This window comes from Staurois parvus, unplaced genomic scaffold (assembly GCF_062004578.1).
Source record: "Staurois parvus isolate SC_StPar_1 unplaced genomic scaffold, SC_StPar_1.0 ptg000007l, whole genome shotgun sequence".
NCBI classification, from domain to species: Eukaryota; Metazoa; Chordata; class Amphibia; order Anura; family Ranidae; genus Staurois; species Staurois parvus.
The window spans coordinates 10680109-10824287 of record NW_028317803.1 but is presented as its reverse complement, the minus strand read 5'-3'; positions in this window follow the sequence as shown (position 1 = coordinate 10824287).

Here is a 144179-nt window from a genome sequence, read left to right as displayed (position 1 = left end):
CTTATGTTTTTTGTTTTGTTTTGCTTTTTGAATATTTTTGAAACAAATGTATCTTAAAGTTATTACTAAAGTATTATATTGAAATGCAAGAAAAAACAAATATTCATTTGAATATTTTTTGGTAAACCTGATAACAAAGCACAAGCACGTAATTATATTTCCATATTGTAATTCAGAAATATTAAAGATGAAAGTCCTTTTCAGCATGTTGAAAATGTAGTGAAAGCATGACTGTTGTCAGAATCTGATGTATACTGTGTACAGATGAGACTTCCGTACTTTACACTTGAATTAGAAAAATGTATCTCATTTATTCACATTACTCTATGCAGCTAAAGCTTAAAAAGCTACTGCATAATTATTCTCATTCCATGCCATATTAACATTTAAAAGAACATCAATGCTTGAATCAAGGCTAAATGAAGAGGATTCTGTAGTGACTTGAAGAGTGAATAAACTCCAACTGCACATTAAATAATACACCACATTAATTATTATGCATACTTGTGATTTTCTATTGTCACATAACTTCAAGTACTACTTGACATTAGTGTCTGATTGTCTTCTAAGCTTTTTTAATGTAGATTGCGCACCAGATCACCTTTTTAAATTTTTTTTGGTCATCTTGCTTTATAGATAGTTCTTCAACTCCAATTGGGGTCTTTGAGAAAATTGTACTCATCATTTCAGAGTGCACCAAATTAACAACTTTTCAAGATTTAAATGTTCTATCTGTAAGACTGCTCCATGACTCCTAATACATACTATCATGCATCACTAGCCTAAATCTAAAGATTGCTGTTCTTTCAATCAGAAATTTTACCACTGCATTCCGAGATGACTCTCTGTTGAGTCAGATCAATAGCTCTGCAATTATCAGAGCGTGTAAGTTGTACTGATAGCAGAGCCAGACTCATTAGGGGGGTCTATAAGGTGGATACAGTGAAATATATATTTCAAAATAATGGGTGCAAAGCATCAAAGTGCTCCAAACCTGTATTTATGAAGAAATACTATCCAAGGAATGGATGCTGCAACACAAATTATTAATGAGTAAATCTGCTTGGGTTCAATTTGTGAGTTCATTATACTTCATTAGGGCCTGGTAGGTGTTTTAAGGAGTGCCCTACACAAATAAAATAGTATGGTGCCCCCAAAATCCATACCAGATCTCCCCAGTTCTGGTATTGATATTTTACGGGGTACCCCATGCAAAAACTCCAATAAACGTGCAGTGTCTCTCTAAAATCCTCACAAGACACTTATCCAAGCATGCGACCTAGCTGGCTAGGATAGGTAACAGGCATGTGCAACCCTACTAGGACCATATAAGGTCACATGCTGTCTTCTGATAGGGGTACTTTGCCTGGGAAGTCCCCAGGCAAAGCATCTTGTCCATGTTAATAGGGAAAAGGACCATTTCCCACATCTCTCACTGGATTTTGAGACCCATTAATATAAAGGGATCTTCCAAATTTCCATATATGCCCCACTGCAGACCCCACATCTACTGTGGCAGAAATGTGGGGAAGAGGCCCTTATGCCCACTAACATGGGTTCCCCAAAGCAAATAAGCATTAAATGTACCTTTTTGGTTTCCTTCAGCACTCAGGCTTTTCACCCAGCAACAGGCATTCGTGGCAGAGAGACAGAGAGTATTTGAGAGAGAGACTCAAGCATTAGTCAGCTTTTACATAAAGAGGCTTGCGTTACTAATGCTGCAGTAGTCTTTGATGATACCCACAGATCCTTCAAATCATTCACAGACTTGTCTACTCAATATTCTCTCCCTGGATTCTATATCTTTCACTACCAGGGGTGGACTGACAACTCATGGGGCCCCCGGGCAGTAAGAGATAATGGGGCTCCCTGTGCCCCCGCCTACACTCAAGCACACCCACACAACACCCTACCTATATATATGCATATAGCTGCATAGAAGGGGCATTTAAATATTTACTGCAGCAAAAACTACATTAATTTTCCCGGCTTCTTTCCGTAGAAGCCACTGGGCACTTCCAGGTTTAAAAATGGCTGCCATGTGGGGGAAGTGAAAGAGAGAGGGGAGTGAGATGGTGAAAAAGAGGAGGAGAGAGAGAGAGAGAAGGGAGAGAGGGAGGGGAGAGAGAGAGAGAGGAGTGAGGAAAGGAGGGGAGGGAGGAAAGAATGGAAGGAGGGGATGGAGGAAGGAAATGAAGGGGAGAGAGAGGGAGAGAGGGAGAGGGAGAGAGAGGAAGGGATGAGAGAGGAGGGGGGTGTTTTAAATTGGGCTAAAAATTGGGCATGGATTAAAAGGGGCGTGGTTAAATAGTGTTTGAGATGACTTAGAAGGGGCATTTAAATATTTACTGCAGCAAAGACTACATTAATTTTCCCGGCTTCTTTCCGTAGAAGCCACTGGGCACTTCCAGGTTTAAAAATGGCTGCCATGTGGGGGAAGTGAAAGAGAGAGGGGAGTGAGAGGGTGAAAAAGAGGAGGAGGAGAGAGAGAGAGGGGGGGGGAGAGGAGTGAGGAAAGGGGGGGGGTGGAGGAAGGAAATGAAGGGGAGAGAGAGAGGGAGAGGGAAAGAGGGAGAGGGAGAGATAGGAGGGGATGAGAGAGGAGGGGGTGTTTTAAATTGTGCTAAAAATTGGGCATGGATTAAAAGGGGTGTGGTTAAATAGTGTCTGAGATGACTTATATAGTGCAGAATGAGGTAATGTTAACTAGGGAATGTACATGGCGGAGGGTAGTATGTGTAGGATGGTATCAGTAGGTGGTGTCAGTAGTTCTTCATTATTATTAATATTATTTTATTTATTTTTTTACAATTGTATTATTTTTTTACAAATTAATGGTTTTTTTTCAAAATGCTTTTGGGTGGCCAGTGGATGGTGTCAGTAGAGCAATGGCGTGGGTGTCAGATTTTTTTTAATTTTTATTATCTAATTTTTTAATTATTTTTTTAATTTATTTCTGTATTATTTTTTTCACAATTATTTTGTGGGGGCAGTGGACAGTGTCAGTAGGGAGTGAACAGGGACCACTAGTATATGTTGGGCTGTCATTAGATTAGGATGAATAAACAGAACCTGTACCCCCTTATATCGGAAGAAAGGCAATGGATGGAGAGAAGGAAGGAATGAAGAAATAAAAAGAGGGACGGAGGGAGGGAATGGATGGAGGAAGAAAGAGGAGGAAAGGAAGGAGGGGTGGGAGGAAAGAATGAAGGAAAGGGATGGAGGAAGGAAGGGAAAGAAGAAAAGGGAGGGAATAGATGGAGGAAGGAAGGAAAGAAAATGGACGGAGGAAGGAATGAAGAAAGAAAGAAAGAAAGAAAGAAAGAAAGAAAGAAAGAAAGAAAGAAAAAGGAGGGAAGAAATGGATGGAGGAAGGAAGGAAGGGGAGGGAAGAAAGGAGGGGTGGGAGACAGGAAGCGAAGGAAGAAAAGGGAGGGAGGGAATGGATGTTGGAAGGAAGGAATGAAGTTAGGAAAAAAATGGATGGACGAAGAAATGAAGGGGAAGGAAGGAAGGAAGAAAGGAAGGAAGGAAAGAAGGAAAGAAGGAAGGAAGGAAATAGCTGGAGGGAGGAAGGAAGGAAATGGATGGAGAAAGGAATGAAGGAAAGGGAGGGAAGGAAGGAGGGGGGGGGTGGAAGGAAGGAAATTAAAGGAGGGGAGGGAGGAAAGAATGAAGGTAGAGGATGGAGGAAGGAAGGAAGGAAGGAATGAAGGGAGGGAGGAATGGAGAAAGGAAGGAAAAATTGAAGGAAGGGGAGGGAAGGGGGAATGAAGTAAGGAATGATTGAAAGACGAGGAGGAAGGGAAGGAAAAAATTAAGGGAGCGGATGGAGGAAGGAATGAAGGTAAGGAAGAAAAGGGAGGAAGGGAGGGAGGGAGGGAGGGAGGAAGGAAGGAAGGAAGGAAGGAAGGAAGGAAGGAAGGAAGGAAGGAAGAAAATGGATGGAGGATGGAATGAAGGAAGGGGAGGGAAGGAAGGAGGGGAGGGAGAAAGGAAGGAAGAAAAAGGAGGGATGAAATAGATGAAGGAAGGAAGGAAAGAAGGGGAGGGAGAGCGAAAGGAAGGAAGGGAAAGAGGGAGGGAGGGAAGGAAAGACTGAAGGGAGGGGGTGGAGGAAGAAAGAAAAGGGAGGGAATGGATGGAGGAAGGAAGGAAATGGATGGAGGAAGGGATGAAGGAAGGGGAGGGAAGGAAGGGAGGAAGGAAGGAAGGAAGAAAAGGGAGGGAGGGAATAGAGGAAGGAAGGAAGGAAGGAAGGAAAGGAGGGGAGGGAGGGAATAATGAAAGGAGGGGATGGAGGAAATAAATGAAGGGGAGAGAGAGAGAGAGAGAGAGGGAGAGGGAGGAAGGGATGAGAGAGGGAGGAAGAGAGAGTGGAGGAGAGAGCGAGAGACAAATTAAGGAAAAGGAGGGAAGGGAGGAGCTTAGGAAGGGAGGGAGGGAATGCATGGAGGAAGAAAGGGGAGAAAGTGGATGGCCAGTGGATGGTGTCAGTAGAGCAATGGCATGGGTGTCAGAATTTTTTAATTTTTATTATCTAATTTTTAAATTATTTTTTAATTTATTTCTGTATTATTTTTTTTCACAATGACTTTGTGGGGGCAGTGGACAGTGTCAGTAGGGATTGAACAGGGACCACTAGTATATGTTGGGCTGTCATTAGATTGGGATGAATAAACAGAACCTGTACCCCCTTATATCGGAAGGAAGGCAATGGATGGAGAGAAGGAAGGAATGAAGAAATAAAAAGGAGGGAGGGAGGGAATGGATGGAGGAAGAAAGGGGAAGAAAGGAAGGAGGGGTGGGAGGAAAGAATGAAGGGAAGGGATGGAGGAAGGAAGGGAAAGAAGAAAAAGGAGGGAGGGAGGGAATAGATGGCGGAAGGAAGGAAAGAAAATGGACGGAGGAAGGAATGAAGGAAAAGGAGGGAAGGGAGGAAGTTAGGAAGGGAGGGAATGGATGGAGGAAGAAAGGGGAGGAAGGAAAGAAGGAAGGAAGGAAGGAAGGAAGGAAGGAAGGAAGGAAGGAAGGAAGGAAGAAAATGGAGGGAGAGAATGAATGGAGGAAGGAAGGAAATGGATGGAGGAAGGAAGGAAGTAAGAAAAGGGAGGGAGGGAATGGATGGAGGAAGGAAGGAATGAAGGAGGGGGGGGGAAGGAAAGAAGGATGGAAGGGAGGAAGGAAATTAAAGGAGGGGAGGGAGGAAAGAATGAAGGGAGGGGATGGAGGAAGAAAGGAATGAAGGGAGGGAGGAAGGGAGAAAGGAAGGAAGGATTGAAGGAAGGGGAGGGAAGGGAGGAAAGAAGGAAGGAATGATTGAAGGACGAGGCGGAAGGGAAGGAAAAAATGAAGGGAGGGGATAGAGGAATGAATGAAGGTAAGGAAGAAAAGGGAGGGAATGGAGGAAGGAAGGAAGGAATAAAATGGATGGAGGATGGAATGAAGGAAGGGAGGGAAGGAAAGAAGGAGGGGAGGGAGGAAGGAAGAAAGAAAAAGGAGGGATGAAATAGATGAAGGAAGGAAGGAAAGAAGGGGAGGGAGGGAGAGCAAAAGTAAGGAAGGGAGAGAGGGATAAAGGGAAGGAAGGAAAGAATGAAGGGAGTGAATGGAGGAAGGAAGAAAAGAGAGGGAGGGAATGGATGGAGGAAGGTATGCCGTGGAGGATGGGGGGAGGGGCTGGACACTGTCAGAGAAGATGAAGCATCAGAGACCTGCAAAGGAGGGGGAGGCTGAGCTGCACGGGGGGGGGGGGCAGGGGGCAGGAGGGAAATCCAATGCACAGTCAGGGATGATCGGTGCAGGGGTGGGACAGTGACAGCACCGATCACCCTGCATGGATTTCTGCTACATATCATCCATGGGGATGGAGTGTGTGCAGTGAACACCCCGCATTTATGGATGATATGCCTCTCACCTTCCCACTGCCCACCGGCTCCATCACCAGCACAGTGACAGGTGAGCTACTTCTGGGTCGGGATCTGAGACTGCCTTCTCCACCGCTCCCCACGCTGTCGATGGACAGTGATCCTCTCACGGGCCCCCTACTGACCCCGGGCCCTCGGGCAATGGCCAAATGCCCAAATGGTCAGTCCTCCCCTGTTCACTACTATAAACTCTTAAACTATCTAAGGACTTGCTACAGCCCTCGCCAAGACCCTCTCCAAAACATATTTATCGAGGTAGTGCTCCTCCATGACCATTATTCGATCTCTAATATCTAGTCACATATCATCACCCACCAATCGACAAAATACTATCTCACTCTCTTTAAGCCATGGGTCTCCATTCTTCACAAGAATTACATTTCTGAAAAGATTTTGGTGGGATATCAAAAGATCCGCTCACTGGTGGTCTGTGAAACTTGATTTGAAACTCAATTTAAAATCATTCATTGATTCTACTACCCCTTTTGAACCAACAAAGCAAATCCCTCACAATTGAGATGCCCATGGGGTGATCTCCACCGACTCACCTTATTCCATAGATTGCAGGAAAGCCATGCAGTTTCTACCTTCTGGGACCGAGTCTTGACATATATTGTTCCAAGGACCCCATGCTGTGCATCTTCGGATATGAGGAATCTGCTGGTTCGGCACAATATTCTAAAATTTAAAGTTTACCATAATCGATCCACATTTTGCTTTTGGTGGCTCGCAGAGCACTTTTGCAAATATTCCTCCCCACCACATCAAACTGCACTGAAACAGGCTCTGATGACTCTCTTCAACCTGGAGAAATTGGACATTATTATCTAAAACTTCAAATCCACTGGACGCTAGATAGTGAAGCTTCATGGAAAGTTTTTTTCACCAGTAGAACTCTTATCCCACATGCAACCTTTGCGCTACACTGATTGGTATCAATGAGTCTAACTTACCAACTCCTTGGGTAAACTCAAAGTAAATGGCATACACAATTCATCAGCTCCTTCCATTTCCTCATCCTTGCCACCCCGGGGAGCCCCTGATCTGTAGAAAACCCTAAGTAGCCTACTTGTTAGCCCGGGTTATCTATCCTTTTATTGATTGACTGGCTTCCACTCCTAAGGAATAAGTGGTAGACTCCTATACATTTGTGATCATTATTTGATGTTTCTGTTTGCTCTGTGAAGCTACTATATAGCCTTTGCAGGTTTTTTGTCCTTTTATCTTCCTAAAAACTAAGAAAAGTATATAAAAAAAAGGCTTGTGAACAGCTAAGACTAATTAATGAAGTCTGGTTAACAGATAAGCTGTGGATCTTGGAAGGGTGGCTTATCCCTAACAAAGCCTCAGGGACCCAGGGCCCAGATCTGAGAATACAAAATGTTTGTTTTATCCAAAAAAGACACAAATCCTGGAGCCTTTCACCATGTGAGAAACCCAGGTAACACTGTCCACAATCCAGTCAGTGCCTCACACTCGGACTGTGACATGTGTTGTTATATGTGTATATGTGATAATTTTATGGTTATTCAAACATTTTAATCATGTGAATACTAATAAAAAAAATATTTTATATACTGTAGCATTGTGTAAATGCTTTACAAGTCCACAGGGTCAATATCTTCTTTTTTTTTTTTGCTCTTAATGTCACATTGAACAGGATGTGACACCCTTGTATAATAAGCCCCTAGCTTGCTTCATACCTTTCACTATGGGGCCCAAACTGAAGAAAGCCAGTCTGTAAAAGAGGAAGTATATTTACCTTTCTTGTGGCCATGTCTTAAAATTCCCGTATATTTCTGCAGATATTAGACACTTCTGGGTGTGTCAAATTCCCTCTCCTCCCCTGTGTTGTGGCTCCTCCCAGCAGCTCCTACATCCTCATAGGGACAAGGATCCCCCTCTGCAGCATTCTACAGGTAGAAGTGTTGGGCACCTGTTGGGGTGAGAGGTCTAAAAGACACCAGAAAGGATTGCTTCACTTTACATTTGAACCCATAGTGACACAGTTTATTTAATCGCCCCTCCCTTCGAATCAATAGCTCATTATAATGTTTGGATGGGAATTGAGCAATTTAGGGCTAGCTATATGGACACACTAATATTTTAAATACTCATTACTGCTCAGAAATATTTTACAACTGCTTGGAAAATATCTGTGCTGCAAGGCTAATCCATCTTTGCTCCCATTGATAGGAGTAAGGATCATATTTGCATGTGTGATGATTCTAATAGTTAGGGGACTTGCAAAAGATACATAGGGGAGTCCCAGTGTGATTACACTACTGATTTATGGAAAACAATGCATTTTCTAAATTGCTGAGCTTTTTATGTCAGCAATTTAACAAGAAGGTGGAACAATAATGAAATACAGATAACCACTAGAAGGGGGCTCTACAAAATGTTACGATAATATTGAAAATATGATATAGTGAAGTTGTGTAGATTTAGGTTTGTACATTGGACATAAAGGGGTTGATTTACTAAAACTGGAGAGTGCAAAATCTGGTGCAGCTGTGCTGATTGCCAATCAAACTTCTAACTTCAGCTTGTTCAATTAAGCTTTGAGAAAAAAAAAAAAAAAAAACCTGGAAGCTGATTGGTTTCTATGCACAACTGCACTAGATTTTGCTCTCTCCAGTTTTGGTAAAACAAACCCATAGTATTGTAAGAGGTTTAATGAAGTTTAAAAAGTAGTAGAATATATTGGCACTATTTACACTGTCTTGAACATTTTGCACGTACAGTATATTGTGTTTATTTAATTTATGTATAGTTTATATACAGTACATTATTTTGGGAGTTGATTATTTTGACCCTTTCCCACCAAATTTAAATTTTTCTATTCAACAATCTCAGATTTGTGGAAATATATACTTGATTCTAACCAGCTATTGTCCCTTGACATACAACAAACAAACATTTGGATTGGAGGGCAGAATAATTGTCTAATGTATAATTATTTAAATAACAGTTTATTAAATTAGTAAATGTAGGTACATATTAAACCACATATGCAGGCATGGAAAATAAAGTAAAATAACTATAGAGATAAATAAAGTTCACCTTTCAAGGTGATAGAGGTAAATGAAAGGTAACCTTGAAAGACACGAAAGCCTAGTTAACAAACTCTTTTGAGTCTATGGTGAAATGATAAATATTGTAGGATTTTCTGTACAGTATATATGCAACAGAAAGGATCCCAGTATTTATATATATATATATATATATATATATAAGCACAGTATTATGAACAGTCAAGTAAAAGTTGGGTTAGCTCTTAACCCAAAGGAGCAGCTCTTTCTTTTCTTGGTCCTCTGTTTCCTGTGCCCACAACTCTAGTAGTAGACCCACACACATACGGACATACCTGGACTGAAGGGGGAATATTTATTGAAAATTCATACAGTTGCCCAACAATTTTTTGATAACAACAAGTGGAATAGAGAGCAGTCCCTAAATCATATATTAGAAATAATCTTAAGAGTAGTACCACAATAATAGTTTGGCAATCTATTATAAACTCCTTTTTCCTGTTAGGCCCCAGATCTAATGTTGGAGTACTTAGGATAAAGTTTGTCCAAACACTGGTAAGGTACGTACACTGTGACTCACTTGAGTGTAACGTGGTATAGTGGGGCTCCTAGGCAACAGATGACCTCTTCCCCTTCCCAATTGGTGGCTCAATAAAGTCAGCATCTACTGCATTCTTTCCAATGACTGGGCACGGTGACAGTCTCAGGTACCAGGGAGTGACCTCTGAGATGCCTCGCTCCATCTCAGATGTAATGCTAAGGGTCTAGCCAGCAACCAGGCACGCATTCTATCTCTTTTAATGTGTTGCCTGAACCCCCCGAGTCCAGGGACAAGTCTGCCCCTTTTCCTCACCGCGGAATTTTATTGACTCTGGGATCTGTAATTTTTCTGTTCAGTCCACAAAGCAGGCTTAGTCTGTATGGAACTATCTCTCCCACAATTCTCAGCTCCATCCAGCAATCACAACAATTTAAGCAGTCCACATCCTCTTCCTCTGTGCTATGGGTGAACTTAACAGGCTACACAAAGCTCTCTAATAACATTCTCCAATTACAGCTGTCCCTACCCCTCTGTAAACACAAGCAGGGATAGAAGCACTGCAGATTGGGGCTACACTAGGTTTACAGATCACGAGGTTACTAGCAAAAAAGAGTTGGGTGGCTTTGTGCAAAATCACCCTATGCAAAAAGATTATGATTCCTTTATGCATTTTAAGGCTTAAAATGATTCTAAAGGCAATTTTTAAAAAATAACAAACATGCTATAATTACCTGCTCTGTGCAATGGTTTGCAATGGCAATGGCCCCCCTTCCAAGTGCCCCCATAGCAAAAGGGTCACATGTGGGTACTCACTCCCAAGCCAGCTATGTGTGTTCATTGGCACACAAAAGTCGTCTCAGCAACAACCCCTGTTCTCTCCTTACTGGCTGTGATTGACAGCAGCAGGAGACAATGGCTCCCACTGCTATCTCTCTGTCCAATGAGAAGAGAGATCTAAAAGAGCTGCTGCTCATGTGCACATAGCTGGATCAAGATCAGGCCCAGGTAAGTATTTGGGAGGGGCTGGGGGGGAGCTGCATGCAGAAGGTTTTTTACCTTAATGCAGATTTAAAAAAACCCTTCTGTCTTTAGAACCAGTTTAATGTCTTAAGTGTGGAGTGTATTTTTAGGTAAACATACTGTTTGGTTTTCCAAGTAAAAACTAACAATATTTAGAAGAGCTAGATGTGGAATGAGAAATGCTATCTATAACTATAGGGCAGCTTCCTGAAGCAAATTGTTCAAAATCACTTCAGAAAAAAACGGTTATAGATAATATGGTACAAGCAAAGAGGAAATTATGAAATAAATAAATAAGAAAGAAACATGAGTTTAAATTAATGTAGCGTGGTTTTGTACATTCTTGGATAAATAAGATGCACTGCATAAATGAACATTTAGTATTTTCATTTTTGGCCAGAAAGCGTTTCATAAATGACACATTTTGTGGATTTTCTGGGACAGTACAATACCTAGGTGCTTTGTCCCAATGGTTTGTCCCTGGAGTCCCAAGATCACAGCGTGCTCAGGAGCTCAAAAACTGTAGTAACTGAGGGGATCATGGCCAAGAGTGGAAATTTTTCCCATAACTAGGAATGGGACCCTCCCAAACTTAGCCATGGTCTGGGTGAGGCCACCCAGAGAGTGGGAATAATCTGCACAGGAACCCCACAGAAGGTAGACATGTTAGTTATGGGCCTTGGAGGGGATGACAGTGTTTCAGGAACCAAAAAAGAATATATGGTCAAGTAAAGTGAACTCAGATCATTTTCCCATGTTTTCCAAGCTACCTGTATCTGGAATCTTTTCTGAAAATACCTATTTACAGCTAAGTAGGTCAAGCAGACATAAACACGTCAGAGCAGTGACCCACTGCTCACCCCTTGCATACCTTCCTTTTTAGATGGCTTTGTACAAATTATCACTTTGTGAGAGTCTGAGGACAAACAGCTTCTGCTGTTTCACTGTAAAAAAAAAACATTGTTTTGTACAACAAAGATTTTATAGAAAAACACCAGTGTAAAAAATGTATTGACCTAAAAAAAACCACATAAAATAAAACTAACCAGTACACATTACAATTTACCTTTAAAAGAAAACTCAAATTTCTTTAAATTATATACAATTCTGTATATATAATTTCCAAACAGGCCGTTTTGCAGTTGCACTTTAATAATCATTACATTACATTTATATTTCAATGTGCATATGGCTTGATTTTCATTTAAAAAAATACAAGCTTTGCTCCTAAAAGTCAGCGCAGAGCCGAAGGCCTTTAGACATTTCGCATGAAATGTCTAAAGGCTGTCTGTATAAAGGTTTGTGTGTGTGTGTGTTTATATATGTGTGTGTGGTGTGTGTGGTGATGGGGTTAATGCAGCATTATTTTTTCACAAACAAAGGGGCCTATTTTTAAAATATTTGCTCTGCGAATGTTACATTCACATTAGAGTCACAAAGAAAACCCATGTTTGTAATATGTGTGAAATGTTAGTCTCTGTTACATTTCACAGGGCTACTGGAACATTCTCTCACATTTAATTCTAAGAGAAAAACTCCTTAAACACTTCAGAGGAGTTAAAGAACATTCACCAAATATGCTATGGAACATTTGATCAGAAGGAGAAATAATATGAGATCTCTGCAAAATGAGCTGCTGGTTTGTTTATTGTTTGGGAGGTTCGACAAGGGGAAGAATGAATGGGTGTTCAGCTGAGCCAAACCTACAGCCAAAGCAGGAACTAAAATATAGTAATAATAAATTATATATAAATGCTTACTGCTTAGGATAAAGAGCTGATGTACACTCTTCTGATAAAGAGCTGACATACACTCATCCCCATCCAGCGCAATCACTTGTGAGTTGGGGATTCCCTATAGGTCCTCTATGGATTCCCTTTACATCTGGTATGGATTTTCAGCAGAACTCCATGACATTTTTTTTAAAAATGACATGGAATCCCCCAACTTTCATGCCAAGCCTTCCAGGAAAGGGTGAAGAATATGCGGCTCCTCCCTCTTGAACCATACCTGGCTACATGCCCTCAACATTGATCCTTGTCAGTGTGGATTCTGCTGGATAAGCATATTGTCCCCATGTTGATGATGACAAGGACACCCTCAACAACTGAACTAGGGTCGTGGGGGTCTGTGGATGGTGGGATTATTGGAATCTTTGAAGGCGCCATTCACAAGAACAATGCAAAATACCACTACCCATTCACAAACAAATGTAAGCAGTAAAAACACAAACTTTTTGAATAGTTCTTTAACTGCTTTCCCACCGCCCTATAGTAGAACTACAGGGTGACAGGGCTCCTCAAAATCACATGTATATATACGTGATTTGCATTTCTGGGTGGGGGGCATGCGCGCTACCCTACCTGCGCCGCCATTGGTGTATAGGGTTGTCAATCACCAGGTCCCGGCAGGAGATTTCCTGCTGGTACCCGGCGATTGCCAAATAAAGCTGACAGGGGAGGGACCTTTCTATAAACAACACAGGTCTCTCTCCTGCCAGCAAGGACATGCTGTTGTGTATTTTTCTGCACAGCAGAGAAATACACAGCAGCATGTTTCCCTATAAAACACACACAGCACATGATGTTAAGCAGCATACAGTTAACCCTTTGATCGCCCCAGATATTAACCCGTTCCACTCCAGTGTCATTAATACAGTGTCAGTGCTTTTTATTAGCTCTGATCGCTGTATTAGTGTCATTGGGATGTCAGTGGCAGTTAGTCAGTTCCCACCCAGTGTCAGAATGCCCGCCGCAGTCCGGCAGGCCCGCTTTAAGTTGCTGATCGCCACCATTAATAGTATAAAAAAAAAGAAAACTTAAAGTATATATACTGCCATTGTAGACGCTATAACTTTCATGTAAACCAATTAATTTACATGTATTGGGATTTTTTTTTTAGCAAAGACATGTAGCAGAATATATTTTGGCCTAAATTTATGAAGAAATTTGATTTTTAAAATTTTTTTACTGGATATGTTTTATAGCAAAAAGTTAAAAATATTGTTTTTTTTTTCAAATTTGTTGGTCCTTTTTTGTTTATAGCGCAAAAAATAAAAAATGCACAGGTAATAAAATGCAACTAAAAGAAAGCTCTATTTGTGGGAAAAAAGGACATAAATCCTTTGGAGGGAAAATGGTTAATTAAAAAAAACAAATATAAAGTACTCCCCCATGTTAATAGCATGTGGCCTAATAGGGTTCAGGAGGGGGGGGGGCATGCTCTTCCTCCCCTTTCCTATCCTGCTAGGCTGCATGCTCTGAGAATGAGTCTGGTATGTATTTTGGGGGGCTCCAAGCTTCTTTTCTTGTTTTTGTACTTGGTATTCCCCCTAAAATCCATAATAGATCCCACACACCATTTTTTGGGAGGGTCTCCCTTAATACAATGTTTTACTTTGGCTTTCTTTTCATGAGGTTCCCCTTAAAATCCTTTCTGCATGGCCTGGTATGAATTTTGGGGTGCTCCACAACATTCTTTTCTTTTTACACAATTCCTGGAAATCACCAGCTGATACTTGAATTTATCCAGTGGAGTTTCTGTTTGTTAGAACACTGGTGGGTGCCAACTACCTAACAAACAGGAGCCCTCAGCAGAAAACATTCACATTTAGCAGTGGTAATAATACCTCTGCTAAATGTTTCAGCACCTACTGCAGCTGGAAGTTTGCTGGACCTCCCAAACAATGAAAAAGACAGCAGCTCATAAACATTGCACACAGTGCAAAGATCTCAAATGATTTCCCTTTCTTTTCAAACTTTTGTTGCGTATAGCAATAGAAACTGACATTTCACGCACAGTACAAAAATTATTTTTTAGGTCCTCCCACTTAGCTGTCACTTTCAAAAAGGGCGCTAAACACATCTGTATGAATAGTTACAAAACAGATGCAGGTATGGAAAAACAGCCAAATGTGCCCTAATTCTTACAATAGATATACTGTAGCTGATCTGGAGAGCATGTTTTTATTCTAAAGAAAACTTTGAGGTTTATTCTAAAGGGGAACTATAATGTTTCAGGATCAATTTTCTTTTAGTTTTTAGGTTTACAAAATGTAATTATTAATTTATACCTGTTTTTTAATTGTATATACAATCTTTGTTTTAAAATAACCTTTATTATATAACAGAGAATTTCCGGAGAAAGCAGAGGTGCTACTTGCTTCAAGGCTCAGTAGTTTTATTCAGATTTTGGACTGAACCCTCCAAAAAGGTCACTTCAAGGGGCCACTGCTCTAATTTTGTCATGTGAATAATTTTTAGCTTGAACTCTTGAGTTCAGTAAAAAAAACAGTTTTAGCCTTTCTAGGAGTGGATACATTAAAGGTTTTCTGGTGTAGTGATTTAAACAGCAGGTTTTGCATTAAAGGACAAGTTCACCTTTTAGACAAAAATAATGAATGCACATTTTTTTGCAGGTAAAAAAATGTGCATTTATTAATTTTGTCTACAGGAGCCTGGAAAGCATTGCACCAGCGATCAGTAGATCACCAATGCCATGCAGGTCTATGGACACAGCTGATGCAGGTCTATGGACACAGCTGATCATGTGATGTGGTAAAAGGCCAATGACAGTGGCCTTTTACCACATGATCAGCTGTGTCCAATGACATAGCAGATCACTGGTAAATGCAGTTGCCAGTTATCGGCTGCACTTTCCTCACACCATCACAGCATGAGGAAAGTACTGCCGATAACCAGCAATTGTCATAGGACGGATCGGCACTGATCTGTGCCCTGATGATCATTGCCCAGCAGTGTCACCCACCAGTGCCGCCCACCTGTGCCCAGCAGTGCTGCCCATAAGTGCCCAGCAGTGCCACCCACCTGTGTCCAGCAGTGCCTAGCAGTGCCACCCACCTGTGCCCAGCAGTGCCACCCAGCAGTGCCATCAATCTGTGCCACCAGTCAGTGCCGCCTATCAGTGCCCATCATTGTTGCATATCAGTGTAGTATCATCAGTGCCACTTCATCAGTGCCACCTATCAGTGCTGCCAATCAGTGCCCATCAGTCCTGCCTATCCGTGCCACCTCATCAGTGCCCATCAGTGCCGCCTATCAGTGCCCATTAGTGCTGCCTATCAGTGCCCATCAGTGCTGCCTATCAGTGCAGCATCATCAACGCACATCAGTGAAGGAGAACAATTACCTGTTTGCAAAATGTTATAATAGAAACTTTTTTTCAAATTTTATTTTTCTTGTTTATAGCACAAAAAATAAAACACCCAGCAATTAAATACCACCAAAAGAAAGCTCTATTTGTGTGAAAAAATGATAAAAATTTAATGTGGGTACAATGTTGCATGACCGTGCAACTGTCATTCAAAGTGCAACAGCGCTGAAAGCTGTAAATTGCCCTGGACAGGAAGGGGGTATAGGTGCCCAGTACGCAAGTGGTTAAAGATGCACAGACAGAACTTGAAAAACATGAAAATTGTTATAAAGCTCCACTTCTTGGCTCAAAAGCAGAATATGAAGAATAATATACAATAAAATACTGTATTTACCTGACTAAAACAGAAAAGATATGTATTTTTCCCAAGTAAATGAAGATAGAGCTCTTGTACAAAACCACTATACATTACTTTTAAAGTAAATATCTAGTTCATAGAAAATTATCCAAATTCAAATTCACAGTAAACAGGAAATGCACAGACAAATAAGCCAGGACAATTTTAACATTTGCCATCAACGCAAAAAAACAACTATTCCAAAATATGCAATATCATTTTATTTAGCAAAGAGCATCAAATCAAGCCCCCATTATCTTTCCAATCTTCAAACATACACATAGAATAAGTAAGTGCTATGAAATAGAAACAATATGGGCATGTTAACATTATTGTTGTTCCTTGCACTGCATTGCAGTGAATTAATACAGAGCTATTCAGGAGCACTGGATAGATCACTAATAGGTGCGAATCACATAAAAGTAGTGGCAAACATCTAGAAGAACACATTCACAAGAATAGTTATGTAGTGAAATGTACATACATGACCAGGTTTCCCAGAAGGAAAATAACCAAGTAGGGACTATGGCTGTAAAAGGCAAATTAAAGTATATTGGTTGTACTTTACATTGCAGTAAATGGGAGGGTGAGAGAAGAAAACATTCTGATCAGGTTTAAGATCCACTTTAAGAGAAGTATTCCATAACAAAATAGCTAACCAAATTTGATATCTGGTTTCTAATGATTATTCCACCACGACATTTCTCTGTACATGTTCATATATTCATTGTTGAGTCTATACTATATTTTGGATTGCTAGTGCTGCGTCAACTATTGAAAACATTAACAATTACTTAAGCAAGGTAAGTAAACATTTAGGAAATTTAGGTGCATGCTAATATTATTACACAAAATGTATTTAGTGTTCCAAGGTGTGGCTTACTTCCCAGGAGGCCATTTACTTTGTAACTCATTTTAGGATTTAGTATTCTACTTGTGATAAGGATTGCAATCATGGCTTGCAAGGTTTCTCAACAAACTCAAAATGTTTGCCATTAGAAAAGCAGGCAAACTAAATGCATAAGATTGGCCTGTTCATCTGCACCAGCCTATAATGGCTATTGCAGTAGAATGTCATTCATTTATTGGTGGCATTACCACTGCCACTAAAGGACAATTTCCCATGCCATCCTAGCAATCAAATATGCTGCAAGAGTTAGCTGCCTGCGCCCTAACAACCAATGACATCATAGGTAATAGGACATTGGCAGCTGCACTGTCATTCATTATTATGGTGTACCATGGCAATGATGCTTTGAAAAAAAACAAAACAGTGTGGGGTTCCACTACAAATACTACCAGATCCTATCTTTGATAAGGGCTTGGTATGGATTTTAAGAGGCTAAACGGAAGTGGCAACCATTACATGGTCTAACAATTTGTGTTAAAAACTGAGGTTTTAGTTGCACAACATTATCAAATATATGTGGACGCCACACTGCTTCCTCAAGGCTCCTCTGTATAGAGCAGTCCTAACTCATCTATGAAAGCCTTTGTGCAGCAGCATATGTTATTATTATTATTATTATTATACAGGATTTATATAGCGCCAACGGTTTGCTTGGCGCTTTACATTATAGTGGGAGACAATACAGTTCAATACATGAGGGCCCTGCTCCTTGGAGCTTACAATCTAGGATGGAGGGGTGAGTGGTACAATAGATAAAACTGTGGGGGATGGAGTGGTTGGAAGCGTAGAGGATACCAGTATTAGCAGAGGGCCGGATAGGCTTCCCTGAAGAGATAGGTTTTCAAAGATTGCCTAAAGGTAAGTAGAGTAGGTGATAGTCTGATAGCATGGGGTAGGGAGTTCCAGAGGATGGGTGACACCCTGGAGAAGTCTTGGAGACTTGGATATGTAGCAATGGCAACAACTGGCTGCCTAGCTGTTCACGGTAACACCAGAAGCCAAGCAGAGCTCAATGGCAGCTGACGTCATCAAATGTTTCTCCATGCTGTTTTCAACAAGATTAACCAAAATAAAAACTGCCTAAATGTATAACTAGCTGTTAAAATAAGGTGCACAGAGAAAACAGAAAAAAAGAAAATATATTTCACATATACCAGGTAGCCAGCAAAAAAAATGCACAAAAACAATTTGCATTGAAAACGAGGAAGGTTTTAGTGGCACAACAATTGCAAATATATGAGTAAGTCACTGCCTCTTCAAGGCCCCTCTGTATAGTGAAGTCCTAATGCAGTTTTTGAGAGCCTCTAAGCTGAATCATATATAGAAATGAAGGAATTAAAGGCCGGTATGTCTGGAGGCAGCAAAACACACTGGAAGCCAAGCACAGCACAATGGCAGCTGAAAGTGTACAATATGTCATCATGCCATTCCAGCAAGTTAAACAAAAATGACTAGCTTTTAGAATAAAGTGCACACAGAAAGGCTTTGCACAGAGCAAATGAGAACAAAATCAATTGTCCAGCACAACAAATTGCATTAAAAACAGAGGTTTTACTTTCATAACATTTGCAAATAAACAATGTGTGTATCTTAAAAATCATGATTCCCTACCCTAAAATCCATAGCAAACTCTCTGATTCTGGTATGGATTTTAAGAGGGCAAGGAATGCAAAATAAATAAATAAAACAAAAACATGGTGTTCCCACAAATTCCATATTTGGTTAATAACATCACCCGGGATCCCCCACCCCTTTGGTTACTGTCAGGGGAAAAGACAAGGAAGCCCGGGCAAATGCGCCAATGCTCAATATTGCCATGCCAATGCACGCAAAGAAGTGCACATGTGCATATAGGCAGGCGGCACATAATCGCACATCCCTGTGTGCGAAAACGCTCCGGCACGCACAGGGTGCACTAATTGCTGACACTCCGTGGCCTTTATAAGGACTGCAGCTCTGCTCAGTGATTGCTGAATTATCATCAGCCCCTCCTGTTCCTGTGTTCCTGAGTCTCCTGCTGATTACCCATTACCAACCCTGCTTGATCCTGACCTTGCTCCTGTCTGCTGCTCTGTGTATGACCCTGGCTTGATTCTGACCTTGCTCCTGTCTGCTGCTCTGTGTGTGACCCCGGCTTGATCCTGACCTTGTTCCTGTCTGCTACTCTGTGTATGACCCCGGCTTGATCCTGACCTTGCTCCTGTCTGCTGCTACTCTGTGTATGACCCCGGCTTGATCCTGACCTTGCTCCTGTCTGCTGCTCTGTGTATGACCCCGGCTTGATCCTGACCTTGCTCCTGTCTGCTGCTACTCTGTGTATGACCCTGGCTTGATCCTGACCTTGCTCTTGTCTGCTGCTCTGTGTATGACTCCGGCTTGATCCTGAACTTGCTCCTGTCTGCTGCTGCTCTGTGTATGACCCCGGCTTGATCCTGATGTTGCTCCTGTCTGCAGCTCTGTGTATGACCCTGGGTTGATCCTGATCTTGCTTCTGTCTGCTGCTGCTCTGTGTATGACCCTGGCTTGATCATGACGTTGCTCCTGACTGCTGTTCCATATTGACCCTGGCTCTGGCTATTGACTACTCTACCCATCCTCCGGGATCCACGTGTTCTCTGGAGAAACTCCTGCAGCCGGAGCACCCACGGGTTTCATCTCATCAGGCATCTCCAAGCAGCAACACCACTGGCAACCCGTGCTTCTTTGGGCACTGCACCTCCTGTTTCCACCTCCAGGGGCGCACTGCACTTAGCCATAAGGGGAGCCCTCTCTCTATTGCAGCCTCCAGTCAGGTATGTGACAGTTACATTCAGATGCCAGCTGAGAAAAGTTATTTGCAGCGGGTAGTCTTTAGGGAGTGGGCAGCATGACATGTTCTGTTTGGCAGCATGGTAGGCATTGTTTTTCATGAATGACATGGACCCACATCACTTGCTCAACAACATAACTGATGCTGGATTTACACTGGGAGACATTTTTTTTAAAGGACTTGTGGTGTTTTTATTTACTTTGTGTCTATTTTTTGTAAATGAGTAACCAGGGGTACTATGCACCTCTTATTCATTCACATAGGAGGGGTGGCTATCTGGGTACCCCCTTATTTTAAAGGGGCTTCCAAAAGCAGACAAGTTGACCCTTGCAGACACCACATCCACTTGGTCACAGATGTGGGGAAAGAGATCCTTGCTCTCATCAACATGAAGACAAGGTGCTTTGCCAGGGAGTCCCCTAGCAATGTACTCTACTTATGTTGAGTGTATATTACCTGGTATGGTTTAGGAGGTGGGTATGATTCAGAGAGGTTGCATGCTCAGATAAGAATCCAGTGCGGATTTGCGGTGACCCCCACACCATTTTTTGTGTTTTTTTATGTCGGTCCCCCTTAAAATTCATACCAGACCCTCATCAACGATAAAGGTCTAGTATGCCATTTTGGTGGAACCCCAAACATTTTTATTTTGTTTTTTATGAGATTCCTCTAAAATCTATACCAGACCTTCATCTAGGATAAGGGTCTGGTGTAGATGAAGGAAATTCCTAGTCAGTATGTACACACAGAACAAAGTGGCTAGGAAAATTACTTAGCAGTCAGCAATTATTTTAATGGATTTTTTATTCTTTGTACATGCCATTTGTGAACATCCTACAGGTTCTCCATTTTGCATGCAGGTTTAAGGAAATGAAATGCGTATTTTAATAGTTTCCCTTAATTATTTATTAAAATAGCTATTTTCCACTGAAAAGTATTTTTTAATTGGTACATATCCCCCAGGGCAATGCCCAGCTACCCAGGCTCTTCTTTGATGTTGGGGGCTCTCATGCTGTTTTTCTTACAAAAAACAACAATCTGGCAAGGAAATGAAATTTGTCAGAAAATTGTATTTTCTTATCTTTTTAAATGTCACTTTTGCTGTAGTACACCCTACAGTTGTACCACTTCATACGCAGGTTTAGAGCATCCACCAAGCATGTTATTTAAAGTAATTGTGCATTGTTAATATTTCAGTTCATGCCTTATTAAAAGAGCTGCTCTCCACCAAATGGTATTTTTATTTTTTTGCATTTGTACATGTTCCCCGCAGTATTACCCATCTCTAAATGCCCTTTGTTTGATAAGCCCTTGTCTACTAATCTTGAAACATAGAGAATAGTTAAAGACAGAATTTCGGATGGCATGTAGGCATGTGTGGCATCATAAAAATACCAAAGTGGATCCTTAAGGGGACTGCAATCCATTTATGTCCATTCTAAAAACCATCAATTCCTCCTTTCAAATATAGAAAGAGCTTTGTAAGCATTTTTTAAGGTTACTGATCAGCAAGCAATAAATCAGATGTTTCTGTGGCTCCATCCCAGGCTCCCTAGTAGCATTTTTTGAATATTCAAATCACAAATCATTGTGCTCATAATGCTTCTGTCACTAGCTTAGAAGTGCAGTATGTTTGAAATAACATCTCAGGACTAATAGTGTAATTTTTCCAAATGTTTTGGTCACCCATCCTAAGATGTTCCTTAAAAGCAAGCTGACTTGATAGTTCAAACTCATTTTATTTGTAATAAATAGTGAATTCCAAAACTGGGCTGATTATGATAAGAAAACTTAACTGACTTTTCTATTCCCCTAATTTCTGACCATACACATTTACACATGACACCTTTCATGTAACATGTTTATGGCTATAGCTAAAACTCAGGCATTAATAGCATAGCTAAAAAGCACCACAAAGTGCTATAGCACAGCCGTAATCGATGGATATAAAAAGCCAGAATTTGAAAACAACTTAAGCCAAAAAAAGAGCATAGATTTATTTAATATATCTGAGATCTTCATATGCATATTTAATATTCAAAAGTAACATTGGTCTAAATTTATGTGATAATTATGCTGACCAAAGTGTTTGCTTTGAGGACAGATGGGCATGCTTTAAAGTAACCCTTGCTATTCCTTTCCCATGGCCATGTTTTTCCTTTAGTGCAATGAAAGCTGAACTCCGGGCAAAAACACTTTCATTGAAACACCTTCTTCAAAACCCACAAATGATATGCACTAAATTAACTTTGGGTGCACCAAATACCTCAGAAAAGCCAGATATTACCTTGGAAAATCAGCAATGTCAAAATCACTGTGTTGTATATAGCCTGTGCAGAGAGCAGATCTGTGGGAGGGACATAGCAGACTCCATCCACTGAGGCTGCCTGCAGAAAACAATAGGAGGGATGGATACAAGACTAATCATACTGCACATAATTGAAGGCAGCATTGACTGGGCATAATTACAGGAAGTTCCTTAACATAAGTAAAGTTTAACACTGGATTACTGAACAAATCTGTAAGAAATACACAAAGTACATTGTATTTAGACAATACACAGTATGTTTATCCCAAAGTTCAGCTTTAAAACCTTGGAACCTTACTCGTTTTATGGCTCCATGATTGGAGTAAGATTTTTTAAAACGATACACATGCTAGGGCTAGTTTAGACAGTAGCTAAATAAGTGACCAGTATGTCTTCAGAATGTGGAAGAAACCCCAAAGAAGCACATGCAAATTTTCTAGGGATAGTGTCCTGGCCAGGAATCAAACCACAGACCCAAGTGCTTTAAGGCATAAAAGCAAACCACTAAGCCACCATGCTGTCTGCTATTTCTATTGCTATCCTATCAACAGAACCTATTCTATTTTTTCTGTTGGCTGGTAGCTTACTTTGCTATGTGATGACAGTAAGTTGTCAGTCATAAAAAACTGGATTTTCTTTACACACTGTAAAATCCTTTTCTTTGGGTTCATTGACGGACATAGCCTCTCCATAAGTTTTAAGTTTCCAGAGTTTTATAGCACCATCTACAGTATTAGGACACTAAAAAGCTTGGCACCTCCTATGGACAGTTCTCTGCAAGAGTAAAACTCCCTTGCTGATATAGGCAATCCAGTTTACAACAAAGCAGTGTCAGAAGTATAAACTCAAATAGAGCGGTGGGTGGTGCATCCATCAATGAATTCAGGGAAAGGATTTTTTTTTTGGTAACAAAAAAATCCAGTTTTCTCTTCTGTTCAGTGATGAACACAGCCTCTCCATAATTCTTGACCAAACAGGGACGTCCCAAAGCAGTTCCACAAAGAAGAGTAGGCAAAGAATCCAGGAAAACAAACATGCCAACACACCAAACAACACCAAACGGTCCAAGGAAAAAAAAATTAAAAAGCAGCCTGGAAACTTTGCCACCAATGCTATTATCTGCAGATGCTAAAACATCAAGCTTGTTAAACTTAGTAAAAGTGTGAATGGACTTGAAAACCTGAGAATCAGACACCTGATGTCTGAAGGCCTAGGAGGCACTAACGCCTTGGTGGTATGCACCATAAGGGAGAAGGGAGGTTCCCTCCACTTAATGGCATATGCCTGAACAATCATCTGCCAAATCTAACGGGAAATAATAGCATAGGAGGCTGTCAAACCTTTCTTTGGAGCATCTGTGAGCACAAAACTCCAAAGAAGCACATGCACATTTTCTAAGGATAGTGTCCTGGCCAGAAATCAAACTAAAGACCCCAGTGCTTTAAGGCATAAAAGCAAACCACTAAGCCACCATGCTGTCTGCTATTTCTTTTGCTATCCCATCAACAGAACCCATTCTATTTTTTCTGTTGCCTGGTAGCTTAATCTGCTGTGTGATGACAGTAGGTTGTCAGCCATAAAAAAACTGGATTTGCTTTACACACCGTAAAATCCTTTTCTTTGGGTTCATTGACGGACATAGCCTCTCCATAAGTTTTAAGTTTCCAGAGTTTTATAGCACCATCTACAGCATTAGGACACTAGGCCAAAAAATCTTGGCACCTCCTATGGGCAGTTCTCTTTAACCACTTCAGCTCCAGAAGAGATTTACCCCCCTTCCTGACCAGGCCATTGTTTGTGAAGTGGTTAAGAATAAAACTCCCTTGCTGATATAGGCAATCCAGTTTGCAACAAAGCGGTGTCAGAAGCATAAATTCAAATAGAGGGGTGGGTGGCGCATCCATCAATGAATTCAGAGAAAGGATTTTTTTTTTTGGTAACAAAAAAATCCAGTTTTCTCTTACGTTCAGTGATGAACACAGTCTCTCCATAATTCTTGACCAAACAAGGACGTCCCAAAGCAGTTCTACAAAGTTGGGTGGGCAAAGAACCCTGGAGAATAAAACATGCCAACACACCAAACGACCCCAAACAGTCCAAGGAAAAAAACGTAAAAAGCAGCCTGGAAAACTTTGCCACCAAAGCTATCATCTGCAGATGCTAAAACATCAAGCTTGTTAAATTTAGTAAAAGTGTGTATGGACTTGAAAACCTGAGAATCAGACACCTAATGTTGGAAGGCCTAGGAGGCACTAACGTCCTGGTGGTATGCTTCATGATGGGGAAGGGAGGTTCCCTCCCCTTAATGGCATTAGCCTTAAAAATCATCTGCCAAATTCAATGGGAAATAATGGCATAGGAGACTGCCAAATCTTCCTTTGGACCATCTGTAAGCCCAAAAAGAGACCCCTGGAAGGTGAATGTTGCAGATAGGTACACTCAAACTGCACGGGCCATGGAATGCACTCAATCCATAGCTACGCACTGAAGAAGCCCCAGTCAGTGGGAGGGGCAAAACATGTAGGCGGAAGTGATCATCCTCCTTCCATGTGCGATTCCCTGCTGAGAAGCTGGCTCCCTTGACCCGCTATGAGACTCTTGCAAGGTGTGCTGCCTGAACTCCAGGATACTGCTACATCGGACTGTACTACATATCCCGCTATCTTCAAATAGAAAGGATGTCTTCGGGCTCACATGGTGAGATTGTTCCTTTTCCTTACTGTATGAGTGCAGGAAGTTCTACGGCTTATGGATATACAGAGTCAATCAGCTGCCAGGATGTAGGCTAGACCTGTCAATTGCTGATTACATGTCCTTCTTTGGAAAGCTCCAGTGATGGTGATGAGGACATAGGAGGATTTGAGCATTGATATTCCACCTGGAACTGTGGCATTTTCCCTGAAGCATAATTGTTGCCCTACTGGGTACTACTCTCCTTTGTAGTGGATATACACCATGTGGCCCTTACACAATGTTCTGGACATATCCTGGCTTATATTGGACTACAGCACATACCATAGCAGGGTCTTTCAGGGAGACTCTATATCTGCACAGGAAGGGGGTTTGGGAGATTAGTTGGGTGCTGGCAATAGTCAACCTGGTTTGGGACATAAGGAGGGGGAAGAGTTGGGGGTGTCCTGGGAGGGAGAGGGTAGGGTAGTACTGGGTGGGACTCCTGGGACAGTCGGTATAGGCTGGGGGGGCCAATTGGGTGGGGGTGGGGGATACGGAGAGGTGATGTATGAGATATATGCACTAAATAAATGTCATGTTTTTACTGTTTAGTCCGCAATAAAAATATATGCTGTTTACTTGCCTTTGAGGTGCTTTGTCCTGTTGTGGGGGTCTTTTTTGCACTGATTGGTGGAGCGCTGCAGAGATGGTTGTTCTTCTGGAAGGTTCTCCTCTCTCCACAGAGAAACACTGGAGCTCTTTCAGAGTGACCATCGGGTGCTTGGTTACCTCCCTGGCTAAGGCCCTTCTCCCTCGATCCATCATTTTTATTGAAAGATTCCTGGTGGTCCCAAACTTCTTCCATTTACGGATGATGGAGGCCACTGTGCTCATTGGGACCTTCAATGCTGCAGAATTTTTTCTGTACCCTTCCCCAGATCTGTGCCTTGATACAATCCTGTCTTGGAGGTCTACGGACAATTCCTTCGACTTCATGGCTTGGTTTGTGCTCTGATATGCACTGTTAACTGTGGGACCTTATATAGACAGGTTTATGCCTTTCCTAATCATGCCCAATAAACTGAATTTCCCACAGGTGGACTCCAATCAAGTTGTGGAAACATCTCAAGGATGATCAGTGGGAACAGGATGCACCAGAGCTCAATTTTGAGTGTCATGGCAAAGGCTGTGAATACTTGTGTACATGTGGTTGTTTCTCATTTGTTATTTTTAATAAATTGCAGAGATTTCAAAATCTCTGGATCAATTTTGGAATAAGGCTTTAACATCACAAAATGTGGCAATAGTCAAGCACTGTGAATACTTTATGGATGCACTGTAGCACTGCAGATAAGGCATTACCACAATGCAAATGTGTGAGGCCAATCTCCAGTTTGTTATGATAAGTTACTTATTTACGGTTTTGTGTACTTCAATTTACACTTTTTGTAAAAAGGCACAGGTTAAAATTTACAAGTATTTGTTATTTATTAACTCAATACCATTTTATCTCTTAGAACAAGTGCTAGTTTTGTAAGTTATGTTGTGTTTGTGTGCACTATTGATTTTAGTGTAATATTGAAAGCATCATGTTGATGAACATTTGCACAACTATTAAGGACCCACAAAATCAGGACACAATCTTTATTCTATCAGACTCGTGCAAAATGTGTTGTCCGGGGGGTAATTTAAAATACTTGTAAATACCTTCTGCAAGAGTTTTGAAAAATTGTGAAGATTTATACCTTACTACAGTGTAATTCTCATGCTTATGTTTGTACACTATTAACACCAGGTATGGCGTATGTCTAGCAGTGTTTGGTGATATTTAGTATTTTGTGAAATGTTGTCAAAAAAGGCATGCTAACAGTAAAAATATGTGAGTGCAATTTGCATTATTTTTTCCTTTATAGAAAATTTTAGTTTTCATGTCTTCACAGGTTTTTTTCTATTATTTATTTAAGCATTGTGCAATTACAATGGCTGTTCCAGACCAGTAGTACACATCATGTAAGAGTATCAGAAACACATATTGCTGTCATAGACATAAAGGCTCATACAAAAGCAGAGTGCTTCCATAAGAGTGCAGCGGCAAAATCCATAGGAACACATAGGTTAACAAAGTGTAGACAAGAATACACTAGGGTGTGGTGCCCTGCGGGTAGAACTCAATACTTTCAGTCAGAGGACTGAAGCTTGAAAAGATGGCTTGAGTAGCACAGTGTATTAGTTTTTACATTATAAATATAATGAGCAAAGGGAAATAAACATACCAGGGGCGGACTGACCATTTGGAAACTTGGGCACTGCCCGAAGGCCCGGGGTCAGTAGGGGGCCCCATGAGATGCCCCTGGTACCTTTTTCATAGGCTTTTTTGAGTTTGGGCAAGGACACAGGGACCCCATGATTCCCTATTGCCCGGGGGCCCCATGAGTTGCCAGTCCGCCCCTGAAACATACTAAGGCTTGGGGATTCAAATCCCCAGAGGTAAGTATGATCGAGAGGGAAATAGAGGGGGGGGTAGTGAGTAAATGAAAATAAAATCTGAGGGGGTGGGAGGGGCAGAGCTAGATAAAGAATCCTAAGCTCCTTCTCCCCCCTCCTCAAGGAAGGCCAGCAGAGAGAAGTATGGGTGTCCAAGAATATTTCTTGGCTAACAATGTGTAAGGATTTTTGAGGTTTGGACTGTCAGGAATTAAATTGAGATATTGGAAAGAACATGTGTAGGCTGTCCATGGCAGCTAGGTGTCCCTGAATTTGTCTTGCTTGTTATGAAATGTAGCTATCAGACTCTCCATGGATCTAACTTCATTCAGCCTAGTGAACCAGCTACTCAAGGTTGGTGGGGACATTTGCCTACATAGATCAGCAGATAGGCCAGGGTGTTTTTGACTCCTGGCCAGAACTAATATAACAGAGGGCGTAAAATACACAGGAGTGTGCCTGGTTATTTATGACACCTTCAACACACCTTGGAGACTTGGGAGTGGAATTATTCCAGTAAGGTAGGCCAAACACAAGGCAAATTTCTTTTCACATGTTGCAGAATACAATTTTCCCCCCCGGGAGAAGACAAGGATTGTTGTTAGCTGCTATGCCAGCCACTAGCGATAAACGTATATTACCCAAGCTGTCCATACATTGTTTGAACTGGCTGAGATTTGAGCCATCTATGTCCGGCATAACACTGGGACCCTATCCACAGGTGATTGTTGCAAAAAAGTTGCAGAATTTGGACAATTATGCAAACAGTGTGCAGACACAGCATAAATACTGTATTTACTTGTCAGGTGAGTAGGAAGCAGGGGTTAATTTACTGATGGAAAATAGGCTGTTCACTTTGCAAGGGAAATTTCTTGTAGCTGAGTGATTGTAGTGAGAGTTCACTTTATAAAGAACACCAAATCATATACAAGTTAAAATAAAACATCAGTTTTTTCTTGTGTAGGATTGAATGATGGAAATCAGCAGAGCTTCACCTCAATCACCCCTAAAGTGTGTTTGATGTACTGAATATCTTTGTATCTTTTGACAGGTACTTGGTGGGAGTTTGACAACTGTCATGCACCCTGTCTGGAACCCTGTGGACTAAATATATCAGGTAACAGAATATGCAGAGCTATATAGGGATAGCTTACTGATAGATTCTAGAGAATTTCTAGCTGTCAATGTCATATTAAGTGAATCTTTACAGGTCATCCCAGTTCTAACCCAAGGACCTCTTACCCCATTTTGTTGGGTATCAGTTTGTATAGTTAACCCAGAATGCACTAACAGGCATTTTACATCAGAAACAGTCATCAGAAACTGCACAAACTTCCTGTGAAGACGTTTTCTATCAATGCTGAGTCTTATTCCCCTATCTGACCTCATAGCATCAGCATAGAAAATCACAATATTAGGACTAAATATAAAATTACCTTTAATTACCTTAATAATCACATTTTGTTTCAGATTAATTTGCCACATATGCATATTATACAGGTAACAAAATAGTATAAGGGTCATTACAAATTCAATTCCGAAAGTCATATCTAACACAAAATTGTTGACAGTATTTTGTCAGCATTAATCACTAAAAATACTCTGAGGGCATGCTGATAAGCAGAAAGGCAAAAGTGAAGAGAGAGGCAAAGTGAAATGACAATGACCATTATATTGTAAAGTAGGATGAAACAAAGCTGTTTTCACAAAAAATATTACTACTGAAAAGAAGGACTATTTTCTTCATACTGTTTTCATGTTTGCCACACTTCAGTTTACTGTGCTACTCACCACAGGGTTATAATTATGTTAATTTAATAAATGTAAAAAGTGCTTACCTTTTTAAAGGACTTATAAATCACAGAGAACATACGTAGCTAAGAATGTCCCCTTTCTTCTGTTCCAAAAAAGTAGTGAACTTCATATTGTCTTCTTCTACTCCTCCTATGTATTCTTAAGATTCCAAGGAGTACAGTCATAACTGATAGGGAAAATAATGTTGATGAATTGTATTTGTTTTACTCACAGAACGATAGAAAGAATTGCTCAATTTAAAGTGATATTAAAAGCATTTTTTTTTAAAATAACAAACATGTTATACTTACCCAATCTGTGTAATGGTTTTGCATGGAGCAGCCCAGATCCTCCTCTTCTTGCATCCTCCACTAGTGCTCCTGGTTCCTCCCTCCTGCCTAGTGCCCCCAGAGCAAGCAGTTTGCTGTGGGTGCACACAAGCAGGCTCGTTCCCAAGCCACTGCTCTGCGTATCCATTCACACACAGAGCAGCTGCTCGGCCCTGCCACCTCTCTATCCTCATGGGTTCACTGGCTGTGATTGACAACCTCAGCCAATGAGGAGTGAGAATCCCTGGAGAGCCGAGGCTCTCATGCACATCCCTGGATCAAGAGGGGGTTCAGGTAAGTATTAAGCGGCTGCAGCACAGGGAACATTTTTAAATTCATGCATACAATTCATGAATGTAAAAAATAAACTTGAGCCTTTAGAACCACCAATGCACTTTAATCTTTGACCAAGCATTCTTTAAAAACGCAATATTTACATATGCAGCAAATATGGAGCAACAAAAGTGTGAACATAGCCTGGCCCTGCCCACATTCACAAAGACCCATTGTAATATTATGATATAATGTTATCAGCAGTATTTTTCTAAAAACAAAAAAGTCATAATGAATCACCTTTGTTCAAAAAGCATTGCATTTCTGTGAAGTCTTCATGCTGGGAAGAGCTTCAGATGATGTTATAAGCCCTTACCTGCATGTCAGGCAAAGAAAAACCATAAAGCAATTTCTGTCTGTTTATGTTTGTAACTAGCAGACCTAAACCCATTGTTTTAATGGTTTAAAAAAAACAGTTACATTCCTGGCATGCTAGGAACACTAACTGTCATATTTGCTTGTGTTTGCATGCAAACTGAAACCATCAAATAGCTGGTGTCATACCTGAACACATGTGCAATGCCATGTATTTTGCAGATCAAACAGAAGCTCATATGGCATCTTCCTTGGCTGGAAAGGATAGGCGAGTTTAATTCTGCTTTATATAAGGCTACTTCCACACTGCTCCCTTTCAAAAACACGTTGAACATTCATATGTATTTTTACTGCATTTTTACCACGTTTATGATGCATTTCTGGTGTGTTTTGCACCTGTGAAAGAAAAAAGTGACTCAAAAAACACAGTGAAAAACTCAACCGCTGGTGCATTTTTGATGCGTTTTTCATTCTTTACAATGGGGATGTGCTCTTTTGGTGCATTTTTTTCCACACCGAAAATGCAGCAAGCAGGACTTTCAAAAAAGCAATGGACCCTAGAATTTAATGGTCATTCATTTTTCTTCCTCCTTGTTTAATGTATAAAATGAAGAAACATGGATCAGTGTAGAGGCAGCCTAACCTGGCTGAAAAAAATAGCTTTTTTTCTTCCATAATGTTTTATTGAGAAAGGAAATGCAACATAACAGAAACAGCTGAATACACGTTAGGCATAGAAATCACACTGAACTGAGCAACATATGCAATCTTAGAGCACACACTAAATATCGACAAAAATTTTAATAACTTCTCTCCAAAACAGACATAGTGAAGAAGGGGAGTGTATGTAAAAAATAACATGAAGTAGGTGGTATATCAATCCACAGCCAACCAGGGTCATCTGATATGCTCGGTGAGAGGGGCTATGAGGAAAGAAGGGTGAGTAAAATGAAATCATACGGAGCATTGTAAGTGAGACTAAGTAAGGCTGGGTCCTACGCAATGAAGGGCATGTTGCCATGCAAGCTGTGTTAGTGAGTATAGGCAATGGGGGGTTTCAGATGGTGTAGATCGATACTGTGTGTAGGAAGGGGCAGTTGTGGAGCAAGAGGAGCATATGTGACCAAGAGGAGGACAGACAGGGAAGTATCATAGAAATCAGCTGAGAAATAGGTAAAGGAAATAGAGTGTACAAGGAATGGAGAGAAAAACATAGATAAGGGGAGGTGGGCAAGAAGGGTAGAGAAAAAGAGAGTGAGAGAGGAGGGGAACAAAAAAAGGGGGGGGTTTGGAGAAAAGGGTAGAAATAAAATGAGGGGGAGGAGGGGGGGGGTGTACCATGGCGGAGAAAGGGCAGGGGAAAGTTGTAGAGAGGGGAGGTAAGGGAGGGCAATAGAGGGGAGGGGGGAAAGGGGTGATGGGTTGTAGTCTAGACCCTGAAACATACACAAGCCCTTAAGAAAAAGAACCCCAGTGTAAAGGGGACAAAGAGATAGCCTATGGGTATGTATGCATAATTCTCAGCATGAGATCACTTCAGGTAGTGTGTTGGTTGGAAGTGCCCATAAGGCTATGGTATTCCGAGGTAGTTTGAAAGTGGATCCAGCAAGACCAGATGTGAGAAAATTTTGTTGGGTTATCCTGAGATGTCGCAATCAATTTCTCCATATCCGCAATTCTCCCAAGGCGGATAAGCCAATCACGTACCGACGGGACATGAGAAAACCCCACAGGACTGGGATACAGAGTCTAGTGGCATTTATCATATGCATTGCTAACGATTTAAGTTACAAACATCCGGGGAGGGAGGTGTGGTGGAGAAGAACTTGGGCCAGGGTGTATTCGAGAGTGAGGGTTTAGACTGAGGAAGTAATACCATTCACTTCCCTCCAATAGGATTGTATAGAGCAATTCCACCAGATATGGAGAAGGGAGCCCACCTCCCCACCACATCTCCAACATTTATTGGACACTGAAGCGATGAATCCTTTAGGGGGTCCTGTACCAGCATGAGAAACGTTTGTACCCATTTTCCTGGGTAGAAACATTAACAGAATCTTTATGAGAGTAAGTAAAAATTTGTTCCCAATCCAATGCCATCATTTCTAAAGCTAAATCTTTTACCCATGTTCTGCAAGCAGGAAGTGTTTGTGGGACCTCATTACCAAACAGTAGTAGATATGTGGTTGACACAAGGTGCCGTTGAGGTTCAGCTATGAAGCAGGTAGTTTCAAACGGGGTGAGAGATCGACTCCAATTAAAATACGTTGGAGTCTGGAGAAAGTGCCCTATCTTGAGATATATCCAGAAAGGAAAGGTCTGAGTTCGCATGGAACTGGGTAAAGGGTAAATGCCATTTCTGCAAATCAGATTAGATAGAATGGATAGCTGGGAAAACGTTTCTTAGATAGAGTTTGGAAGGATCACCAGGAAGTTGAATGAGAATGAAGTCTACAAAGAATGAAAATGAAGTCTACAAAGAAGTGGCTCAATCATCAGAACAAACAGTAGCGTCGAGAGAGGGCACCCTTGACGGTTCAAGTCTTGGGCTGCATCCTCCGGGATTGATCAATGACTATATAAATGCAAGAAATCAGAGATCAAGTTGGACCTAGACCCGTTGCCCACAGTGAGTGGGGACTCCGAGGGGAGGTTATATAGGGTATTATAATAACTCCCGAAGTGAGAAACGATATCCGCATTTGAAGTAGCCAGGGAACCATCAGTGTCCTGTATTCGGTGAAACGTTAAGCTCGATTTCTTGGCACGAAGAGCTCTGGCTAGAAATTTACCGCTTTTATTGACATGCTCGTAGAAGAGTTTTTGTGGCATGATATACTTATGTTTTGTCACTTTACCCAATTCTTCCAAAAGCTGAGAGCGAGCCTCAGTCAGGTCTGTCAAAGTTAGAGAAGCGTAAGTGCGCTTATGGGCCCTTTCCAGAAAAGCAATGCGATCCATGAGGGTATTTATGCGTGTTTGCCATTCGCGCTTGCGTTTTGTGGCAAGGGCAATATAAGTCCTGTGAATTACACATTTATGAGCTTCCCACTGCATTAAGGGAGAAGTGTCATGGGTGCAGTTAATGTTGAAGTACTCCAAACGTTCAGTGCGGATAGTAGCTTCATGAGCTTTGTCGGACAAGAGAGAGGTGTCCAGTCACCACACTTTAGTGTGGGTCTTTCTTTCAGGAAAACGCAACATGAGTGTAATAGGATGATGATCCGAGATAAACATTGGCTCAATGGTAGCCTTGTGCAGGTAAGGTAAGTCAGTTTGGATGAGAAAAAGGTAATAAATTCTAGAGTACCTGTTATGTGGCAGGGAGAAGAACATGAAATCCTTGAAATTAGGGTGAAGAATGCACCAGTTGTCGTGGAGTTTTGTGTGGATCTGGAGCAGCACTATATAGGGTAAAGAAGAGGTACCACAGGAAGAGTCCACTAAAGGGCATAATGGGACACTGAAGTCACCCCCCATGATTAGAAGTCCTGTCTGAAAAGAGGTAAGTAAGTTGGCTACTGATCGGAAAAGGGGACTTGTTTGATGTTGGGGGAGTAGATGTTAGCTAACGTGATAGGCCTGTCAGCAAGTTTCCCTTTAAGAAACAGGTAGCGCCCTTCAAGGTCAATTAAGAAGTCCATTACAACCAAGTTGTTTAGCAATTAGGATTGAAACTCCCTTAGATTTGGCTAATAAATTGGGAGCATGGTACACCATTGGGAAGCGTGCATTAGAGAGTTTAGGAATAGAATCCGCACAAAAATGAGTCTCTTGTAGGAAGACGATGTCAGATTTCTGTTTGTGGATTGAGGAGAGCAATAGAGACCATTTTCAGGCGTGTTAAGGCCTTTGGTGTTGAGGGAGAGCACTTTCCAGGAGGAGTGGCCTGATGAAGTTCTAGGGGCTTCCATGATGGAAGGGGCGAGATTATGAGCAGATGAATCAAGGTCAGATAAGGAGGAGGGGAGGAAAGGGGGATGTCACAGACCTAGAAAAAGAAAAGAAGAAAGAGGAAGGGAGAAAAAAAAAAGAAAGAGGGGGTGGAAAAGTGAAAGTTAGAAGGGGGGGAGGGAAAGAGATGGAAGAGGGGGTATAGGGGAGTGGTCAGTAAGAAAGGGGAGAAAGAGAGAGAGAAAAAGGTTCCGGAAATGAGAATAGACCAGCTATATAAAAAATGAGTATGAGAAAGGAAAAGAAGCTGGAAGAAATGTACTGGAAGTGGTCAGTAACAGCTCATAGAGCCTACTGTATGGGGAATGAGAGTAGCGTAGAGTCAAATGAGGAGAACTTGCCGTTAAGGGGACCTCAAGGGCTTTAAAAGGGGTGGATGAGGGTATCCGCCTAATTATGTATATATGCAGGAGACTGAAGAGGGCTTCCTCACAGCCGTCTCTTCGTAAAGGGGGAAGTGTGGTTTAAAGTGTATGACTAAATCAACCTGGAGTAGTGTATGCAGGTAAGGTAACCAAGTGTGCACAGCAGGAAAATTGGAGTCCCTCTACTCAACGTGGGACATTATATGTGTGGATAGGGATGTAGGACACAGTGTTTTGACTGACATCCCCCAGGGGGCAAAGCAACGTTGGTATGTAGAGTAATGGTGGTATGTATGCTGCCATGCCAGCTGCGGCATTAGGAAGCAGGGTGGAGGCCTATCAGGGCTAGAGAAGAGTATCCTGAAAAGAAAAGGCAAACTACCAAAACCATACATGAGCAATATGCAAAAATGGAGGAGAGAGCATGAGAAATACAAACAAGTTACAAAACAATCATATGACAACATGCAGATGATCCATATTCAACATGACCTCGATGACAGCCTGAATAATGGACATAACCTTGTCGGGGCGGAGTAAGGGATGGACAAGGAAAAAGGTGGGGTCCCCCAAAAAAGGGCGGGAACTTTAGGTGATGGTCCCCATGTAGGACCAAATGGAGGCAAGAGATGAAGTTGGGTACTGCAGAAAAATACGGTAATAGTTTTTGTGACCATAGTCATGAACGGTCAACAATGTAATCCCATGTCGAGACAACAGGATGTAACAGGTAAAGAACGTCCAGGTAGTGCAACAGGAGCAGATGTGGGAGTCCATCTTCTCAAGACCAGACAGGAGAGGATCAAAATGGTTGCGCTCTGTTGAACAACGCCTTAAAATGTTTAAACCTGAATGCCTTGATATGTTAGTAATGACAATCATTTGTGTGCAAGCATGAGATTGTACAGTTCCAGGGCAGGAAAGGGGAAGATGATCCATCAGGAGAGCTGTAGACGAGGCTAGAGCTGGGTGGAAAAAAGGAGAGAGAGCTGGAAAAAAAGCTCCTCTACTCCTCTATTCGCCATAGGTTGTGCGGGCTAGTCGTTGCCAAATTGGGTATCAGCTGTGCTGATGTATGCTAGTGAAGCAGTATGTCCTTGAATGAACCCCTCATCCTGAAGAGCATTATTCTCAGTATGGGGCCAGTATGGGGGAGCTTTGGAGGGTTATCCATCATGCAATGCATTGTCAGGTGTATTTCAATGCTTTGTCAGTCAGACTTTGTGGCGAGGTCTCAGATGTGTGGAGAAGCCACCGGGCTGTTCGCCATTTGAACGGTACCACTTTGGCATGTCAATCACAGAAAAATCGAGAGCAGAGAAAACATTAGGCAAGTCCTCCGGGACTCTCAGATAGGCCGTGTGGCCGTGAGCATGAGCTGAGAGACAGAAATGAAATCTCTATCTGTAAGGAATGCCTCTAGAGCAGAGTGTGTCCAGCAGGGAACGGAGTTCCCTTCTTTGTTGCAGAGTTAGATTGGAAAGATCCTGACATAATTGGATTTCAGTCCCACAATGTAGAAGGCTGTGTCTCTCTCTAGCACATCTTTAAGTGGGAAGCTAACAAGACAGCAGACAGTGTCTCATGGGGGGGGGTCGGTATCTCTGCCCCTGGGGTGGACGGCTCTATATACAGGTTTCAGCTCAATGGGGGTAGCTGGCGGGTGGCCAAGCAGGTCGTTGAAAATCACCACCACAGCTTTAGAGATGTCATCTGACTCCACTGAATCTGGTAAACCACATATTCTGATGTTATGTCTGCGATTATAAAGGTCCTCTAGGTTCCTATAGAAGTCACGGATGTGTTGCGAATGTGGAGGTACCATGCTCATCCGTTCTGTTGAAGTTAAAGGTTGCAGATCCTCAGCTGGCGGGAGCTCCTGTGTTTGGTAGCCATTTTGGATCACGGCCAGAGAACCTCCCCCCCAAAAAATAGCTTTTATCTCAGACAGTTTTCATTCAAGGTTTGTGGCCCTCATTGGTCCTAATAATGTTCTCACTAAAACAGGATATATGGGGCACTTGCCCAAGGAAGCCACATTTAGAAAAAAAACTTGTCAATGAATAACTTATTCCCTTCTATAATCAAAATATAAGAAAACACTTTGAGCTGTGGTTACTTGTTAAGGCCAACATAAATATTTCCAGCAAAGTTGCTTTCCGGCATTTTTTTAACTTTCAAGCATTCCTTTTATCAAAATTACAGTCTTTTACTCTTTTTGGCTCCTCACAATAAAATGTCTTTCAACCAGTAAAAGTGACATTCCATACTTCCATCTAGTAATCTGGCACACACTGATAAAAATGAGCCAATCTTTGAAACCTGCTGTTTATCTTTAATATTATGTTCACTTTTCTATTATGTAACATCTGTTTGGACCCCTGCAACAAAAAAATAGGAAATAAGTGTTGAGAGCATAAAAGAAAAAGTTTCTTACAAAACAGGTTGTTATATCGTTAGAAAAACCCTAACTTAAAATCTGCAGGTAAACTGCTGTTTATGTCTGGATAATCACTAAATGAGCTTCCACATAGGAATGCATTTTGACTTCACAGAGTGTGAATAACTAGGGTTGAACAGGTTAGAGCCTCAGGGAGAAGTTACTGTGCTATCAGCAAGAGATAACTAAAAGGTCTCTGGCAGAGGAGACATTATGACTTTAGGGAATTGTTGTACGTAAAGGCTCTGGTTTGACAGAGCAACATTTACCAACCAGTTTTGCTTTCTCGTGCCTTTTTTTGTCTAGATGCAATTTTTACAGTGGACAGTTTAGAAGAAAAATATATTCCAAAAATATGTATATAACATTTTTTAAAACGGAGATATTTGTGAACAGCTAAACACACTGTTGAAATACATCAAAACTATCTGTTTTGGCTAAAATTTGTATTTTCTTTGCCAGCCATTCTTGTAATTAACTCACCTCACCATACAGAATACTATATACAGATTGCCTTGTTCTTTTAAAGCTTAGAAATAAAGCCAGGGCAATGCCCCAGCCTGTAAAATATAGGAAGAGGATAGAAGACAAATTAACTAGTGGGTGTACAGAACACAATTTATTAGATGTTATTATCAGTAAAAGTGTCCAATGCAATTCAGGAGCTTTGGAGGTATTCTTTTATCAGGGCTGACATATAGTAGGCTGGGTTTTGGAATGTAACATTTTCAGTATGGTAAGGAATTAATGCATGGGTTGTACACTGCCTGTTTTAGCTGAAAACCGATAGCCTGTCAAACAGTAACAGCACATCTGTGAGGCCATCAGTTTCATCCTCCATCCTATAAGCAAGTTTCCAGTGTTAGGATGATACTTTGGAATGCAATAGAACAGTCGTCTCCAAACTGTGGCCAGATGTGGCCCTTTCCTTGCTTTTATCTGGCCCTTGGGGCACTATTTCATCCACTGATACCAACAATGGGGCATAATTTCACCCACTGACACCAATGAAGTGGCACACTTCCTTCCAATGACACCCAACAAGGGGGCACAATTCCTCTCAAAAAGATGGGGCATTGTCTATTCCCACTGACATCAGGGCCTTTTCTATTGCCAACAATCACATTCCAACCCCCCTAAAGTCTGAAGGACAGTAAACTGGCCCTTTGTTTAGAAAGTTTGGTGACCCCTGCAATAGAGCATTAAGTGACTTACACCACTTGTTTTCCCTCTCTGTCTTTAGTCCTGCATGGGTGTTCAGACAAACCTTGTAAAATAGAGTTATGAGACTCTGGTTTGGCTAAAGTAACATGATGCATTAAAGACGAGCTGTGGACATAGAAAATCTTTCCCAATTCACTTGCTTCTAGGAAATCAATAGTTTTTATTTTTTAAGAAGTGCTATTGAAAGCTCCAGTTTGTTACCTTAAAGTGGAGTCATGTGACAGGCCACAACTCAATTCTCACTTCTGATTTGTAGCATGGATGGGTTATTCTTGCAGTACCCATATCATCACTTGGTGACATGGATGCTGCCCCTTGGTTCTGAAGTGTCTAGCCAAGGGTCCTCTACTTTTGCAACACCAGCATTATAACATCACAACACAAGGGGCATCAACCATCTGTCAGCTGCACAAAGAGCATCTTGCACTGAATGGTCTCTATTATTGGGAGAGGTATCGTAGGCAATTCTATGACAGTGGATTCAGGTACGTAAATGAATCCCTAGGAGAAAAGGAAGTAGAAAAAAATGTTTTATTTTGTTTTCTCATTGCTGAAGCTTAAAGGATAAGTTCAACTTTTGGAACATGTTACATGTTCCACCCATATTTAGGGTGGAACATGTAACTGTACCAGCTCCTGCAGCCTCTCCCCCTTCCTTGTGACAGTGAAAGGGGGATCTTCTCCTTGCGCTAGCTATAACTAATTGAAAATAACATGGCAGTATGGGGCTCCACCCACACGGCTGCGTCATTCATTCACAGTTTTCTGTGAATGCATAAACTACAGCTACTGTCAGTCATTGCTGATGAAGGCTTGTAGTTCTGAATGGACTGCAAGGTTGCTGATAAGCGGCCTCGTGGTTCATTCACAAGTCCTGCAGCTTGTAAAGTCAGCCTGTATGAAGGTATGGGATGAAAGCTGCAGGGCTTGTCTGGATGAGTCAGATATTGCACCCCGATCCACTGGTGCAATGCTATCCAGGTTCCCACAGGAAAAAATAATAAATGTACAATTTTGTTTCATGAAAAATTGTGTGCATTTATTATTTTTTCCCAAAAGATGAACTTATCCTTTAATTTTAATGGCTCACAAATTCCCAACTCATCTTCTTACCTTGAACATCTAGTAAAGAGACATGCTCACTGATCATTAAAATGCTTGAAGTGGAAATTTTAATATCCATTCCAAATGAATTATTCACTTACATTCCACAATGCCCAACAAAAGGAAACGTTTTCAAAAGGCTGTACCTTTAATGCTTAAGAAACACTCATTGAGCTCCAGGCCAGGGGCGGACTGACCATTTAGAAACTCGGGCACTGCCTGAGGGCCCGGGGTCAATAGGGGGCCTCATGAGATGCATCTGGTACCTTTTTCATAGGCTTTTTTGAGTTTGGGCAAGGACACAGGGGCCCCATGATCCCCTATTGCCCGGGGGCCCCATGAGTTGTCAGTCTACCCCTGCTCTAGGCAAGTGACTTCACATAAGATGAGATGATATCAACAGTCTGCTGCAGGCAAGAGGATCTCTTCTTCCCCATTGCCAGATAATTCCCTAATTTTGTAGCAAGACTCATCGAAAGGTGTACCAGTGTATCTGTGTCAAATGTTTGTGAACACACCCATGAAAGCATTCAGGCTCCAGAAGTCACATAAATCTGTCACCTCTAAAACTGATCATACATTATACAATTTTCTTGTACAATTTTCCTTTAGACTTACCAATACCATATAATATGAGATCAAACCTAAACAATTCAATTTGTATGCAGTAGGACAGGTTCTTGCACTACATAGTTAAAGGAAAATCTAAAGGAAATTGAACAAGAAAATTGTATAATGTATGGCCAGCTTAAGCCAGCATTTTAGTTCAGGAAATAGATTCTTAGATAATCCCTGGGCAAAAATGGCATTGTGATAAGCCAGTACTGTGATCTTTGTGAGAAGTAACAAATGCTTGTAAGTGTTTTTACCTACATTCATGCACTTTACATTTAAAAAAAAAACTAAACAACTCATGCTTGGTCCACTTCAAGCTGTCCTTGGCAACTGTTCAAGAATATCACTTCAATAAGCATTCACAGCAGGGCATTTGACTTATTGGAAATTCAAAAATGTTAGAAGTCTGTTAATTCCACTTAAACATTTTGCAATGTATTTTAATTTAGCTGCTGTTGTGCAACGGATGAAGGGAAGATAGAGTACATAAAGTTTCCAATTATTTTCAGTTCTTAAAACCACAATTGGTTATTTTAATATATAGCTTTATTTCATATGTGTCCATGGTTTAGCTTTACATAGTTAAAATATTTGAACACTTTTACACACATATATTTTGACTATAACAATATAAGAAAATGTTACTTTTGCTATTGACGGCTGATCAGGAATTTACTTCTATGGAGTTTCCAATTCAGATTTTAAACCAATATAAATAAAAAACCTGTAGCCTAACTGTAGGGATCAAGATCAAATGCACAACATTTCAGGGAGTCATTCAGGCAGTCACCTAGGACATGTTTCAGGGCTTGCTGTCTGCTTATATTTTCTCAAATTAGAGACAACACCAGTTTTTATCACATATCACAAAAATTATATTTTATATCCCCCATATTCCATATGCTCATTAGAATACCGTATTTTGTCCTACAATGCTTGAAATATCAGACATACAGTAAGGTTTGATTTTAACCACATTTACTGCGGTCAACACATGTAGGCTAGATCACATATATCATACAGCTTGCTCAGGTTTAAGAGCAGGCTACATGCACAACCATCATGACCAGGGGCAGACTGACAACTCATGGGGACCCCGGGCAATAGAGGCACATGGGGCCCCTGTGTCCTTGCCCAAACTCAAAAAAGCCTATGAAAAAGGTACCAGGGGCATCTCATGGGGCCCCCTACTGACCCCGGGCATCGCCCAAGTTTCCAAATGGTCAGTCCGCCCCTGATAATGACTGCTGTGTCCACTGGACACAGTAGATTGCAGCTCCCAGTATGTGATCACCTGAACACAATGTCAACAAAACTATTATGAATTAATCTCATTCATAACAGCTCTGCTTCCTATGCCAGTGATTGTCCAACAACTATCACATGACATCTGGGCCAATCACAGCACCCTGTACCATGTGTTTAGCTGTAGCCAATCACAGATCACTAGTAATCACAGCTGTCATGAATGTAACCCATTCATGACAGTTCAAAACATTGCTGTTACAGTGACTATCATTGTAAGTGCAAAACATCTGATCACCCCCCTTCCTTCAGGGTAGTGCAGTGTTACAATGGTGACTACTCTGATGAAAGTATGTAAAAAAAATTGTAATTTTTTTTTTTTAAGTTAAAAAATAAATAAATAAAACAATTGGGAATTGAGTAAATAATGATTTAACTATCATTTTCCATAATGTCACCAATTAATGTCCCTTATCACCGCCACACCAGTCATATAATGACACTGTACGGCACTGGTGACAGTATGTAAAATAAATTTGATAAAAACCCACATTTTATTTAATGTATTAATTTTTAAAACAAACTGTGATAAAAAAATAATACAACTTTACATACCTTGGACTTTCTACTTTGAAAAATGGGGTCAATCGGGGGTATATGTACTGCCCTAGCAGTTTAAGGGCCTCAGCAAATGAGATCAACCATCAGTACATCAGAATTAATCAATTTTCAAATTTACTACATATATAATAGTTTGTAGACTCTATAGCTTTCACACAAACTAATTAATATACACTTATTGGGATTTCTCACCAAAGACATGTAGCAGAATACATTTGGCCTAAATTTGTTAAGAAATTAGATTTTTTTTAAAATTATTATTATTATAATACAAGATTTATACAGCGCCAACAGTTTGCACAGCACTTTATAATGTGAGGGCACATAGTACAGTTACAATACAATTGAATAAAGGAGCAATCAGAGGGCCCTGCTCATTAGAGCTTACAATTTAAAAGGAGAGGGTCAAGTGATACAAACGTAATAACTGTGGGGGATGAGCCAAAGGAGAAAATACATGTACAGTTGTTAGGTGGAGGCAGGATAGGCTTCTCTGAAGAGAAAGGTTTTCAGGGATCACCTAAAAGTGGACAGAGTAGGAGATAATCGGACAGATTGGGTAGGAAATTCCATAGGATGGGAGAGGCTCAGGAGAAGTCCTGCAGGTGAGCATGGGAGGAGGTGACAAGGGAACTAGAGAGCAGGAGGTCTTGAGAGGAACAAAGATAGTAATTTAGTGGGATTTTGAGTCTAGGTTAGTGATGTAGCTTTGGGCCAAGTTGTGGATGGCTTTGTAAGTTGTTGTTAGCATTTTGAATTTAATTCATTGGGTGAGTGGCAGCCAATGGAGGGAATAGCAGAGAGGGGTAGCAGGCACTGAATGGTTGGTAAAGTGGATGAGTCTGGCAGCAGCATTCATGATGAACTGGAGGTGGATAGCCTGTGTAAAGGTAAGCCAATGAGGAGGGAGTTGCAGTAGATGAGGCGAGAGATAACCTGGGAGTGAATTAGGAGCTATGTGGTGTCATTGGTTAAAAAGGGGCATATTTTAGAGATGTTCCAGAGGTTGAGATGGGAAGATTTGGAAAGTGGTTGAATGTGGTGCTGAAAGGAGAGTTCAGAGTCCAGGATTACACCTAGCACCCTGGAGTGCGGGATGGGTTGATAGATTGATGGTTGTGCCATTTATCTTGACAGAGAAGTCAGGGGAAGAGGCACATGGGGAATGAAATATTAGGAGCTCTGTTTTGGATGGATTGAGTTTGAGGAAGTGGTGTGACATCTGGGCTGATATTAAAGTCAGTATGTTAGTAATGGAGGAGACATGTTGTGAGCTAAGGGGTAGAGGGGTAGACTTTAGTGTCATCAGTGTAGAAATGATATTGAAAGCCATGGGAGGCTATAAGCTGACCCAAGGAGGAGGTGTAGATTGAGAATAGGAGAGGTCCAAGAACAGAACCTTGGGGGACCCCAATCGAAAAAGGAAAGGAGGAAGTAGAATTGTAAGTGACACTGAATGTGCAGTTGGATAGGTTGGATGAGAACCAACAAAGAGCACAGTCACGGATACCAAGGGAGTAAAGTTTTTTTTTGAGGAGGGGGTGATCAACTGTATCCGAGCTGAGAGGTATCTGCAGCCGAGAGGTCCAGAAGTAGGAATACAGAATAGTGTCCATTGGTTTTTGCTGTTAATAAATCGTTTGTGGGTTTTTGGAGAGCATTTTCTGTGGTGTGTTGGAGGCTAAATACAGATTGAAGGGGATCAAGAAGGTTATTCTTGATGAGGTGGTCGCTCAGTTGGCTATAGACCAAGCATTCATGGAGTTTGTAGGAAAAGGGGAGCAAGGAGATGGGACATAGGTTATTAAGATTGGTTGAGTTTAAGGAAGGCTTTTTAAGTATGGGGGTGACTAGTGCATGTTTTAGAGTGTTGAGGAAGGTGCCAGAGAGGGAGAGATTGAAGATGTGAGTTACAGAGTGTAGGATAAAGCCAGAGGGTGACTGCAGTATTTGAGAAGGCATAGGGTCCAGGTGACTGGTGGGTGTTAGAAAGAAGTTTAGCAACCTCGTTTGTAGTAGCAGGGTTGAATAAGGGTAGTGTTGAGCATACCTGTGGACATGGGGTGTTAAGTGGGGGAGTTATTTGTAGTGTGGAGATTTCATTACGAATTGTATTGATCTTATTTTTGAAGTGATTGGCGATCTCCTGGGCAGTGAGTGAGTTAATGGGTGGAGGCAGTGGAGGACGAAGAAGAGAGTTAAAGGAAGAGAAGAGTTGATGGGGACTGGATGAGAAGGTGTTAGTTAATAAGAGTGATACAAAAGGTCTGCTTGGCAATGTGGAGGCAAGAGTTGCATTTTTGGAGGGCAGATTTATCATGGTTAAAGTCTTTGTGGGACAGCCGCACCCTTGAGTGTCTGTTCATTTGGGGGCTTCATGTGCACCTATTTTTAAGTTCTTAATTGCTATTTTTAAAGTAATTTCCATTTCCCTATTATGCGTCTAGATTATTCAATTGTTTTGGATCATGTCCCCCTCTGTGGAATATTTGTACCACGGTAGTCTGGGATCGTTTTTGTAACATATTCTATTTATTTTCCATTAGAATTTATAGTCAATTGTTTTTCATGCTTGTTTCTTCTCCCTGGTTAGCAATTGGTATGTTAGTCTGAAGTCTTCATTCCTGTACTCCAAGAAAATGGCTGCTGTGTTCCACCCCCTAAGTGTTTTCAGATGTGGGCTCTCTATTTATGGAGTCTTCTATCACCACCTTCCAAGCCCTGAGGAAGTCACGTGACTTGTGATGCAATGAATAGGACGGAAGCGTGGTGACGTAATTTCCGGTACGGACAGCAGCTGCCATCTTGGTACTCCCAAGCTTATGCACCTTTCTGCATTAGATTGCAGTATTTCTTGCCTGTATGGGTCTGTAGACTCGTTTTTAAATGTGAGTAGTCATTTTGTGTTTCTTTTTACAATAAGTAATTTACTTACTACACCATGGGAAGCTTTTTTGTTTAAATATTCCATGTGGGGATACTGGAGATGAGAGCGTCTTATGGCCATATCCATGTAAGGACACCTAAGTGGTTATTGCTGTTATACCTGTGAGTGCTCACCATCTCCACCATAGAGGAGTGCTCTGAGTACTATCAAGGGAGATACAGTGAGACCATCGATTGAGTGTATTAACGCCTCATGACCTCTTGAGGGTCGCAGTTTGAAGGTGAGCGCGCATGCTAGCTGGTGGAGGATTGATTAATTACAGTGATCACTGGATGATTCACGGCTTGTGCGAAAGATTCACTGATATTTTGGGACTGTACACTATATTGATTTTGTTTGGGACTTATATATTGTATCACGTTTTTCTACAATCGAGTTTATTTATTATTTATTTTTGGGCACTTATACACTTGTTCATCACTGGCACTTTAATTACAGTTTGTGTTATGCAGATGTTTATATATATTTGTCCATTGCTTTGGTCACAATTTTTCACCCATTGTTTTCAGTAGTTCCTAAACTCCTATACTTGGTTGCGGAGTTTATTTATTTATTTGTTCACTGAGTAGCGCAGCACCAATCCATTGTATATATGTAGCAGAATACATTTTGGCCTAAATGTATGAAGAAACTGATTTTTTCGATTTTTTATTGGTAATCTTTTTAACAAGAAATAGAAAATATTGTTGTTTTTTTCTAAATGTTCAGTCTTTTTTGTATATATAATAAAAAAACAAATAAAGCCCAGTGGGTGATCAAATACCACTAAAAGAAAGCTCTATTTGTTTGAAAAAAATGATATAAAATTATTTGGGTACAGTGTTACAAAAAATGGCCTAGTCATGAAGGGGGTAAAACACCACATAGCACGTATGGTTCCTCCTGCAGACTCCATAAATAATATAATACATGGAACTAGCCAGGGGCAGACTGACCATTCGAGCACTCAGGCACTGCCCGAGGGCCCGGGGTCAGTAGGGGGCCCCATAAAATGCCCCTGGTACCTTTTCTAGGCTTTTTTGGGTGGGATTTGAGTGTGGGCAAGGACACAGGGGCCCCATGATCCCCAATTGCCCAGGGGCCCCATGAGTTGTCAGTCCGCCCCTGTTCTGGGCTCAATATGGAAGGATGAGGCAGTAAAATAAAAGGTATACCCTGGCCAGGGTGCGGACTGACTATTTGGAAACTTGGGCACTGCCCGAGGGACCCGGGGTCAGTAGGGGGCCCCATGAGATGCCCCTGGTACCTTTTTCATAGGCTTTTTTGAGTTTGGTCAAGGACACAGGGGCCCCATGATCCCCTATTGCCCGGGGGCCCCATGAGTTGTTAGTCTGCCCCTGGAACTAGCTTACTGCCAGAGGAGCAGCATACAAATCATACCACACCAATTAGTTTCAAAAGTTAATAACAATATCCTCCAGTCAGCAGCTTGTTAATCCAGACAGTACCAAAATTGATTGCACAAAATACCTGAGAATTAGTTCACTCTTCCACTGCTTCAGATGTTGTGTGCTTTCTCACAATGTTGCTCTTTGCAGTCCTTCCATGAAAGAAAGCCTCACTTTCGTTTGCCCACAATGTTTGGAACTCAGGCCTAATTCCCATTGCTCGGCACCCACAAATTGGACTTCCCTGAATCCAGCATAGATTTGTGTGTTGAGATGTTCATATGCCGGTATCTTACTTTCTTATGATTACTGGCTAACACTTCACAATTTTTCATTAAAACTGTAATTGGGCTGAGTGTTAGCCAGCAATCGTGAGAAAGTAAAAAAAAAAGTAAAAGTAAAGTTGCTGAGAGGTCTTCTTTACTATATGCATTGAGTTTTCATCCCCTAATAACTGTTCTTGTAGGACAATATACAAACCCTACTTATGCACAGACCTTGTTACCAAACAGTTTGGGTAATATATCCTACATAACTATTTTTACATGGATATGATGCACTATTGTAATGGTATAGCCATACTATGCTGTAGATTTTTTACGTTTTTGTGAATAATCATGATGATACAGTGTTTATGTGAAATATTATTGGCATATACTAACATCTACACCTATAGGCATACAGTACATCTTTTCTTGAAAGACATACCTGTGTGTATAAATTAGAGGAAATTCACAAGATGCGTGTGTCACTGCTTTAGTAATACAAACACAAAGTTGTGAGAACATTAGATAACAGACTCATTTGTATACAGGCATTTCATATTCCCCACTGCCTGTGTTTGAGAGGATTTATGACACACACAATTAGGTCACAATGGGAAAAAGTAAGTCAGTAATAAAGCATATGAGCAAGGACAGCATTATCAGCACATTTGTACTGTACATCTAATAAAAGCCTTGCATTTTTTTTTTTAGGAAATACATGACCTATATCTAAAAAAAAATGCAGGATCACAAAAGGAATGCTAGGAACAACAATTGTTAGTTGAAATTTCATGAGCTTTCCTAAATTGCCTTTCTCTTACCTATGATTTGTGTTTAAAGTCAGTAGGTGAAAAGAGCCAGTGGGGGAGCTGAACAAAGAACTTACTCTGACATTTGTACTGCCTGCCAACCTCTTCTTAGATTGTAAAAAAGCAAGTGTGATGACTGCAATGCTTGGTGGCAGAAAAAAAAAACAAAATAAGAAAATATAGTCTCGTCTATCATGCTGTGGGCATATAACTATGTGCTGTATTAGCAGTCTCTGTTACTTCATCTGTTTAAAAAAAAAATGTAATCTGGCTCTGAATGCAGTCTAATTACAAGACAACAGTGTATATTTTCTTTAGCCTTTGAACCTATTTCTACATGTTCTTAACAGAATATTTTGTTAATTTAATATACAGATAATAGCAAAATATGTCCATTCTTTAGACAGCCCTTGTCTATAAGGAGGTTCCAAACAAAGGCAAAAAAATAAATTAGTAAGGGGCTCTTCCAAGACTGGGAAAGGAAGGGCAAAGTACACAGCCGTAATAGGGTGATAGGTGCATTGAAAATGCCAGGGTAAGGCTCTAAAATAACCTCTTGCGACTGCCACATGCAAATGTGTGGCCTCCCGGTGTCTGGACATTGACGCTGAGAGGCTGCACGTTTGCATGCAATTAAGAAAAACATATGTGCTGAGAGCGCGCGCCTTGCGTGCTCCCAGCACGCATGTCAGGTACTCACGTAAAGATCCCGATCTCCTCCTTCGATCGGGACCTTTCCTGATCATGTGACCGCCATGACAGCGAATCACGGCAGTTACATGACCCTAAAACCCCACCCCGTCTCGTGGCTTCTGAAACCCTTAAAGGGCCGGGAGGCGCTGGTGCCAAGGGGTTAAAGTGAAAACAAAATGTTGTAATTTCTGCTCAGTACAACAATATTGCATAGAGCAGTCTCTTATCTCCTCTATGGTGGTTCCCTGCCAGCACTCTTGCTCCTTCTTCTTCCAAGTGACCCTTCAGCAACCTGGGTGCCATCCATGTGGGCATGCTTCTGAGCAAGGGCTGTGTGCATTTATAGACATACACAGTATGTCACGCCTCCATGCTCCCACATGAGTTTGACTGACAACATGGAGAGGCTATGTTTGCTGCTGCTTTCAGTGTTTCCTGAGAGACCAGGAAGAGAAGAGAGTGAGGCTACAGTGGGGACAGAGCTGGATTAGTGAGATATTTAGGGATGGGGGGGACAGGTAATGGGGGTAATTTATTATAATGCAGGGAATACATTAAAGTAAAAACCAGTTTTGGTTTGGAACCTCTTGAAAGTGGAATTAAAGGCATACTGTAAACGGTAGTAAAAACAGAGAGCAGCAGTTGCATGGGAGGGGAGGGAGCACAGACAACAAGGGGCCAATAGGAATCAGCAGGTGAAGTCACAGCTCCGGGAAGTAAGAACGATTTTGCAGCACTCCTTGAAACATGGAAACTGGAGCTTCTCAATCATGTGACCACACCAAAGTGGATAAAAAAAGGTATTTCCACTGATCTCTTTTATAAAGGCTATGCAGAATAGGTGGGAGGAGGAGGAAGAAGGGATTGTTTTTAACAACACTTATACTTAACATTTACTTTTACTTTAATAAACCACTTAAGACAGAAGGTCATATCTGAAAATAACATCAATACCTTTAGATAATTTCAGAACTACCTTTGATATTTTTCACAATCAAATTTATAACTGGCTTTACTCTCTTGTTGATTTTGTCATTCTCTCCCTCAATCCATTCAGGTCAACCAAACAAAAGGTACAACATTTCATGTTCCTATGAATTTACTACCAGCATGTCTCTGTTTTTTCTAGTTTTCCTGTAAGAACACTACTTTTTGCTGAGCTGTATTAAAACACTAACCTCATTTTTGTTAGCAGTTTTTTTATTCTTGGATTTTTTTTTTCTTTAATCATGACTCTTCTCTTCTAATATTTCTGCTACAACTTGCCTCTTTATTTGCAACTATCCAAATTGGTTTTCTTCACTCAGCCTGACCACTGGACTGGACATTGCAGAGATAGCATGAATGTAAACTTTAAGCAACTTCATGCAATGTGTTCCACGTTCAGTGCGTTACCTAATCTATTTTGGTGTAAGTACAGAGCACTTTACATATTCAGTGTAGCTGGACTATCTCTTGCCTGTCTCTGAGACTTCACTTAGGTGTCCTTTTATAAAACAGATGAGCTGCGATCCTGAGGATCATAGCTCATCTCGTAGCTCATCTCTGATCATTAACAGTTTATGAAACAAAGAAGATCAGTGGAGAATATGTTCTCCTCTGATCATCTCAGCATTATGAGAAGCTATCATTAAGATGCACAGAAACAGCCAGGTTAGGAAGTGCCGATGTCAGCACTTCACTGGCGATCTGTGTCAGAATTCTCCATCCCAGATTCTCCAGCCCAGAGGTGGAGAATCAGAGAAGGAGAGAATCTGCTCAAGAAATCAGGAGGAAAGAGGAAACTTACTTGCCACCAAGAGAGAGAGGAATTATAGCTCTTCTGTGTTTCACAAACCCCTAAACAAGCAGTAGATCAGTTTAGAAACACATAATTTACATTATATTTGTGTGTTTGTGTGTGTATATACTGTATATACTGTCTACCTATCTATCTATCTATCTATCTATCTATCTATCTATCTATCTATCTATCGTGAGATAGCTATAGATATATGTGTGTGTGTGTATAATAGCTAGTTAATACATATATATATATATATATATATATATATATATATATATATATATATATAACAGGTGGGAAGCCTCACTTTTGTCATTCAGTGCATGTGCTGTTAGTAATACAGAGTCATGTATGAGCTTACTAAGTTTCAAAGAGAGCAGATTGTTGGTGTCCGCTTATCTGGTGCCTCTGTGACTGAAGTTGCCAATTTATTTGCAGAATAAGAAAACAACTGCTGCAAAGGTGACTTTACAGCTCAGTCTCAGTCCCATGAAGACTGAGCTCTGCAGTCACTTTAGCAGCAGTTGTTTTCTTATTCTAGTTCACAATCTTGTGCAATGTCCTTTTGTCTCTTTCAGTCAGTTGACCATGTCGACCACACTTATCAGATGACATTTTCCTGGAAACTGTATACGCCGTCATAACATTTGGAAGCTTCAGTCATAGAGGCACCAACTAAGAAGCACCAACAATTTTCCCTCTTTTAATCTTAGCAATTTCAGACATCACTCCGTATTACTAGCAGCACATGCGGTGAATGATGAAAGTGAAACCTCCCACCTGTTAGCTAGGTGTCTCATCACATAGCGGAAGCAAAAGAACACAAAGCATGTGTGTATATATATATATATATATATATATATACTGTATATATAAATATGTATATATATTCCTCCTGTGTAACAGGCAGGTCCCCTGATAAGGCATTACAGCTGGCCCTTTGGTATCGGCTCCAGGTCCCATCAGTTTGAAAGGGGAAGCCAGACACCTGCAGAACAGGAGGGTCGATTGCACTGCCTTATCAGAGAACCTGTGTATTTGCACAGTATATCCATACCTTCCCCTACCCTGCTGGCTTCTTTTCCTCACCCTTCCTCTGGCTGAGCTACAGGGGGATCAGTTCTACATTATCTTCCCCTCACCCCCCCATGCTGTCTGGACCCTCCTGTGTGCCCCTTTCCCCTGCAGAGCTGCCGGCTTCTCTCCTCCCCTCTCTTCCCCCTCCAGCAGCTTCTGAGGGCACACAGGTGATTGTTTCAGGATGGAGATCTTGGCAATGGTAAATATGTCATATTTACTGGCCCCTGTGTTTCATAAATGAACAAAGCGAACGGTCACTACCAATCACTAATTGCGTTCAATCACCACTGAAGCATAGTAAACTGTGTTAACTGTGGGGTTTACCCTCTATGAAGAGCAGTCATTATTTTATTTTGGCAGGCAGTGAGGAAGAATATTGCCTCCTCACCACCTACTTTAACAACACAGTAGTAGACTGTACATGCAGTTGTCAGGTACTTGCAGACAGGGTTGTCTTTAATGTGAGGCAAAAGGGACAGCTGTCATTGTAGTAGGGCCCAAAGCAGATGCCCCCTGAGCCCCCTGAGTTTTTTTTTCAGCCTTCCGCCACCTCGTGCACTGCTCACTTCTGACAACTTGTAAGGAGCTCTCTCATCTCAGAACCCTCCCTGCTCTACACATCGATCTCCACAGGAGAGCAGAGGAGGGAGTATCTATGTGTGTGTGCTTCTGAGTATATGTGTCTGAGTGTTTGTGTGTCTGAGTGTGTAGGTGTGTGTGTGTATGTGTGTGTCTGTGTTTCTGAGTGTATGTATGTGTATACGCACGTGTGTGTGTGTATGTGTCTAAGTGTGTATCTGTGTGTGTCTGTGTGTCTCTGTCCCTGTGTGTGTGTTTTCAGTGGGTGAGCTCTGAAATTAAATCTGTTAGGAAGAGAGCTTTGTACTTGTGGGTGGGGGGAGAGAACTTGGATGTATACAGCACACCCCTCAATCCTGCACTTTGTACACAGTGCACCCCTCAACCCTGCACTCCATACATAGAACCTGCACTCCGTACATAGCACACCCCTCAACCCTGCACTCCGTACATAGCGCACCCCTCAACCCTGCAGTCTGTGCGTAGTGCCCCCTTCAACTCTGTACTCTTTATGTACCCTTGCAGCCCATTCTCAGAGATGCTTCTCACATTGGGCTCTGTTCCTATCTGCACTCAGTCAACCTTCATAGTTGTGTATTCTCTGCTATGCTCATTGCTAATAACAAGTTTTAGAATTTTCTGTCTATTGGTGGGTCTTGTCCCCTCCTCAGTCTGTGGGGTGGAGGAAGGGAGGAGTTTGTGTGCTGTAACCTCTAGCAACCAATCAGTGAGCTGTAATGATATGCAGTAACCTGTAGCAACCAATACGTTCACAGTAATGATATGCAGTAAACCTCTAGCAACCAATCAGTGAGCTGTAAGGATGTGCAGTACCCTCTAGCAATTAATCAGTGAGCAGCAAGGATGTGCAGTAACCTCTAACAACCAATCAGCAAGCAGGAATCATGTGTTGTAAGCTCTAGCAACTGATCAATGAGCCATAATGTGTGCTGTAACTTCTAGGAATCAGTGAGTAGTAATGATATGCTGTAACCTCTGGCAACCAATTGCTGCCTGATCTGCTGCAGTAAACTGATTTTGAGTCTAGCTGCTATTTACTGCATGTCTCAGGGTGGGGGGGCGGCGTCTAGGGGGGCCCCAAAACATGTTTGCCCAGGATCCAATCAATATTAAATAGCAGTGCTATTCACTGGAATGGGTCTTGTTACACAGGGTTATAATTTCTTGCTGCGAAGCGTAGGCTTTCTTCTTGCTGCTGAATCCACCTGTTACTGTATGGGAATGCAGTATCTATACAAACACACCCAGGGGTCCTAATTTGGCAGGTGTGCAGGCATAGGTGAGAAGCCACAAATGTACACTGTCTGTGTGTTAGGTTCCGCACATTTACACACACTCCTGTTAAATTAGGATCTATGCCTGTGTTTGAACAGGTGTCCTCGTAGAGTAACTTAGGCTGTATGCGCCCAGATCGAGGTGGCAAAAGTCACAAACCACAGGTACACACTGTACAGGCCACAGCACTCTTGTGCATGAGCCCCAAGATCTTTTTCACACATACCTCCAGAGGATTTAACCCCCTTTCCTGACCAGGCCATTGTTTGTATTATAGCGCTGTGTTACTTTAACTGACAATTGCGCGGTCATACAACACTGCACCCAAATGAAATTTACTTCCTTTTTGCCCACTAATTGAGTTTTCTTTTGATGGTATTTGATCGCCTGTGCGTTTTTATTTTTTGTGCTATAGAAAAAAAAAATCAATGGTGGTATATATACTGGAATTTTTTTTTATTTTTTACTAGTAATGGCGGCAATCAGCAACATATAGAGGGACTGCAGGACTGCAGTTGACATTCTGACACTGGGGGGAACTGACTTGGTGTCACTGACATCCCCAGTGACACCAATACAGTGATCAGTGCTAAAAAAAAAAGCACTGACACTGTACTAATGGCACTGGGCAGGAAGAGGTTAACATAAGGGGCGAGCAAAGGGTTAACTGTGTGATGGGAGTGGTTTACTAGGGGGCTGCGTCACTGTGCTTCACTGTAATCACACTGCTCTGGATGGCTGTGTTGTGCACAGCCATCCAGAGCAGTGTACCCGAGCTGGCAGGGAGGAGAACTGTTAGTAAACAAAACAGTCCTCCTCCCTGTTGGAGATCTTCAGCAATCACCAGGCAGTCCATTTCTGCTCCTTCCTGGGTTTATAAAATGTCACTTCTGGGTGTATTCTGTGAGATGACTTCACTTCATGGCCTGCCTCCATTTTAATATGGGGACATTGTTTACATATTTCTTTATATGTTTACATACTTCTTGGGAATTTTATTTTTATTGCATGTAGCATAGTATATACGGTATATGTTCTCACTAATAGTCCCTGTCATTCACTTGATCCTGTATTTGGCTTTGCCAAACCATGTATATTTGGTCAAAATTGTTCAAAAGAGAACTACTGCTATGGTTGATCTTCTTTCTTTTGAATGCGTGGAGCAGATGGCTATTGCTTTAAATTTCAGTTTTGATGGTCTGCTAGAAGCTACTGATGTCATTTGATGTCATCGTTTGCATATGTCTCATGTAAGTACCTAGGGCACTTTGGTTGAAATGCTGGACTGTGGAACCTATGTCCTATAAGAGTTTAATCAGCATTGCTTTCAAGCAACAACATCTCTTAGGTTTGATTTGTGTGCAAAACCCACTGAAGCCTATGGGGTTTCAAATCTAGATACTATATTTTGTTGGCAATTTTCAATGCTAGAAGGCAAGTTATTGTCATAAAAGGGCACACGCTGGTATGGTGGACAATAAACAGAACAAAAATAACAGCAGGGAAAGGGTCCTTCAATGATGACTTGGAAAAACTCTAATCTTTTTAAATTAGATGCATTTAAGCTGTAGGTGGTGTAACAGACCAGTATGATTTTCATAGCATAAGCAACAATATATTCTGGCTTACATATTTTGGGCTTGTAATGAATAGTTTTGCTTTTACATTTAGTTTGGTTTATTTACAACAGCAGCAGAAGCACCACAACTTACAAAAAACTTTTTTTTAGGTAGTTTTGGCTGGAAGTAACAACCACATCAAATCTAAAAGCTGTAGCAAATTTTACTCTTAAAAAAAATTAAGCTAACTCTTAAGGGTCAATTCACACTATATGTGCTGACAAATGTTTTACAATTGTTTTGAACTTGTTGTTGAATTTTGCAACAAACTGCCCCCCTAGCACAGGTGGTAACGCAAAGCAGCCTGAACGGTGAATCACTCCTGCTGCTCTGTGGTGCAAAGTGAATTGGCCCTAACTTTGCACAAGATGGCCAGTGGAGAAACATTTTAATCCCTTTCATGAAAAAACAGCTGGTGATAGTGGTATATACGCCCTTGAGAGGGCACATTGTGTTATGGGGTGACTTTGCTTTGCCCCATTTCCTACAATCTTCTGCATGTAAATCACATTATTTCCCAAAGTATCTGTGCTGACACACATTCCCCAGGCATCTGCAGTTACCAGTTTAAAAAAGACCTGTGAAAAAGCAACAATTTGGAAATATGCCCTGTGAAAAAACACATGGAGTCTGTTATCACTGTAATGCCTTTCAACAGTGGACAGGCTGGAAAGAGGCTATAGGACTTCAGCAGTGTTAAAACAAGGATGAAAAAAAGGTAAAGTCAATTTTTCCCCCACACCAATTCTCTAAGAAACACAGCATTTTGATACCTATATTCAGTAAAGGGTTTACGTTAATGTACTTTAACAGACCTGACAGTGCATACAAATTCTCCCTTCACACTACCTGTGCAGTTTCTCAGCAGCACGCAATGCTTTTTCTATTACAGCTAAAGCCCCTTATCAGTATGGTTGCTGCGACCTCACTCTTTTATAATCAGAGGACTGGCTTATCCCATATCCCTATTGGCCCTTCTAAGCCAGATGACCTAAGCAAAGGCCAGGCAGTTTAATATGGTTACCATGGTGAATTCCTGCATTATTTTGTGTACTTTGAATATACATATTAGCTGGGAAACCATGGTAGCAGCAAACCCCAATGTCATCCCTAGTGTTGGATGGAAAGAGAAAGTGCACAACAGCATCATGGGAGAACCCAAAGGGAATATTGCCATAATGTACAAGTATTGTGCATTATTGTAAGTGCTTTCCCCAACTTCACCTTTGTGTTTCACTTTAACACACTATGTCTTTTGCAATCTATTATACAACATTATATATGCTGGGCATTATTGTATTACAGCCAAGAAATAGAAAGATTTTCTTTTCCAGGATCAAGTGTATCCAGTGATCTAAACTCATGATATCCAAATGATATTGCCCCAAGAAACATTGCTAAACAAATTTAATTTACCAGCTGATACATGAACACTGGGAAGAAGTAAATGCTTCCCATTATTCCTTAAAGTGGTTCTAAAGGCAGAAAGTTTTTCTATATGTAAAGCTACCCCCACAGGGGCTGCTTGATAATGCTTGTCTCAAGTGATTTCCCTGAGCTTGAAAGCCTCCGGACACTTCTGACACTCTGGGTTCAGACATATTTAAACAGTATAGAATAATAATGCAAGAGACACAATTCTTTAGTAACACCTCTATTTTAGTTTTGTTCAAATGAGTAGGCTAAAGGAATAATGAGTTTAGGATATACAACCCCAGTTAACGCATAGAAGCACGACACTGCTTAAATAGGCATAATCAATTAGAAACATGAAACTGACATCTAAAATGTTACATCTAAAATATTAGATGTAATAATAATAATTAAACCCCCACTGGAAACATACATGGGAGCTATTGCTATGCTGTTATCCATTCCTAATTGTAAAACTGCTCTTTAATAGTACTCCAGATAAAAATTAGCATTTAACCATTGCAGTTAAAGATGAGCTTCAGGTTCAGATGAATGCCCGAACATTTACATGTTCAGCAAGAGCCAGGCATCATGTATCAAAAAATAGTGTTATTACTACCTACTGTATTAGTGCTATTTTATATGACACATTCCCACTGTCAATGGCTGTTAAATAAGCCAAAGGGTGAGTCTATAACAACCAGTGAAATCACTGGCCACATCCACTTACATGGCTGGAAATCCCTGGCCATGTAAAAAAGGGGCAGGGTGTAGGTGACCTCACTGACCAAATATGGCCATGACCATAGACCATATGACTGGGTGGAAATGCATAGCTGGGCACTCTTGATAAGTGTCTGGAATAGCCCTTTAATTCTATTAGCCCTCACTGCACTTAGCAGCAGTGTTGGGGCTTCTGAGGTTGAAGATTTTGGTGAATGGAGAACACAGCAACTCAAGGAACACATCTCACTCTCATTTTAAGTAAACTTAGGCTTTACTTCCTTTTCTGTTGGTTTACTTTTAAAACTGCTTTAGTAACAAACACGAAAATGCAAGTCTTGATTAATATCAGTTATTATTCCCTAAAAATTATAATAAAAAAACTGTGATTCGTGTCATTAAAATGCATTAAGAAGGGCATATAGAAAATGGAAAATGTTAGGTTTGTAGGACACATAGAGCAACTAGGAAAGGGTCTACAATTGTATAAGGAGGTAAGTAGGTGATAGGGCTTCTTGTATGTCAAGGGACCACCACATGGGGAAGGGCATCTATTTTTCCACAGCAAACTCCCCCACCATATGTGACAGGAAACTCATGGGAGACACTTGGATCTGGACTTGGGATTTCTTCTTTAATGCAGGTCCAAGTGTTGGAAACTCACTGGCCATGGAAGAAGAGCTGTCACTAAACTATGCGATGTGTGAATGTTGGAGGTGAAAATGGGAAGAGGCTGTTCTAACAGACTGTTTACAGGTGTTATACAACCAATAGGTGGTTTATCATGGAAGCCTGGATGTTGCTTTTCTGTTTAAGCCCTGCTGTAAAGCTATCAGTGAACGACTGTACATGAGCTCAGTTCCACCTGAGTTTTTTTTCACAATGTCCTCCTGCAATTGCAGTAAGGTCACAGTCAGATGAGAAGCTTTGACTGTGAATATGTAGTGATAATCAAAATTCTATATGTAGGACCAAGTCAAACTAAACAACAATAATAATGACAGCTACAACAGCAGCATTGACAAAATAAGTAGGGTGCATACCTGTTTACAATGTATTTATTTAAAATGTCCTAGGGCAGTAGATGCTCAAAATATATTAATAAATATATGATCTTTTCTATATCTGTACTACAACGCAATACCTTTCTGTATCTACAAAGCAACATAACCAGAACTTCTTGAATTTGCCTCTGAAGGTTTGTTTGCATTCATTAATTGGCTAATGATAAAATATAAAGACCAGATACATATCTTTAGTTAATGATTGCCAGGGGACATTAAGGTTCTGCACTTCTTTCCTAGCTGAAAAAGGTTATTGTAAACAGATCTAAAGCTATGTAAATTTACTGAGTGCAAATCTCCTGCAGAAGTCAGTGACATGAATATGTTAATGGGAGAGGTTGTTTCTTGCAGAGCTAAAGTTAAAATAGATGAAAGATTTTATTTGGAGGTTATGGTATTTTAACTGAATCTCTATGAGGTAGCTGCAGGCTACCCACAGCTTCCAATTTTCAGAAGCTATTAACAGTGCTCAATGTGAATTTGGATAGAGAACATGTCCTATTGTTTAGACAGAATCATCAGGGCTTTTTTTATGTTGCCAACATTTATAACTGGAGTTATGAACAAGCAACTTTGTCCTGTTTAAAATGTTGATTCCTTTTTCCCTAATAAAAATTCAGTTTTGTTACAGTAATGCATACTGATTGTGAGTAGCCAAGACTTCTAATGTCTTCTTAAAACACAAAAAAAGGTTGAATTTAAGCTTCTAGCTTAAAAGCAGCAGGAGATTGAGTTGCTCATCTCTAATTTAAATTCCATTATAGCTGAATATTTATTGTTTGATTGCATTTATTTTTGAAAGTGACAGAATTGATGCTAGTCATTTACATAAATATCCACATGTACTTGCAAGATCCATAATAAACTTCACATTTTGTCAAAGCAATCAGTATTTACCTAGTCAAAAGGAAATTTTTAGATAAGTGGTATTATTTTTTAAACCGTATTATTGAAAATAATAGTTGAAATGCTCAGCACACTTGCAGGTAGGTACTGTATTTCCCTACTGCTTTATATTACAGAATAATTATCAACTAGCGATACTATATGATCACTTACATGTAACTGAACATTTAAATGATATGTTGCTTAAGGACCTTAAAGGCCTGTAAATTTACCCCCTCCGTCCACAGTGTTGTGGTGGAAGAAAACAAGCAATGTACAAAGAGTTATGTGTAGATAAATATCGACTTCAACTCCAGGTTTTACCCCCTTCATGACCAGGCCAGTTTTTGCTATTCAGCACTGTACTACTTTAACTAGCAATTGCACAGTCATGCAACATTGTACCCAACTGAAATTCATATCCTTTTTTTCACACAAATACAGCTTTCCTATGGTGGTATTTGGTCACCACTGGGTTTATTATTCTTTTATTATATAAACGAAAAAAATACTAACACTGTTGAAAAAATATGTTTTACTTTCTGCTATAAAACATATCCAATAAAAAAAACAAAAACACACATTTCTTCATAACTTTAGGCCAAAATGTATTCTGCTACATGTCTGTGGTAAAAAAAAATCTCAATAAGTGTATATTAATTGGTTTACATGAAAGTTATAGCATCTACAACCTATGGGATATATATTGAAATTTGTATTTTTTAATACTAATAATGGTAGTATTAGTGATCAGTGAATTATATTGGGACTGTGTGGCGGGCAAGCTGACACTAAGTGACACTTTCTGGGAACTGGCTGAGATTATCAGCGACACTAATACAGTGATCAGTGTCACTGTACTAATGACACTGAGTGGGAAGGGGTTAACATTTAGGTAAAATCAAAGGGTTAACTGTGTGCCTAACAATGTTTACTGTGTTTACTGTGTGCTGTTTTCACTAAGCAATGTGCCGATTTTTACTGTCTGCTGTGCCGAGAGAAAAAAAGGCAGTTTGCAGCTGTCTGTAGAGTGCCCTGTGTTGTTTACAACATAGGACTTTCTTCTGACATTCGCTCATGCGGTCAGTTGGTTTATCCTCCAATTTTTTGGTGTGAAATACTCAGCTGAAAATCACAGTCTGAATGTAATATTAATTTAACAGTGTTCAGTAGTGTTTAAAACCCTTGTGCTTATCCACTTTCACCCGTTTCCTGCTCAGGCCATTTTTCAGTTTTCAGCATTGTCACACTTCGAATGGCAATTAATCATGCAATTTGTACCCATAGGAATTTTACAGTATTTTTTGTTAAAGATTTATTTTAGTAATATTTAGCACTGTTTTTTGCTATATAAAGGAAAAAAGACTTAAATCTTGAAAAAAAAGTAATTTGCAAATAAATAATCTTTGTTAATAAATTACAAAATGAATGTGGTTACATTTCTTTTGTGAAAAAAAATCTATGCATATTTTTTAGTCTATGTCAGTACTGATTGGTGGGTGGAATGGGGAAAGATGGGGGGAAGGCTATGGCAGATGATAAGAAGGTTCCCATGTTACAAACAACCAGCGGAAATGGTACCATTTGTATGAAAATAAAAAATATGTGAGAACAAGGTGTCAATGAATTAAAGTGTTTGTTCACCAATGCCAGAAGTATGCCAAGCAAAATAGGTGAGTTGGAAGCTTTGTTACATGAAGAGAACTATGATTTAATTGGTATTGCTGAATCTTGGCTTCATTTGTTGCATGAAGAGAACTATGATTTAATTTGTATTGCTGAATCTTGGCTTTTTTTCTTAGCATGACTGGGCCATTAATATTCCTGGCTATGTTTTCTTTCGGAGAGACAGAGTAAATAGGAAAAGTGGTGGTGTCTGTCTCTATGTGAGAAGTGATGTCAGAGCGAGTGTGAAAGAGGACCTAGTTGATGGAGAGAGTGATGAGGCTGAAGTAATATGGGTGGAACTGCACATGGGGGTGCATACTGCAAAGGTAATCATTGGAGTTTGTTATAAGCTTCCCAGTGTTAATGAGGATGTGGAAACTCAGCTTCTTGCAAAGACCGAAAGGGCTGCAAGAGCCGGAACAGTGATAACAATGGGGGATTTTAACTACCCGGAAATTGACTGGAGTAATGGTACTGCAGGAACAGTTAAAGGGCAAACATTTTTAAACCTACTACAGGACAGTTTTATGGTACAGTTTATAGAGGCCCCTACTAGGAATGATGCTCTGCTGGACCTGGTAATCTAAAACCATGCAGAGCTTATTACAAATGTCCATATAAAAGAACATCTGGGTAGCCGTGACCATAACATGATTTCATTTATTGTTAGCTGTAAACAGCAAGCACCTACGGGAAAAATAAAAATGCTCAATTTCAAGAGAGCTAATTTTCCAAGGCTGAGAGCTGCTCTCCAAGACTTAGTCTGTGACCCTGTTTTAAATTGTGAGTAGCCTTTTGACATTGTGGATTTTGTTAATAAATACAAAAATACTACACTATGGAAGTCCTCTTTTTCACTTGTTTTATATGAGCCATTGAAGATTCCCTAAAGGTGTTTGACCATTTAGTGATTGATCATGGTGGGAGCTGACCCTGTGTCCAGTCAGAGGGAGATCCATCCTGCCTGGGATCATCCGATGATACAATATATTCTATAATTCCTTGAGGGTCAAGTTTTTGAGCTGAGCGCACATGCCAGATGGTGACGGATAGATTGGCACAAGTTTCTGAGCACGCAAAATATACAGTCAGGTCCATAAATATTGGGACATCGACACAGTTCTAACATTTTTGGCTCTAAACACCACCACAATGGATTTGAAATGAAACAAACAAGATGTGCTTTAACTGCAGACTGTCAGCTTTAATTTGAGGGTATTTACATCCAAATCAGGTGAACGGGGTAGGAATTACAACAGTTTTCATATGTGCCTCCCACTTATTAAGGGACCAAAAGTAATGGGGCAGAATAATAATCAGAAATCAAACTTTCACTTTTTAATACTTGGTTGCAAATCCTTTGCAATCAATTACAGCCTGAAGTCTGGAATGCATAGATATCACCAGACGCTGGGTTTCATCCCTGATGATGCTCTGCCAGGCCTCTACTGCAACTGTCTTCAGTTCCTGCTTGTTCTTGGGGCATTTTCCCTTCAGTTTTGTCTTCAGCAAGTGAAATGCATGCTCAATCGGATTCAGGTCAGGTGATTGACTTGGACATTGCATAACATTCCACTTCTTTCTCTTAAAAAACTCTTTGGTTGCTTTTGCAGTATGCTTTGGGTCATTGTCCATCTGCACTGTGAAACAGCGTCCAATGAGTTTTGAAGCACTTGGCTGAATATGAGCAGATAATATTATCCGAAACACTTCAGAATTCATCCTGCTGCTTTTGTCAGCAGTCACATCATCAATAAATACAAGAGAACCAGTTCCATTGGCAGCCACACATGCCCACGCCATGACACTACCACCACCATACTTCACTGATGAGGTGGTATGCTTAGGACCATGAGCAGTTAATTTCCTTCTCCATACTCTTCTCTTCCCATCACTCTGGTACAAGTTGATCTTGGTCTCATCTGTCCATAGGATGTTGTTCCAGAACTGTGAAGGCTTTTTTAGATGTCGTTTGGCAAACTCTAATCTGGCCTTCCTGTTTTTGAGGCTCACCAATGGTTTCCATCTTGTGGTGAACCCTCTGTATTCACTATGGTGAAGTCTTCTCTTGATTGTTGACTTTGACACACGTACACCTATCTCCTGGAGAGTCTTCTTGATCTGGTCAACTGTTGTGAAGGGTGTTTTCTTCACCAGGGAAAGAATTCTTCGGTCATCCACCACAGTTGTTTTCCGTGGTCTTCCCGGTTTTTTGGTGTTGCTGAGCTTCTTTTTAAGAATGTTCCAAACAGTTGTTTTGGCCACGCCTAATGTTTTTGCTATCTCTCTGATGGGTTTGTTTTGTTTTTTCAGCCTAATGATGGCTTGCTTCACTGATAGTGACAGCTCTTTGGATCTCAGCAACAGATTCTAAATGCAAATAGCACGCGTGAAATGAACTCTGGACCTTTTATCTGCTCATTGTAATTGGGATAATGAGGGAATAACACACACCTGGCCATGGAACAGCTGAGAAGCCAATTGTCCCATTACTTTTGGTCCCTTAACAAGTGGGAGGCACATATGCAAACTGTTGTAATTCCTACACCGTTCACCTGATTTGGATGTAAATACCCTCAAATTAAAGCTGACAGTCTGCAGTTAAAGCACATCTTGTTCATTTAATTTCAAATCCATTGTGGTGGTGTATAGAGCCAAAAATGTTAGAATTGTTGTGATGTCCCAATATTTGGGAAGGTTTGCAAAAAAATAGGAGAAACAAACAAAGCAGCAAAATAAACCCTTGCCATCCAGGCACTAACTAAACATAGAGCTTTCCCTCTCTTACTGGTGAAGGGCTTCTCCCTGTCACCAACAAAACAAAACCATAAGCAAACCTTGTCTCTTGTGGTATAACAATCACTTCCAAGCACAGCTCTCTCAGAATGGTTCTCTGAGTCCCAGGCCACACGAGCGACTCCTTGCTCCAGCCCTGTCTTATTTATACCACCTGTTGGTGGTCACCAGTGGAGCACAAACTCTGGTCCAGAACCACCTCTGCCATTGTGGCCCTGAAAACCTGGAGTGGAGTCCACCTAAGCTTCAAAGTATGACCTAACGCGAGGTGACACATAGCGTCCATCCATCACCTTGCCGTTCATACTGTCACAATATGTATTCACAATTTTTATTACATTTTTATAGCTTTTTATTATTCATTTCAAGTATATCACAGTGTACACAGCGCTACACCATTCCTTTATACATTTATTTAATACCTTCTTCAGCTCTGTGTATACAAAGGAGCATGGGGGAGCTCTTGTCCATAATGAGCATGGTATTGACACAGCTCCAGATGATCCACATTGGCTCACAATTGATATGATCCAAAAATATTTAGACAGTATAAAGGTGAATAAAGCATCTGGACTGGATGCCAGGGGTAGTTAAGAAATTTGATGTGTAATTTATGCCCCTAGAAAGCCTGAAGGTGCTCCTTGGATTTCCCTCTAGGTGTCTAGGCTGTGCTAAATTCTCACATGTATGATATCCCCATACTCAGGAGCAGTAGAAGAAAGTGTTTGTGGGTGTATATGTGTAAGTCTATTTTGTGTGTGAGAAATAACCTTATGGACAAAAAAAAACAAATATTATTTGTTTTCATAATTTTCCAAAGAATTGTGGTAAACAATTACAACTTCAAAAAACTCACAATGCCTTTTACTAACTACTTTGCACTGTCTACTCTCCAAAAAGAAGTCCTTTTGGGGGAATTTCACTGTATGGTATTTTAGGGCCTCAATAAAGAGATAGGCAGGTCGAACGTCAGGACTAATCAATTTACAGATATATCAGCCGTAATTTTTTGGATCTATAACTTTCACATAGTTACATAGTTAGTCTGGCTGAAAAAAGACAAAAGTCCATCCAGTTCAACCATAGAAAAAAAAAGTTATAATCCTATACCCACAGGTGATTCAAAGGAAGGCAAAAAAAACCCCAGCAAAGCACGATCCAATTTGCTCCTGCTGGGAAAAAAAATTCCTTCCTGATCCCCCGAGAGGCAATTGGATATTCCCTGGATCAACATTACCTATAAATGTTAGTATCCAGCTATATTCTGTGTATCTAAGAAACAATCCAGGCCTTTTTTGAGGCAATCCACTGAGCTGGCCAGAACCAACTCTTGAGGGAGTCTATTCCACATTTTCACAGCTGTTACTGTAAAGAAACCTTTCCGTGTTTGCAGATTAAATTTCTTTTCCTCCAGACGTAAAGAGTGCCCCCTTGTCCTCTGTGATGACCTCAGGGTGAATAGCTCTACACCGAGTTCACTATATGAACCACTGATGTATTTATACATGTTGATCATATCCCCCCTTAATCTCCTCTTCTCAAAAGAGAATAAATTCAGTTCCTCTAATCTTTCCTCATAGCTGAGCTCCTCCATGCCTCTTATCAGTTTAGTTGCCCTTCTGATGATTTTTACAGGGGTAAAATGATATTTCTCTCTGGAGTCTATACCTCTCTTAATACAAGAGAGGATATTGCTCGCTCTAGAAACTGCAGCTTGGCATTGCATGCCATTATTAAGCTTGTGATCTACCAGAACACCCAGATCCTTCTCCACCATTGACTCCCCCAGTTGTACTCCCCCTAGTATGTATGATGCATGCATATTCTTAGCCCCCAAGTGCATAACCTTACATTTATCAACATTAAACCTCATTTACCACATAGTTGCCCAATTAAACAGTGCATTGAGGTCATCTTGTAAATTGAAGACATCCTGTAAGGACGTTATTCCACTGCACAGCTTGGTGTCATCTGCAAAGACTGAAATGGGATTTGTAATCTCAGACCCTATATCGTTTATAAATATATTAAAAAATAAGGGTCCCAACACTGAACCCTGGGGTGCACCGCTGATGACCCCAGACCATTCAGAGTATGAATCATTAACCACTACTCTTTGAATACCATCTTTTAGCCAGTTTTCTATCCATTTACATATGGATTTTTCCAAGCCTGTAGACTTCACCTTACACATTAGCTGTGTGTGGGGAACTGTGTTAAATGCTTTTGCAAAATCTAAGTATACCACATCCACCGCCACCCCTCTGTCCATGGTTTTGCTCACCCCTTCATAAAAAGAAATCAGATTTGTTTGACAATTTCTGTCTTTCATGAATCCATGCTGTCTGTTGCTTAAAATATTTTTTTCCAGCAAGAACTCCTCTATGTGGTCTTTTATTAAACTCTCCAATATCTTCTCAACTACAGAAGTTAAGCTAGCTGGTCTGTAATTACAGTACTTGGTAAAGATTTTGACCCCTTTTGAAATATTGGCACCACATTGGCCTTAGGCCAATCCAGTGGTACTATGCCAGTCATTAAAGAGTCCCTAAAAATTAGAAACAATGGCTTTGAAATGACAGAGCTCAATTCCTTAAGGACCCGTGGGCGTATGGCATCCAGTCCAGGTGCTTTATTCACCTTTATACTGTCTAAATATTTTTGGATCATATCAATGGTGAACCAATGTGGATCATCTGGAGCTGTGTCAATACCATGTCCACTATGAACAAGAGCTCCCCCATACTCCTTTGTATACACAGAGCTGAAGAAGGTATTAAATAAATTTGCCTTCTCTTTGTCCCCAGTCACCCACTCTAGATTATTTTATAAAGGGCCTACATGCTCGGACCGGACCTTTTTTCTATTAATACATTTGAAGAATTTTTTGAGGTTGGTCCAGCTATCTTTTGCAATCTGTCGTTTTCAATTTTTGCGGCCTTTATCTCATTTGTGCATATTCTGCTATATTCTTTGTAATGTTTAAATGATGATAGCATTCCCTAATTTTTATAGTTAATAAAAGCTCTTTTCTTATTATCTATAGCTTTTTTAACTTTGGCTGTAAGCCACATAGATTTACTTTTTAGCCTTTTAAACTTGTTGCCCATGGGAATATATTTTTCAGTGTGTTCACATACAGTCTTTTTGAAGAACTCCCATTTCTGTGTTGTGTTCATCAATGCCAATATTCCCTCCCAGTCTAAGTCTTGGAGAGCAGTGCTCAGCCTTGAAAAATTAGCTCTCTTGAAATTGAGTATTTTTATTTTTCCCGTCTGTGCTCGCTGTTTACAGCTAACAATAAATGAAATCATGGTATGGTCACTGCTAACCAGATGTTCTTTTATATGGACATTTGTAATAAGCTCTGCATGGTTTGAGATTACCAGGTCCAGCAGAGCATCATTCCTGATCTGTCTGCCTGATCTGTCTACCCCGTTATAATCTAATTCTCCCTCCCCCCTAATACTCCTCCAGCCTTCCCATAAACCTCTCCCCTAGTACAGCAGACCCCCTTCCATTTCGATGCAGACCATCTCTGGCATATATGTTTCACCCCAATGAAAAGTCAACCCAGTGCTCTATAAACCCAAATTTGATATGGTTCAAGTACTTGTTAAGACACCAGTAGCATGTTATTGTCCAGACCAGTTTTAAATGGTTCATGTTTATGCCAGTATGCGTTAAGACACCAGTGGCATGTTTTAAGAGAGGCAGTGTGCAATTGGAGTGAAAGAGTTATTGGAACATGGTCTGACCAGGTAATAGGGTGCATGTCGGAGCATGTACAAATTTTCAAGGTAGGGGTGTTCACAAAAAAATAATGTGTGAATGAGATTTATGTGGATGGGAATAAAAAGTGAATTGCTTGTCCGAAGGATGGGCCATTTGTCAGATGTCAAACAGAATGTATTTTCTGGTTAGTTGCCAAAATCGGAGCAGTTGTCTCTAAAGAGAGGGCTGAGACAAATGTTTGGCGTAAACGACATAGTGCCAGATTTATCTAAATGAGTCTCTTGAACAAAATAATATTGGCTGCAGATCTTCTAAAATCTCTCAAGGCCAGATGTTTTTTCTAGTTAGAACTGAGACTTTTAATATTAAGAGAAAATATATCAAGCATGGTGGATACAAATGAGGGGTAATTGCTATACTCAGCTTTTCAGGAATGGCCCAGAGGTAGACACCGTGTATCACAGGTGGAGAAAAGTGAAAGAGGATCAACCTCCAGGGAAGAGGTACACGAGGCCCGTAGGTCACACAGGCATTGGGAAAAGACAAAGCAGGAGAAAAAAAGACCTGAAAAAGAACAATAAGATAAGTCGTAAGGATAAAACAACAACGTTTGTGGGAACATAAAATGTAACAACATAATTGCAAACAGTCTTACCACTAATAGGGCAGAAAAAAAACTCCTTGATTACTAGAAGGGCAGCATGCAGTAACATATCTGTCAAGACATATGAAAAGGAGGATAAGAGGTGGATGAGGAGACCTATGGGGGAGGAGGTAGGAGTAGTCTCAGAAGCGGATCTCACCAAGCCTGCCTATGTAGATATAAAAAAATTATAAGCTACCAGCCTATTGGCAGTCAATATAAAATAACCTATTATGCACAGGAACCCAAACAGCAACTACTGGTGCATGGAAAAGCTGGAGAGTTGTTCCTTCAAAGTCAATTGTGCACATATTGTGAGCCTTTTTCATGATTTCCTCTATAAGGGGAAAGTAATGAACTTTACAGATTACATCTCTTGGTTGGGAGGATGGACCTGGGGGATGTAAGGCTCTATATGCACAATCCAATTTAATTTCCGAATGGATTAGGCGGCCCAGTACATTATTGAAGATGTTTTGTAAAGCAGCTTTGAGATCCTCAGCTTGCGTCGCTAACGGAAGACCACGGATTCTGATGTTGCTTCGTCTGCCTCTATTATCAAGATCCTCCAGGTGGCACTGAAAGTCTCAAAGCATAGAGGCCTGAGAAATTAAGTGCTCATGAAGGAGTGACACTTCCTGTTTAGTATCCTGCAGTTCTTCCTGCAGGGAGGTGACTTTAGATGAGAGTTGGTGAAAGTCCAAGCAGAGAACATTAATTTCTGAACTGCACATTTCACTGACCTCCTGGATTAGCATACGAAAATCCTGTTTAGTGGGCATACAGTGAACATTGTCCCTCCAAGTAACACAGTCCTCAGGATCCATATCAGAGTCAGAGGAATGTACAGCCACCCCATGTACAGAAGGTTGTTGGTAGCAGTGAACAGTAAGGCTTGATGTTATAGAGAGATCAGCAGAGGTAGGTGGCTGGGAGAGATGCTTCTGAGTTGATTGCTTATCAGCATGAGCAAGAGGCTGAGGTGAGCACTGGGCAGAAGATTTACCTAATATATTGTCTTTTGGCTTAGAGATTGCCATACAGTAGGTATCAGGGTAGTATGAGCTGAAGTGGAGCCATGTCTTGCCCCCATGGAACATTCTGGGAGAGATCGTGTGGGATCCCACTCAGTAGGCTCGGTCTCCCATTGAGGAAAACACTGTGCTGCGGGCTGTAGGAGGGAGACCACTCTCTGTGCAGCTGAGCAGCCTGCCCAAATGGGGGATAAGGCAAGGAGGAAGCAAGATCCACTGGAGGAGTGCATAAATGCAGGGAACCTACAACGCCCACCAAGCTGGGATCCAGTGAGTGGGTGACAGATGGTGAGGCAGGAAGATTGTGTGCCTCAGAAAAAGGATCCGGCACCATCTTAGATGGACCCAATCCCACCGCTCTCCATGGGCGAAGTACTCAGTGATCAGTGGCACTGAAAGGGAGTGTGATGAGTGTCCAGGGTTCTTGGGGAGGTTTCTGTTTGCCCATGGAGGAGGCTGATGAAGCTGTAGCAAGTGATCAAAGGCAGGCTAGGAAGGGAGTGATCGTGCTATGTGCCTACTCGTGAGGCCATCCAGACCATGCCCCTCGATGTACATTTTTTTATTGAAAGTAAAAATCTGATAAAATTTATGAAAAAAAATTGGTAAGTGGCCTAATTTGTAAAGCTTGTCATATTTGGGGTGACTTTATGGAGAGCAAAGGGATTTGTTACTAAAATGCAGGAATCTTATAATCATTATATAGAGTGTCCTGGTCATAACTGAGGAATACAATGGTACATAGTGAATGGGGTTTGTGGACCAATAAGAGTGCAGTTCTTTTTTTATTTGGAGCCCCATATTTAGGTCAAGGTCAAGAAAGATTTTGCATTTGTCAACTGTGATGAGCTTCCACTCAAATGGGTAGGCATAAAAAGAATAGGGATTATTTACAATGTGCGGCTGGCTATACAGATTACATTGGTCCACAATTGAAATTAATACATCTTCTGTGAAGAAAAAATAAAAAAATGAATTTGTGTCAATTTTTCTAGAACTAGAAAGTAGCCATAATGGATTTGAAAGTGCCTCTAGGTCGTATATTAGTATGGGCCCTAATCCTTTGTGACTGATGTGACACCCCACTACTTGTCCTTGGCTTTTTTTGGTGTACTGCTCTGCTGGTGCTTGCCACTTCAGCAGGATGTACTGTGCTGCTGATGCTTGCCTGCTACTGATCAGTACACCTGATTATTTTTGCAGGGACCCTTACATCTTCTGAATCAGAAGCCATTACTGAAGTGCTGCCCTTCATGGGTTCATATTCAGAATCCAAATATGCCAGTGAGAGCTCCTTCCTTCTACTCTCATCTGTCATGCTCAGAATATGAAAGGACTCCTCACTTAGTAACCTTGGCTCTGGTGACACTATACTTGTGTGATGGTGATCAGGAATATGGTTGCTTCTGTGTACTGGTCTGACACTGATATTGATGTTGTTGACTGAATTAGTGACACTGGGACAGATGTTGCTGGCTGCATTGGTGGCAATGGTACAGAAGTTACTGGCTGTACTGGTGACACTGGTACAAATACTGCTGGCTGCATTGGTACAGGTGTTGTTGGCTGTAATGGTGAGGCTGGGTGCACTGGTTATACTGTACTTATGTGAAGTTGATTAGGTAGTGATGTGATGGTGATAAGGTACAGATGTTGTTGGCTGCACAGGTGACGCCTGTATTGATGTTGCTGTCTGCACTGGTGACACTGTTCTGGTGTGATGGTGATCAGGTACAGATGTTGCTGGCTGCACTAGTGACACTGTACTAGTGTGATGGTGATCAGGTAGTCATGTTGCTGGCTGCACAGGTGACACTGTACTGATGTGACGGTAATCAGTTACTAGTGTGAAGGTGATCAGGTACTGATGTGATGGTGATCAGGTACAGATGTTGTTGGCTGCACAGGTGACACCTGTACAGATGTTGCTGTCTGCACTGGTGACACTGTACTAGTGTGATGCTGATCATCTACAGATGTTGTTGGCTGCACAGGTGACGCCTGTACAGATGTTGCTGACTGCACTGGTGACACTGTATTAGTGTGGTGGTGATCAGGTACAGCTGTTGCTGACTGCACTGGTGACACTGTACTAGTGTGATGGTGATCAGGTACAGATGTTGCTGGCTGCACTAGTGACACTGTACTGGTGTGATGGTGATCAGGTAGTCATGTTACTGGCTGCACAGGTGAAGGTGATCAGGTACTGATGTGATGGTGATCAGGTACAGATGTTGTTGGCTGCACAGGTGACGTCTGTACATATGTTGCTGTCTGCACTGGTGACACTGTACTGGTGTGATGGTGATCAGGTACGGATGTTGTTGGCTGCACAGGTGACATCTGTACATATGTTGCTGTCTGCACTGGTGACACTGTACTGGTGTGATGGTGGTCAGGTACGGATGTTGTTGGCTGCACAGGTGACACTGTACATATGTTGCTGTCTGCACTGGTGACACTGTACTGGTGTGATGGTGATCAGGTACAGATGTTGCTGGCTGCACTAGTGACACTGTACTAGTGTGATGGTGATCAGGTAGTCATGTTGCTGGCTGCACAGGTGACACTGTACTGATGTGACGGTAATCAGTTACTAGTGTGAAGGTGATCAGGTACTGATGTGATGGTGATCAGGTACAGATGTTGTTGGCTGCACAGGTGACACCTGTACAGATGTTGCTGTCTGCACTGGTGACACTGTACTAGTGTGATGCTGATCATCTACAGATGTTGTTGGCTGCACAGGTGACGCCTGTACAGATGTTGCTGACTGCACTGGTGACACTGTATTAGTGTGGTGGTGATCAGGTACAGCTGTTGCTGACTGCACTGGTGACACTGTACTAGTGTGATGGTGATCAGGTACAGATGTTGCTGGCTGCACTAGTGACACTGTACTGGTGTGATGGTGATCAGGTAGTCATGTTACTGGCTGCACAGGTGAAGGTGATCAGGTACTGATGTGATGGTGATCAGGTACAGATGTTGTTGGCTGCACAGGTGACGTCTGTACATATGTTGCTGTCTGCACTGGTGACACTGTACTGGTGTGATGGTGATCAGGTACGGATGTTGTTGGCTGCACAGGTGACATCTGTACATATGTTGCTGTCTGCACTGGTGACACTGTACTGGTGTGATGGTGGTCAGGTACGGATGTTGTTGGCTGCACAGGTGACACTGTACATATGTTGCTGTCTGCACTGGTGACACTGTACTGGTGTGATGGTGGTCAGGTACAGATGTTGTTGGCTGCACAGGTGACACTATACATATGTTGCTGTCTGCACTGGTGACACTGTACTGGTGTGATGGTGATCAGGTAGTCATGTTGCTGGCTGCACAGGTGACACTGTACTGATGTGACGATGATCAGTTACTAATGTTGTTGGCTGCACCGATGACACTGGGACAGGTGTTGCTGGTGGCACTAGTTACACTGGCACAGGTGTTCCTGGCTGTAAGGGTACAGGTGACATGGGTACATATGTTGTTAACTGCACAGATGACACTGTATTGGTGTGATGGTGATCCAGTATTGTTGTCACAGTGATCAGGTACAGATGTTGCTGGCTGCACTGGTAACACTGTACTTGTGTGATGGTGATCAGGTACATACATTATGTTTTTGGTTGCACTGGGGACACTGGGCTAGATGTAACTAGCAATCAGAGTACTGTAGATGACTTTGCTGCTGTGTAACACTTCACAATGGATGTAGCTAGCAATAAGGACACTGTAGCTAGTGTGACACTGGTATTTTACTGTGCAAATCAAGGTAGAAATACATCTCACAGCAGAATCACAGATTGCCTCTGTCTCCTCTCACATGTGATCTCTGTGTAAAAGGAAACAGAGCCGATGGCTGCAATATGAAGCCTTTGTTTACCTTTGTGATCAAAGTAATGGGCCACAGCAATTACATGGCACAGGGCCATTTTTTATTTAAATTTGTGCCCCAATCTGTGTCCTGCCCCCATGGCCATGAACAAGTAATGAGAGTGAGAGGATGTATGAGCAAAATAGAATGCAAAATAGAATTGAATGTTCTCCTGCTATATTCTCTGCAATTTGAATGCACTAATTATTATTATTATAATACAGGATTTATATAGCGCCAACAGTTTGCTCAGCACTTTACAATATAATGGGAGACAATACAGCAACAATACAGTTCAATACAAGAGGGATTTATGTGAAAAACACTGCATATGGCCACTAGATGGTATTGACATAAAAAATAAGTATGATGCACAGCACCATCTAGTGGCCATAATGTTGTATGCACCACACTCACACATTCAAATTGCAGAAAACAAAGCCAGAGAACATTTGATTTTGCCTTACTCACACTAAACTAATCTACATGTAGTTTAGATGGAATACAATATCTTTTGGTAATGGTCAACATAATTCTATGTTTTGAAAAAGCTAGGACAGGTATCTCAAATAATTGTTTGCAGAAATATTAACTGAAATGTAAAGCATGCTGCATACAGTATGCTACAATACCAGAAAGCATGTTAGGTACATTTGTGGTTTATTAAAAGTACACTTATCCACCTTATAAGCCTTCCTGACCTAACCTTACCTTATACAAGTCTATGAGGGCTCAATGTGCAGGCATGGCCAGTGATGAAGATTTCATCCAGAAAATCTAAATATTGTAGGAGATGGAAGGTGTTCTACTCAGGTATTTATGTGTGGGGGATGGCGGGGTAGTTTAGGTAAGGGGGCTAGGAGTGATAACATATACTGTAATTGCAGCTCTTCAGTGGTAGGCCTATGGGCAAAAAAAGAAGGTCTCAGCCCAAGCTAGGTATTTAGGTTAGACTAAATGGCATGGTCAGGTATGCATATCACCCCTTAAGAATAGTAAGCTGGAATACTGACTGCTCAAATTTGCATTTTCAAATTAAGCACCAGTTGGAATCCATGAATAAGTTGCATTTTCTTACATTTGTATGACAGTATTGCCACTTTACACGCCAAAGAACATGACTAGATATAATTATACTGTGTATACACTTGGTTGATAACATCATTTTTTATTACTTTAGCTCCAGAAATGATTATTACTTGTAAGAGTTTTAGCATATTTAAAAATGTAACAATCCAGAGCATTAATAAAATACATTTAAAAATACTTCATTCCTTGTCAAAAAATAATTTAATTCCACAAGGTTACATATGGATGAAGGACAATTTCTTTCTTCAGACATGATTATATTGGCAAAGGTACAAAAATTGTATTTCATCTGCTTTGCTTGAGGTTGCATTTTCTCAACAAATTAGCAGAAGGAGAAGCAGGTAAAAATGCTTTTAAAAATTATGACTTTTAATTACAAGTATGCTGCAGCCTTTGTATATAGTAGACCATCAAACTGCTAGCACCTGATTTGCATGCGTAATTAAGTGTTTGACAGCAGCTTGTTAAAATGTTCAAAGCTATGTAAAGAAAACAAATGAACTTGAGCAGTGGGAAAAGATCTTATAAAATGAAAAACCAAACAAGAAATGGCAAACTTTGTTATTACAATAAAATTAAAATGAAATAATACAGTAAATGATTGGGCCTAGAGTGATACAATTCTGCAGTGCAACGGCTTTTGGGATGGCAGTGTTAAAGCTAGGGGCCCTATAACTATATAAACTAAGGGAAAACATAATATTAAAACATGAACACAGAGACACCACTAGGCATTGGGTATTGGAGGTTGCTTAATTATTATCCTTTACTTAAACCTGGGAAATTTCAATCCTACCCTTTCAGTGGGGTTCCCCCTCAATGTGAGTATGAATGAACTGGAAACATGTGAAACATTTGGTGTGGGGAGGTTTGTTCTAGCATATTTGAAGTTTAGATTGGAACCCCAGATAAGTCAATAGGGGACAAATCTGTCAAATCAATTTTCTCCATTGTTAAGTCTAATAGTCAAAGGAATAGCAATAAAGTGCACGAGGGCTGGAAGCTGCCCCAGTGGAAATGTACCATTGCAATTTTTTTTTAAATATTGTGTTGCAAGAAGAAGTGAATTTAATAATGCTTAAAGTGCAATATTAAAAATACACTATTTACTTAAAGAACCCACTTGGGGGGGGGGTCCCCTAAGCATGACTGTGAAGTGGCAGATGTCTACTATATACTGTACCTGTTGGATCTGGTATAGGTTTTGAGAAAGTACCCCATGCAAAAACCGAAAAAAAATGACATGCAGTCCCACCTAAAATCCATACACAACCCTTAATGTGAGCATGCAGCCTGGCAAACAAGGAAAGAAGGTGCAGTCCTGCTGCATCCCACCTCCCTCCCCCACCATCCCTGAACCACACCAGGAAACCTCATTGGGGGGTCCATGTTTATGAGGACAAAGGCTCTTTCCCACAGCTCTTGCCTGGTGGTAGTAGAGGTAAAGGGATAACTTTGGAAAAAATAAAAAATGACCTTTACAATATGGCTCCCCCCACATTGCAGACATGAAATGCTAATTTCAGCTAGGGTAAACATAAAAAGCAACTAACCTCAATGTATTCTTTGATCTCCTAGCAGTTGGTGCTTTTCTTCCCTCTCCAATGCTCTGTGCTGTGGGCAGACTCTCAGCATCCCCACCTACAGTGCAGGATAGGGCTGTTGGTCCTGCATTGTATGTGATGACTTCAGAGCACCTGCAACTAGTGAAAAAGTGATGAGAAGCAGCTTTTGACTGTGCAGCTTAGAAGAGGCATGCATGAGCCAGAAATAAGCAAAGCATAGTAATATTTTATTTTTTCCAGAGCTCAACTTTAAAGCATATATCTTGTCAAATTCTAACTAAGCCTAAATTTACTTCCACACCTATTTGAAGACTATTCTATCTACATTGTAAAAGAAAAGATGTTTATACTTACCTATTTTAAAGCTGCTCCGGTCCAGTCACAAGTGCTTCAGTGTTAGAGGAGGGACAGCCAATAATGGCTGCTCCATAGTAAGTCTAAGGGTCATATCATAGGCTCTTCTCTACACTGAAGCCAGCATTTGGACACGATCATGTGACCAGACTGGAGCAACTTCAGACTAGGTAAGTATAGACACCTTTTCTTTTACACGTAGATAGAATAGTCCTAGAATGGAGTACATTTAGGCTTAATTAGAATTTAACTGGAATTACGCTTTATTATCACAAACAGAGATCCAGTAAGTAAAGAAAAGACTGGAGTAAGACAGGTGCTTTATATGTTGGGTTATTTAAAAAGAAATTGCAGAAATATTTTAAATCTTTTTGATAGGGGAATAGAGCAATCAACATGCTGTCAAAAAAACAATGTTAGTAAAAATGGAGGGGCAGAAGATTGTTCTGTCTTGTGCATGTGATATGTTTTCACATTTATAGGCATTTGCATATAGGCTTCAATCACTTCCTCATATTTTCCAGTGTGGGATTTGGCATTAAAGGCTAAGTTCACCTTTTTGGGCAGAATTTCACTTTTTATTATGAATAGAATCTATTGTCTAATGTCCTTTCTGCCCCAGCCATCCCAATGTGCTTATCTTTCACTTACCTAATCCACAGAAGCTTTGAATTGTCACCTTTCTGTTTGAAATTTAAAGAACAATGCATTCTGTTTCCATTGCTTACTGTAGATCATATCCCATCTTAGTGCATCACAGAATAAGAGGTGTATTACCAGTCTGGATGATGCCTCCCTTATTACTATACCACCTCTTGTTTTATTTCTACCAACTTTCTGTATAATCTGATTGTACAATCTCCTTTAGATCTACTATTGGCTATGTAGTACAAGGGCCTGTCTGATTTGATACAAATTGAATAGATTGTTCAGGTGTGTCCTTCTATTCTATAGCTTTGGTAAGTCTAAAGGAGATTGTACAGAGATTGTACAATCAGATTGCATAGTTTATGGTAATCTTTAATATAAGTACATAGGAGGGAATGAATGGTGACACTTAGCTGTCTGGCCCCATTCACATTTCCGTCTAGCAGGAACTCACATTCCTGCATGCATTTTCTTTTGGTTGTTTCCACTCATCATGCATAGGGCATCCCATTCATTTGAATGAGCCGCTCTGTGCATGACAAATACCCTAAAGAAGCTCCAGAACTTTTTAGAGCAGAGCATGGTGTGCTTTTTGGTGCTCTTGCAGAACATTGGTTGCATGACAGAAACATGCTTGCTACCCGTGCTTGGGGTGCCATTAACATTTAATGGCAATTCAAGGGTGATGCACATTTACAGCACATTTCCAAAATGTGCAGCAAATCACACATTTTCTGTGCAGTTTGCTATAAGTTCAGAAACGTGCAGATATGAATGGACCTTCATTGTTCTTGTGTAAACACACCAATTTCCCTTCCAGGCCCCATTCACACCTAGAGTAGTGGGAGTATACCTTTTTTGGCGCCTTTTTTTCCCATGGTATGCATGGGGCAGCCCATTGATTTCAATAGGCTGCCCTACATGTGGCAAAGTTGCTCATGGAAGATTTTGGAGTGTTGTGGTTTGCATATTGTTTACTGTGCATTTGCTTGTTTTCTCACATGGTAAAATGTGTGTTTGCTTCTGTGTTTGGGTTGCTGTTAACAATTAATGGCACCAAAGCGTGACTAGTTCACTTTAGGTATCAAACTGGCCATACACTATACAATTTGATTTTACAATCTCCTTTAGAATTACCAAAGCTATATAATAGAAGGACACACCATCTATCCAATCATTCTGTATAAAATCAGACAGGCCCTTGCACTACGTAGTTGATGGTAGATCTAAAGAAGATTGTACAATCAATTTTATAGTGTATGGTGAGCTTCACAGACTTCTAGGGACACAATTCTCCTGTTTTCATTACTACATCTCTGCTCCACATAGGCTGTTATGTGATTGCTCAGCTTCTCCCCACTCATCAAATGAGCGATCTATGCAAAACGAGGATAAGGTACAAAACTATTGATGGCTGTGTATAGAGAGAGAAATTCACTGGCATTGCCTGCATTGGAAAGGCATGACACTGCAGAGGTGGGTGGAAGCAATCTCCTGGAGGGCGGAGGGCATGTGACTGGTGTGTTAATGAGGTCAGTTGCTGAAGTACTTCTTTGTAATGGATTTTCTGTCCAAAATACTAAATTCCAGGATGGGTAATGGAGGAGTTTTCAACAGGAGAGTGGAGACTGAGGTAAGGCCTGCCCTAAAAGACAGAGAGAGTTTTTTTTTTTCTTTCTTGCAACAGGCCTAACATATTGGTTACTATGCACAGCTGAACAAGCTTTTGTGTGCATCAGGTTGTATATGTTAAGGTACAATAATTAAATATTGGTACATAGGAATTTAGAACAAAAAAGGTGAACTTAGCCTTTCATGCTAAAACACTTGTACCTATAGTATAGTGTGCATTTGTTGTAAAACCTGTTAACGTCCTGAGTACCACAATCTACAAAAATAACTGCTTCTGTTCTGCTACAAGGTTGTACATCCTGATAAAACCAAAAACGGATTTTTACTTCACAATATTTGTGAAGTTCCCCAAATGAACAACAAAATGAACAAAGGAATGTAAGAGAAAATGCCAGAAAACCAGAACTTATTTGCTAAATCACAAGTAATCTAATGGTGTAATGCTGTAAATAAAAGGATTGTCACTTATTTTAAAAACAGCAGATCATTGCAATTATAAATTATAGACCTTCGATATGCATATTATTTTTCTTTTTTGCATTTATTTATATATTAATCCATGCTACAGATGCTGGGTCAGGCCATCCAGTTTTTATTTTCAGTAAATTAAAGATGAAAATAAAAAGTTTTTTTTATCTTTTCAATGGGGTAAGAGTAGTATGAGGTCTCCAAATGTTGGAAATTACATATTGTCTTTTTCTGCAATATGTAATTATGATAATAAAGCTAGATAAAGCAGTAATTTTGCAGTTAAATGTAATAAATAATTTAAACTCCAAGAACATTGTGGACAGTGAACACATACAGTAAGTAAACTCTATACGCTGTCCATGGTACTGATTGTTGGTTTTTATTTCTGCAACTAAAACTACTCTACCTGTATAATAGCTTAATTACAGCATTCACTGTATTTACCGAGTAAAACATGTTTCACTTTCTTAGGCCATTTAGATACTTTTACCAAAGAAAAATACAAAAGGAGGCAAAGTAGTACACTCGTGTAATCCTTATTCATTCTCTCTACTCTGTTGTGCAGTCTGCGTATGGTGTTGGGCATTGCTGCGCTGGTATTTGCATGAGGTTGTGCAGTCTGCGTATGGTGTTGGGCATTGCTGCGCTGGTATATGAAAGTATCTTTTTGTATACTAAACATGCCATGCACATATTTTTATAAGTGTTTAAAAAATGATGCAAGCCATTAAAACTTTTTTTTTTATGTAGCAGCTCAGTGATGGAAAACAACTAACTGCTGTAAAATGCAGTGCTTCATTAATTGAAGACACACCAAGCCTTCTGTCAAATATCTTAAGAGCTAGAGTGTCAGCATGGACTTAGTTCTGAATCTAATTTTGTGTCTTGTCAGTGACAACAGCACATACAGCTAGGTGGCTTAGTAATTAGCAGTAGATATATTCTTGTTTTGATGAGTTTGTCCTGCTGATCAGGGGATTTCTCTGACTCTTTTAAAATCTAAAACATACTAGTTGACCAAACTGCCCAAGTATGGCTTTATGCTATGCATGCATGGTGCTCTTTTTTGTATGCTTGTTGGACTAAGAAACCCCTACAAAGAGCTGCTAATTACCTGTAAACTATTTAACTTGACTTTATATGTGAACTTTCTAATACTAAAATAGAAGCAGGAAATAAATAAATACTTCCTCTATATTGCTTGATAGATGTTTACAGCCTATTTAATTCCCTTGAATCTGCTGTTCTTGTTCAGTAACATTTTTCTAAACTAGAATTAACCACTTGCCCTCCAGAGGATTTACCCTCCTTCCGAACCAGGCCATTTTTTGTGTTACGGCGCTGCGTTATTTTAACTGACAATTGCATGGTCATGCAACTCTGCACCCAAATTAAATTTCCGCCCTTTTTTTCCTACAAATTGAGCTTTCTTTCAGTGGTATTTGATCTCCTGTGCATTGTTTATTTTTTGCGCTATAAAAGAAGCCCAACAATGTTGAGAAAAAAAACAATATTTTTGATTTTTTGCTATTAAACATGTCCAGTAAAAAAAAAATTTAATAAAATTTCAGCATAAATTTAGGCCAAAATGTATTCTGCTACATGTCTTTGTTAAAAAAAAAATCCCAATACGTGTAAATTAATTGGTTTACGTGAGTTATAGAGTTTACAAATGGCAGTATATATACTGGGATTTTTTTTTTCACTAGTAATGGCGGCAATCAGCGACTTATAGCGGGATTGCAGTGGGCATTCTGACACTGGCGGGAACTGACTTGGTGTCATTGACATACCCAGTGACATCAATACAGTGGTCAGTGCTAATAAAAAGCACTGACACTGCACTAATGGCACTGGGCAGGAAGGGGTTAACATGAGGAGCAATCAAAGTGTTAACTGTGTGCTGTTTTATTAGGGGCTGTATGTTAGTGCTTCACTGCAAGCATACTGCTTTGCATGGCTGTGCTGTGCACAGCCATGCAAAGCAGTGTGCACAAACTGACAGGGAGCTGAACTGTTTTGTTTACTAACAGTTCTCCATCCCATCGGAGATGCTTGGCAATCACCGGGCACCGGTGAGTTCCTGGTGATTGACAGACATGGCTGCCAATGGTGGTGCGGGTGTGGATGGGGGAATATCCCCCACTGTGTCTTTGTATTCTGACAGTGAGAAGACTTCCCCGCCTTGAGAATACACTGATACACTGAATACACTAAAGATGATCATACAAAATGTTCATACTAAAAAAAACTACTACCTCTGCATGCAGAACCTACTGTATGCCTGTTTGTCCCAAATTTTAATTAGGGGTATTACCTAAATTAATTATCAGCTATGGCAAGTATTTGGTAATATGCTGAAAACAAAGGGTAGATTTGCCTGTGTCAGCAACAAGTGCCAAAGCCTTAGTGCCAGTTCGCACACTTCCATGTAGCATCGTGACATCACTGGTTTCCTCAGGGGAAGTCATGTGAATTACATAACATGTAGGATGGAGCCAGTGACATCACAATGCTACATTGAAGTCTGTGAGTGGCCATTTTATTGGAGATTTACAAATCCATTGTACAGTAGTTAAAGGGGAATGCTCATATGACCTAATATTCAGTATGTTGGGTATACTCTTAAGGTGAGAGCATAAGCTTTGTGGTGACAGTGATGTGCATTTAGTATAAGGTATAAAATCACAAAACACTGGTGATAAGAATTTAAGTTTGAAACAAGAAGAAAGTTTAAACTTCACACATATTGGACACTACAAGCATAATAAAGGAATACACCATAGACATATGGATAATTGTTTACACATGGACATTATATTCTGAAATCTCCACTTATAAGATAGTATGATGCAAAGTACAAATGGATACCTAGTAATATTGGAGAAGAATGTAGATACATGGATATATTGCACAAAACTTGTTTATTGTACCTAATACGTGATAAGGAATTAACAGGAAAGTTATAATTGCACTTTAAAGGGACATTTATATTTAAAGTGGTACACACAGACAAATTATTTGGTAAACATGGATGAGAAAAAATATAAATTCTGATTTTATTAATCTAAACTGTTTTACAAATTATACAGAATCTGCTGGTGCTATGTAAATATGTATGTTAGGGTACAATTATTTGTTTATTTTTCTTCATTTCAAGCCTTAGCAAGGACTTGTAGAAAATTCAAGTTCTTGTAAACCAAATTACTAAAATCACATGAAAACTTGAATTTAGTTTTTTAAACAGTAGTTTTCATGCAATTAATATCCTACTATCAGGGTCTGTATCCAAACCCAGGACCTCTTCTTAATGTGCCATCTGCAATTTTGGCAGTTCCCTGCCTGATCCCTTAGACAACCTTACTTTATATCTTGTTGCTGGTGAACTTTGAACTCCTTGCTCCACCCATGAATTTATTTTTTAAGCCATATGTTCACTCTTCCTGTTTGCCAGATTATTGTACTTTTCTCCAGCCAATAACTTGCTCCTTGTGCAGCTGCTACTCTTTGTATCTTCACTACCATTCATTACCGACCTTTGGCTTGTTCCTTGACTATGGCTCTACTTGATCCCAACCTTAAACCATGTGTTCACAACATTTGGCTTGTTTACTGACAACATGTATGTTTGATCCCTACCTGCTAAATCTGTTACTGGACCCTGGCTTGCTCACCTCCTGGTGGGACAATCCTGAGGACCGTGACCTGGCAGTCAACCTGATACTGCAAAACCCATCTTCACCATCAGGAGCTCTGGTGAAGATCGGTTAGTGCTTAGACCCCTTGCCTCTGCTGAGCCTGTGTCATCTACCAGGAGGCCTCCAAGCCTGATCCCTGACAGTGACGCTTATGATTCTGTCACAAAGGTTCTTTTTCAGATATATTGTCATGTACCTGACAGGAGGCTGAGATGATGAAAGGGATCCCCTTATGGCTAAGTGCAAAGCAACCTTGAAGGTGGTAACAGAAGGTGCAGTGCTCAAAGAAGCAAGGGTTGCCAATGATGTAGTTGCCTGGTAATATCTGATGAGACGACACCCGTGTGTGGAGAGGATACAGGAGCAGGCTCTCCAGAAGAGAAGACTGGTGGATCTAGATGGATGGACGGTGCAGGAAGTGAAGTCAGAAGCCAGAGCTGGGGTCAAACACAGAACATCAATCAGAAGTAAATACGGGAGCAAAGTGAGGAGCAGGCCAGGGTCCTGCATAAGTCATCACTCAGGAATAGGCAAGAGCAGATCCGAGAAACAAGCCAGGGTAAAAGCCAGGAGAGAAGCCAAAGCAGGTCAGGGTTAAGCCGGGTCAGTAACGGATAATCAGCAGGGTAATTGGCACAGGAACAGGAGGCTGATGATAATCCAGTAATTATTATGAGGAGCTGCAGTCCTTATAAAGGCCACTGGGCTCTAGCAACTATTGCGCCCTGCGTGTGTCGATGCGCCTATGCGCACATGGATGCGTGACAGCGTGCTGTGTGCCTATGCTCATGCGCACATTTTTATTAGCGTGGCCATATTGGGCATTGACGCATTTTCCAGGACTTTCTTGTTTTTTCCCTGACACATATTCTGTATAAGGTGACAATGCTTTTTCCGTGTCTCCCAATCATGCCCCTGTATTGTCATCCTGTGACATAGGCTTCAAAGAGACACAACAAATGACTATTTAGTCACACAATATGTAGGCGTGATCCACTGTTTTCTCCATCGTGAGACTGACCTTGGGGAATTCCATGCAGCTATTAAATGCATGTAGGCATGAATTGGCTGCAAAGAGGCTGCTTGAGATCAGCACCACTCAGACGTAATAGAGGATGAAATATTTTGTTTTTTAATTAAAGCCATGAAAATGTCATTAACTTAGGGATTGTGTTTTCTTTAAGCCCTGCCCAAGTCAATTGTGCGAGAGTGTTAAAAACTATATAAAGTACATTGAAAATGCAACGCAAAATATGTAGTAAGGCATAGAAGGGGAAAACAAAGCATATTTTTCTTAATGTGCTTTTCTTAATATATCTAGAAATCATTTCTTATTTCTTTAATATATTTTATCATGCAAGAAACCAAAATTCTTAGTACATTATTTGGCTTTATATATTGTCAACCCAAAAGATTTTCTGCAGCTAAAGCTAATCTTTATACCTCACTTAATAATCATCTTGTTGTGTCCAGAGAGACGTCTACTACTGATCCCGTTTCATTCTGGCAGAAGAGAATGAATTAAGGGCCAACTCTATGTTGGCAGGGGAATGTCTGGCAAGGGCTGTTAGACTGCATCTAAAAGAATCTTAAGCATTAAGGTGGCGTTGTTTTTCAAGCTGCACATACAGTATGATTTAAATGAAAAATGTTATTGCACTAAACACATTTTAACATGATACAGAATGTAATGATAGTTGACACACTGAGCAGGTTTATAAATTTTCATCTTATAAATGATGTGGTAGTTTTTTCTAAACACAGGGCTGAATATTGGTAGGATAAAGTGTTCTGGCTTGAACTGACATTTACAAGAATAAAAAGCACTTTTATTGTGATTATGAGAAAAAGTCAACAGGAAGGAATCGTGTTGGTTATTCAGCCTTGCCCTTAAAGGTTGAACCTGTCTCTCAGACTTCCTTGTAGTCTTAATTTACCTGACTTGTCTGTCTTTCTAATGTTCCAGCAAATAAACAGAACTTTTGTGCTGAACCTTTAAAGTGTGATCAAATTTCTATATCGACTATAACAAGCACATAAGTTGTGTTGACATAAAATACCTGTTTACCAAGGCTTAATATTTAAAAAGGAGATAAATGAATAATAGAGAATAAAGTTGAATGTTCAAGGAAAGGATAATGCCAAGCCTGATAGGTGATAAATATTTAGTGTTTAAAACAAAGTAAATTTCATCTCAGTTTATAGTCATGATAGCTTGTCAATAGCTTTATCATTCTTTAGTAAAAAATCTTTTATGGGCAATTTCATACCGCTCATGGCATTATTCTGTTTCTACTAGAATGCATGCAGGAGTGCATGTTTAGAGACACTATGGGCATTTTAGTACGAGCAATGGAGCAATCAGAGATAAATCCCTATGTTGCCAGTCAACAGTAAAATTTAGCTATGGGTTTTTGCTATAAATGCTTAGGAGCATCTGGTGTTTGGCCCCTAGGAGCTATATTGCAGCTGAAATTGTTACATATATAGCACTTTAATTAGTGTTACACTTTTGGAAAACAAGAAAAGATAGATTAATAAAATAAAATAATATAGCTTAAAAGTTATGTGTGAGTTAAAACAGACAATTTAGTTTGTGCTTATTGATCAAATGCAATGGTAAGCACATAAAGAACAATGCAAAAAAGAGGATCACAAAACATCAGCATTGTACTTTTCATTTAAATAACTCATTAAATGATGGTCTTGAGATCTTTCTTATTTTTGGAGGGGGGGGGGGGTCAGGGAGATGTCAGTATGTCTATAGTGCAATCATCGACAACAAGACAACAATGTCTATGGCATAGGAATTGTATTAAAATAATTGTCCAATCACCATTTTTTTACCCTAATAACTCGGCACCAGAAGAGTCTACCTACCTTGTCCTTTTTCATAGGCCTGTTGCAGGGACCTAATGGGTAACTCCCATGTTTGTTAACAATGTTCTGGCTAACACAGATGTCTGAAGGAAAAATAATTAAGCCTGCATGTTTAACAGTCCTAGTGTTTATGATGAGTTTTAAAACTGAATAAACTAAAATATTAAAACCATTTGAAGGGCACTTGTTTGGAAACACTCCAAAAGATTTTGTTTTCACATAATATTTTAAAACCACCACTGTCAATGAGAGCATAACAGGATATTCAATCCATATTTTGCTTACCCTCACAAGAACTGGGCTATAAGGCTCAAAAATTTCAACCTGATAAATCTACATAAGGATAGGTTCACCTTTAGGAACATGTTACACCTGTATTTAGGGTGTAACATGCTCCTGTTCACCTGGCTCCCACCACCAGAACACTCTTCCCTGTGACAGTTGGTGGAGGTTCTTCTCACCACTATCCCAATTTGAAAATGGCACAGCTGAGTGGGGCTTACCCACACAGCTGTGTCATTCATTGACAGTAATATGTGAATGAGAAAATTAAAAGTCCCACCTGCCACCACTGCAGGCAGCTTGTAGTTCTCAATTACAAAATAATTGCAGGACTCCACGCTAAAGTTTTAATACCGAATGTGGCTGCCTCCACTGTGTTTATATCCTCATTAGGAGGATATAACCCAAGAAACTAGAAAGAGAATATTGTGACACATACTAAGTTCCACTTTAAGACTATTGGAGACTATCTAATGGTTCTTTTTTGCATGAAAACTGGAGAGTAAACTGTGAAGTGGTTACAACCGAGCAAACTGTAGGAGGTATTTTACACTGTTCACAAAATTAAAGGAACACTTTGAAAGCACATCAGATCTCAATGGGGAATATATCATGCTCGATATCTATACTGATATGTGTTAGGAACATAAGGATGCCCCATCATTTGATGGAAATGAAAATTATCAACCTACAGAGGACTGAATTCAAAGACACCCCCAATATCAAAGTGAAAAAATGATGCAGCAGGCTAGTCCATTTTGCTGAAATTTCATAGCACAACTCAGAATGGTATTCAGTAGTTTGCATGGCTCCCACATGCTTGTATGCATGCCTGACAATGTTGGGGCATGCTCCTAATGACATGACGGATGGTGTCCCGGGTATTTCCTTCCAGATCTGGACCAGGGCATCACTGAGCTCCTGAACAGTCTGAGGTGCAACTTGTTGGCATCATATGGATTGAAAAATGATATCCCAGAGGATGTTCTATTGGATTTAGGCCAAGCGAGCGTGGGGGCCATTCAAGGGTATCAATTCCTTCATCCTCTAGGAACTGCCTGCATACTCTCGCCACATGAGACCAGGCATTGTCGTGCACCAGGAGGAACCCAGGACCCACTGCACCAGCGTAGGGTCTTACAATGGGTCCAAACATTTAATCCTGATACCTAATGGCAGTCAGGGTGCCATTGTCTAGCCTGTAGAGGTCTGTGCGTCCCTCCATGGATATGCCTCCCCAGACCATTCCTGACCCACCACAAAAACAGTCATGCTGAACGATGTTACAGGCAGCATAACATTCTCCATGGTTTCTCCAGACCCTTTCACGTCTGTCACATGTGCTCAGGGTGAACCTGCTCTCATCTGTGAAAAACACAGGGTGCCAATGGTGGACCTGCCAATTCTGGTGTTCAATGGCAAATGCCACTCGATCTCTATGGTACCGGGCAGTGAGCTCAAGGCCCACTAGAGGACGTCGGGCCCTCAGGGGCCACCCTCGAGAAGTCTGTTTCTGATTGTTTGGTCAGAGATAATCACACCAGTGGCCTGCTGGAGGTCATTTTGTAGGGCTCTGGCAGTGCTCATCCTGCTCCTCCTTGCACAAAAAAGCAGATACTGGTCCTGCTGATGGGTTAAAGATCTTCTATGGCCCTGTCCAACTCTCCTAGGGTAACTGCCTGTCTCCTGGAATCTCCTCCATGCTCTTGAGACTGTGCTGGGAGACACAGCAAACCTTCTCGCAATGGCACGTATTGATGTGCCATGCTGGTGGAGTTGGACTGCCTGTGCAACCTCTGTAGGGTCCAGGTATTGCTTCATGCTACCAGCAGTGATACTGACCCTAGCCAAATACAAAACTAGTGAAAAACAGTCAGAAAATATGAGTAGGAAAAAAATGTCAGTGGCTTGCACCTGTAAAACCATTTCTGTTTTTGGAGTCATCTCATTGTTGCCCATCTAGTGCACCTGTTGTTAATTTCATTAACGCCAAAGCAGCTTAAAGTGATTAACAACCCCCTCTGCTACTTAACTGACAATATCAATATATCAATATCAAAACTGTTACCCTGTTTTCATATGAACCCTGGAGGCTTTCCTTCTGGAACACTGGATGTAGGTGTTCTTTTTGGTTTTCTTTTTTTCTCTTTTAAGAATTTTCAAATCACAGACAACTTTATATTATTATATACAGTGTTGTTGTACAGTTATTGTGGGAGAATCTTAAGGATATATTGTTTGTAGCCCTGCTCCTCCTGCGAGAGGAAGTGGTTGCTTTGTTTGTCTGTATGCTTTATGTTTACAACCCATAGTACATACTGTGTTGTATTTGTTGTATATGTTTAATAAAACTCAGTTTACAAAAAAAAATCCTGGAGGTCCTGAGGTCGACATACAGCAAGCTAAACCTGCATCACAGACCCTAGAATGCCTCTGGATGTAGGTACCACTCCTCCAGCTACAGAAGATTGCTAATAGTCTATGCCTGGTATAGTTCTACCCAAAACTCTCTTTTTCTCTCTTGTCATGTCAAGACGTCCGGCTTCTACCTGATGTATGTCACCCTTGGGACATTGTCTAACCTAATACAGATCAGAGAACCCTCCAGCAGGATGGTCCAACACTGCAGAGGCAGTCAGATTGCCCAGAGCTCCAAGATGTTAATAGGGAGATGAGACTTATCCAACAACCAAGTACTCTGCACTTCTAGGGTGTCAACGACTCTTCCTCGCTTTGGCATCTGTCATGAGTATCCTCTGAAAGACAAAAGGTTAGCTAGGATCTTAAGCCGCCAAACCAGGCACAAGTTGTTCCTCAGGGACAAATTAATTGGTCTGTCCAGAGACCAGATTGACTTGTGTCACAATGACAGAAGTTTGCGTCATAAAAGTTTGGAGTGAAACTGGGAAAATCCCACCTTGAAGGGGGTTACCATCAGACCCCTGCAAAAGTGGAGACTAAGGGAACTAGAAAGGTTGAGTATGAGACCAGAAAGTCTGACATTTTTCCTGTGGAAGGAATACTTTGACCTTTATTCTATCTAGGACTGGAACCAAATAGTCCAAATGATGAGTTGGTTTTAGCAACATTTTCTGAAGTTTCAAGATCCACCCAAAATGTTGTAACATCTGGACAGTCAGAGACATGTTTTCTAACAGAGCTCATGCCAACTGTTCCCTAAATGGAATGTCATCAAAGTATCTCAAAATATGGATTCCACAAAAACAAAGCATGACTAATACTGGGATTAGCAGCCAGGATAACACCTGAGGTATACAAAAGAAACTGAATGACCAGCCCACAGCAAGACATACACTATATTTCCAAAACATATTGGGACACCCCTCCAAATCATTAGATTCAAGTGTTCCAATCACCTCCATAGCCACAGGTATATACAATTAAGCACCTAGGCATGCAGACTGCTTCTAAAAACATTTGTGAAGAATGGGTCGCTCTCAGGAGCTCAGTAAATTCAAAAGTGGTACCATGATAGGTTGCTACCTGTGCAATAGGTCCATCCATGAAATTTCTTTGATACTATATGTTCCATAGTCAACTGTTAATGGTATTATAACAAAGTGGAAGCAACTAGGAACAACAGCAGCTCAGCCACAAAGTAGTAGGCCATGTAAAATTACAGAGCGGGGCCAGCACATGCTGAAGCACACATTGCACAGAAGCTGCCAACTGTCTGCAAAGTCAATAGCTAAAGACCTCCAAACTTCATGTGACCTTCAGAATAGCACAATAACAGTGCGTACAGAGCTTCATGGAATGAGTTTTCATGGCCGAGCCGCTGCATCCAAGCCTTACATCACCAAGTGCAATACAAAGCATTGGATGCAGTGGTGTTAAGCACACCGCTACTGGACTCTAGAGTAGTGGATACGTGTTCTCTGGAGTAATGAATCACATTTCTCTGTCTGGCAATCTGATGGATGTGTCCGGGTTTTGCGGTTGCCATGAGAATGGTACTTGCCTGACTGCATTGTGCCAAGTGTAAAGTTGGGTTGAAGGGGGATTATGGTGTGGGGTTTGTTTTTCAGGGGTTAGGCTTGTCCTCTTAGTTCCAGTGAAGGGAACTCTTAAGCTGTTAGCATACCAAGACATTTTGGACAATATCATGCTCCCATCTTTGCGGGAACAGTTTGGGGATGGCCCCTTCCTGTTACAACATGACTGCGCACCAGTGCACAAAGCAAGGTCCATAAAGATATGGATGAGAGAGTTTGGGGTGAAACTTAACTGGCTTGCATAAAGTCTTGACCTCAACCCGATAGAACGCATTTGGGATTAATTAGAGCGGAGACTGTGAGCCAGGCCTTCTTGTCCAACATCAGTGCCTGACCTCACAAATGCACTTCTAGTAGAATGGTCAAACATTCCCATAGACACACTCTTAAACCTTGTTGACAGTCTTCCCAGAAGAGGTGAAGCTGTTATAGCTGCAAAGGGTGGGCCAACTCAATATTGAACTCTTATGACTAGGACTGGGATGCCATTAAAGTTCATGTGCTTGTAAAGGCAGGCATCCCAATACTTTTGGTAATATAGTATAGAAAACACTGATGTGTTTGAAAGATGGGGACATGCAGATTCACACCCTTGTTATTTACAGAGGCCACAAAGTTTCCTTGATGAAAAAAGGTGAACATATACAAATATTTGAGATCCATATTTTCCTCACTTTCTGTCTGGAAGGAAAAAACAGCAATTACCATTTCCTTTGATCACCCTCTGAAATCTTCTAGTCCTTTTCAATTAAAACAGTCATACTTTAATTGAAACATCTATTTAGTACAATTAAATCGTGAAACCATTCTCATTGAAAAAAAATTGTTACATGGGACAATAGTATCAAGTGTGTAGTCAGCATTGCTGCACAGGCTTTGAATTCAGCGGTTCCCAAATGGCAGCCCAACAATTATTCCATATCTGTACATTTCAAAATGCTGATAATAGAGATCTTGATTATAAGTTTTGAGTATTTAATAACCAACCTTTTAAACATCTTTCTGTCTCTGTATGTGAGTTTTTTTTGCAGCCACTAATCCTCTGAGTCAGTAGGGTTGATTTACTAAAAGAAAATGAGCTGTTTACTTTGCAAAGGAAGTTGCACTTTACAAGGGAATTTCCCCAAGCGTATAGTGAATGAGTATTGCACTTTGAAAATATTACCTAATCATATACAAGGAAAATAAAAAAACAGCATTTTTACTTGTGCATGATGAATTCAGCAGAGCTTCACCTCACTCACTCATTCGCTCTGGGGATATATCCCTTACAAAGCGCAACTTTCCTTGCTTCATGAACAGTCAATTTATCTTTCGTAAATCAACTCCAATGTACGTTTCCGTATTTGGCAAATGTTGTCATTTTTTAGTACATTCTCCTTCACGCATTATTTTTTATTTTCAGACTCGCAATTGAAAACATAAAACGTGTCTTCCACCATCAAGAAAATTATACTCAATTTATCATACTAGCTTTGTATTTTTAAATGCCATGTGCATGCTAACCAGTTAAAATATTGCTACCTTAATTATTTTCATGCATTTACAAGACATGTAAAAAAAAATATTTTTTTTTTTTCTTTTAAATCACAACACAGAAACACTGTGGGAAAAATAATTATTTATTCCTGTACAATCTTATACACTACAAAAAGAGTATTAACATCTCAGCTGGATATACACTGTGGCAAAACTCGGAAAGCGGTCTTGTCATGTTTAATATTTTATACACAAAAATTCATGTTACAAGGATAAAAATTATCATACTCATGCTGCCTACCCTTGTCTATTTACTTCAACATTCAGTAAAAGAAAAGCTAGAAATAAAAAAGAAATGCATAACTAGACAGAAGATTCTGTAGTGAATACAAATTTCATATTTAAAGATACAATAAATACTACAAACAATGGTGACACCATTGCTGTAATTGAGAAGTGTGTGTGAAATCAGGGCAGGCAATTTGTTGTGGACAAACATATCACAAGTGTATCAACACAAAGCAGGTTGTTAACCTTGAAACATGGTTACAAAATCTAAAACTGTGCCATTTGTTCATTACTACATTTGCACTTAGAAAGTAAATTGAAAAATAAGTTTACATAATCTAATTAATGAGAAATGAAAACCATGTTCTCACCAAATAGTTCACCCCAACCTAAAAAAAATAACTAAAGAAGTAGGGACACAGCTCGTTTGGAGCTTCTTCTCCTATGGGTCACAGGAGAGCACTTAGTTTTGCACTCCTGTAACCCATTTTCAGCCAACAGTGGGCTAAAGTCTACTGTCGGCTGAAATCACAGAGACAGTCCAGGCTCTGGAAAGATCCTAACTTTAATGTCAGGATTCATTCGGATGCCTGGACTGACAGCTTGCTCATCATTTCAGCAAGCTGCTGGGAGACTGAGCCAGCCACTCCTACCCCTCCACAGTGTGGCACTCCAGTTGGAGGGGCAGAGCAGAGAGCTGGTGACTGACAGTCAGCTTTCTGTAGAGTGAAGGTGAAGAACTGAGCGGTGGTTTTTTGATCGCTCAGTTCTCGATGTAGAGCCGGCGGGCACAGCTGCAGCTGGGATTGGTGCTGCAGCCATCTAGGTGAGTATGTATTATTTAGTTTTTTTTAATTCACAAATTTCTCTTTTAACTAAGGTTTAGCCATGTTTGCCACTGCAGCTAATTCCAGTTCAAAAAGAAAATAGAAGCAAGGTACCAAAGCTGTTAATAATGTTACATTTAAAAAAGCACATGCAACCTAACATTGCAAAATGTGTAAAAACAGAAAGGGGACAACAAGTTCAACTTCTCTCTGATTAACCTTTATGATTACGCCCCATAGGTGGGGAACATGTCAGAAAAGCATAGCCAGGGGGAGTTCAGGCTGAAACCGTATCTTTAATTCTCTAAAAAATGGCTGGGTTTTGGTGTTTATTATTTCCACCTTCTGTTTTCTGATGGAAATCTGTGCTTTTTTTAGTGCCTCCATAAGTAAAACACAGATAGATGGTTCTATTATTCATTTTGTCCTTGTACGGTGTATAATAATAATTTAGACGGATTTGCTTGTTTCAATATCCTTCCTCTGATGTTAGAAAATTTAACCTATTATAAATATAAAACAGTAATCCTAAATTACCATACAATCCCCATGCCAAATGTAAAAGCCATAACGAATTTGCAATTTGCCAAAAAAGGTGAACTGAGTAGCCTGTTCATCCATCCATCCACTAAAGTAAACCTCCTGTTGCTGAAGGAAGTATTCATACATTGAGTGGTGGTATTACTACCACTACTAAATGTAAAAGCCACCCACTGAGGGCCATGCATCCCCTTCTTGATTGCTAGGCCATTGGTGGCCACCTGCACCTTTGCAACCATGGACGCTGTGCTGACCAGCTGCCTGCATCCTAGAAACCAATGACATGATCCATACAAAACCTGTATCCTAGCTAGGGGCCTGGCATGAATTTTAAGGAGGAACCTAACAAAAAACATTAAAAAAAGCATAGACTGCAACAACATCTTTACCAGACCCTTCAACGTGGCTTATTGTTTACAAACAAAATGAAGTGGCTGCGAAATGTCATTTAGCTGCAATTTAAAAGGCATTTTTTTGTACATGACACTTTTACTTTAGACAATTGTACAAGTGCACCACTTTACTTGCAGAATTAACTCAACCTCAAAACATGTTATTAAAGGACCTGTGTATTTTAATGTTGCTCTTTAAGCCTTATTTTAAAGCTGCCTCTCACTAAATTGTATTTTTTTTTTGTATTGATACATGTCCCTCCAAGACAGTGCTGGGCTCTCTATGCTCTTCTTTGACACTCATTTGCCTATTAGTAAACTGGCTTTGTTTGCAAACAGAAAAAGCTGACTAGGAAATGTCATTAAGCAGCAAATTGTATTTTTCTTTCTAAACAACATTTTTTATTTAGTATATCCTACCGGTGTATCACTTCACAAGTAGGCTCCAGGTATCCTCTAAGCATGTTATTTAAATTAATTTTAAGGAGGCGCTTTTAATGTTCAACAGTATTTTTTTTGTTTGCATTGGTACATGCCCCCCCTTTGGATTCACTTCTAATTGACTTCAAAAGGGTTCACATTACAGCTCCCAACCTGGGTTTGTTTGATTAATATCTCTGTAAAATGAATCCAAGCATATTCACCCATCACTAGCAGGGCTGGGAGTGCTTTTCTAGAAGTACTAGGGCTAGGAACACAGATAACAGAATTATGGCCAACAACCAATAGCAACATCCAAGGAGTTAAAGAAAGATGGTACTAAAGATGGGCCTCAGGTTCAGACTGAACATCAGTCTGTATTTTTCCCTTTAACCAAACCCCGAACCTCTGGATGTGCAGGAAAATCACATTTAGTAGCAGTATTACTACCACTATTAAATATGACAGCTTCCATATGCACCAGTTGGTTTGGGAGCTACGGCTGCCTAACAGTCGTGGCTTTCTGCCCATTCAGCTCTCAGCCAAGCATTCCTATTTACAGCTGAAATGTAAACAAATGCTGAAATGTAAACTAAAGGTGGGGATAGATGGCTGACATCACTGACCAATAATGGACATGGCCATATTTTGTCAAAGACATGGCCATATTTGACCATTGATATCAGCAACCATGCCTATCCCTTTGATGATATTTCAGCTATCCACAGAGATATGTTAATAAGAGAGTATAGCAATGAGGAGTAGGTAGGTGATGCGAGTCTTGGTGTTTTGGTTTTGAAAAGCGCTGAACATTGTTCATCATGATTTATAGACTCCCTCAAGAGTTGGTTCTGGACAGCTCAGTGGATTGCTTCAAAAAAGGCCTGGACTGTTTCTTAGATACACAGAATATAACTGGATACTAACATTTATTGGTAACGTTGATCCAGGGAATATCCGATTGCCTCTCGGGGGATCAGAAAGGAATTTTTTTCCCAGCAGGAGCAAATTGGATCATGATTTGCTGGGGTTTTTTTTGCCTTCCTCTGGATCAACTGAGGGTATAGGATTATAACTTTTTTTGTTGTTTTCTATGGTTAAACTGGATGGGCTTTTGTCTTTTTTCAGCCAGACTAACTATGTAACTATGTATTTATGATTGACAAGGATCTGCCTCACTTAATTTTAATTAATGAATTGGGTGCACGGTGATTCATGCTTCTCAATTCTTCTATTGCTATATCTGAGCTGTATTGGGAGGAATGAGCCTGGTATGGAGAGTTGCTGTCTCAGTCTGGCTATAGAGTGCTGGACTGCCACACCCAATTTACTTTATAGGGTCAATAATCTCTCGTGTTTTTACCTTCATGGAGCATATGGCATCACAGCACTGTTTTGTTACAGTTCAGCACTGAATCACAGAACTCATTTGAATTTATAACACAGCACTTTGTATATTTGGAGCACAAGTTATAGGTTATGGACACAAATACTGTATTGGAGCACTATTGTTGGGAGAATTGAAAAGATTGTTTATGATTGGTTTACTGTGTATTTATATATTTTAACATTTGATTATCTGTAATTTTCTGTAGGCATGCACATAATTAGGTGTAGCTTACTGATGTTTTGATTTGAGAGAGCGCTGCCCACCATATCTATTATATTTTGTCATGGATGTGCATATAGTGGAGAGTACATTTTAGAGCAGCTGCTGGGATGTATTAAGCCATAGCATTCTGTAGTGCTGGTCGTGCTAATTTTGTTTTAATGTTACAGCACTGGCTGATTCAAATTACATAATAATGTAGAGGCAGGCAGACCAAAAACCAAAACAGAAGCAGAATAGAGCAGAGAAAGGCAGAGGCACAGAATGGGAAGCAGAGAGAGAAGGCAAGGGGAGGTGTATACACAACAGATAGCACAAGAATTAAGGGAAACACAGAAAGCCAGAGAAATCAGGGTTGGATCTAGGTTTATCCTCTCATCAGAAATAATTATGATTGTCATCCCCACAAAAGACCTTCACTTGAATATCACTCAAGTTACATTGCTTTGTTCAACACAAGAATAAAGCTTCATGAGAAAGTGCTGTTGTCTTTGAAGTATGCTGCCCCTCTGAATTCAGATAAACAACATGAATGCACTTACTATGTAACCTGTTTAACACAATTGTTCTCCAGAAGTCCAATTAATCAAACTCAAAAAGTCCCAAATACTAAGTTTCTTCTGTCTTCCAAAATATCAGGTGATATTCAAGTTTTAGTGGTCACATAATACAGTTGTAGTCCCTTTGAATGCTTTATTTACTTATTTACTTGGAAATGAGACCAGAATAGAAAGACAGAATAGAGAAGAATTCAGCTGCCTCAGTAATACTAAGACATCTCTGCAACATTTGTCTAACTTGACGGAAGTGGCAGCACTGTATGCTGTGCACTAGGTTCTAGAAAAGAAATCTTATGGGAGGTTTCAATATATTGATCACTTTTATTAAGCTACATGCCTTAAATTGAGCCCAAGTAGGTAGCTGGATAAGCCATCTTCATTCACCCATAGATGGTTCTCACACTCTCTAGGTGCCCAAATATTTAATAACTGTACAACCCAACTCACTGATACAAACACATTATGCATTGAGTGGACTGCTAATTATTATAGCTTTACAAAATCAAAACTCTTGTAAACACAACTGGGGGGGGGGGTCTAAAAGCAGTGTGTGCAATATGTTCTTCCACAACAGAAAAAGTGTGACTCAATCAGCATGCAGTGTGGTTTGCATTGTGCTAAATATTGGCCATAACTTAACTGGGGGCACCACCTAATCAAATATATTAGTCTTAAAATAATTTAGAAAACTCAACAGAAGGTAAACACACCATTTGTATATACCCTTTGCAACCCACATAATAAAAACCAGTGAACATTGTCCAAATCAAAACAGTATTAAACCCAAAAGCAAACATTTATAATATTGCAGTTTACCAAATCTTAATTCAGTGGTGGCTGCATTAGTTTCCTTTTTAAGATTTCTATTTTCATCTAGTGATCCAGCCAGAAAGTCTGATTTTCAGAAGCACAAGCTCTAGCTCCAGCAGAATGTATCAGTTCACACGGAAGAGACAGTCCATTTACCACTGGCAGGGGTAATTAAAATGATCATATTTTATTTATTAATGTAAAACCTTTATCCCAAATGGAAAATAAATGTTTGCTGTAACTGATTATAAAGTGTGAACTTGAGTTTGGCTTCAATATGTTACTGTATTCAAATCTGTTAATAGATGTAACACTCCTCTCCCCCAAGACTGACAATGCTGCTGTCTGCCATGCCTCCTGTGCTCATTCATCCAGAGTTGTGCCTCACTAATACTGGAGGGGAGTTACTGGCCAGATCACCTAGAACAGAAAAGAAAAAAGCCAAATAAAAGAAAACTGATGCATTGAACACATCTAATGATTGGTAAGCTGCAATATAATATATTTTCGTTTTTGGGTTTAAACCTGATTTAATTGTCCATTTACTACAGGGACCATATGTGTTCCCATGCCCTGGCCCCATCAGCCATTTTCCTCCTTTTTTCAAGAGGTTTATATTTGTTTCTACTCTTAACATAATTAAATAAATCCATATTTGTTGTTTGCATACTTTCTTTTGTCTCACTAATAATCAGATGATGTGCATTACTTTGTAAGCCGCCCTCCTCCTCTTATACCCCATAGGTGGTAGGGGGGCTGTTACTGACATGTTTCATCTAATTACCATGAACTTAATTAGGGAGTAGTAATGTCCTCAATACCTTTCTATCTTGATGATCCCTGATGTGAGGATCCACTCCTTTCCTCCTAATGTGTACCTAAACTTAAAAAGTGAACATTTGCTATCTTGTAGGGGACATCTACTAAAAAAATTATTTATGCCTAAGTGGTACCTACTACTCTTCTCTTTGTCTTGAATTCCTCCTGTACTTCCTGACATGTATCTGTGCCTAGACACTACTGTTCTGTAGTCAAACAGCTGTAAATCTGCAGTGACAAATATTCTAAGGCACTGCTGGCTCTGACTTCCAGTCTCATGAAATCTGGAGTGAGGTCTTATTGATATCACTTTAGTTCCACTAATTCCTGATGGCCTGCTGGAGAAAAACTGTACCTGAGGACCTGCAATGAAAGGATCTTCCTGGTCCTGGTTTATTTATTTTGTTGAACTTTGCTTCTTCCACTTCTCTTGATTCTTGATCAGGAGGGGGTAGCTCACACATGGAAAAAAGCTATGCACTTCTACTAAGTTAGCAGCCCCATACCGAGACACAGTATGGAACAGGGCATAGTAAGTAAGTAATAGAAAAAACAAGCTGCAGGGAGCACATACTGTAAGTAATAGTAGTAACTAGTACTTTGCGCTTTTGCAGTTTCCATAGTACAGGTCCTCCTTAAGAAAAAGTTCAAGTGGAACTTCAGCTGAAACCATAATATTTGCAAGTAGAAGAGTTTTCCATTTTAGTTTGCAGAAGAGATCTACTATTTTTCATCTGCAAAAAAGAATTAATACCTTCTTCCTGACAAAGTCTTTACATTGTATACTGAGCAGCAGTGTAAATGCAAGCCCTGACATGACCAATAAAGATGACTGAAGATCTCAAACCCAGAAGAAGCCAGTGAAAATATATTGACACTGGTGAGGGAGCTTGCGGATGTGGCATCACTAGAGAGGAGGTAAGTATTTATTTCCATTAACAAACAGGAAAGAAGAGATCTTCAGGATCTACCACAATCAGATTGTTAGCTAATTCATGCACTGGAGAAGTTATACACTATTCAGGGGGATTTCCATACAGAGCCCAGCTGCACCTGATATCTGATACATATCCATCCCTGCTGTGGAGAGGTCAAATCTCCTGGAGGGACTTCTTTATAGAGCTCAGTTGATTCTGGCTTCTGGTGAGGGCATAGTGGTGGAGGATTGTCATGGATGTACTCTTCACAGATGTCACTCCATTCCATTGGTTATCTTTAAGCAACATTGTTGAACACTTCACTTTTGGACTTTTTTACATGTTCTATATTATATATTCTTTATTATCATGTAAATTATGAGTTTTACAGGAATAATTTTGTGTTTTACATGTTTTCACCATATGATTTAGACACCAGCGTTGCACTTTTTTGTATATGTTTATTATTTTTGGGGATGAAGTGAGTGCTAGCTGCTTGTGGATTAGTTCCCTTTTTTTCTTTGCACTCACTACACAATTTTTTCAAGGCCCTTCATGCCTGGTATGAATTTTAAGAGGAACCCCATGTGAAAAAAAATTTTTAAAAAATGTAGGACCCCCACATTTTTTCCACTGAGCACCAGTGCAATTTTTTTGGATAAATTCAATTTGACAGGGAGCAGTAATTTTGGTTTAAGTGATGACATTTACAAAGAAAAAAGGGTTTTAATTTGCAAGCAAATTATATTTACTTTGTGGCATCTATTAAAAAAAATCAATAGCACACAGACCCTTCTAGAGATTCCCCAACATTCACAACAGTCTGCTATGTGTTTTCGAGGACCTTTGGAAGCAAATTAAACTGCTCCTTTTTTTGTGGATGTCATGGTTGCTATAGCACATCCTACAGCAAAAATGAAAAAAAAAATGCATAGAGTCCCCTCCAAAATCCATACCAGACCCCTTGAGTCTAGTTTGGATTTTAAGGGGTATTCTCATGCAAAAAGCAAAAAAAAATGCTTGAGGTCCCCCTAAAAATGTATACAGATGGCTAATCTGCGCAGGCAGTCTTGTTGGCCAGGAAAGGGATGGGCAGACATGTACCTCCATGACTCATACCAGATCACATGCCCTCAACATGGAGGGTACCCTAGGGGTCTGCGGGTAGGGAATTCCCTTTAGAATAAAGGGGGCATGCAGATAGTCCCTTTCCACATGAATGGATAAAAAGTTCATAGTATCCTTACTAATTCACAAAAAAACAAAATCTAACCAAGGAATAAGGACACCCAAATGTTTGAAAATTCTTTTATCAAAAAATAATGATCCCCAAAAATGTTCCTCATTGTAAAGTCATAGTTAATTATAATGCCGCAAATAGCAAAAAAGCTCTACCAATTCACAGAAGGAAATAACAAATTAAATGCATGCGGCAATTAAGTAGTAAGAATAAAAATGGCATGGGATCCCCCCCATCCATACCAAACCAATAATACTCTATTGTCCATAGCAGACATTCTCTGTGTACATTTCTACACACACACATTGGTATAGTAAATTTTTTTGTAAGCCTGTTGCAGAGGCCAAGGAAATTCAGTCATTTTTTTAGCTAGGCAAATAATAGGGTCTGTATTAACAAAGGTGCCGCTGGTTATTTCCCACACCCAGGTATTCCACTTATACCATCAATATTATGTTTTGAGGTGAAAGCTATGTAGTCCAATTGCCACCACAAGTATGGTGGGCTCATATTTCTCCAGGATCCAAAAATGCAAAGTTTAATTTCACCTCATTTTGATCTTGAATTAAAGAACAAGAGCAGCATCAAGTTCTTAGCAGTTTGTTTTCTTTCTCCATCCGCATGCAATTTTATTATCTATCCATATTTCTATACCAGACTGTAGCCTCAGTCGGAGGGCATTGGTAAGTCTTGTCATAAAAAATGGTATGACTTCCATAAAACAAAAGACTTTTTAAAGTTGGGTTAAAGGCTGAAAGTTTTTTACTTTAGTGCATTTTTTGCATTGAGGTAAAAAATATTTTCTGCATTCAGCTCACCCCCAGCCTCCTTTACTTACCTAAGACCAATCTCAATCTAGCACTGTGCATGAGAACAGAGGCTCTCTTTGCTCTATCACTCCTTTTTGCCTCAGATACAGCAGAGGGGGCCATTGGCTCCTGCTGCTGTCTATCACAGCCATTGAGTGGGGGGAAAGCCATGCTCTGTGTGTCTACGAGCGAGCCCATAGAAGTGTCCCCATAGCAAGCGGCTTGGTATAGGGTTACTCAGTGGGGGTAAGAGCCAGGAGCGCCAGCAGGAGAAGAGGATCTGGGCTGCTCTGTGCAAAACCATTGTATGACCTTGTTCGTTTTTGTTGTTTTTTTTTAATATGTGCAGATAACTGGGCTGCTTGAGGTCTTGGTAACCAGGCATTTAAAAGAGAGCATGTATTATCATTATTTTAGTACTAGAGCCTTAAATGTATTGGATATACTTACTGATGACTCCCGTGTATCAATTTCACCAAAAATCTGGCATGAAGTAAGTCTGTCCTCAGTTTTGAGGGCACTGGTGCTCTCATTTGAATCTGTGGGTGCATTTGCTGACGGTACGGTTGCATGACAGTACAGACATTAACTGACAGGTAATATGCATTTTTTTTTTCATTTTTCTAATGCATCTCCCAACTTCCTCTCTAAAGATGTAACCAATTACTCCATCTGAGACAACTTTAACAGCAATGAATGAACAAGTTTGCTTTGCTTTGCTTTGCTGATACTGAACATTGATTTCAATAATGGAGGTATGACTGAATTCTCCCCTCTTGTACTCAGCTATGCCTTTGAATCTGAGCAACACTGCAATCTCAATTTCTTTGATTTTTTTCATAAGCTGCCCACTCTACAGCTTGCCATTATGTTGTCGACACAGTGCATTAAATTGACTTTAAGGAGGCTCATCTGCACTTGAATCGATTTTTGGCATAGGCATACTTCTTAACATACAGTATGCATACTGTACACAGGATCCAGTTCACAAATGTACACTCTACACAAGATGCAACTATTAGTACAAACATTACTACACTGTCAAAATGCATTTACAACTGAGCAACCTTATCTGAAAAAGAAAGAAAAAGTCTGAATTTAAAATTAAACTCCAAACAGACAAAGCCTAATTGTTGCTGTACAAAACATCACTACAATAGCACTCCAGTCTGTTGTAACTTTCAGCTTTCAATAATCTACATTCAGCAAAACAACTTATGACTTTTGCTTTGTAAACTTACAATTAAGTAAAGGAAATTAAATAAGACTCCTCATGTGTTCAACCATTCCAGGTCCTGCGTTGTCCAAGACCCAGCCGACGTTACAGTGACAGACTTATAGTAAACTGGTCCATCCTTCACAAAAAGGAGCATTGAAGCATGAAGCAGAGCAATTCTGTCTTGTAGGTTCTATGTCAACTTTAGAATTTACACACACTGTTTGGGGTGTCAAATGTGGAATATGCTTTTTTTGGAGTACCCTAATTTTAAGGAAGGGCAAATAAGAGTTTGGCTTACGTTATATTTATAAATATGGATATACATAAATTCCAATTACAAGAATAATCAAAGAGGGCAAGGGAAACAAGGGTAATGTGGCAAGGAAAAAGGAAAAGTCTATATTCAAGGTGGGAATGTTCATTTGCACCATAAAGTTTACACACAAAGGCCTCTGTCCAGTTTTGGAACACTTCCATCAGCTGAGTCCCAGCTAATCGCATCTATGCTTGTGGAATCAATGGTGACTTGCCCAACAGAGCATGAAAAAGCTCATTGTTGTCCTTTGTCTTGGGCTCTAAATGAATTCCATGTAGACGATTACCCAGAATGAAAGTATGGCCATCTTTTCTTCCCCCAGCAAAACTGCAGCAATATTGAACAGGAGTAATCACCACCAGGTAGTCATACTGACAGGAGGCATGTGATAAATTTATATCAACATTGCATAGATATCAATGTTATCAGTTCTAACACTTCAACTGATAAAATATTGAGATGCAGAAAAAGAAACCAGCAGACAGAGCTGATGGCTGTGTGAAGATAAGTGTTAGAATGGAAGCTGACCACTTCAGAATGCCCATCATGGTGTAAGAACTGAAACCCTGTAGTATATTTAGTCCTAAAAAGCAGTAAGACTGTGATAGAACAATACAAGATGATTGTTGAGCAGCTATTCAAATTCAGCAGTGTGATAAGAAGATAGAAATGACATTACATCATTTATTGAGCCAAAAAAGCATAGATACAGAGGTCAGTGTTTCAACCAAAGCTGCCAACATGTAGAGCCATTTTGCAATAATACATAGAAAAACAAAAATGTTATTATTCACTTTTGTTTTAGGAAATTCACTTACTGTGTTTTCAAGCTAGAGGATTTTCTAAAGTGAATGGTAGCTGTTACAACAGCTGTGCTAGAGTACAAAATGAAACTTTTTTTTTATTATTTTTAAATCCATGCTTGATATCTCTGCATTTTTAAATTCTGGAGTTCTGTAATATTTCCATCAAATGTAATGCATTCTTGTATAATGCAGAATTCAGACAATGCCAGGTTATTTTAGCCGGTCTCATACTAGAAAATGCTTTGATAAAGGAGCCAAAAGTGCTTTTAAGCTTGTTTGCACTGTCCTCTTCCTATAGATATTACATGCTGTTTCCCATTCAACAGTTATGATTGCTTATACTGAATTTAAACCATGGTTCTTGCTCTGAAAAAAGCTAAAGTGGACTATAAGTAAAATAAAAATGACATTATTTGAATGCAGTCTGTAACTAGCTTTAACACAGCAGTTTTTTTTGTTTTTCTGAGTCCCTGTTTCCATTACATAGTTTTATTACCTGTTGAGTGTGCCACTAGATCTAGTTTTATGCCACTTTCTGTTCTAGGGTAAAGATGCTGTTCACTCTACAGGATATAGGTAGTCTTAGATGGACTTTTAATTGTGAATTGACTTTAAGCATCAAGGCAGTGTTATATGATTTGTCCCAACTGCAACTGTCACTTTTTTGGACAGCTTGGGCTGTAAAAAGAAAAAGTAAACATACTTGGGTTTATTTACTAAAGCTGGTTCACTAAGAATCTGGTGCAGCTTTGCATGGTAGCCAATCAGCTTATAACCTCAGTTTGTTCAATTAGGCTTTAGCAATAAAACCTGTAAGCTGATTGGTTTCTATGCAGAAGTGCATGAGATTCTGTGTGATCCAATTTTAGTAAATAAACCCCATTGGGTCTACTAGTAGGATCAACAGGTAATAAAACAGGTACAGAGAGGAGTCAGGAAAGCAGAAACTGTTGTAATAACGCTAGTGAAAGGCTGCATTATAACCATCATGCAATGCTCAAAAAAAATAAAGAAATACTTTTTAATCAGAGTATAGCATCCAGTCAATAAAAATCCTGGGATATTGATCTGGACTTTTAAGTAGAAGAGGGAGGCTGTTAATCAGTTTAAGCTGCTTTGGTGTTAATGAAATTAACAACAGGTGCACTAGATGGGCAACAATGAGATGACCCCCAAAACAAGAATGGTTTTACATTTGGAGGCCACTGACATTTTTTTCCCTACTCATCTTTTCTGACTGTTTTTCACTAGTTTTGCATTTGGCTAGGGTCAGTGTTACTACTGGTAGCATGAGGCGATACCTGGACCCTACAGAGGTTTCACAGGCAGTCCAACTCCTCCAGGATGTCAATGTCTCAAGAGCATGGAAGAGATTCCAGGAGACAGGCAGTTACTCTAGGAAAGCTGTAGAAGGTCCTTAACCCATCAGCAGCACCAGTATCTGCTCCTTTGTGCAAGGAGGAACAGGATGAGCACTGCCAGAGCCCTACAAAAGGACCTCCAGCAGGCCACTGGTGTGAATGTCTCTGACCAAACAATCAGAAACAGACTTCATGAGGGTGGCCTGAGGGTTGACGCCCTCTAGTGGGCCCTATGCTCACTGCCCGGCACCATAGAGCTCAATTGGCATTTGCCATTGAACACCAGAATGGGCAGGTCCGCCACTGTCACCCTGTGCTTTTCAGAGATGAGAGCAGGTTCACCCTGAGCACGTGTAACAGATGTGAAAGGGTCTGGAGAAGCCATGGAGAACATTATGCTGCCTGTAACATCATTCAGCATGACCGTTTTTGTGGTTTGTCAGTGATGATCTGGGGAGGCGTATCTATGGAGGGATGAACAGACCTCTACAGGCTAGACAATGGCACCCTGACCGCCATTAGGTATCGGGATGAAATCCTTGGACCCATTGTCAGACCCTACACTGGTGGGTCCTGGGTTCCTTCTGGTGCACGACAATGCCCAGCCTCATGTGGTAAGAGTATGCAGGCAGATCCTGCAGGATGAAGGAATTGATGTCATTGAATGGCTCCCACGCTCGCCTGACCTAAATCCAATAGAACACCTCTGGGATATCATGTTTTGGTCCATCCAACGCCGCCAGGTTGCACCTCAGACTGTCCAGAAGCTCAGTGATGCTCTGTTCCAGATCTGGGAGGAAATACCCCAGGACACCATCCGTTGTTTCATTATGAGCATGCCTCGATATTGGCAGGCATGCATACAAGCACATGGGGGCCATACAAACTACTGGGTATCATTTTGAGTTGCTGCAATGAAATTTCAGTAAAATGGACTGCCCTGCTGCATAATTTTTTCACTTTGATTTTCAGGGTGTCTTTGAATTCAGTCCTCTGTAGGTTGATAATTTACATTTTTATCAAAGTATGGGGCATCCTTACATTCCTAAAACATTACCCAGTCCATATCAGTATAGATATCCAGCATGATATTTTTCCCCATTGAGATAAGTTTTCAAACTGTTCCTTTAATTTTTTTGAGCAGTGTATATTATTTTGCTCATTGTTCTAGTCCAGCAGTGCATACTTACCAGCCCTTTACTCCCCCACCATTCACTGTGGCCACTGGGAGCAGATATAGCCCTGTGTAAATTTCAAGTCAAAACATGGTGCAATTTTTGACAGTATAAGCATGTAAGTAGGAATAATAGTTTGTATCTATGTTTGCTGCATGAAGGAATGTTACAGAGAAAGAGAACTTTATACCACACAGACTTTGTGAAATACACCCTTAGACCCAGGGGCGGACTGACAACTCATGGGGCCCCTGTGTCCTTGCCCAAACTCAAAAAAGCCTATGAAAAAGGTACCGGGGCATCTCATGGGGCCCCCTACTGACCCCAGGCCCTCAGGCAGTGCCCGAGTTTCCAAATGGTCAGTCCGCCCCTGCTTAGATCCTATTGCTGATTCTGTATAGAGGTGCTTGCTTACAATGCACAGCGCTACACAATCCTCTTAGATTAGAGGGAATTTATTTTTAAAAATATATAAATGTAGAAAGGATCAACTTGATGTAGGTATTCTTGTCATAATGCATTAACACTTTAAACACCCTGGTTATTATATAAAGTATAATTTGTAGTTACATACATTATGTACATGTGGGCCTTGTTATTTGGCTATTTGAATATGAGCGCTCTGATTCCTACTTTGCAGTACTACACTTGGATGTGCTTTACTGTTGCTTTTTACAATGCACTTTTGGTGTGTAGCACTTTTGATATTGTTTAGGAATTTGAAAATGACTTTGGTAAGGCTACAGACCTGACAGTTATGGTCTTGTTCCCCTCAGCTCCTCTAACCTTTTAGAGAGTCAATAAACAAAGATGTGTGGATGTTTGAAAGCTTTAGCTGTCTTCTGGAAATTTACAGTAGTATGTATACAAGTGGGTTCGGTTTGAGAAGTCTGTTAATCAGCTTCTTTGCATACATTGTCAAGATGGTATAAATACAGTATATCTTTGCAATGTATATAATATCCTGTAACTTTTTTTCATATGTTCACTAAATTTGGATTATATTTCCACTGCAAAAGGCAATGGTACATGTTTTATTTGTACTAACATTTAATTTTTCCAGCACAGTTTTTCTGGGTGTTCTCTTCTTCTCCAGTCCAAGCAGTATTGACAGTATGGCTACAACCATCTCAAGCCACAGAGAGAAAACTCTGTGAAAATGTTGTGTATAGCAGATATATTTCATCTGTGAGAGTCTGGGGGAATTCTCGAAACCAACATTTGTTCCAAATAATAATAGTGACAGTTTGCAGTGATTGTAATAAACTTCAGGAGAAAAACTGGGAGTAAGCTGTAAAGTAAAAATGTAAGCTAGTGCTCATCAGGCCTGGGTTTATTTCTGTGTTTCACTCAGATTTCATGCTGATGTGTTAGCATCTGTTTTGGTTTGCAAGCCAAGAGAGGATTTATTCTAATTACATAAGGAGAACTTAAGGTAAATTTACCTGAAAATGTGATTACTGACAAATGAAAATTTATAAACTAAGTCTAAAGTCTATTAATTATTTTATCCAAGGGAGGATATGACTTTATTGTAGTAGATAAACTATGAGGATGTGATATTGTTTAAGAAATCTGATGATGAGAGGCCAAGATGGCTCTTAGGGACACGGATTCCTTTCCAGAAGTTATCATTTTACGTTTAATGAGTAAAGTGTTATCTCCTTGCGTATCTATGTATTTGGGTGTGTGCAATTTGCTGGCATGGATAGAAGGCTATTAGAGATGTGCATGACAAAAAAATGTGTTTCATTTAATTTCTGGTTCGTTTGTTAAGTTGTTAATTTTATTTAATCATATTCGTTATATTAAAATGATTCTTTTTCAGAACTTGTTTCATATATTTCGATTTGTTTCATGTTTTTGTTATTATCAAATCAATTCGAAATTCTAATTTCAAAATTCAGAAGTCAAATCTCAGAAGATTGCTATAGTTGTTCTATTTCATTTTTTTCTCTTCTAATCTAGTCTATTTTTTCTTTTCTACTCTATTCTGATCTACTCTAATATATACTATTATTTTATATTATATTCTTTTCTATTATATTCTGTTATTTTATATTCTGTTAATTTTTGTTTTATCATATTCTGCTTTATTCTATTCATGTTCTATTCTATTCTAGTTTATTCAATTCAATTATATTATATTATATTTTATGCTATTATAGTCTAACCTGATCTATTCTATCCTTTTCTTTTCTATTCAATAAAACAGCGTAAGTAGGACTCATCACTTTATTTCACTTTTATGCCTTACTGTATGGCAATATGTTTCCATTTCAAATTAATTTTCAAATTCAAATCTGGATAAGTTGGTTTCTTATAATTATTTTGGATTCATTGAAATGCATTACTATTGTGATTCAGAAATTCAAATACTGTACATCTGAATCTCCAAATAACAAAAATTTAATCTGAATTTTGAGTCATAACAAAACAAATCGCACATGTCTAAAGGCTATTACAGTTAGAAAATTAGCAACTAAGCTGCTGTCAAAGAGTTGGGGATGTGGTGATGTAATAGCAGTTTTACTCGCCATGCTATCCCACAAGCTAATGTGAAATTGAAAGACTATAATTGTAGCAAGCTAAGCAAATTGTCTAAAATCTAAGATTTACTTTGTGATATTCCCTGATAGAGATACTTCTGTGTACATGCATTTTCATTTATTTTACTGTATATTATTAAAATAGTTGTATCTACACTAAATGGTCTTTGGAGACATATAGAGAGCACATAAAGATTTTTAGAATTGCCTTGTACCAGCGTGGTATATTTGAATATTAATAGCACACCTAGAAAGCCTCTTCATTTTTTTAGATACTTTTTAGACATGCACCAAATGCTAGCTGTGTTTGTATGGAGCTTTGACTGCATCGTTGACTCAAGTGTTTTCTTCATTGCCAGCTCCTGAACTAAGGACACTCAACATTGCTTCAGTACCAGAGACTGGGGAGTGGTCAAGCAGCACTTTGCCAAATCTTTGTACCCTTGGTGAAAGGCTTTTTTCAGTTCTGATGACTACTGCTACATCAATCAAGCTTAAGGGTGAGCCCACCAGGTCAATTCCTCCCTTTGTAAAAAAGTTCCTCTCCTCCGCCCTCAGTGACACCAACACTGTAACTGGGAAACCAGCTAAGGAGAAGTCACAGATCAGTGAGACACTCCTTACGACAGTTGAGTTCTGCCAAAAGGGGATTATTTGCTAATGTTTATGTGCTGCACATAGAAATGCTATTTAAGCCCAGCTGACCAGTTGTGTTTAGTCTGGAACTGTCTCAAGCAGCTTTTTCATCAGGTGAAGAATGAATACGTTTATTAATGTGTTTGTTTTTGTTAGCTACTGCCTAGGATTCATGTACTGATAATTAGGGATGGGTTGTATGTTCGAGTCGAACATTAGTTTGACTTGAACATCGTCCCTTTGTGTGTTCAGTGAACAAATGAACAGCAAGGGCGTTCAGCGGGCTGTTTCTCGTGCAGCGCCTCACAGTGCACTGCGCTCCAACAATGCATTGTGATTGGCCAAACCAATGCACCTGACCACACCTGACCTCATTCCCCCCCTTTCCTGACCTTCCAGGCTGCATGCTCTTATAAGGGTCTGGTATGGATTTTTGGGGGGACCCTTACGCCATTTTTAAAAAAGTTTGGCATGGGGTTCCCCTTAAAATCCATACCAGATCTGAAGGGCTTGGTATAGATGAGGGAGAACCCACACATTTTTTTTAAATTATAATTGCCAGCAATTCTTTTTACATTCAGCTGTCAGCGTGGAACCCCACTAACAGCTAAAACAATAAAGAATGTGTTTAGTAGCTGTGCGGTATCTTACTGCATACTCAGATGCGGTAAGATACCTCTTAATGAATTGCCCCCTCTGTTTGAAGTTCACAGTTGAACTTTCGTTATGTTCGAATGTTCGATCTCAAACCGAACAGGGGATGTTCATCCCACCACTACTGATAATGCTTTGGTGCAATTCATCAGTCTCCCTGCAAGAGGTTTGTATTTAACAAACTGCTGTGTTTGTAGTCATATTTCTGTAACTGTTTTTGGGACTCTCCCTGATTTGAATTATTTTCCAGAGAATGACTGTTTAAGAATAAAACCTCTCATCCCCAAAATGTCATTAATTTAGCCTTGTGTAGTTATGTTTAGCTTAAAGTGGTTGTAAACCTTTACATATACCCAGTGAAGTGACTGGCCTCAGATAATACACAGAAATGAAACAAATCTTCCTACATAAGTTGTACCTGTCTATCAGCAGTCTTCTCTTCTCTACATTCTCTACATGCTGGATATATATAGTTTGTCTGAGAGTTCAGAAAAAGGGCATGGAGAACTGAAATTACATTCTGCAGAGCTCAATAAAACCTCTCATCCCCCCCTAACATTATGAATTTAGCCTTAGGTTTAGCTTAAAGTGGTTGCAAACTTCCCCATCACTATTTTTCTCTTGGTGTCAACTTGTCAGAAGGTATTCATGCTGATAGCAGAAGAACAAAGCAGCAGATAGATATGACACTTAGCGCTCATAACTGAGACAAGGACACACTATAGAGAGATATGCTTTGTTCATATTTAATGTCTGAGGTTTACAACCACTTTAAGTTAGCAGCCATCCTGCATCCTGCTGGTCCTACTTTTGTATTGTGTTCTGATATTGACTGTCCCAACACCCACCATAGAGAGAACCCTGATTCCCAATATTTTCTGTAGCAACAGGAACTACAAATTTAGTTTGGGACAGGTACCTACCCAAGATGTTTACCTTTTTGGCTTGTAGCTTTAATTTACAGTACATTAATAACACTTACTAATATGTAGATCTCTGCATACATGCTGGATATTGTTTCTGCTATTAACCCTTACTGCTTTGCATGGATTGGCTGCCCTTCATTACTTGCTTGACTGTCACTGCTCTCTGTTGATTTATGCTTAATTGATCAAGTTTCTTTGCCATCATGTTGAGATGGAACACTAACTTTGTTCTAGGATGACAGATCCAGCTGCATGTGTACATATACAGTTTTTGGGAAAACGTCTGATAAGCATGAGCATGGTCGATGTGGTCAACTAACCCAAAGAGACAAAATGACATTGTGCAGGATTGTGACCCAGAATAAGAAAACAACTGCTGCAAAAGTGACTGAAGAGCTCAATCTCAGTCTTCACGGGAGCTGGGTGAGAGCAAGTTGGATCCATTTCTTGGATGGGTTAGACTGGAACTTGGTAAGTTTACTAAAATGTTGTGTTCCTTTTTAACCTTCCTGTGTTCTTTTCTTAACCTCCCTGGAGGTATTCCCGAGTGTAGCTCGGGGTAAAGTTTCAGCACCACAAGCGGTAACCCCGAGCTACACTCAGGAATACCTGCAGCGCTGCTCCGGGATCCCTTCTGCACTTACCTTGTCCTGCGCTCCCGCGGTGTACTCCCTGCAGTGTCCCCGGCAATGTCCTCCGGCCAATGCCGGCATCTGTCTTCCGGGTTCCGTTCCCTGCAATGTCAGGACGTACGAGGACGGAACTGGCGGGAAATTTAAAAATGTCAAAAAGTGACATTCACTAAATACACTAAAATCACATAGTATTCCATTACTGTATCAAACCATTTCCCATACATTTTGTCCCTAGTGCTTTGTCCTGTGCCCTGCCTGCATATTTACTGTTCTTTCTGTCTGGAAACTGAGAAATGTCCATGGCATCCAAAAAAGCGTCCCTTTAGGTCAAAATCGGTTTTAGACCAGCTAGAGAACAGCGATAGTAAATTAGAACTACTTGCAGAATTGAGTGATAATGATTCGTGGGGAAATTCGTCATCAGACACTGAAAACGACTTTGCTCAGTGATGTGCGAACTTGGAGCTATATTTCAAATTTCAGTGTTTTTGGTTTGATTAAATTATTGAATTAAATTTATTATTATTTTTTATGATTATTTATTAAATTATAATTTATGATTTCGTGTTTCAAATTTTAACATACCCGGGATGTTTACTAGACTCTTGTTCTGACAGATTTCAGTGAGTTATTCCTAAAAATTACAGGCCTACAATAAAAAAAACTACATATTTCCATGCAAAAAAATGTACCACTTTCAGCACAGAAATACTGACATAATCAGACCGCTAGGGAGGCTGTGCCAACAGTTGATATTACACAGTAGCTTTGTAGTAATTTCACACATTTATGATCAAGTAGGTGTTGTTTAAATAACCGTATCTCTGTCAAATCAGTATCCAAGTAGCCTGTAAAAGTAGCATTAGTAAGACAGTATGCAATTGACTGTTACTAGAAGCAAGAAGGAGTAATGTTGGGGAATTCTGGACATTAAATATCACCCACAATTAACAGCTCTTACATAATTATGCAAATTAAATAAAGTGCAATAAACTAATATAGAAATGGAATTGCTATTATATAAGCGTATGACTCCTTAAATATATAATGTGCTTCATATATATCCTTCAAATCAATACATACAAATCAATACATCAATGTCCATACAGTACAACAGGTTTTTTTACAAAAAAGTGCAGTGGTATATAACTTCTCTGTGAAAATAAAGTGATTCATGTAGTTCCACCATTTTGAATCTCTGCTATTTGTACTCCACTTCACCTGCATGTGCCACCACCACTACTGAGAACGTACCAGACAGCCATGACCTTCTCACTTAAGAGTTGGTCTATATGCACTTGTTTGTATGTACAGAGTCCCCACTCCAGTTGGTCACTCCACCATGCTCCTCACTTATAGCTTTGCCAAGGGTATCATATATTTAGGAGGGAAAAAGAGACTCCAATAGTATAATATACCCTTTATTAAAAACTCACATAACATATATTAAAACCATTAGTTATCCCCTTCACATTTAATAGTACATTGTTCCCTGCACATGGGTTTAAACGCTCAATCTCATACCCAGCCCGCCCTGCCTCTGCTGATATTGTGGAACGGCCTGAGCAATGAGAGGCAGGGCGGCCGGGTATGAGATTGTGAGTTTAAACCCATGTGCAAGGTGCAATGCACTATTCAATGTGAGCGGGATAACTAATGGTAAAATAATAAATATACCTGTAATTGGAGCCTCTTAAGTTATATTAAATAAAATGTATACATATTTTGATGTAATAGTACTTATTGTTTAAGAAACAGTTGTGTTTAAAACTAACAAAACATGCATTTCTTTAATTTTGTCTAAAGTTGATGTGCAACATGAGACAACCCAAAAAAAAGAATAACATCCCTGAAAACAATTATTTCTGATTATTTACAATAGGTTTCCATATTTTGAACATTGTTATCTTCCTTTTAAATGGTATATGATGACATATAATGCAAAGCAAGAGCTAAGTCACATCAAAAGTATTCTACCATCTGGAATGTATACTCAAGGACATGTAATGTGGCGGTAATGTAGTTTGTAGAATGTACTATTGTTTGAAGAAGAATTTGTTGGATAATACTGTATTTGTATTACAGAACCTCTTTGTTTTATTTCCATTTTATCTGAGTTAGAATCAATTATGAATCAATTAAAATATAAAAACAATTAATAATAGAGTGATTCTAAGTGCTCAGGCAGAATAAATTACTGTTGCTGTAATTAGCTACACCTTTCTTATTTGACTGAGAGACTTTCTATCAAGTCTTGAACATTACTGATCATTTTGTTGTAAATGTGGAATTTGAATCTTGGGAAGCATATCAATGAGCAGAATAGGAAAGCACAGTATAATGCATACAAGCATGTCAGGGTAAATTGCTCATAAATAGATAACAAAGATAAATGAACAGACCTGAGGAAGTAGGGTTTGTACGATAAAAAGGCTTATTGAAAAGGAAAGGAAATAATCTAAATCTAAATCTATATGAAAATCAAATGAAAAATACTGTTTTAGAAAATGTTGGCCAAAAATGGTTTGTAGTGTGCTATATTTCAAGCACTTCTTTACATTATAATATGCCAGATTACAGTGAGGTTGGGCAAACGGGAGCACTAATTTACAATAAAGTATCAATTACCTTCTTAAACCAGAGAACATTAATTTTTCTTCCATCACAAGCCCACAAAACGAGGATTTTATTCCTCCTTTGACACAGAAGATAAAGCCATACTAAACAGTTATCTATGACACTATGGCAAACTGTGCATCAATAAACTCAAGCTTTAACACATCCATACCATCTAGAATAGAGAACTATTTATCAAACGTGTATACATCCATGTCAAGACTGTTAGCAGTTATTAAAGCTGGATATAGACACCATTGGGTTGATTTTAAATAGGCTGTTCATTTTGCAAGGCATTTTACCCTTAACTTAGTTAATGTGGTGATAATTCATTTTGCAAAGAATACCCAATCATATACAAGAACAATTAAAAAACTGTGCTTTTGCTTGTGCAGGATTTAATGATGGACGTTGGCAGAGCTTCACCTTGTTCACTACATTTCCTTGCAAAATGGATAGTCTATTTTTCTTTGGTAAATCAATCCCCTATTGTTTCTATGCAATAAGGTTTGGGGAGTACTGAGATAATTTGTCTGATTTACTATAGTAGCTAAGAGTTTTCACAATATAAATTGTGTGAATATTCACTTCAATTATCTAGTGAAAAGCTATTTCTTTTTAATGTATTTCATATGCACAGGCATTTGCTTTTTACATGATGGGATAGCTGAAGAAAGTATTTACACAATTTATTGTGTGAAGATTCTCAATTCCCCACCAGTCAGAGTACAAGCAAGTAGGCAAATAGAATCAAAATCTTTGACTGAAATGCGGTTCATTAAAATAAAATATTCACGTCATTTTATAACAAAACAAGAGGGTTATTCCTCATATAAGGGGAACCTGTCACAAACTTGAAAAATTCAAAGTGAGGAAATTGTATATACACATAGCTTCCATTTCTTCCCTTCTTTATACCATAAGCCCATTCATTTGGTTTTAATGCACACCCTGTTTATCTGGACATTCAATCAATTACTTTGCAAGTCTTATTTTGTCTTACCTTCCCTTGTTCCACATGTTAAACTGCTGTTTGTTTCCTCCTAGAATGGATGATCCTTAACATGTTTACTGGTGGAGCACTTATAGCTTTTTTACAGTCTATTACTTTTTGACTATACAAGGGATTCTCACTTTTCCACAACTTCAAAAATCACATTAAATGCCAAATGAGGAACCTTTCTCCTTTTTACAGTTATGGAATTTTGTTGATTCTTTACTTAAAAATTGAGATTCACATTTATCCTTCATCCTTCATAGCGTTTTAATATATTAGCAGATCCAAGCCTTCGATTAAAAGAATGATATCCTCATTTTATTCCAATATCTTAAGTAACTCCTCTTACCAAGCTAGACCATATTGTCTCCCCTGGAAACACAAGCTCAATAAAATGCTCTCCTCAGAAGACTGGGACAAAATCTTTATCATGCTCTCCAAATGCTCTTGCAACATAAAAGTGCTAAAAGCATCCAATGAGGTAATGTATTGCTGGTATTTCACTCCAGCATGAATTACAAAACATTTTCCCTCATATTCCACTTCTTGTTCAGAGACTGCAAAGACAAAACATGGTAGATATATGGTGGCTCTTCCCTTAAGAGACCCTTCTTCACAAACCTCTTTATAGCATTTCTTTTCAGAGCAGAGATGAGCTGAATAGCCCTGGGTTCACCTCAAACAGGGTCTAGTGAACCGTCAGAAAATTTCAACAATTTAAACCCACTGACATCAATGGGAGCTGGAACTGTCAAATTTAAAAAGTTTTCTTTTCTCTTTAATAAGAATATTAAGGTCATAAGGTTTAAACTTGTATTAGAAATCTAAAAGATCTTCTGGTTAGAGCAGACCCATCTGACATCAAAAATATCATAATTTATAACAAAAAAGTCTGTTTACAATGCCACAAATGCAATGTTTGCAGTTCCTTGATCTGTGGGCCTACATTTAACAACCTCTATTCAGGGCATGTCTTTCATATCAAGGAATAATTTAATAATGAAGTTGTGTTTATTTTTTGAAGTACCCCTGCTCACTCTCATAAATTGGAAAGAGCACTGGACCATTTAAATGTAATTTCAAGCAGCACAGGAGTTACATTAGGTTAGCACTCAACTGCGACAATACAGTTGCAGTGCATTTCATACAGACACAACACCATATTTATTAGCTGATGGGGGATGATCATTGACCAGGTCCTCAGATTGAGTAAGGCAGTGACAGAAATCTGTCTTCAAAGAGAGTCCTTTAACACTTAAATTTGACAAAGTATTTTACTAAAATAAAAAAATAGAAAAAAGACACACAATGTACAGAACATTCATCATCAATTACCTCATCCAGTGATCCAAGTCCATCAAGAAAAACAACACCTATCAAAACATTCTGAGTAGCTGTACTTGATGGAAAATCACTGCTGCTGGCAGCAGAATGCACAATATGACTGGGTATCCCAGATGGCATAATTGGCCAAATATGGAATTGACCATATTTGATCAGTGACATCATAGGGGATCCAGGGTACATTGTTAACCAGCTATGGTCATGTACACATTTGGCCACACCATTTGTTTACATTTAGCTAAGGGGTTAGGGGCTGTAATTTGTATTGAGCAGTCATCAGGAGCAGATGTGTCAGTGGGTCAGTGAACCCATTATGTTTAAGGGGTTTCCAGAAACTGCTAAGTATCACTTCTTGACTCCCACAACCACAGCCCCAGGGTTGTGGGGAAGAGGCCCTTGTCCCCCTTGATGTGGGAACAGGTTCTTTGCCAGGGGTTGCCCCTGGCAAGTTACCCTCACTATGTTCAGGAAATATAGCCTGCTAGGTTCAGAGGTCATGCACATTCACTATCTTGTTCAGCTAAGCTGCATACTCAGGGTCTGGTATGGATTTTTTTAGTTGGCCCCTTATTTTAATTTTTTTGTTTGTTTTTTCAAAACTATTATTGGTTGTTATGGTGCACCATAACAATAACAACCATGCATGGTGCACAACAATAACAACCATGCATGGTGCACCATAACAACCATGCATGACCATGCAGCTACGAGAACCATGCATGACCATGCAGCTACCAGAATCCTAGAAACTGTTGATATAATCCATTGCTAGGACAAGAATAACTGGTTCCAACACAGCAACCTTGGTTGCTATGATGCAGGTGGATTATTTTGTGGGTCCCCCTTACAATCCAAGCCAACGTTTTATCTAGGATTTGAGTCTGGTATGGATGAAGGAACTCTCCTGTGTTTAGAAGCAGAGGAAGCCAGCCAGGAACTATTTTTTTCTTTTTAAATGCCAGTTTTTCTTGTGTAGATTGTACAGTATGCCACTTCAATAGCATTGTTTAGGTGTGCTATTTAAAGGAATTTTGAACTTTTAATGTTTCATGTTAAGCATTGTTACAATAAATAACCCCCGAGGATCTGAATTTTAAAACTTTTTTTGGCATTTATATATGTCCTCCAGAGCACAACCCAGCTTACTGTGTCCTTTGTTTGACAATCCCTTCCCTATTAGCCTTGAAAATGGACAGAATTGGTTCATCATTTTGGCATGATTCGGTGAACCTCCTGAGAAGTGAACCCAGTTACATTCAGCTCTGCCCTAGTGTGTTGTGGAAATAGGAGAGTGGGTGGGTTTGAGTAGCTTAATAAATGACAACTGGGCAGGGCTGACAGTAGTCAGTCTACAATAATCTGTGTGCATCAACACAAAACTGGCAGATCAACATGTCTTTTTCTGTACTTGCAGGGTCTGTAAATACACGTCAATATAAATTTAAAATCTTTTGCCTCCTCCTGTAATTTTGTGTGCTCCTAGAATACTACTGGAAGTATTGCAGGGCATTACATCAAGGGTATAATTTTGCATAGATCTGTCATCCCAGGATGTATTGCAATGAAAGTTCCACCTGTGGTAAGGTACTTTTAAAGACTGCTGAAAATTCAAAAGGTTGCCAGGGGAGGGAGTATAAGGTTTGTTAGTTCCATACAGACATTGATCAGGTGACCAGAGTAGAATTGCCTGCTCCCATATAGCAATAACTTTTAGCCAGTGGATTTACATCACGTGAATAAATGCAGAGCCGAATCAGGCAATAATCTGCACAAATCTGCTGTAAATGGAAAATAAAGTATCCTGGATCATCTGAGATAGCATGCCCTCCAATGTCTTAATCAAATTGCAAACTTCAAACAAATATTATGTTTGAAAAGATGCAAAGCAGAATGACTCTTCTTCAACAGCTGGGATTCCTCTGACATCTTGCAGCCATGTTACTGGCTTTACTCACCTTTTGTTCTCTTTCTGTATTGCACTTGTGTTGATTGTAGGATCTCTTTTTCCTTAAAAGGACCACGCCAACATATTTCAGGTGAAAGCATGTTTTTCAAATGCCTACTTGCAGTGTTTTTCTGCTGCAAAAAATATTTTATTTAATTGCATTGAATATTCTAGAAAATGTGAGAACTGCTGGTCAGTCAGTTCCTTAGCAAAGCCTTCTCTTCCTCTTATTAATATGTCTTATTACGGTATGCTCTGTGATAACCCAGCATCGCCATCCTTCCCCTTACCTTCCTACTAACCTTTTATATGTACAGTATATGCCACCTTTTAATTTATCCTTTTTAATACAAAAACATAGATTCCATTCCTTCCTGGGTGCCTTTTAAGTTTTGATTTTTTTCTAGAGAAATACTGTAAACTATCAATAACTTTAAAATGTTAATTCACTGTATAATTAAATAATAAAACATGCTAGGGATGAAGATCAGTTAAGGGCAGGGGCATAACTATAGAGGTTGCAGAGGTTGCAATAGCAATCTGGCCCCATGCTTCAGGGCAGAATATAGAAGAACTGATCCCTCCATTATCCTTCTGGCTGCTGCAGTTGCGGAAAGCCAGCTTCTCTTCCTCTCCCTCCCCTAGGAATTCAGTGGTTGCTGGAGCTAGGAGGATGATGGAGAGATCGGTTCTTTTATAAGATACCGCACTGGCCCTCGTGTCCAGCCTGGTGCTCTCATCCACAATATTGACAAGAGGTCATCAGTCTACCTCCCAGCTCTGGCTTCCGTTACTTTAGGCTGCTTCTGCTGGGTAAATCTTCCTGCCCCAAGCCTACAAATACATTCTCTGGCACATTATATAAAGAATACACAGAGCACTGCCCAATACCTGAGCCATTATAATGTGTGTCCTCCTGTCACACTGCCCTCCCTCTTGTCATACTACCCCCTTCCTATCACACTGCCCCCCTCCTGTCACACTGCCCCCTTCCTTTTATACTGACCCCCTTCTGTCATACTGCTCCCCTTCTGTCATACTACTCCCTTCTTGTCACATTGCCCCACTCCTGTCAAACTGTCCCCCTACTGTCACGCTGCCCCCCTCCTGTCATACTGTCACCCTCCTGTCATACTGCCCCCTCATGTCACACTGCCCTCCTCCTATAACACTGACCCACTTCCTGTTACACTGCCCAGGTACCCCTATGCTGTCACACTGCCCCCCTCCTGTCATACTGCCCCTTCTGTCATACCACCCCCCATCATACTGCCCCATTCCTGTCACACTGCCCCCCTCCTGTCACACTGCCCCCCACCTCCTGTCACACTCCCCTCCCTCTGGTCACACTTTACCCCCACCTGTCACACTGCCCTCACCCTTACACACTGTCCCTCTCTTATCATGATGCCTCCCCTCCTGTCACACTGTTTAGGTAGCCTTCTCCTGTCACAATGCCCCCCTTTTCTGTAACACTGCCCAAGTACCCTTCTTAGATGGGATGGCTGCATTAGTTTTCTTTTTTTAGAATTTCTTTCTTTTAATTTCATCTGGTGATTTTGCCAGTAAGTCTGTTATTTTTCAACAGAACAAGCAGTTCGAGGATATGACAAACCATCTCCCACTGACAGGGATGCTTACAATGATCAACTGTTTGCTGTAACTGATTATAAAGTGTTAGCAGGAGTTTGTCTTCAGTTTGTTAATGTATTTAAATCTGCTACTACATTTAACACTCTGCTCCCCCCAGACTGAAGCTGCCCCCTGTGCTCCTTCATCCAGAGTGGGCACACTCTAATACAAGAGGTGTGTTACTGTGCAAACAAAAGTTCTTGAACCAGTCTTACCAAGTTACTTGTTTCTTGCTGCCCCTGGACCCCTGTGTGCTCCCCAGTCACCCCGAAGTGCTACCGGATCCCCCCTCTCTTCTCACGCTGGCTTCTGTGGGGGATGCTATCAGGATGAAGAGAAGGGGAAATGACCAGTAAATATGTAATTTACCAGCCCCTTCCTTTTCTGAATAGACACATTTAGTGATTAGTACCAATCACTAACTCTGTCTGTCCATAACTGAAGCATAGTAAATTGTGTTTACTATATTTCAGTTTGTGAATGAATGGGAAGCTCTGTACAGAGCTATTCCTGTCCATTTATTCTGTGCAGCTGAGGCTGTAGAAATAAAGATTGAGGGCTGTGTCCTCAGTCTCCTTTCACTGTCTCAAAGGTGGAACATCAGAGGTTTGTTTAGATCCCTGATATCTGACCAAATCCCTCCAACAGTGCTAAAAAAATAAAAATTAAGGGCTAAAATAATAAAACAAAATGGTAAAAATAATAAAAAATACAGTAACAAGAATTAAAAACTGCTGACCCCGTCCACCACATATTTATTCTGTCTATCACCATAGCTATGTTTATGTTAGGCAATCACCTTTATTATAAATGTCAAGCTGGCCTAAAGGGAGAGGAAGAGGGTCTGCCCATGAAGTTAGCAGGTTCTGCAGGAAAAAGCAGTGGTCATGCCACGTCATCTAGAGGCAGGGCGTGGCTTCTTTTATCTGTCTTAGAGTGACAAGGCTACACAGCCACAGCATGTGGAGGAGGTAGTTGATTGGCTGATAAAACCCTTCTCTTCTTCTTTCTCTGTAACTAATAATAATGTGCCATCTTCTTCCTCCTCCTTCCCCAGCTAATCTTGCCATAGTCCTGAAAACTGACAATATGGAATAATTTGATCACATAATTATTTACTTGCTGCATGAGAAGGTCATGCGCAATTATTCATCATTTCAGACTTTTGGGATTAGGAAGAAAGCTCTGGAACCATAGAGGGTGGGGACATCAGTCAGGGAACAGCAAGGATCAGTGATGTTCTAGCAGCTGGAGTTCACTTCCAAGTGAGCTCCTGTCATGAAGAGGGGGTGAATAATGAGGGAGAACAGCAGCAAACCAGGATTTTGCACAGGGGCAGGGGAAACATGAAGTGGACTGGAGACAGAAGCAATATAAATCCATCTGGATGTCCACAGAGCTCAGCAGTGTGGGCCTTTATAAAGGTATCTGCTGATGGAAGCACCTTTGTGGTCCACAGCCTCTGCCTGCAGCATATCAGCAGTGGTAAAAGTACCAGCTATTTGGGTACCACACGTATAATGATATACATGACTCTGCAGTAGACGTAGCATCTCAGGGAGACAAGTCAGCAGCAAAAAGACTGCACTTCATATTCCTCTCATTACCCACTGCTCACCTCTCCCTTCTCCTCTTTCTACAAGATTCTTCTGCTGAAGCTGCCACAACATTGTGGCCTCTAGTGACTTAGTGAAATGTGCCACTTAATTCTACATGAGAAAGATGGTCATGGGGCCACATGAAGTAGAATCAAATGAAGGCTTTAAATTCATCAAAATTCTCCTAAACTCATCATGCCATGTCCAACAGCATCCTTCCCGAGGCAGGTATCTCTTCTGCAGCTGCTGGATTGAAAGTAAAAAAAAGTTCCCAAACCCCCCTATGCAGCCCCATTCTATGAGTGTGTGGCCTGTGCTATACCACAGTAAAAGGTGGCCAGCCACCAATATTTTGCCCAGAAGACAATTCTTGCTGTACTCAACCCGCCTGTGGATTGTAATTTGTTTGTGGCCACTTTAAGCAATCATACCCTTCCAGTGTTGCCTGCCCATCACCTTATCTGTGACACCCTCACACACTGGAATTCAATTTTGGTCATGTTACAGCATCAATGTAGTACATTGAAAACATTAGTGGCTCACCATTTATGAATCCTGTGGGGAGCCCAAAATGTGGCACTCTGAGGAGGTGCTTTGAAATAACCTCTTTGCCCCATTTCCTGAAGGTGGCAGGATTCTGTATCATGACCAACCTGCCTCTGATCCCTGAAAGCAGGAGCAGTAGTGGCTGCAGCTACCTCACTGATGCATTTAGTATTTTTGTTTTCTAAACCATAGCAGAAAGGCTCAGCTGCAAGTGGCAATAACAGGCAACACCTGAACACAGACACTACTGACTACATTGGGTCCAGGGACAATGTGGACTTGTTTAAAGTGAAGACACCATGGACTATTTGGTGTCAAGGCTTGAGTACTGGCCAAAACTTGCACTGTATGCACTGGACCTTCTGACCTGGCTTGCAGCCAGTGTGCTGCCTGAATGGGCTTTTAGCACAGAAGAAAGTTTTGTAACAGAAAGTCAACCATCCCCTGAGAGTTTTGACTGGTTCGTTTACATTTAAATGAACCAGTCCCGGATTAGCAATGACTACAAATATCCATGCTGCTGATGCCACGGAGTATTATTTTCAGTGACATCTGGCCCAAAAATAAAATTGATACCTGCCATCATTCAAATCTAAATGGAATACCCAGAGCTGTAACCGCACACAAAAAAATCAATCAATTTCCTTCAATTCAACTTAAACAATAGGTAACAGTAAGTGAAAATAAAAACTAAGCAAAAATCACAAAAAGAGATCCAGAGTTTCTATAACCACCAGCCCTGGTGACAACAAGACACATATAAATATGTGAGCTTTCTTTATATAGTTCAACGATTTAAAAATAAATAAATACATGTTTTAATTAAAAAGGTATTTTTAAATTGTATTTTCTACCATTAAATCTACCAAACTAATCCATTCAGTGTGCAATAGGTAACTCCACATCTCTTGCTCCAGTAAACACTGCTTAGATTATTTAATTAAAAAACATCTTTTTAAATTTATTTTGCCACCAAAATGATCCACTAATTGTGCAATCCCTCTTCACAGTATTCACCACTTCCATGCCAAAAGTACTCAAGACACATCTCACTCACCAGTTTTCCTTGACTACTTATTGCTAAGTAGGTCTAAATATGCTTCTCATATAGATAACGTCCAATGGCGGACTGACCATTTGGAAACTCAGGCACTGCCCGAGGGCTGGGGTCAGTAGGGGGCCCCATGAGATAACCCTGGTACCTTTTTCATAGGCTTTTTTGAGTTTGGGCAAGGACACAGGGGCCCATGATCCCCTATTGCCCGGGGGCCCCATGAGTTGTCAGTCTGCCCTTGGTAACGTCACATCTTCTACTCCAATAAATACTACTTAGATTATTCTTCCTCAGATTTCCATGGCCCCTTATGTATAAGCATATCTAAATTCTCTCACTCCTTATATTTCATATACAAGATAAAAGTATCATAGTGTAAAACTATGCTATGTCAGCCAGCCCAAGTGGCTGTCTATGACATTAAATGGATCAATGGACTTGATTAGGAGTAGTTCTACTCCTAAGAAAGTCCATTGGATGAAACTTGACAACACGTGGGGAGAGGGACACATGTGGCATTGAATGCTACCAGAGAACCTAGACACAACCACTTGGACTAGGTGACAAAGTGGCAGTAAAGATAAAACCTGTCTCAGCTGTTACATTGTGGCCTAATCAAGCTGCTTATAAAACTGTTCAGCCATTGAACAATATTTTTGGCTATTGCCTCAAAATAATACAGTGTAATGTTTATATCAAGATAAAACCTGCCTAGACACTCCTTCCTACCTTACCAAGCTGATTGTATACTTTACATCATCTGTTGATAAACTGAAACCTAAAAGCAGTTTTTATATTTTTCGGAATCATGTTTGTACTTGAAACTGATTTTCTAGCCAACTTCAGTCTATTAAAGACTCCTATTTTCAACATGCATTTCTCTTATTGTAAACATTGCTTGAAAATGCATAGAAAATGGATAAGATGGGTTAGAACATGTAAAATCTGAAAGGGTACCCAATATTTAATTTTTTTCTGTATTGCATCAGCAAGGCCATTGCTTGCTCTTATAAATCTGTAATTCTATTTAAATAAACTAAGGGCTGAATAAACTTATTACAAAACTATGTTTTACATCCTACCTCAGTTCATTAAATACTGTTATTTTAAGTTTTTCTTTTATTTATCTTTTTGTAAATATTGTTTTGAAAAACATAGAAAATGGATAAGATGGGATAGAACATGTGTACAATTTAGAAGTGAAGTGAATGCCTACTTTTTTCAGTCTGTTTTTTTGTATTGCATCTGCAATTCCACTGCTTGCTGTTATATATCTTGAATTCTTTTATAATTAACAGAGGGATGAATAATCCTATTAAAAAAACTATGTTATCAGTGGCTTTAAAACATATCTTTGTAATTTGTGAAATGTAAAATCATACAATTTCTCATATTTTTATAGATTATTTTATATATATTTTTTATACCAAACTTATCTGTAAATAAGAAATACTGCCCTAGGGCCGGGGAAGAAAAATTACACAGGGCAGCAGACTGCCATTTACAATGTTATCCTATAAAACTTCTATCTGTTATTAAGCTTAAAAATATAATGCAGTTTGTAATATCCATTTCAGCACCATACAGGTACAGGATCTAACAAATGCATATTGCTCGGTATGCCATTTAGTAAAATGTAATTTAATTAACCACATATATATTTATGATATATATTCAGTATGTATTATTATATATCAGATAACATGTACTGTATATCTGGACTAAAAAAAGAAAGAAAAAAGTTTGTACAGTATGTATGTTTGTAGGAATGAAGCTTTGCACATTCTCTGCATCTTTTATGTTTGAATTGCAAAGTCTTGCAACTGTTACAGTATATAGTTGCAAAAGTTGGGTTATGTCTTATAAAGTGTATTGCCCTTTAAATAATGTGACACTGTTTCTGCCTTAAGAAGTAATAAGAGGAGAACTGGAAGTTCTCATGTTGTACATGTGAGTGCAAAATAAAGATGGTACACTGCTAGCAATATCTCTGCATCACTGAGATTTAACAGTGGTTACTAAAGTCATAAGGGGTGATCCAACAAAAAGATCCACATAGTTAATATTTAGCACTATTTTGCAATCAATGTTGATATTAGAATAACTAAGGGAAGTATTTAAAAAAAATAGAGTTAAAGCTCTTAAATAAACTGAAATACAGGTCATATTCAGTCTTATACTAGGAAATAGCACTTTGCTAGTTTGTCACATTTTTATCATTCAAATAACTAGAGAACTGTCATTTAAATCATGTTAGCTCAGTCCAATCAAGTACTCTGCTGGAAACTTTAATGTGGTTTTGTCATGTTGCGTTGCCTGTCTAGCATCCAACAGAGGTACAGATTAAATACTGGATTTCATTCCTGAAAACCAGTAGTCCCTTGTAACCCTCAAAGCCAAAAAAAGTCCATTTTGCTGCTTTCAGTGCAAGAGAAATAAGCCTTTGAGGTGAGAACAAAGTATGTTATACCGTATGCCAATGCATTTTTACTCCGGAGACATAAAATCATTTTTCTGCAGCCAGTTAGTTTTCTTCAGTTGATTTGCCAAATTTGCCCTTAAAAGTAAAACTGAAACACATAACAAACCCTCCAAAGTAAACTGTGTCATGTAAACTTTTTGTTGTACATAACTGTTTCAGTTTTTTATTACAGTGAATAAAATGTTTATATTTTACAAAAAAAAGTAGGTTAATAGATTTTTGCAGTTATAAGATCCTGTAAGTTTACATTTATTTTTTCAATATTGAAGTTTAATATTCAGGGATTAAGTTATAAGTTCTTCTATTTTTTTAATTTTGATTGTAAAAAAAAAAACAATAAGTATTAGGAGAAAGCAAATAGTGTATCTGTTTTCTCAGGGCACTGTTTCTCAGTTTTCATCCTCATAGGTTGAATTTAATTTTACAGGATTAATGATCACAACATCTTGAAGGAGCAAGTGACTTTTCTCTGGTGGGAAGCCAATGGACCTCTGCCCAGTCATTCAGCTCCCATGTCTCCATTGTTCCTATTAACATGTGCCAGCACCATTTGATGTTTTACATAAGCTTTGGCAATGCAGATAGTCTCCTATGTGCTTGTGATATAATTGAATAGTAGATACAGATGTTGTTAAAGTACAACTGCCAAAAGATTGCTATATACAAGGGCAATACTAGTCTTTTACTGATCTATTGTATTTTGCTGTCTGTGTGGAGTTCAACTTTAAGAAAAGTGTTTTGAGGATCAAAAGCCCACATTTGCACACCCAAATGGCTTCTCCTGCTCAGGCCCTTTTGCAGTTTTTTTATGCCTTCACCTTTCGTACTCCAAGTGTGGCATCATGTGGATCCTCCAACCACTGCTTTAAGCTCTAAGAGAAAACTCCTTTTCAAAGTGCAACTTCCCTTTTAAAATGAACAGCCTATTCGACTTTAGTAAATCAACCCCTTGTCTCAACTCCAGTCTTCTTTTTGGTTTTGACATTTGACTTTTGAATTCCATGGCAGCAACTCTTATGACCTGGAGCAATGCTCTTGTCTCACCTTTTGCTGCTGAATATGTCCAGCTAGCTTGACTCTTTCTTGACCCACTAATAAACTCAGTATTAAAGGCTTTGTTTCATAAGTTCATCTATCTGTTTTCAAGTCATTTGTATCTGAAGAAAAATGCAGCTTAGATAAATATAGTTTAACAGAAATTTCTTGAAGTGGACCAGTAACCTTATGAGTGTGCCTGAAAAAAAGGCATACTATATAGTAAAAGTATGTTCCTTTTGTTGTTAAAACATAGTGCTTGTGATCTGATCAAGTAGATTTGCCCAAGGGGACATGACGTCTTTAGTGTATTGCAGGGAGGTTGAAGCATTTTCTTAGTCTCTTCTCCCCCTGTGATTCCTGAAACATTGTAACTTAGCACCCAGTAAGAGGTGAGAGTTTGCTTTAGTGGGTGATCTGTGTTAAATATTTGTCAATGCAGCCAAGACTGTAAAGGCACCGCAATTTAAATCACTGTGCCATCTCTGGCCCAGCATCTCGCCCAAAAAGTGGATACTGACCCTGGATGGTGCTTAAATGAACATAGCTCCTTCTGGAAAGAAAAGCAGATGAAGTCAAAGGTACACTGTAATCTCTGGGAGAGATAATAAATCCAAGTGTTGCACATGCACATTGCTTAGAATTCACTTAAGCCTAGTATACACAATCAGAAAATCATACAAAAAATACAAATCATACAAAACAAAACAAAAAAAAAGGATGATCATATGTCCAATATTCTCATCATGTCTACGGGGCTTAGAATGAAAAAAATAAATGATCTGCTAGCTTTAGAAAAATTTAAAAATCATAATATTACACAGGCAGTGTGTAACAGCGTATACCCAGAGATGGACGCAGTTCAACCATTTTGGTTTCAACCTCCATCTTGGCAAAGGGGTTAACTGTCCTGACAGATATATTTCTCCCTTATACTTCCCCCACCCCTCCCTCTCAGTGAGAGGAGACATCTGGCCTGTGTGTGTGTGTGTACTGTTTATAAGTCACTGGCCGGCCAAGACATCTCTAGTCAGGTGCCGAGCTGTCTGTGAAAGCTGTATCCTTTTTCACCTAAGATGATATAGGACCAGCTTTCCCAGGAGAGCTGGAGTCTCACTGGCCAAAGTACCTGTGTAATTTCACACCTCATGAAGGGAAAGCTGAGTCTTCCCAGGAGTTGAAAGGGACTCTGAGCTAATAAATCTAGCTCAGCGTAGGTGACAGAATTAGATGAACACTTCTCAAATCAATTTTTCCCCTATGTCTCATATCTTGGAATATGAGAGACTTACATAAAAACCGGACACCTCGTCAGATGGCCAATGAGCAGGCGAACAGTTTTATGGGTCACTCGCTTATCTCGGACCATCAGGGAAGCCGAAACATAGAACTCAAGAACCGTGCAATATATAATTTCATAATTCATATCTAAATAATCCTCAGACTTGTCTGCATAATAATATACCTGCGGGTGGACTGTCGCTTGTGCAGATGGAAAGTTATGGACCAGAATATGAATTATGAAAGATGTGGGCTCCAGTTTAGGGTTCCGCATGACGATCCCTCCCTAAACAGGGAATTGGTCTTTTACTTCAGAACCACCCCCTGCTGGGAAACTTAAAACAGGCTGTCCAGCCTAAGAATAGTAAGTTGAAGACATCTCCTATATTTTAACATCAACATACCACCTGAGGAGACATGTGCCTTTCGCTCTGAAACGTGAAACGTGATCTGCTTACATCCAAGGCTTAATGGCAAGTAACTTAACCCTTTAACTTCTCCCTGTTATCTCTTTGCTGTGCTGTTTTCTATATATATATATATATATATATATATATATATATATATATATATATATATATCTTAGTTACATCTTTTCTGTAAATATTTTTATTGCACCTGTTTGACCCTTTTAGTAATAAATCTCTCTTTCTGAAAGTGTTGAACTGTTTCTATAGCTCTTAATTGCAATTTATGAATCCATGCCTTTAAAGAGACGCTACTGTTTGTTTTAACCCTCTGTATAACAGGCCTGTATTATGACCAGGTTATGCAGTCGATTATATCAACCATCATAGTGTTATAGCTGAATGCCGAGTTTCCTCTTTCTCTGATCAAAAGGAGGTGGTGGCAGTGTGAAGGGGTTAATTGCGTAATTAACCTGACCCAGTAACAATCGATTCAGGCTGCTGGCACATCGATCGGTATCCATTAGCTGGAAAATCGTTGTGCAGGGTGCAGCTGGGTGTGGCATTGTTACACACGTCACATCGCGGTTAGCCCTTCGGTCACGAGTTTGGTGAGAAGGTCTGGGGTCTGACGCCGCGATCGTGACACAGTGTTCTGTCTACAATTGCATATTTTGTTATTTCTATGTATATGTTTGCTTCACAACTGTATGTACTTTGAATATGTTTTGTGTTTCTTCTTAAAATTTGGGTTACTAACCCTTGTTTGAATCATTTGTAAAGGGAGATAGTTGCTGCTATAAAAAACATGAACTTTTTGTTATCAATGACTAACAATAATAATCATCATTATATGTTTAGATATAATGAGTTAATGAAAATTGTCATTATATCTATGGATATGTATACTCTTTTTCTATGAACATATACTTATTCAAATGTTAAATGAGTTTTGGTTTGGCACTTTTTAAAATGAATATGAGGATGTCCGATGGTGGGGTACAGCCTGGAGGGAAGGGAGGAAGGGAGGGATTTTGGGAGAAGGGAAATTGATTCTGAGACAAATAAGTCACCAAGACTGTAGTGACTGTGGAAAAAGGTAATAGTGAATGGGTCAGGAGGAAGAGAAGAATAGAAGAAAGGAGCAGTATAAGAGGAGAGAGATTTTATCATGTGATATGTTGGAAACATAGGGCCATTGGGATCTATCCTCTATTTGTTTTGTCTTACTTTATGTCTGAATGAAAGAAAATAGAGAGCATTGATGTGTAGATGAAGAGAAAAATATGATTTTGTATTTATATGTGGGAAAATAAGAAAACATTAAAAATGTAAGCGCAACTCCAGGCAGTTAAACATTTTTTACATTGTTCACAACTCCAACAAGCTGATGTAGGATCTAGTGCTTTGTGTAGAGAATGAGCTAGAATAAAATAATGCTCACCTTAAACTGCTATCCCACAGCAGATGGCAATCAGGTCTTCTCTCCAATCCCAGAATGTGAACAAGCATTCTATTTCATCATTTACTTGCAATGCATCATCAGGATGGGTCCTAGTCAATAATTTTGCATTTTACTTGATGATATCAGCAAGAGGGGCAATAACAAGACTTGTAGGAGACCGACAAGAAAAGCATATTTGAGGAACTGGAATCAGCAGAGGAAAAATAGTGGGGCCATGGATTAAGGCAAGTGTTACGCTGAACAAGTCAATTCCAAAGACAACATTATCAAGAGATACTTCATTAGTTAGCTGGGAAACAATTGTATTTACCGTATTTTCCGGCGTATAAGACGACTTTTTAACCCCTGGAAATCTTCTACAAAGTCGGGGGTCGTCTTATACGCCGGGTGCTGTGCTGAAACCTTACTGTACTTCCGAGCTGACGCTTCTGCGCATGTCTTCGGCAGCAGTAGACGATCGCGGATCACCATAGCTCACAGAACTGCATGAGACGTCGGATGCAGCAGTGCTCGATTGAGCTTGACTGAAACTGTGATATGCAGAGAAGGGATACACATCGGGTAGCGGCTTCTGCGCATGTCACAGTTTCAGTCACGATCAATCGAGCACTGAACGGCTGCATCCGACGTCTCATGCAGTTCTGCGAGGAATGGTGATCAGCGATCGTCTACTGCTGTCGAAGACATGCGCAGAAGCGTCAGCTCGGAAGTACCGGTATGGTACTGCTGCATTCGACCTTGTCCCCTTAATTTCTATGAAATACGGTAATTAATTATTAATATTATAATGTCTTCACTGTGGCAGTTTTGTGCAATTTATGGTACCACTCGGATCATCTTGGAGACAGGCAGGGCTGGGCAGGTAGGGAGAGCTGACCCACCCAATCCAAGCAGGCTTTGTATGCAGTGTGCACAGTGTGCACAGAAAATACTGGTACATCGCTTGCCCGTGATTGGTTGGTAGAGGGGTAGTCTTATACGGCGAGTATAGCCCAAACTTTTCCTGTTATATTTTAACAGGAAAAGTAGGGGGGTCGTCTTATACGCCCAGTCGTCTTATACGCCGGAAAATACGGTATTTTTTTACAGTTTAAATCTTAAAACTACTCGTTTTATGAATGAATAGATAAATACAGTTGCAAGAAAAAGTATGTGAACCCCTTGGGATTACGTGGAGTTGTGCATGAATTGGGCATAAAATGTGCACTGAACGTCATCTAAGTCACAACAATAGAAGAACACAGTCTGCTGAACATAATACTACACAAACATAAGATGTTGCCATGGTTTAATTGCACATAACATGTAAACATTCACAGTGCAGGGAGGAAAAAGTATGTGAAGCCCTAGCTTAATGACTTCTCCCAGAGCTAATTGGAGCCAGGAGTGAGCCAACCTTGACTCCAATCAGTGTGATGATATTGGATGTGTTGCTGACAGCTGTCCTGCCCTTAAAAAACACACACCTGTTTTGGGTTTATTGGTTTCAAGAAGCACTGTCTGATGTGAACCATGCCTCGCAAAAAAAGAGCTCTCAGAAGACCTACGATCAAGAATAGTTGACTTGCATGAAGCTGGAAAGGGTTACAAAAGTATCTCCAAAAGCCTTGATGTTCATGTGTCCACGGTAAGACAGACTGTCTACAAATGGAGAAAGTTTAGCACTGTTGCTACTCTCCCTAGGCGCGGTCGTCCTGTAAAATGACTGCAAGAGCACAGCGCAGAATGCTGCATGAGGTAAAGAAGAATCCCAGAGTGTCAGCTAAAGACCTACAGAAATCTCTGGCACATGCTAACATTTTTGTTGACACATCTACAATAAGGAAAACATTAAACAAGAATGGAGTACATGAGAGGACACCACGGAGGAAGCCATTGCTGTCCAAAAAGAATATTGCAGCATGTTTGAAGTTTGCAAAAGAGCACCTGGATGTTCCACAGCACTACTGGCAAAATATACTGTGGACAGATGAAACGAAGATTGAGTTGTTTGAGAAGAACACACAACACTATGTGTGGAGAAAAAAAGGCACAGCACACCAACATCAAAACCTCATCCCCACTGTAAAACATGGCGGAGGGAGCATCATGGTTTGGGGCTGCTTTGCTGCCTCAGGGCCTGGACGGATTGTTGTCATTGAGGGAAAATGAATTCCAGAGTTTATCAAGACATTCTGCAGGAAAACGTACGACCATCTGTCCGCCAACTGAAGCTCCGCAGAGGATGGGTGATGCAACAGGACAATGACCCAAAGCATACAAGTAATTCAACAAAACAATGGCTGCAACAGCACAGAATACGCCTTCTGGAGTGGCCCAGTCAGAGTCCTGACCTCAACCCGATTGAAATGCTGTGGCATGACCTTAAGAGAGCGATTCACACCAGACATCCCAAGAATATTGCTACACTGAAACAGTTTTGTGAAAAAGAGTGGTCCAAAATTACTCCAGATCGTTGTGCAGGTCTGATCTGCAACTACAGGAAACGTTTGGTTGAGGTTATTGCTGCCAAAGGAGGGTCAACCAGTTATTAAGTCCAAAGGTTCACATACTTTTTCCTCCCTGCACTGTGAATGTTTACATGTTATGTGCAGTTAAACCATGGCAACATCTAATGTTTGTGTAGTATTATGTTCAGCAGACTGTGTTCTTCTATTGTTGTGACTTAGATGACGTTCAGAGCACATTTTATGCCCAATTCATGCAAAACTCCACGTAATCCCAAGGGGTTCACATACTTTTTCTTGCAACTGTAGTGCTGCATTACTCACTAAACCTAACCATAAAGCAAAAATTAAATACCTAACAGAGTCCCTAACTAAGGTGACATAAGTGCATATCTAGAGAACAACCAAACACAAGTGAATGAAAATATCTAAACAGACTAGATGCCCTGCTAGGCAATACCAAATATGAACAAATCAATAAGTGAAACTTCAACATATGTGCAAATAGACAATCTGAGTGATATATATCAACGCAAAAATAAAAAGAATAATAATAATGATAAATGTATATATAAAGAAAATGTTGAATAATAAACACCCGGATGAGCCCTCAACGCAGTGGCAGTCTGTGAATAATTGTCAGTAAATGTAGTAAAAATCAAGCTCTCTAATGCGGAAATATCTTCAGATCAGCATATATTCCACATGTGACTTGAACAGTGATAACCATTAAAAATCCTCCACTAACTAGCATGCACGCTCACCTCCCCTTTTGACCTATAGGAAATATACCGTATTTTCCGGCGTATAAGACAACTGGGCGTATAAGACGACCCCCCTACTTTTCCTGTTAAAATATAGGGTTTGGGCTATACTCGCCGTATAAGACTACCCCCCTCTTCCAACCAATCACGGCAAGCAATGTACCAGTATTTTCTGTGCACACTGTGCACACTGCATACAAAGCCTGCTTGGATTGGGTGGGTCAGCTCTCCCTGCCTGCCCAGCCCTGCCTGTCTCCAAGATACCATAAATTGCACAGAACTGCCACAGACATTATAATATTAATAATTAATTACCGTATCTCATAGAAGTTAAGGGGACAAGGTCGGATGCAGCAGTACCATACCGGTACTTCCGAGCTGACGCTTCTGCACGTCTTCGGCAGCAGTAGACGATCACTGATCGCCATTCCTCGCAGAACTGCATGAGACGTCGGATGCAGCCGTTCAGTGCTCGATTGATCGTGACTGAAACTGTGACATGCGCAGAATCACTGTGTATCCCTTCTCTGCATATCACAGTTTCAGTCAAGCTCAATCGAGCACTGCTGCATCCGACGTCTCATGCAGTTCTGCGAGCTATGGTGATCCGCGATCGTCTACTGCTGCCGAAGACATGCGCAGTAGCGTCAACCCGGAAGTACGGTAAGGTTTCAGCACAGCACCCGGCGTATAAGACAACCCCCGACTTTGTAGACGATTTCCAGGGGTTAAAATGTCGTCTTATACGCCGGAAAATACGGTAGGTCAAATGTGCTTTAATATCAACCCGAAATCCAACCAGCTCTCCTCTGTAAGTGTACTTTACTGGCTCCTTCTCCAATTCCTCATCAGAAATCCATGTTCAAAAAACATCAAAGGGCATCTCGCAGTGTAATACATCCATGTTTAATGTATAAAAACAAGGTATAGAATAATCAACTTTTAAAATCAGGCCAGCAGACCCTGTCAGAACTTTAGCTCTGAGAAAATAATCAGTTTACAATTTATGAAAACAGGCAGGGATCTGGAATTAAGGAGATTCCCTACTAATTTCCATAAATCAACTGATATCCGAGTTCTTTATTTGCGCTAATTTGACGATTAAATGAAAAGCAATATTGTGCAAAAATATATATTTATTAATAACAATAATCAGTGTACAATGATAATGCAATATAACAGGTGATGCTAAATAATTAACAATTCAAAATAACATCACAATGATCTAATCCAAAATAATGGTTAGAAATTTAAATCAATTAATTTCAAATATTAAAGAATTAGAACCAACTAGAAATGCAGCGGAGGAAACTTTCAGTAACTCAGCAGCATGTGACAACAACTATGCAAATCAACCACGTAATCTCTCTACAACCAGATATTCAGAGCTCAATGAGTACCTTGGCATGAATTGATTTTGCATACCATACACAGGCCAATCCAATCAGCTTAGAATCTATCTGAGGTCAAGATGAATTGGTACACTAAGTTATCTACATTGTTATACAGTGGGGAACAGAAGTATTTGAACACCCTGCGATTTTGCAAGTTCTCCCACTTAGAAATCATGGAGGGGTCTGAAATTCACATTGTAGGTGCATTCCCACTCTGAGAGACAGAATTTAAAAACAAAATCAGGAAATCACATTTTATAAATTTTAAAGAATTTATTTGTCTTGCACTGCTGAACATAAGTATTTGAACACCTGAGAAAATCAGTGTTAAAATTTGGTACAGAAGCCTTTGTTTGCAATTACAGAGGTCAAACGTTTCCTGTAGTTCTTGACCAGGTTTGCACACACTGCAACAGGGAATTTTGGCCCACTCCTCCACACAGATCTCCTATTTTCACCAAGCTGCTTGGCAATTGCCCCATAGCCCTTTCCAGCCTTGTGGAGGTCCACAATTTTGTCTCTGGTGTCTTTTGGTCTTGCCCATGGTAGTAGTTGGCGTCTGACTGACTGTAGGGTGGACAGGTGTCTTTAAAGAGCTCAGACAGGTGCTACTAAGTTAGATTAGTGAGTGAAGTAGAGGTGGACTTTTTAAAAGGTACGGTAACAGGTCTTTGAGAGACAGAATTCTTGCTGTTTCTTAGGTGTTCAAATACTTATGTTCAGCAGTGCAAGACAAATAAAGTCTTTGAAAATCATACAATGTGATTTCCTGATTTTTTTTTTAAATTCTGTCTCTCAGAGTTGGAATGCACCTACAATGTGAATTTCTTTCTAAGTGGGAGAACTTGCAAAATCGCAGGGTGTTCAAATACTTCTGTTCCTCACTATATATATATATATATATATATATATATATATATATATATATATATCCAGCTAAACCATTGACTAGAAGCCAAAATTAGCTTCAGGGACATTTAAATTAGAATTTCCCCCAGGGAAGTGAAATGAAAATAATTTATACTGCAATTAAATTTACTTCACATCAACTCCTGTGCTAACCATAACTGTTATTGGAGTAAACAATTTAGCTGGAGATATAAGGCTAGTACAAGTTAGCTGAAGAAAATGAAAGGTATATTACCAATATGGAATCTATGGTGCTTTTTACAAGCATCAGGAGTTTTTTCTTCCAAAATGCTGCTGCCAAGAGGAGGGGCATTTTTAAAATGTCCTGTGTGTGTGAGGCCTAATGATTCAGAGACACAGTGACATGTAAAGGCAGCAAACATGTCCCCATGCTATTTCAGCAAGCTATAAAAAAATGGTAACCACCCCAATTTATAACTAGCTTTTAAAGTAAGGTGCACATGAAAGGGCTTTGCACAGCACAAAGAAAACACGTTTCCCAGCACACTTATCAGCTACCCTGCAAAAAAAATTGACACTAATACTTTGTGGTACAAACAGAGATTTTAGTTGCACACAATTGCAAAAATATGTGGAAGCCACACTGCCTTGTCAAGTATCCTTTGTAAAGTGTGGTTCTAATGTGGTAGCCCATTCCTCCTTAAAGGTACAGGAACACAAAAGATACAAAAGCTCATCTCACTTAAATGTTTCTTTTAAACATTTAATGGTTAAGAGTAGAGATGAGCGAATCGAAGTAGGCAAAGTGGAATTCGTTTCGAATATTAGGAAAATTTCCGAAAATAAGCAGACTTCGGATGCGCGAATCGAAATTTTTCCTAAAATGGCGGCGACATGTGCGGCGACGGAGCGGGGATGTCTGGGAAGGCGCGCAGACAAGGCGCGCTGACCCATAATGCATTCATTCATGACATGTGATCGCATTAGCCAATCAGCAGCCAGCCAGCCAGCACAGTGTAATGGTTGAGCTATAAATGGCGGCCATTTTAGAATTCTCCATTTGCCTCCAGTCATTCAACAGAGGCAGACCTGGCTGTATTCAGGGAGAGAGTTAGGGACAGAGAAACGTTACTTAGGGACACAGAAACGTTAGTTAGGGCCACAGAATCGTTACTTAGGGCCACAGAAACGTTACTTAGGGCCACAGAAACGTTACTTAGGGCCACAGAATCGTTAGTTAGGGCCACAGAAACGTTACTTAGGGACACAGAATTGTTACTCGGACAGACACAGAATTGTTACTGAGGGATACAGAATTGTTACTGAGGGCCACAGAATCGTTACTTAGGGCCACAGAAACGTTACTTAGGGCCACAGAAACGTTACTTAGGGCCACAGAATTGTTACTTAGGGACAGACACAGAATTGTTATTGAGGGACACAGAATTGTTACTGAGGGCCACAGAACCGTTACTTAGGGCCACAGAAACGTTACTTAGGGCCACAGAATTGTTACTTAGGGACAGACACAGAATTGTTACTGAGGGACACAGATTTGTTACTGAGGGCCACAGAAACGTTACTTAGGGCCACAGAATCGTTACTTAGGGCCACAGAAACGTTACTTAGGGCCACAGAAACGTTACTTAGGGCCACAGAATTGTTACTTAGGGACAGACACAGAATTGTTACTGAGGGACACAGAATTGTTACTGAGAGCCACAGAACCGTTACTTAGGGCCACAGAAACGTTACTTAGGGACACAGAATTGTTACTCAGGGACAGACACAGAATTGTTACTGAGGGATACAGAATTGTTACTGAGGGACACAGAACCGTTACTTAGGGCCACAGAAACGTTACTTAGGGCCACAGAAACGTTACTTAGGGCCACAGAATTGTTACTTAGGGACAGACACAGAATTGTTACTGAGGGACACAGATTTGTTACTGAGGGCCACAGAAACGTTACTTAGGGCCACAGAAACGTTACTTAGGGCAACAGAATCGTTACTTAGGGCCACAGAAACGTTACTTAGGGCCACAGAAACTTTACTTAGGGCCACAGAATTGTTACTTAGGGACAGACACAGAATTGTTACTCAGGGCCACAGAATTGTTACTGAGGGCCACAGAACCGTTACTTAGGGCCACAGAAACGTTACTTAGGGACACAGAATTGTTACTCAGGGACAGACACAGAATTGTTACTGAGGGATACAGAATTGTTACTGAGGGCCACAGAACTGTTACTTAGGGCCACAGAAACGTTACTTAGGGCCACAGAAACGTTACTTAGGGCTAAAGAAACGTTACTTAGGGCCACAGAAATGTTACTTAGGGCTACAGAAACGTTACTTAGGGCCACAGAATCATTACTTAGGGCCACAGAATCGTTACTTAGGGCCACAGAAACGTTACTTAGGGACACAGAAACATTACTTAGGGACACAGAATTGTTACTCAGGGACAGACACAGAATTGTTACTGAGGGACACAGAACTGTTACTGACGGCCACAGAACCGTTACTTAGGGCAACAGAAACGTTACTTAGGGACACAGAATTGTTACTCAGGGACAGACACAGAATTGTTACTCAGGGACAGACACAGAATTGTTACTCAGGGACACAGAATTGTTACTGAGGGACACAGAATTGTTACTGAGGGACACAGAATTGTTACTCAGGGACACAGAATTGTTACTGAGGGACACAGAATTGTTACTCAGGGACAGACACAGAATTGTTACTCAGGGACAGACACAGAATTGTTACTGAGGGACACAGAATTGTTACTGAGGGCCACAGAACTGTTACTTAGGGCCACAGAAACGTTACTCAGGGACACAGAATTGTTACTCAGGGACAGACACAGAATTGTTACTCAGGGACAGACACAGAATTGTTACTGAGGGACACAGAATTGTTACTGAGGGACACAGAATTGTTACTCAGGGACAGACACAGAATTGTTACTCAGGGACAGACACAGAATTGTTACTGAGGGACACAGAATTGTTACTGAGGGCCACAGAACTGTTACTTAGGGCCACAGAAACGTTACTCAGGGACACAGAATTATTACTCAGGGACAGACACAGAATTGTTACTGAGGGACACAGAATTGTTACTGAGGGACACAGAATTGTTACTGAGGGACACAGAATTGTTACTTAGGGACACAGAATTGTTACTCAGGGACAGACACAGAATTGTTACTGAGGGACACAGAATTGTTACTGAGGGCCACAGAACTGTTACTTAGGGCCACAGAAACGTTACTCAGGGACACAGAATTGTTACTCAGGGACAGACACAGAATTGTTACTCAGGGACAGACACAGAATTGTTACTGAGGGACACAGAATTGTTACTGAGGGCCACAGAACTGTTACTTAGGGCCACAGAAACGTTACTCAGGGACACAGAATTGTTACTCAGGGACAGACACAGAATTGTTACTCAGGGACACAGAATCGTTTAATTAAAGAGTATGTGAGACAACATGCAGAGGAGTGGCAGAGGAGGCAATGTTTTAGGAGCGAGCAGACGTGGCAGCAGAGGAAGGGGTCGAGGCAGCACTATTCGCAGCCAGAGGCCAGTGCTCCCAGTGTCATCCAGCGGTCGTGTCTCCACCGACAACCCTGCCGTCATCAATTGGTTGGCTCGGTCATCTTCCTCTTCCCAGGTCACCTCTGACACCTACAGCCAACGGTCGGTGGGTACGTCAGACACAACCGTTAGTTGGCAAGGCCCGGGAGCAAGCCCACTGAAATCACGTGTCCTCTACCTGCCCCTGTCCTTTGGTGTTCCCTCACCAAGCGAAGTATCGCATGCTGTGGGCTCAGCCCCACTGTACAGTGAGGAAGAGCTAACAGAGGGCGGTCAGGAACGGGGGGAGACATCCGCCTCTTCAGCAGCCAGGCGAAGAAGTAGTGGCGAGGAGAGTGGCTCGGTAGCCGGTCTAGAGACAGGTCTGTCTCCTGACCCACACGCAGCCGAGGGGGCTAGTAGTGAGGCGGAGACCCTAACTGATGATGATGAGGCTGATCGCACTTGGCAGCCTCGTCGTCATCAGGCTATTGTTTCCGCATCATCAGGAGAAGAGGGTGGCAGCTTGGCAGCGAGCAAAACAGTCGGTGGGTTGCCCAGGAGGCAGCAGGGTCGCAGCAGTGTCAGTGGAGGCAAACGGCCACGGAGTAAAGCACCAGCTCCACTGCAGCCTACCACCACGGCCAGTAGTGGTGCCGGTGTGCACGGAGGAAGCAGCAGTCAGCCAGTGAGGAGTATCGGGGGCAAAGTTTCCTACTCGGCGGTGTGGCAATTTTTTGTCAAGCCGCCCGAGGAAGTAAACGTAGCCGTATGTCGACTATGTGGCCAGAAAGTCAAGCGTGGCCAGGGGGCCCATGTTGGGACTACAGCGTTGCGTCAGCATATGCAGCGTCGCCATTCGGTGGCCTGGGAAAACCGTGATAAAGATACGGCGGTTCTGCCTGCCCCAGCCCCCGCTCCATCACCCGCTCCATTACTTGCTCCGTCACCCGACATCAATCGCCCTCTATCAGCCAGTCAAGGCTCCAACACCTCTGCTGAGGGGAGTTGTCGCTCGTTGGCATCTTCCGCTCGTTCAGATGCTCCTTCTCCTGCTACTCCTCTTCACGGATTCCGTCAGCAGTCTTTCTTGGAATCCGTTTCCAAGAGACAACAGTTTGCGAGCACGCACCTGACGGTGCAAAAGCTGAACGTCCTCCTGTCCAAGTTGCTGGTGCTGCAGTCCCTCCCTTTCCAAGTGGTGGACTCAGCACCTTTCCGAGAAATGATGGCTTGTGCCGCACCACGGTGGAGAGTGCCAAGCCGTCATTTCTTCGCCAAAAAGGCAGTGCCAGCCCTGCATTCACATGTAGAAGAGATGGTGGGCCAGTCTTTGAGCATGTCGGTCTCTGCCAAAGTGCACGGCAGCGCCGACGTGTGGAGCTGTAACTACGGTCAGGGACAGTTCATGTCATTTACGGCCCACTGGGTGAACGTGGTGCCATCACAGCCGCACCAGCAACTTGGACAGGTCACGCCGCTTTTGCCTCCACGTTTGCACGTCCTTGGTCCACAAAAGATGTCCGCCTCTACCACCTCTTCTTCCACCGTGTCCTCAGCCGCCACCCCCGTGCCAAGTCCCATTACCCGACCGGCATATCACATGTGCAGGGCGCAACGGTGTCACGCTGTGCTGCACCTGGTATGCCTTGGCGAACGTAGTCACAAAGGGGAGGAACTTCTCAGTGTAATGAACAGAGAAATCGACAGATGGCTGTCTCCGCGCAAACTGAAAATCGGAACCATGTTGACCGACAACGGAAAGAACATGGTGTCTGCTCTGCGTCAAGGAAGGTTGTGCCATGCGCCATGCATGGCTCACGTGTTCAATCTGGTTGTCAAACGGTTCCTAAAATCCACCATCCCACTGCAAGACATCCTTAAAATGTCACGTAAACTTTGCATGCATTTCAGCCATTCCTACACCGCAAAGCACACCCTCCTTGAGCTGCAGCGGCAGAACGGAATTCCACAGCATCGCCTGATCTGCGACGTTGCAACAAGGTGGAATTCAACCCTACACATGTTAGACCTCCTTTACGAACAGCAAAAGGCCATCACCGATTTCCTGATGTTACAAGCGGATAAAGGTACTCCCCTGTGTAACTTAGATGTCAGCCATTGGCAGCTCATGCGTGACACCTGCCGCTTGCTCAGGCCCTTTGAGGAGGCCACGCTATTCGTGAGTCGGCAGGACTATGGGATGAACGACGTCATTCCTCTGTTGCACGTCCTGGAACAAATGCTGTTAACAATGGCTGGTAGACGTGGCGCACAGATCTCAACGCCACATGACCCCTGTGGGGGCAGGACAGGAAGAAGAGGAGGAGGTAGAGGAGGACATTTGTGCTCAGGAATTATTGAGTGAAATGGGTGGTTTTTCCACTCAGCGGACAGGAGTGGAGGAGCAGGAGCATCTGGTAGAGGAGGAGGAGGAGGAGACAGAGGACCCAGACGCACCGTGGCAGTATGCTGTGGAGATGGAGGCAGGGAGTCCCTCGTATTCCTTGGCACAAATGGCCCATAGCATGCTCGGTTGCTTGCGTAGCGACAGCCGAATAATAACCATCAGACAGAGAGATGACTTTTGGCTGTCCACCTTGTTGGACCCTCGCTACCGTTCAAAAATGGTGGCCCTTTTCACACCTGCAGAGAGGGAGGCCAAAATAACGTACTATAAAAACCACCTATGTAGTCAGTTGGTCTCTGCCTTTGTGCGCCAACGTCCATCCTCAGACACTGTGGGCCCTGTGCGCTCGCGTTCCGCTGTCATGGCAGCAGGGGAGGGGTGGGGTGGTAGGAGCAGTGGTAGCTCCACCAGCAGCGGCTGCCTCAGTCTGCAGTCGATGATGAGTAGCTTTCTTCACCAGCGCAGTGAGGAAACTACTAACCAGCCGCAGCAGCAGCAGCATCAGGTGGACCTGGAGCAGGACCTCAAACAACAGGCTTGGGCCTACTTGGACAGCACCCTGCCAACCGAGGTAGACAATCCCCTTGACTACTGGGCAACGAAACTTGACCTTTGGCCCCAACTAGCTGAATTTGCCCTTGAAAGGCTGTCATGCCCGGCCAGTAGCGTGGCATCGGAGCGCGTGTTTAGTGCGGCAGGAGGTATTGTAACTCCGCGGAGGACACGACTGTCCACCCAAAGTGTGGAGAGACTCACGTTTGTGAAAATGAATCAGGCGTGGATTAGTCTGGATTTCAAACCACCAGTTCCTGACACAACTGACTAAATCCGCCATGAATCATGCCCCTGCCATGTGCCACTTTCACGTCTCCTCACACTGCTGGTGTGTTCCATTTTTTGTCATAGGGTGCTGGCAGATTACGGGCCTCCCATAGCTGCTGCCAGGCCCCTAATCTGCCATGGGCCCCTATACCGCCTCCTCATGCTGCTGCCAAGTCCAGAGTCTCTCATGGGTCCCTGTACGGCCTCCCATTGCTGCTGTCTCCATCGCCACACTCTGCCATGTGCCACTTTCAGGTCTCCTCACACACTGCTGGTGTGTTCAATTTTTTGTCATAGGGTGCTGGCAGATTACGGGCCTCCCATAGCTGCTGCCAGGCCCCTAATCTGCCATGGGCCCCTATACCGCCTCCTCATGCTGCTGCCAAGTCCAGAGTCTGTCATGGGTCCCTGTACGGCCTCCCATTGCTGCTGTCTCCATCGCCACACTCTTGCATGTGCCACTTTCAGGTCTCCTCACACACTGCTGGTGTGTTCCATTTTTTGTCATAGGGTGCTGGCAGATTACAGGCCTCCCATTGCTGCTGCCAGGCCCGTAATCTGCCATGGGCCCCCGTACCGACTCCTCATGCTGCTGCCAGGCCCGTAATCTGCCATGGGCCCCCGTACCGCCTCCTCATGCTGCTGCCAGGTCCAGAGTGTCTCATGGGTCCCTGTACGGCCTCCCATTGCTGCTGTCTCCATCGCCACACTCTGCCATGTGCCACTTTCAGGTCTCCTCACACTGCTGGTGGGTTCCATTTTGTCATAGGGTGCTGTATGGCCTCCCATTGCTGCTGCCTCCACCGCCACACTGTGGCTCCACACTCTGGTTTTGGCCCCATGACTGCCCAAATGAGTGAAGTGTGCGGTGATTCTAAGATCGACGGCACTCTTCTGCATGTCATACTGACTGTCAGTATTATTTCTCTTCCCCAGCAGACTCCAAGGGCATTTAAATTAAAGGTACAGTGTTCTGCACTAATATAAAGGCTCTCTGAAGCCTAGAAACACCCTTTTATAAGTTAAATTCGCAGCGAATATATTCGACTCGAATCGAAATTTTTCCACGAATTTGCCGAATCAGTCGAATCGAATTTTTGAATACTTCGCTCATCTCTAGTTAAGAGCATCACATACATCCAACACATTTCAGGAAAAATAGTCTCCCCCTTCTTCAGGGCTAGAATCTCTCAACAAGCTGGCAGCATTTAGTGCCTCCTCTGCACACATCCAAAATTTTGCCAGCTGATGAGAGCTTTCTCTTTCACTATCAGAAGTACCAACATAGGAACAGAACGGGGTCCATCCATACAATATTTTAATCACATGCCTGCTTCCTTGAGAAAAAAAGCATTTTACTTAAGATACACTCGAACTAATTTTCACTTCTATTGGTCCAGCACTATCACACACCAGGCAGGAAAACAAAAGGGCAGGGTTAGCTGCATGGTCATATTTGGTCAATGATTTAATCAGGAGACCCACACCCCTTTGTTTAGTTTTGCACAGCAAATGGATTTGACATGTTGGTGGTCTGCATGTTTTGAATCTTCACTGGATGATGTTACCCATTCAATACCGGGCAATTTTACACCTTCCTGCCCAGGCCAGTTTTCAGGTTTCAGCGCTCTCACACTTTGAATGACAATTGCGCGGCTATACAACATTGTACCCAAACTAAAATGCTATCATTTTCTTCACACAACTAGAGCTTTCTTTTGGTGGTATTTTTTTTCTTTTTTTAAGATTTTTTTTTTCATTTTTCACTATGACCAAAGTAGTACAATGTTACCATAGTAACATTGTACTACTTTGGGGAAGTGATCAGTATTTTTTTTTTTTTACACAATTTGCTTATAGCAAAGAATTACTTTGCTATAAGCAAGCATTTACCTGAATGACATTGATTCATTCAGGGTTTTTTTTTTTTTTGTGCTTAGCTGTGATTTGGCCACAGCTAATCACATGACATGTGCATGTGATTAGCTGTGACCATTCACAGCTAGACACTAGTATACAATGGATGGCATGAATGAAGCCATCCACTGTATACAACTGTCATGTGACCTGCTGTGATTGGTCACAGCAGGTCCCATGGTACCGGCAACGGGGGACGATACTCAGATCTGCCATCGGCCGTGTCCGAGGTACACAAAGCGCAATCTGCCAGCATTTGCCGACCGCAATTCGGCCATAGGGTGGGAGGCAAATGGTTAATGATGGTGAATTTTTCATGGTAGGACTTTTTTGAGTTTTTTTAAGGATTTGTCCAATACTATCTAGTACAATCCTATTTATGTTTATTTACTTTTGACTTTTTTGTGAATGAGTAGGGGTGCTATGTACCCCTTACTCTTTCATATGGAGGTGTGATAACTAGGGGTACCTTTATTGCTTAATGGGGGTTCCAGATTCTGATAAGCACCCTGCTCCCTCACTCCTACAACTACTTGGCGGGGGTTGTGTGGAAGAGTCCCTGGTCCTCATCAACATGGGGACAATGCAATTTGTCAGGGTTGTGTCCCTTGCAAGGTGTCCTGCATGTTGAGGGTATGTTGCCCGATATGGTTCAAGAAGGGGGATTCATAAATGTCCACCTCTTTTCTGGCCATTCTTTCCTGGCTTCATGGTTGGATAAGGGTCTGGCACAGATTTTTTTGGGGAACCCTATGCTTTTTTTTATTGCAGCATAGGGTTCCCCTTTGACATTTATACCAGACCCTCAACAAAGATAACAATCTGGTATGTATTTTTGAGGGTAACTCCAAGATGTTTTTTTAAGTGGGTGCACCCATTAGCATCTGTATCAGACCTGCATCTAGAATAACTGTCTGATATACATGAAGGGAATCCCAGGCTGTGTTTGTTTTTACAAACAGATGAAACTGACCAGGAGCTGTAATTGCAAACAAGTTAAATAGCATTTTTTCTTTGTAAATTTAATTTGTGTTCCTTAGTAAGTTGTTTACATTGTACAGATGTGGCAGTTCACTGGGAGGTTAAGGGCATCCCTCAGGCATTTTATTTAAATTGATTTTACATTTTCATTTAGCCCTTAAAACATCAAATTGATTTTTTTTGCCCTAGTACATGTTCCACAGGAAAGTGCCCACTCCACACCCTATTCCCATGCAATTTGTTTGACAATCCCTTGCCTATTAGCCTATAATATAACCATTACTGTTTTGTAATACTCTGCTGTCATTGACTTCATTGTAAACTTTATTCAAGTTCTGGGGTCATTGCTAGAGATGAGCGAATCGAACATGGCGAAGTGGAATTCGTTTCGAATATTGGGAAATATTCGATTCGCGCCGAATCCGAAAATTAGCCAACTTCGGATGCACGAAACGAATTTTCCCAAAAATGGCGGCGACATGTGTGGCGACGGAGCGGGGATCTCTGGGAAGGCGCGCAGACAAGGCGCGCTGACCCATAATGCATTCATTCATGACATGTGATCGCATTAGCCAATCAGCAGCCAGCCAGCCAGCACTGTGTAATGGTGGAGCTATAAATTGCGGCCATCTTACAATTCTCCATTAGCCTCCGGTCATTCAAGAGAGACAGACCTGTCTGTATTAGGGACAGAGTTAGGGCCAGAGAGACTTTAGGGCCACAGAATAGTTACTTAGGGACACAGAATCGTTACTTAGGGACACAGAATCGTTACTCAGGGACACAGAATTGTTAATCAGGGACACAGAATTGTTACTCAGGGACAGACACAGAATTGTTACTGAGGGACACAGAATTGTTACTGAGGGACACAGAATTGTTACTCAGGGACACAGAATTGTTACTCAGGGACACAGAATTGTTACTCAGGGACAGACACAGAATTGTTACTGAGGGACACAGAATTGTTACTGAGGGACACAGAATTGTTACTGAGGGACACAGAATTGTTACTCAGGGACAAAGAATTGTTACACAGGGACACAGAATTGTTACTCGGGGACAGACACAGAATTGTTACTGAGGGACACAGA